Source organism: Bactrocera neohumeralis, chromosome 3 (assembly GCF_024586455.1).
Source record: "Bactrocera neohumeralis isolate Rockhampton chromosome 3, APGP_CSIRO_Bneo_wtdbg2-racon-allhic-juicebox.fasta_v2, whole genome shotgun sequence".
NCBI classification, from domain to species: Eukaryota; Metazoa; Arthropoda; class Insecta; order Diptera; family Tephritidae; genus Bactrocera; species Bactrocera neohumeralis.
Window position 1 is genome coordinate 27,701,016 of NC_065920.1, and position 142,511 is coordinate 27,843,526.

Below are 142,511 nucleotides of genomic sequence, written 5' to 3' on the forward strand. Positions count from 1 at the left end.
AAGTCACATTGTTCAACATGTTTTAGGAAATTTTATTAATTTTTTTAATAAACCTTTTTGTATTAAATTTAATTTTTTTTTTATTTTAATTTAACATTTTTTAATTAAATAATACATTTAAATTTATATTTTTCTAATATTTTTTTTTGCTTTAACATTTTTATTAAAAAAAGTGTTGATAATAAAGATTTGGGTATTCATTTTTTTTTTATAAATTTATTTTGTTTCTAATTTTAATTTAATTTTTTTAAGAATATAATTTAATTAACATTTTTTTAATATTTTTATTAAGCAAAGAGAAAGTTTTGATGTTAAACATTTTTGTATTAATATTTTTTTATAATTAATATTTTTTTATATATATATATACATATTTTTTTTTAGTTTTAATAAATATTTTTTAATATTTTTTTTTTTAATTTAATTTACATTTAAATAAAGGAAAGGTTTTGTTAATAAAGATTTTAGTATTAATTTTTTTTGTAAATTTATTTTTGTATTTTAATTTTAATTTACTTCTTTTAATAAAAAAATTTATTAAAATTTTTTTTTTAATTATTGTTATTATTATTATTATTTAATTTTTATTAAAAATTTTTTTAATAGACTTGGTTTTTAATTTTTTTTGCACTTTTTTTTGTGGTAAAATTTTTATTAAAAGAAAGAAAGTATTGATAATAAAAAATAATTCCTTTTTAGTTTTAATTTAACTTTTCTTATTATTTATAAAAAAAAATAATTAACATTTTAAAAAAAGGAAAGGTCTTGATAATAAAAATTTGGTATTAAACTTTTTTTTATAAATTAATTTTTTTTAATTAGTTTCCTTTTAAAAAAAAATTTAATTAACCTCTTTTCATTAAACTGTTTTTTTTTATTAACTTTATTGTTTTAATATTTTTAAAAGGAAAAGTATTGATAGTAAAAATCTTTATTATTTTTTTTATAAATTTGTTTTAGGTTTTTAATTTTATATTAATTTTTTATTATTAACAAAAAAATTTACTGAGATTTATTTAATAAACATGTTTTTTTTATAATATATTTGCTAAACAAAGAAAGCGTTGCGAAAAAAATAAACGTATTTGTGTAAAACATTAATTTAGAAAAAACCAAAAATCGCTTTAAAATTTCACATTAACAATACATTTTCTTCAAATGCTTTAATAAATTAAACTCAAACACTTTCAACTTAACGAATTTTCAATATTTTAAAGTTTTAATATTTTTTAAAACTGTTAACTTAAGACAAAAATACTATTTTGAAAATATTAAAAAAAAATCTTGTTAAAAAGAAGAATAAAATTTCTTTTATCAAACAAAACAACACCACACTTCCTTCTTGGCTAACCTGAGAGAACACTGCGTTAAAGACGTCTTGTAAGTAGCACGACACGGGCGCAACTGTGGCGGCATGGGTACCCAAGCATCGAACTGGATTACTGACTTGCTAGCTGCTGGCATTACTAAGCGCACAACTACACACAAACAAAACAAAAAAGTATGCGTAAATAATATGATTGTCATACACAGTAAAGCAGCACGCTCGAGTAAGCGCTAGACAGATTTGTTTTGAGTGGAACAGCGAGGAAAAAGTGCCAAACCCAAAGAACTTTCACTCACGACCCCCACCAGTGGCGGAATGTGTCACCATTTGCTTATGGTAAACAACTTTTATCCCAAAATAAATTTGTTTTCATTTGAGTGTTTAGTCAGTGCTTGTTTTCAATGAAATTTGCCGCTCAATTGCTATGGATCCGAACGCCCATACGGCTGGCGGTCTGTCAGTTGTTTGAGTGGGAACGCAATTGTTATGATGTGGGAACCGGATTCCCCTCGGGTGGAGCCTGTTACTCGTTTTTATGTATTTTTTCTAGTTTTTGTGGTATTTATCTTCGCCTGCTCTTGGTCTAATGCTTTCTGGTTGATTGCTAAGCGCAGCTTTTGACTTTTTTGTCAAATACTTTTGCGTTTTGCTTTGCATCTTTTCGTAACAAATTCGAAACCAGTTGTGCGAGTTTTTTCATTACTTTTGCGCAATGTTTATGTTGTGTATTATGTTCACAACAACACTCAATGTATGTATGTATGCTTGTTTTACAGTAGTATTCCATATTTTATGAGGTAATGCTTACTAAGTACGCTACGTGCTGTGTCACGCTAGTTATGGTATGATCGGATCTGTCAATGTTCAGGGAAACAGTGTTCCAAGAAAATTATTACTGCTTATGTGACTAATAGCGGGATTCTGTAACCAGTCTCTAGTCTCTATTTGAGACATTTTGAGGCAAAGTCTCAATTTGAGACTAGTTACTATTCACTAAACAGTCTCTAGCGTTAGTCTCAAAATATTGAGACCTGGTAGTTAGCAGGTCACAAAACTAAAACGAACTCTTGTCTGCCATTTTGAATATACTGAATAGAGATCATCATAGATATTAATCGATTGTCGTTTCTTTATATTTTGTAAGCAACTCAAACACGAAAAGGTTAAAAATAAATCAATTTTACATAAATTTCGTAAATATTATGAAACAAAGTCAACATATATTTTTATTTTCATTGATAATTATGTGTTTTGACTATGTTATAGAAAATTAATTATTTGTTATCGACATATTTATTTTCATTCAAGTGTAAAAACATCTCTGAATAATGAAATGTAATAGATTTTGTGACTGTCACTTACAGAATAGCAATATCATCTCAAGTCTCAAAAATTGTCTCTAACTTAAAATCTCAAATTTAGAGACTTGAGACTGTCTCAAGTTACAGAATCGCACGGTAAAAGTAATATGATTTAGCGTTTCATAAAGGCGAAATTTAATATGTGGTTAATGAGACATTTACTGAAAACTTTACTTGTATACATACTTACCATATTTCGTCAAGATATCTTCTTAAATAAAAAAGCTTTTCAAACAAGAACTGGAAAATTTCTTCAAAAATTATAACATTGTCTTTGGTAATAAATCAAGACAAAGTTAGTGGGGATACTTTAACAAATAAAATAGTTTTTCATACAAAAAAATCTTTTGGATTTTTCAGTTTGTATGTCAACTATATGCTATATTGGTCCGATATTGGCGGTTTCGAGATATGAGCAGTTTCTTGTGAAGGAAATGACCCGTACACAATTTCAGGACGATATCTCAAAAACTAAGACACTTGTTCGCCGATATATACACGCAGACATGGCTAAATTGACTCAGATCGTCACACTGATCATTTATGTACATATTTATATATGTATGAACATACATATATATGGTATTATGTGGTGTACAATGTCTTCTTCTGGTTGTTACCAACTTCGTGGTAGACTACGATATCCAGTTCAGGGTGCAACTTTGAAAAGACAAAGCAATATTTGAGCATATTCATTCTCATAAATGGCAAAAGAATGCTCGTAAACTGAACTTAATCGCCAAAACGGCATATTATTTAAACGCAGAAAGTTGAAGTGGCAGTCACCCTGGAAAATACATTTGTAGTACACATAATAGTTGCGTACGAATACGCAATTGTTGTTAAGAGGGAGGATACTGAGATTACGTCACTGCAAGAATTTCTATGCTTGATGACATCACTAGACATAATGCGATGCGCAGCTCATACATATTTATTTTCTGAGAGTAAAAGTGGAAACATATTTAAGTGCATATGTGTGTATTTAAATATAATACTCATACTAGTTTTTATATTACGAAGATATGTATTTACAAATGTTAGGCATACTCAGCATGGCACATGGCTCGAACAGCCTACAGCACTCAAAGTAGTACGAGTTACAGTCACCTTACATCATGCGGAACTTAGAGGCATAAACTTCAATTGGTCTGAAGCAAATACATACAAGGTGTGTTCCAAAGTAAACAGGACTTTTTGAATCTACCGCCCCCTGGTGGCGCCATCTATATGTCGACAGGTGCGTTAGAATCTACTATCTTTATCGATTGTTCAGTGAGAATTTCATGTTATTTCATTGTTTAGAAGTGAAAATTGTTGCGTTTTCAGTGTCAGTATGTTTGTGTTATCGGTGCGAAAATGAGCTTCGAACAAAGAGCCAACATTAAATTTTGTTTTAAAATTGGTAAAACTTTTACCGAAACGTTTCAATTGATGAAACAAGTTTATGGTGATGATTGCCTATCCCGTAGCAGAGTGCACCAGTGGTTTCAACGTTTTCACAGTGGTCGTGAGGACATAAATGACGAGCAACATGTGGGCCAATCAAAATCCGTGATCACCGGAAATTCCTTCATTGAAATTCATGATTTTGCCGAAAAAACTATTTGTTCTGTTTTTTTAAGTCCTGTTTACTTTGGAACGCTCCTTGTACATACATATGTACATCTGTTTGTGCTGTTTTTACCCCAAATTGTACTATATATCATACGAGTATATCATTAAGTTTAGTATTAACACATATGTATACATACACTAACATTACTTCTACCAAATTACGACTTAATACGACTCTCCTGAACATAACTTTACATACAATACAAACTACCAAACTATTTTCTTTGTTGTCTCCCGGCAAGTCACGGCTACCCAAATTGCAATACATTGAAAGAATAAGAAAACATTGTGACAAACACTCATAAAGCTTTTGCGTTAGAAAGTGATAAACGATCAACACGTACACAAGAGTTTCGGTTAGAATTCTCAACTGGCCTTTAAGAAACTCATAGAAACTTTAACAGAAATCTCTGGTAGCGCTGTCGGGTAGTTAACCGGTGACATAACCGATTGGTGGCTTGTAGGATAGTGGTTTGGTTTCAAAGAATTGTAGGTTAATTAACCAGTGATTTAACCGATTGGTGGCTTGTAGTGTACTTGTTTTGTTTCAGAATTACGCCTCTTACGTCTCATAAATAGTATTTCTGATATATCTACATTCAATAGTTGATCATTATTCGACTGATGATCTAAGCCAGCGGTCGTCATCATTAAGTCAAAGCATTTGAGCAATTTCCAAGCTAATTCTGCTGCTCTAAGTCACGTCGGCTGTTGTCGATTCGAGTGGAATTTGTAGATACTGGCATTCGGATCTGTTGTATATTTTGTTTGCTATACTTGTTGTTGTATTTATTCGCAATTTGGCGTACTAAAGCGATTAAAATAATTAGGCATTTAAATCTAAGTGCACATTAGTGTTTTATATTCACGTATTTGCACTGGAAGATTAAGACTTTACTAGACACATATGTAGAAAAAAGGTATATGTATATGTAGCTACGACAAATTTATATGTACCAAATAAATGCAAATGAGTATTCGCACCGAACATTAAAAATAGTAAAAGGTATGAAGGCAATTATTTATAAATTTACAAGTTCATAGTACTGTAAGATTCACGAACGTTGGCGAGTTTTGTGTAAACGCCATTGTTTCCAGCCATTTTTTGCGTTATTTGCTGAGTCTGTTTTGCACGTTTCTGGTGTTTTTCCTTGCCTATATTATATATTTATTACTTACGGAAAGTGTTATATATATAATAAACAAGAAAATACTTTAATCTCGGTTGCGCCGAAGCTATAATACCCTACACAGGTTCAAGTTTCCTACAAGAACTTTTTGATCGACCAGCTACTACATACCATACGAAAAACCACAAAAACTTCAAATTTAATGGGGATGTTTATTATCATTCGAAAGAACATTCCTTGACACTTATTTTTGAAATTTTGTTTCCAAATGTTGACCGCGGCTACGTCTCAGATGCTCCATCCGTTGGCTGGTAACTCACAAATTTGCTCAAAGGCCTGATTCCAAGCGCTACTGTCTGCATAGACATGTCCCCACAGGAAAAAGTCTTACTGTGTGGTATCACATGATCTGCTGGCCAATCGATGAAATGGCAGCTCTTAATATGGATGCTTCGCGCCGTTTCGTTGAAACAAATCGTCCCAAATGCGGCATTTTTATTTGTACATAACCCATTTGCCAGTGACGTTCAGAAAAATATGGTCCGCTAATTCCATCGCTAAAACCAAAACCGTTGTTTTTTCCGGATGGAAAACGTCGGATCTTCAGGTTGTTCTTTTCCCAAAAATTTTATTTGCACATAGAGCCAGAAAGCGATGTCGAAAACGTCGGATCTTCTCGGAACTTTTCAAAAGCCCATAGAGCAAAGCGAAGTTGCTTGAGAAGGTCGCGTGGCTTCTATTCTTGTACGAGCTGTATTTTGTACGATTTCAATTTAAGATCTCGACGAAAAATTAACCCGATAAAAAGGCAGACGAACAGACGGACATGGCTTAATCGACTCAGCTCATTACGCTGATCATTTCTTTACATATACATAAATATATTTCATAGGGCTTCCGGTGTTTCTGCTGAGTGTTACAAACTTCGTGGCAACCTTAATATACACTGTTTGGGGTATAAAAATGCGGAAATCTACGTATACTTTGTACATATGTATGTATGTATGCATGTGACATATTCATTAGTGGTTATTCACAGGTGTTTTTTCACTTTTCACCGTTAATTAGGGTGTTACTGCTGAACTGCGTAGCATTCAAAAGCCGTAGGTATATGACTCAGCGCTCCACAAAATTTAACAACAAGAACAAAATAAGTACAATAAACATATGCAGGAAGTGAAAAAACTAATATAATCGCTTGTAAGGTTTCCTATAGAGAATTTGAAAAAATTACATTAACTTTCAGTGCCAAAGTGTTTGCATTGAGGTGTTATATTCACTTGCAAGACAGAAAGAACGCATTTACCTCATATTTAAGAGACCTGTTTTTACAAATGAATATAAGCAAAGTTACATTTCCGGAATTCAACATAATAGTAATTTTGAAAAATTTTAGATTCGTAACTTTCCGATGAGATTACACTACGTTACATTTTCTTATATGAGTACTCATGTCTGCGAAACTTTTAATAATAATATTTTCGGAGAATATTGTCAAATATACAATAAACTTTTTGTATATAGATTACGCAAACAAAAATCCAGTTTCTGAAGTTCACAAGTTCACCCCTTGCATAATATTATTTGACACTATCGGACTGAGTTTTTTCTTTCATTCATTGAAATACTATATACATACATTTAAGGAAAGAAACTGCTGAACGATTGATGAAAGCTTTTCTAACTAACATATGTACATACGCAAGTTCGAAAACAGTAATTTTGAGAAAAAACGCGTTTGAAAACATCCTTCATTCTGGGCTTCAAAGAGAACTAATAAGTAACAGGTCAATTGAAAACTCCCTTACACATAGATGGCGCTACTAGAATTAAATCTATATGATATTTAGTTAGCTCGAACTTTCGTGTATAATTTTCACAGCTGTCGGATCATTAGTTAGCGAATTATGTATATAATTTTGAGTGAATCAACTTTTGTTTTTGTGAAAAAAAAAAATTTATAAAAAGGAATTTTGCGTGCTGAAGAACTATTGCTTTTTGAAGAAAAAAATACAGTTGAAGCAAAAACTTGGCTTGATGACTAGTTTCCGGACACTGTCTCAAGAAAATCAACCGTCAAGGATTGGTATGCTAAGTTTAAACGTGGTGAAATAAGCACCGAAAACGGTGAAAAGTATCAAATCAAAAAAGTCCACAAAATAATTTTGGATGACCGTAAAGTGAAATTGTTCGAGATAGCAGGCACTCTAAAGATATCAACTCAACATGTACATCATATCATTCACGAATATTTGGGTGTGAAAAAGCTCACTTTTGTCCAAAACCAACGAGGAGTTGATGATTTGGAGCAGTGTTTGACGATGTTCGAGCGTAATAAGTTTCAAGCGTAAGAGATGTTCAAGCGTTTTCCGTTGATATGTAAAAAGGGATGTCATTTCACTCCGTGGTCCAATCGTCAGTCATACGAGAGGACTGCACACGATGAACCCGCTACAAAGCGTGGAAAAATGCAACAGTCAGCTGGCAAAGTCATGGCGTCCAAATTTCGAGATACGCATGGAAAAATTTTTATTGACTCTCTTGAAAAAGGAAGGGCCATCAACAGTGACTATTACACAGCATTATTGCAGCGTTTGAAGGGCGAAAAATGGCCGTATTTGACGAAAAAGAAAGTGCTGTTTCACCAAGACAATGCACGGTGCCACAAGTCAGTGAAAACGATGGCAAAAAATTCTCGAAATGGGCTTCAGATTGCTTCCATATCCATCATATTCTCCAGAACTGGCCCCCAGCGACTATGTACTATTCTCAGATCTCAAATGAATGCTCGCTGGGAAGATATATTTGTCGAATGAAGAGGTGAAGCAAATCGTACTACAAAAAATGGCAATTTGATGGTCGCTATATTTATTGTATCACCTTTGAAGGATAAGTACTATGTTTAATAAAAAAATAAGAATTTTGCCAAAAAATATGTTTTATTATGGTAGTCCGGGAACTTATTAATTAACCTGCTCTATATAGTATAAATGATCAGCAACGTCGACCTTAGTCGATTTAGCCATGTCTGCCTGTATGTATACACGTGAAATTTTTCCTCAGTTCCAGAGATATCGCTCTGATCTTGTTCTTCCCTCCCCAAGAAGCTGCACATTTGCCAAAACCGCCGACATCGCACTACTATAACATACAGCTGTCATCTAAAAGTAACCTAAGCATTGTGTGGGAAAGTTTTCTATTTGTGAAGCGTATTATAGCTTCGTTGCAACCGAAGTTATCGTATTTTCTTATTTTCATTGCACTTTACGCTTATTAGCTCTGTTATACAATTTTTGCAACTTTATTTGGTTTTTCAGTATAATCATGAAATTATAATGATACGGTAAGACTCGGCAGAATTTAGTAAATATTCTGTACAAACTTAAATGAAAAATGCTGCTGTTTATAACTTATTTATTTATAATAATTTTCTCATATGCAAATAGCCTATTAATTTTTTTTCAGATTAATCACGACTAGGTAATTATTCAATAATATTTATATGTATGTATATAGTGTAAATTTATAGGTACGACATTGTGCTCTAAAAAAGTTTATATACTTAGGTTTAGCAAAACGAACTTCATTGATTTGTATTCCTGGATTGACTTATACTGAATCAAACTTATTATAAAGCTCTTCTTGCAATTATAACTCTGTACATATTTATGGTAATTTCAATATAATAATTAAGCCAATCAAACCTTTTATTTTACATAACAAACAACAACGCATAATTGGTACAGAATTGACAGCGATCTTACAGTTAATTTTGTGAATTCGGCTTGAACTTTATAATACGCTACTTCCCAAGCTAATTAGGTTACTAATTTAAACTCTGACATTTGACATCATGACATCATAGTATATACAGACATATGAATATAGCATATAATAGAATATCTACATATATGTATGTATATATATACATATGTATATATTGCTAATACAAAGGCAATTTTGGTTAGGTAGGCAATTATTTTCGAAAATTAGCCTTTGCGGAGTTAAAGGTCAGACAAAGTTCAACTGGATTTAAAAATACTTAAGTATAGTATATGCAACTTTTCATGCCACGCGTTCAACAATTAAAGGGAATATACATACATATAAATTGTGTAGAGCATACGTTATTTAGTAAAATGAACAACCCATGACCAGTGACCAGTGATTTTAGTGGAGCAAATTTTCTGAATAAACGTGTTGTGGAAATTCTGAAAGAGAATTGGTTTTATAATTGGTTTTAGTCAAAAACTTTTGAAAACTCATGATTGTTAATACCCATATAAGATGTTCAATTTACTCTTTGGGTTTGGTCCACAGTGCATTGGAACATATACCATTACAATAATTAGAGTATGATCTTGAAATTAGGCTATGAGTAGATTTTATGGAACCACAAATTAATGCTTACATTTTGAATACACACACATAAGAGTTTACAGCAATTAATTATGATCCTCAATTAGCACTTGTAAGAGACAAGAATAACTATGAAGCGAGTACCGGCAAGCTGCGTATATAGTAACATATGTACATATAAGTATGTTTACAGCGCACACAGCACAAATGAGTTGAATAAATATTCTTAATTAAAGCAAGAAAAAAAGTTAACTTCAGTTGAGCCGTAGGTGGAATACCCTTCACAAAAAAGAGAACTTGATTTTAATCACTTAGTTTGTATGTCGCTATCGACGGCTTCGACTAATGAGCAAATCATTTGGTGAAAAAGAGAGTGAGCAAAATTTCAGATTGATATCTTAAAAGCTGGGGAACTTTATCGCAGACGGACCGAAGATCAGTTAGTAGGACATTGCTATATTGACTCAGCTCGCCACGCTGATCACTTACATAAGCGTATGGTATTTTATAGTTTAACATTTCCTTCTGGGTACTACAAACTTTTGGGAAATTTCTTATACCCTGTTCAGGGTATAATAATACTTTAATGTATCAGCCACACACAAAGTTCTTATTTGCAGTCCAACAGTAATTGGTTAAACAGAACTAATTATAATGGCATTTTAAGCAGATGATGGATAGGGTGTAGGAAAAATGAAGTCTCCGTTTAATAAAGAGATCTTTTTCATATTTTTTAATTAAAAAAACTCGTTGTTAATATATAATAAAGCTAATTATTTTGAGGCAATTACAACCTAAACGTTGTTACATTGTAAACTTCAAAATGTTTCCTTCCAAAGTCACTAGAGATCAAAAGTCACTATAGGATCGGCACTTTTGGGATTTAAATAAAAAAAAAAAAAAAAAAACTACTATAAATTTGTTTTTAATGGAAGGGTATATTTATAAATATTTTAAGAATACCAAGAAACATTTTTAAAATAAATTTATATTTTTCGAGTAAGAAAAGTCTTTCACAAGCCCTTATGTCGTCCTCAGCAAACAGTCTGACTGTTCGTTCTGAAATCTGCATCCAAAATAGCACGTCTCATCAATTCTGAAGTGGGAAGTTATTGGAGACATCAAGTTATCGTCGGCTGAAACACATCGGAAATTCCAAAAAGTTTACGGAGGTGCTGCCCTAAGTGATACAACTTGCCGTCAGTGGTTTCGTCGCTTCAAAAACGACGATTTCCCCGATATTAAAGAGAGTCCGTGTGAAGGAAGGCCAAAAACCTTCGAAGACGGTGATTTGGAGACGTTCTTCAATGGGGATCGCTGTCAAGTGAAAGAAGTACTTACTTGACTATTAAGAGCCATCCTATAAGCCATTCCAAAGCGACTAACACATATAGTATAGAATATTTCAGAAACCAGGAACTTGGGTTGTTTATGACCTCAATACCAAAAGAGGCACAAAAAAATGATTCTGTAGTATGACCACACTTGACCTCACGTTGCCCAACTCGTTGAAGCCTACCTGGTAATGCTTAAATGGGAAGTCCTACCGCACCCCTATATTCCCCAGATATTAAACTCACCATTTATTATTTGTTCCGTTCGATGACACATGGTTCACTCACGAGATGATATCGAAAAATGGCTTGATTCTTGGATGACCAATTTTACTACAATGGTATTCAATCTTTTCCAAGTAAGATGGGAAAAAGTTGTGACAAGCGATGGGCAATACTTCGAGTAATTCATTTGTAACCATTTCATTGTATTAAAAAAGATATTTTTATTAAAAATAGCGAAAACTTAGTTGTGCATCTAAAATATTTTGGTAAACGTTTCGCGAAGATTTCTACATCTTATTAAGTTTATGACATTTCAAAACTTGGGAACCCAACTCAAAAAATATTTCAGACATTAGTTATCTTAAGTTGCTTTGAAAACTCTTAACTTTTCGTTTTTCATCTAAACAATTTGGATATTACTCTCTTGAATCCACAAACATATATGTAATTTCTAGAAAACGGAACTGAAATAAGCTTGTAATAATGGGTTGTCAAAAAAGTCTTGCGGTATTTTTATTGAATTTTTTTTTTTATTGAAATTGAAATGAATTTTTGATGACTCATGCCCAGCTCTTGACCGATGCTACGGCTGCTACTATGCCGGACAGGCCTTCCGAAGCGTGGCGCATCTTTGACCACCTCTATACCAGAACGAAAAAGTTGAAACCATCGTTGTGCGGTGGAAATGGAAACTGTATCGGGTCCATAAACTGCACAAATTTTATTGGCGGCTTGAGATGCATTTTTGCCTTTATCGTAGTAGTACTGTAAAATATTCCGAATTTTCTCTTTATTTTGCTCCATGTTTGCGACGCTATAACTCACGAACGACTTAAAAGAAACGACAATCAATCAAACACGTGTTAGCGAGTGAAATGAGCTTTCCACAAAGGTATAGCATGACCCGATGCGACGAATAAAACTAGAACTACAAGCTTTCAGCGCCAACTACCGCAAGACTTTTTTGACAACCTAAATTCACTCTTACACATATTTATTATATAAGTAATTATCAGTAGCATTTTGACTTTATGGACCATAAATGGTTTGCAATTAAATGGCAGACAACCATTCTCTACACGTAATTGAAAATGAATAGTATTGGCAACGACTGTACATCAAATGAAGCCTAAAAGTATGCATTGTATGTGAGCAGCCGATTCGGCTGTCAACAGTTTCATTGACTAGCGTGACTAAGTCAAAATCCATACAAATTTAAAAAACAGTTGCAAACTGTCTGGCAGCAAGTCTACGATGGTAATTTATAGACGCCGGGGAACCCAATAAATTCAATATTAAAACGATTTGCATAAAATTAATGAAATCGCAAGAAGCCAGTTGCATAATCATGTACCTACAAGGGTAATATGGCCTGGGGTGAAATAGTATCAAGAAAACAAGAAAGGAATGTATAGAATAACTAAGTCATTGGGGCGTTTGATGAGATGGCTAAAAATGAACACGTATATTTATTATCTAATATGTACATAAGTATATATAAGATTTTACATGCATATATATTGACTGGATTAACATACACCCTGTATCGGGAATTCTTCAGTTCCCCCTCTCATCTCCACCTTAAATGGAAGACAGGTAAATTTTTCTTCCAAGGTTGGTACAACTGCCAAAAATTAGCGGGATGTGTCAACCAGTGTGTTTATAAGGTCTCCGACGATAAAAGGTATAGGGTCTACCAAAAAGAAACCCATGTTGTTAAAATGAAATGAAATACATTCATTCATTCCTTTCTACATTCTCGAATTTTGGTTATAGTCGCTAAATATTGTCTTCGAGCTCCTCCATCATTAACGTAAACTTTTGATTTAACATCTAGAGACGCATGATCTTACCGGCCATTTCTCGAAATTAACCAAAACTCAAACTTTGCACGCAATGCGCCCATCTTTAGACGTGACACATGAAGCGGCACACCGTCTTGTTGGAAATAGAGATTCGTTGGCATCGATTTCGTCAAATTCCGGGAAAAAAGTCGGTCAATATCGTGTTGTAACGTAAACTACCTAGTGGTTTTCGAGCTACAGTAGTCACCAGTTCAAAAAACATACATACTTTATTTGTCGGATTTTCTTCAAATTTTCAGAAAATATTTCTAATATATTGTACTTTAAGAAAATGTGAATGGATTTGTTTAGATAACAAATACAATACTTAACGACAAACAAATATTAAGGACTCAAAATTCTGGGTTTTAGTGGTACAGAGTGATGAAACCAAGTTTAAAATTTTTAGAAATGATGGTAGACTTTATGACATACAATAATTAAATTCACTGTTCCACAGTCGTTATGGACTGCAATGAACCATATCAAGCGTGTCGAGTGGCCTCTTTAAACAAAGGACTTAAACCCCATTGCAATTTATGGGAGATTATTGAGAGGGCAGCTGATTTGAGAAAACCATGGAATAAGGCTACATTGTGGTAAATTCTAAACGAATAGAGTACAGGGTTTGTCCGGAAAGTATTAGGTCTGATTTTCTTCCGCCACGACTGTATTTCGAAGCGAACGCGAACCGACTGGATTCGGTAGAGGGCGTTCCTAGCTAACGCGTGGCTGGTCAGTTGTCTCTGACCACCTGGAGAGTCAGGACAAACATTTTCGTGCGACGTGTTTCTGTGAGTGGTGCAAGCCGAAAATGCAGCGTTCGTTAGAGCAGAGGAATGCGATTAAATTCTGTGTGAAACTCGGTAAATCTGCAACAGAGACATTTAATATGATCAATCAGGCTTACCCAGATGTTGTTTTAGCAAGAAGACAAAGAGGCAATCTTCCGAGTGGCACACGCCGGCGTCTCGTCGCCCAAAAAAAGCAAGAATGACAAATCTATGACATTGCCCGGCTTTTCTTGTGAACAGCTACCTAACCATGGCCAGAGTCACAACGCTTCCGCAGTCACCCTACTTATTCCCCCGGATTTTTTTTTGTTTCCTTGCCTGAAAAGGCCGATGAAAGGGGACCCAAACAGCATGCACCTCAGCTCTCAAGGTTACTCCTGTGAATGCCCTCCAAGAGGCCTCCAATGCTTGGAAATCGCGCTGGCAGCGCTGCATCGATGCAGAAGAAGCCCATTTTGAAAGTTTTTAAAGAATTGTAGCAATTGATTCAATAAATTTTTCAATCGACTCAGTCAGCAGGGAAGTGATTTTGCCAAAGGGCTTCCAACATAATATTAGACTAAATAAAGCAAGACCCTTTTTCGATGAAAACTGTGCAGCAAAATCGGGGGGACGACTACTGGCTGTAGGAGAATTTACATATAGATCCTTCGGACATAGCTTGGTTGGTAATGTTGCTTTGGCAAGCACCGACTACATGATCCCACTTTTCAACAGGGAAAGAAGGTTCAAAATAAACATAGAAAAATATGGTTGGCGTAACGGTATGTTAGCTGCGCGCAACACGCTAAACATTTATGCGGATGGCTCAAAAATGGAGGATGGAGTTGGTGCGGGAATGTACTGTCCAGAGTTAGGCATAAAGCAACCTTCTAAGTAGCCGGATCACTTTAGTATTCAATATTATATTTAAAGCTGAAATTTTTGCTATTGCGAAAGCCGCGTAGCTGACCTCTAATGCACCTGGACTGAGAGCAATGAAATAGTGGACAAGAAAAGAAAAAACGAAAATGTGCTCCACCCATGTATTGTCTACACGACATGAATTCTCTGAACAGAAGCATGGTAAAGAAAATCGAAACCCGATGGAATGCGTGTACAACTGGGTGTTATACTGCAAAAGCCATGCGCGGAACGATGGATCGGAAATTCACAAAATTCCTATTGATACTTGAAAGAAGACACTGTAGGAACATGATCGGAATACTAACTGGTCACTACAGGAAATGTCTAAAGCAAGGCACCAGGGAAACAAAGCAGCATTTCTTGGGCACTTGTCCCGCATTGGCAAGACTACTCTGAAAGCATCTGTGACCTCCTCGGTTTGAAACACTGGAAGAGTAATCGATATTGAGGCCACAGAGTCTGTTGAAGCATCCTAAAGGGTGACTACTACTCATGGACTTGTAAACTGAACTCAATTCTGGTCATGCATGGCTCAAGCTAATTTTTTAAAAAAACATCGAATTCGAAAAATGCCAGTTTTTTTGTTGCAGGTTATGGAAATATATGCGCACGAAAAATACATACCAACAAAGACAGAAGTACATTTACAGCTTTAAAAACTATGAATACAATAAATTTTTAGTAAAATCTTTTAATTTTATTAAACTTTGTTTTTATATTTTTTTATAAAAAGCGCAAGTGTATAGTATGTATATGTATAAATTTTTCCTTAACGAGACTTACCACTCCTTTCACCTGTTCGATGCGACAACATACTAACCTTTATCCATATAGCAACCTTTCGTTCAGCCTACATATGCAGGTGAGTGTGCGATCTTCTAAGTAGCATGTGACTTTTGTGGTAAGCATATTCAGACAATTCACGCTGAACTGCCTTATCGACCGGCATCGTTTATCAAAATAACACGAGCACTTTGCAATCGTGCGTGTCCGAAATTGCGTTCACCTTGAGAATAAGTAGTCCTTGAAGGACAACAAAGCAATATGCAAAGGCTGATATGCAAATTTGTAAATATTCTGTGGTGTAAAAACGCCTTTAAAATTGCATGTTCCTGAGGCACATGGCGTGACTTACTGCTATTTGGTTACTTACTTTTTCCTGTTGTGTATTTTGCTAGCTTTTTACACACCTACGTTTTCGGCTACTGAAAGCCTATCCCTTACTAAAGAAAAAGTGGACGTGTTACCCTTGAACTCATGCAAATGTTTGCCAAATTTACTTAGCATAACTGTAAGTTTGGCCAATTGCCGTTGTGTTGTTAGCCGAAATTACACCGTGGCGGTTTCCGAAAAATTTTTAATATTTTATTTTTTAAAGGCCATTGACATCATACTGCCGGGCATAGTAGGCACATCACTGCTGAGTGGAGCAAAAATTGTTTTGCTTTTCAAACGACCATCAAAACTTGATAAATGAGACAAAAACAGAATTACAAACATTAACATAAAAGGACACAGGCAGTAAAAGTTGTTTTTTGGCGTTGTAGTGGAAATTTTTAAAGACGGGGGAATGCATTTCTTTACCTTTTTTTTACTTTTTACAGATAATTGTATGTCATTTCTGAATTGAACAAAATGTCGGCAAAAGGTCATTACGGCTCTGTTTGTATATCTCCTTCCGTTTACGCCATTTTTCGATGCATCATTTCGGCTGGAATTTCGGCGATATGAATTTCGCTGAATTTTGTCTTCGATGATTGCTGTAAACATTTGACTCAACATACCCCCAAAGAAAGTAATTGAGAGGCGTTAAATCGCATGTTCTTGTAGGCCATTTGACTAGGCCGTTTTTCGAAATTAACGAGTCGCCAAACTTTTGATGCAATGGCGCAAAGTCTTGTGGGAAATGGAGATTGTTCATGTTGAATTCATTAAATTCCGTGGAAAAAGTCGGTCACCATCGTATTAGAATGCGATCTATGCGACAATTTTATTTGTTGACGAAGCTATTAAGAGATCATCAGAGAAGAAGAAGAAGGGGTTTGAAATGATGTATCATCTTCAGTTTTTATGTCAACACAATCTTAAGCGGATGCAGAGCCAAAGCCAACCACAAAATTTGCTCCGTTGACATTTTGGTAAGACCCAACCATGTAGAACGACGATGAACCGACTAGTTCCGAAAGGCCTCAACACTGGCCTGAATGGTAGCGATATTTCTTTCACAACGGGCTTTTCTTTGACAAGAAGGTGGCATACTATCGTGATTGTAATCGTTTTCGAATTTTTTAAGTATGGAGTGAATAGTGCGCTCAGAAAGCGTATTATGATGACCGTGTTTTGCCCGAAGAGCTCTTACAGTAGCCACCGAAGAACGTGAATTTGGGTAAAAAACAAGAAAAAACGTTAACTTCGGTTGCACCGAAGCTAATATACCTTTCACAGGTGCATTTCTTTTAGTAACTATGCGTTCAGTTTGTATAGAAGCTACATATAAGTATAGCAGTAAATAATGCGATCTGAAATTTCTTCGAGCTTATATTGTTGCTTTTTCCGAATTTTCGTGAATATATCTTGTCAAATGTGAAAGTTGTCCATACAAGAACTTGATTCCGATCGTTCAGTTTGTATGGCAGCTATATGTTATAGTGGTCCGATATCGGCCATTCCGACAAATGAGCAGCTTCTTGAAGAGAAAATGACGTTTGCAAAATTTCAAAACGATATCTTAAAAACTGAGGGACTAGTTCGTCTATATATACAGACATGACAGACGATTACAGACAGACATACTGATATATTTATATATATACTTTATAGGGTCTCCGACGATTCCTTCTGGGTGTTACAAACTTCGTGACAAACTTAATATACCCTGTTCAGGGTATAAATATTGAGCAATTTCCAAGTGTGAACATATTGAAATGGCGAAAGTTACTGAGTACACTGATAAAATTTGGTCAAATCCGTAAACAAAATGGTCACCAAGAACTGTCAAAATCAGCTCATCCCTATTCGTGGTCAGTGTAATATGTCTAAAGTATTAAGTTTGCCATGAAATATTATAGTGTAAGTATGTATCAATGATCGGCTTGAGCTTAGTTTGAAATATTGCACACGTCCTCTTCTCCCCATGAAGCTCCCCATTGTTAGAACATTTCGCCAGTCGTTTCTTCTTTTCGCAAGATGGCGCCAATTGTAGACTCCAAGCGAAGCCAAATCCTTCTCCACCTGGTCTTTCCAACGGACTCTATGCCTTTCTCTTCCTCTGCTTCCGCCGGCGGATAATGCGCCGAATATTTTCAGAGTTGGAGTGTTTTCGATCATCAGATGTTGTCATCGTCCATGCCTCTGCACCATATTGCAGGACGGGGATGATGAGTGACTTGTAGAAATTGTCTTTGTTCTTCGAGAGAAGACTTTACTACTCAATTGCCTTCTTAGTCCGAAGTAGCACCTGTTGTTGAATTACTTTCTCGAGGCGAATTACTTTCTTCAGGAGTAGATAGAAGAAGTCGCACGAAGTCGCCTTATTTGAAACCTGTTGTACTGAACTGAACTTAGTACCTACATAAGTGTTAGTATTATGAACAAATAACTTAAAAAACAAAAATAAATTAAAAAACTACCGATTTATTGTAATAAAAGCACACATTTTGTTTAATGAACTTTATTTCTCAGATCTCTCGGACAATTTAATTCTGCAATTCTGTTTTTTTTTTTTTTTAATTGGAGTGCATTGGGGAATTTTGACATTGTACGGTACTTGTTTACGGTATATGTAAGTGTGCAGTGAAGTTATGAACACTTTTTGAAGACAATTTAGAGTTTTTCATGTTTGACTAATATATTATTTATGAATACGACTAACAACAACATACAACTGGGCTACTTATGTCTGTAAAAGATTCAAGATTCAATTACTTCTTGATCGTTTATTATAATTTTTTTTATGTGAGTGTGATTTCATTACGTTTCTCGTTATTGTTTTGGTTTGTTTTAAATTCGAAATTCGATACCGCGTTCCAAAAAAACAAAAATAAAATAAAAAAATACAAATTTGTTTTTAAGCTTAGTTCAAATAAAAAAATAATAAGTCGTTACTGTGCCACGGTGACACTACCCTGCTTGGAACTATCAAAGTTTTTTCTGTGATAAAGCTTTCATTTCAACTTTTACGATAATTTTCACAAGTTTATGACTAAGTGCCTTAAAAAATTGCTGTAAATTACATAAAATGAACTATTTGTGCTAAGTTAAGTTAAGTTAAGTCAATCTTAGTTCAGTAAAGTAATGTTTTAATGTGTGTTTAGTACCTACATATATATTTAAGGGGTTAGGCGTTGTTAAAACTAATACAAATTTTGCATTTTCTGAAATATTTTATCCCAGAAATATTCTCTGAAAATTCGGAGTAGTTCCGTTAAATATTTTCGATATATTTGATAATTAGCAAAGAGTTCTTGTGCGCTCTGGTATACTGGAATACATTAAATAACAGATACTGCGAAAAAAGCGTTTTTCCCAAAACTATGTTTTAAAAGTGATCGCTGTTTGGTCATACTGACCATAGAAACTCGAGAACCTCTCTGTAGAATTCAATGAAACTTATACAACTTGTTGAAAACATAAAACCTAGTGTCTGGTGGAATGAAGTATTTAATTTCGATCTTTTTTAAAGGAGTAACTGCTGTTTTTCCCGAAAACATAGACAAGCTTTTCTTGAGGCTGTTATTTTGGCAATTTAAAATACCAATAAGATCAGGCACTTGATTGCCTGATAAAACTAAACTTCTTATTCCAATTGATTTTAAATGAATATCCAAGAATTAGTTATAGTCATCGAAAGGACATTCGATTGTAACTGGATCAAGAAACACAGCGATCACTTTTAAAATTATGAGTTTTCGCTCTTAACTCTCTGTTTCTGTTTTTGCTTTTATAAAACAAAATAATTTAGTGACAAAAAAATATTAAAAATCTCAATTATTTCATGCCACTGACCAAACCTAACCCCTTAAATGTCTTTCACGATATCCTCAAATAATACTTGCTTCAGTTTTACTAAATAAATACTTACGGCTATTCAATGGCACAAAGTTTAAAGATCATGAAAATAATCTATCTTATACTAGAACTTAAGCGGAGACATGAGTATCAGACGAAACTTACAAAGTAAGTGTATTTCTTAAAATAAAAATATTTTTATCTAAATTTAAGAAAAAACTAATGCTCACTACGCTAACAAAATTGTATAAAACCCAAACAATCGTTTCCTGCCACACAAGCGTTCTAGAACTTAAAAGCGCATGGAGTTGGCCAAGAACAGTGGCAGCAGCTGACTAAGCCATGTGATGAATTTTTTGCCAGCGCCGTTACAGCGATCTTTTTGACAATCCTGACAGAAGATCCGCACCACATTCTTCTCGGTTGGCTCTTCCATGCAGCGATCCAACGAGTCCGATTTGTTGGTGTAATAGCAGAAACGCTTTGTGACCACTTTGCCATTGACTGCAAAGAGAATATAAGGCGTGATAAATGTATAAGGTACTGTTATTTTAGATAAATAAATGTATTTTTAGTTTTACTTACTTTCTTCAACTGTCTTACGGCAAACGGCTTGCTCATGCTCCGAATTTGTGGTGCTGCTGCAGTTGCGTAAGACATTGATATTGTGTTCCCTTCTCATCTCCTCATCGGGTATACCATCCTCATCGAAACTCTCTTTACAGAAGTCCTCCGCGCCAATTGTTTCGGAGCTGCAGTGCCAACACTCCAATTGCTTTGGCTCCGCTGAAAAATTGAAGTAGAAGAATTTATTTAAATTTCAGTTTCATGGTTCAATACATACAAAGTCTCAAGAAGTAAGTTAAATTAACGTATAATGCTCAAGAATGGGTTTTAGGAGCAACATTGACGATGTTATTGGTATTTCTCACGTTTTCAAAGCCGGCATTTCTTATAAATTTAAGACAACTGCAACATTCTTTTGAAATTTTTAAAGCTATTTCTGTACATTTTTAGATACCGCTGGATAGTTATTTTCAAATTTGTTAATAATTGTATTCTGAAAAGGGCATATTAAGTTTGCCACGAAGTTTCAAGACCCAGGACGGAGACCCTATGTAATGTACCTTATTTTGCTTTAGCTTTGAGGTTGTTAGGACTATCTATATCATTTGCCAGACCCTGTCTAAAGGTTTAGTTATCTCCGAGTTACACATGTTTTTGTAAACAACAAAAAGTGAATTTTTGGTTTTTACAATGGTTGGTTTTATCTTTGTTTGTGGAAAGAATATTATTTGAAAGCGTTGGAAATGGTACGGAAGGTGATCAAGCTATGTCAGGTTTATAAGTGGCACGAAGAGCTCAAATGACCTCAACCTCTACCGACATCAATTGATAGGTCGAATGTCATTTGATTTAGCACAAACCGTTTTGAAGAATGTTTCATGTCTCAAACACGTCAAGACTCGACTGTTCCCAAATCACTCAAATGCACCATGGCAATGGTCGCATTGGTTCTTCGCGACTTTTTTGCCAAAAACTCAACTCTTTTCAGCACGCAACTACTGTTTTCGTCTGATTTGGCTGATTTGGTAATGCAGCAAACTCCAAAGGATGAAATAAAAGCCGAATCAATTAAGGTCCTGAAGACTATACCGTAAAATATACCGACTACTTCGAATACTGGAAAAAGCGTTGGCAAAAGTGCGTTTTGTCGGTTGGGGATTACTTTGTAGGACTTGAAATTTATTTGAATAAATATGTTATTGGGTATTTTTTGGTGCGAAGTAAAAAATAATGAAATTTAATTGTGGGTGCCCTTTCCCCATAACAAGCGGCGTTCTAAGATATGTAGTAAGTTCATATTTCTAGCCCATACCACGGATCAAATACCTATAGCGCTAAAAATGAATACGGTTGCCAATATTGAAGGGAGGAGTGAGATAGGGATGCTTTAGATAGGGATAAGCATCGATACGTATGTTTTTAATGTAGATAATCCAGTGAAAGGTGAACGACTTTTCAGCAAATTGAGATAAAATTTAGATAGAATCGCCTTTCGTCTACCAGACCGCTGCAGTGTCTCTCATTCTTAGATAACAGCAATTAAAAAAGCCTGCTGTCCTGACAAAGACTGTGGTCGCAACAAAAATTATATTAATATACATGCATATGTGGTCAGATACTCAACCGGGTTTGAAATCAAAAACGTCTCTTAAGATTTCATCGAAGATCGTGAAAGAATTTCTTGATCTTCTATGGTAATATTTGATTTCACGATAAGACTGCAATGTGTTCCTAGATACAGTGGTACTCTTGGTAACTGTGAAGCAGATGGACTGGCCTGAGCAGGCACCATTATACAACTAGAAACCGATAAAGAGGGAATATACTATATATATACAATGACTCTTGCTACTTGTAGATACATATTTTATAGAAAAACATGTTATAAGTATGGTATAGCAGAGTCTCAGTGGAGTCAATCCATCAATTGCTCACCAAGCGGGCAAACGTGGTATGAATGGAATATGGGCCGCACTTGGTGTCTATTAAAATTCAAAAGGAATGATATAAAAATTTTAGTAGGAGTGCAAACAGGTCACTGTCTTATTGGCGGACATACCAGCAGACTGGGAATACTGTACAATGATTTTTGTAGAAGCTGCAAAAGGTTGAAGAAGATGCGACTATAGAACATCTTCTATATGAACGCAAATATAGGAAAAGAATCGCATTCATTGGAAGAGTGTTTCTTGACGATATTCCCCAGATGCTACCTAGATGAAATATTTTGTATTGATGCACTTCAATAGAAGACATAATTGAGTGAGGGAGTTTTAATCCCGGTGTTTTCACAATAGGTCTTCTTTTAAAAGCTATATGCGTCATCAGACATCCACTCTATGTAATCTTACTAAACTGTCATATCATAAAGGAATTGGACGAGGCGTATGTTATTTCACACTTCTTGCCATTTGTTGAATATTCTAACCACTGTAAAAAATAGGAAACTCATACTTCCTTGTAAGCAGATGTTATTTGGAGAGTTCCACAATTGGTCTACTGTCGAAATTTTGCTGACGAAGTCCAAAACAGTAAACCTTCGCTGAATAATTTCAATTTGTATTCATTTGGTTCGGTGCTGTTGGAACCAAGCTAGAACCCAGTTAGAATTTTCATAAAACAATTTTTTTATTTTATTTTCTTAATGTACATATATTTCAGAATACAAACAGAAAATTTCATATCGTTTCGATTAATATTTTCGAAGTTACACGCATATTTGGAAAGGCGTTTCTTGGAAATGCAAGACCAAACTTTAAACGCGTTTTTCTCTAAATGGTGGTTTCGAAGTCGTTGACCAACACCGATTAGTCCCAAATTTTTACACGAGCTACTTAAATACGTTTTTTAGTAACTAAACGAAGATTTTTTTCTCACCGATAAATATTTTTTTATAAACAATTCAAGACCGAAATTTTGGTCGAAAATCGATTTGATTCTAGGAAACTGTTTGTCCAAATTTTTCTTTGGTTATTCCTTCGATTTGCTTTAGTAGATTTAATATTATTTTAACGAAATCTGTTTAGTTTTTTTTTAATTTCGGAGAATTCAGTTCAGAGATATAGTGGTCAATGCAAAACGTCTTTTTTGACAGGAGCTCCCGGAGATCAGCTGTAGTTCCTTTCCCAATAAATATTTTTACTAATACTAAGTCTTAAAAGACAGTTAAAAGATGCCATGATATGTGTACACATTTTTAGATCAGGAAATTTAAAAGTTTTCTCAAAAAAAATTGGAAAATTCGCTCTTTTTCGGCCTTCTAACTGTATATAACCACTTAACCCCTTAACTAAGCGAACTTCAACCCAACCGCTACTGTGATTTAAAATATCGATTTTATGAAAAATATGAAAATATATGAAAAGATTTTTGTTTTAGTGTTAGAATCTTAAGAAAGTAAGTACCGAAGTCTTCAACACACACACATACTTATTTGTGCTTAAGAAAATAAATTGTAATGGCTGAAAAGAAGTGAAAGGAAATATGTGGAAAGCTGTAGGTGCATGTGTATGGGTGTAATAATATATGTATGCTCATGCTTCATATACGCAATGGTGACATCAGCACAGCCTAGACTACTACTATGTACATATGTATGTATATATGCACGCACGTGCGTATGTTAGTGGGTAATGAGATCCACGAAAGAACGCTCATAAATACAGAGAAAGAAAGTGTGGGAATTTTTATAACTGTTGTGCGCTAGTTAGTGGCACATGCCGGCATGAAGTCGCAGTCGTTTGGACGCCAGCTCTGTGATTTGATTTCGCTTTCGAAAATACAAATGTATGTCTGTGTGTGTGTGCAAGAAATCAAAATTAATTGACGTCTCCGCTGGCAATTCTTTGTGCGATTTTAAATTGCATTAAATGTCAGTGAAATCCAAACAACAACTTGTTGTTTGGTTTGCGTAGGTGCAAAGGATAAATCATCTTGCTCAAGTGATTTATTAAGCGACCAGTGCATATACATATATCGATAATAAAGTCTTCATGACAGTGACTTAAGTGTTTGCCTTGAATTGCGCTTTAAAATACAATGCTGCCCGCAATTATTCTCGATTCATTTAATTTGTCTTCTTGCGTTTCTGTCCCACACGCACTCCTTCCGCAGGAAATGTCAACGCTTGGCGCCAATTTTGCATTGCTAACCGAGTAGCACAGTTTCAGCGGGCACCACACAAAGCAGCCAGACAAGTGGCGCCGCTGTGGCGCGTGTTCTAATTTTTAGCGCTTTCCATGTTGATTATTCTTGTTGTTATCATTGCCTGATGGTCGCAGTGGTTGCTGTTGTCCTGGCTCCATTGATATTGCTCGACGCCACACACATATGTATTTCTAGCTGTGGGTTAGCTACGAGCAGCGCTGTTGGCCAACTACCCTCCAACGTTTTTTTGCTGACAAAACAACGTGCTCGGCTTTCACTAGCTTTAAGTCAACGTCAGAGATGGGAGGGAATATTTTTCGTTTATGTTATAAATGCCCCAGTACAGAGCCATTGTTGGTATCTAATCGAATTAAGAGGGTTATATCCACTTTCGAGTCTCAAACTCTTTTTGTTTTGTGCAATTTTTTTGAAGGAACATTTTAATAAATAAATAAATAAGAACGTTAAATTGCAGAGATTAATGTACTCGAATAATTGGCGACTCATTTAAAAAAAAAATAGATTTTTTATCCATTATACGGTGGGTAGAAGCCTTAGAAGGAGAGGGGCAGTAAGCTTCTTTACGGATGGGTCAAAACTGGTAGGAATAGTATGTGGAGGGGTATATTGTCAGGAACTCTTTATCTACTTCAGTTTCAGATTTCCACATAATAGCAGTGGTTTTCAAGCCGAGGTTACTGCCATTAAGGCAATAGTGGATTTGCTGTTCCAGAATGTAGCCTCCATCAGAGAAGTGACTGTTCACTTTGATAGCAGGACGGCGATATCAGCACTGATCTCACTATCCGTGCGTTCAGCGTTGGTTAAGGAATGCCTAACCTAGTTGTCAATTACATCTAGTGGCTTTGTGATAAGACTAGTATCAGATCCAGGCTGCAGCGGAATCACAGAGAACTGTAAAGCTGCCGAGCTGACAAAGAAATATACCCGCTATTAGTAAAATGGTAACGGGTTGATTTTGCCCTCCCCTCGTGTGCTCTACTCAGTATGACTGCACACTTAGCGATAACTTGACCAGCTCTGAGCTACTTCCTTCTTGATTGTCCCGTGTTTGCGAGACAAATCCAACAACTAAAAACATTTGTTATTACTATGGAGGAGTAGAGGTCATGATCGAAGGAATAGACACAATTTTCATTTTAACAAAGTTTCAGCTTCTCAAAGAAATTTTTTTTTTTTTGTGTGAAAAAAATTTAACTTCAGAGTGATTTAAAAAATCAAATTATTGTCAGAAATCGCATTCCTTCACTCCTTCCTTCGAAATTATATTTGCCGGATCAAGTTCATTCCCCTGTCTTCGTGCAATCGGGCGCAGGATCTATGGAACTCACGCGAGCTTAACAAACGCTGGCCAGCAACTAGCACTTGTGGGGTTGCGAAAGCCTTCTGCCCTAGAGTGGAACGTAAAACGTCCATTATAATACGAACTTTTAGCAAGACTCAACTACGTCGACCACATCAATCAAAACGCCAACCAGACTTTGGACACAACTAACTTCCGATAAGCACTGACCGCCATTCACAGTGGAGCTATCAACACCTTCATCGACACTCTCTCAGTGAATGGCGTATTTGGAGTCAAACCACCACCCATTGCAGACTCGAGTTGGCGCAATAAACGAGAGTGACCCTTACGCAGCCTGGTTCTGGGTAGTGTAGTAGATTAAACTCCTACTTAACCAGAATAGACCCCGACATATCCAATATACTATATGTCCTGTGTGCAATGAGTCTCCGCATAGCACTGGCCACCTCTATGCAAGCTACACTAACCCTACTCATCTGACGCCCCCCCTCCCTTTGGTCCGACCCCGTCGAAACAGCAAGTTCCATAGATCAGCCTTGGATGATTTTTCTAATCCTTACCATCCTAACGGGGATTAGTTGCCCATTACAACAACAACAACAACAGGGGACGCACATCGGTGTGGTGATAGGTGTCCTAACTTGACATCACATTAGTACCCTGGCGGTGAGGCTAAAAATTTTGAAAGACACAACTGGCCAAAGTTGCAAGGAGAAAAATGAAGGGAAACATCTAGATAATTTCTCCTCCACTGTCCAGCTTTCGTCAGGCTAAGTTTGAAGCGTTTTTGTTAACATACGGCCAAATTGAGTGGAATTAATATTAGCCGTTTGAATAAATGTTAGGCAGGCTTTAAGCGATGTGTTCATATCCGGCGGTATTTTTGATTCATACCTTTGAGTTCTACACGTTGGTGTCACAACGGACAAGCTGTTTAAGCTGACCAAGTGGGATTATTCGTAGCCACACGAAAAAACAATATCAGCCATTTCCCTAACAAAACCTAACTGGATGCTATAAAACGATTGGTAGGATTTTCGCCACATTTAGATGAAAACTGCCTTATTCCCATATTTGCGTTCAGTTCTACTTCGATGTATTCATAAATTGTATTTATCTATCATTATCTAAGTCAAGCAATCTGATGAGCTTCCATAGTGCGAAGGCCATCGCAAGGTCTCATCACGATTAATTTGAATATATTTCATCTGACAGTCTTTATTCATTCCTTCGAATGATTTATTCTTTATGCCAATGGTATGAAAAACTGCATCGAACTCGGATTTCCCGAATAACTATAACGCATGCTATGGCAACAGGTAGAATTTACTGATTAAATACATAGACCTTTAAAAACTTTCTCCATTGAAATTGTTATTTATTTGTTTCATTAAGGGAAAAAGAAGGAGAAAGCGCACGACTTAAACGTCCTCAACTCTCATTCAAATTATCAAAAGCCAATTTGGTTGGCGCTCCGAAGAGCAACGAGTTCAAATGTGAAGTTCTCGCCCATTTCCGCACGAATTACTGAAATTGCGCAAATGGAAATGGGTTAATAGAAATTGGCAAATAAACAGTGATGCATACCCACGTACATATGTACATTATATATAACCTAGTAGCACAAATATGACTTCAGTTTCTATTTATGTATGTATTTATAAGAATGTATGTAAGTTTGTATACCGACAATGTAGTTATATGTAAGCTGGATGTGTTAGCGCTTTACTATCAACTTCTTTCACTGTTGCATGTTGAACTTTTGTCTATTGGCTATGTTATGAATACATAGATACACATCCATATAAGGACAGGTAAGAGGATCCTCACACAACACGCATAATGACCACACGCTTGTTTGGCGTTGCCATGGCGAATAATAACCTAGTTAACGAAAGCAAAACAAAACAAAGCAACTCCCGTGTATGTCTGCTGTCAAGGCTGCACCTCAAAGTGCAAAGAAAACTGAAACAACAGCGAGTTGTAGCCCTCACCGATCCTCCCTCACATGCCGACGTACTGCAGCCTTTCATTGTCATTAAGCAGCGCCTGATGGAGTCTGCTGCCACCTTAGTAAGTAATTAATACTAACACGCACCGGTTAGGGTGTTGTTGGGGGTGTGCCACGACGTTTGCATGTCAGGTTACTCATACGCCACGTACAACCATAATTTATTTTTTTGCTGTCCATTCGAGCATTGAAGTGTCAAGTAGTTGTTGCATAAAGCTGAGTGCACTCTTCATACATAAAAATTATCAATATTGGCAAATATCAAATTGGCAAACAACACAATTTGTGTGGCCGCATTGATTGCAATAATATCCTAACACTCGGACTTATCTGCGTAAACGTTAAGCGACTTCACATAACCCTACAAAAACTTCAAGTGATGTTAAATCTTATAGGCCACCTCTACAACCTGAGATTAAGCCCCCATCAAAAGTTTCCTTCAATAAATTGATTGCTTTGCTGTCTGTATGGAATATAGCGTCGCCTTTTTGGAACCAGAGGTCGTCCACATCAAAATTCTCCACTTCAGGAACGAAAATGTCAATAATCACTGTTCTATAGCATTGAACCCCATCGACTTTAACATTATGGCCGTCTTCATTTTTGATCAATGATACGCTGCCTATGGATCCCACCAAACAGTGACTTTTTGACGATGTAACGGCGTCTCAACAATGGCTTTTGCATTGTCATCACTCCGAATGTGAAAAATTTTTTTATTAACGTACCATTGCAACCAAAAGTAACTTCATCGCTGTATAAAGTTTTCTTATGGAAATCGGGATCCGTGGCCATTTCGTTTGGTCCCCATCCATCGACTGTGCGACGCGCTGGTTGCCCGTTCGTCTTCAATTCTTACACAAGTTGGATTTTCTAAACCCGCAAACCGAAATCCTTCCTCAAAGTATTCCCTAAAAAGGATGGGCTCAGCTTTAATAGTTGCACGTGACGTCGGATGGACTCCTTCGGTTATTCTTAGATATTCTGCTCCACATCAGCTTCTGTGCGTACTGTAAGGTGTCTGTGAGGATGTGCATTGTCCAATAGAGTAAATTTGGTGTGAATCCGATTCATAGTTGCTCGAACTACATACTCTGCGGGGCGATTATATGGGCCTAATATTGGATCCAGCTCGCGAAGTGTTGCGCAAACCGAACCAATATTTTGGTAATATATTTACCCGATTTACAAACGTTGTTTCGGAGTAGTTCTGCTCATTTTGTAATAGAAAACCAAACTGAGTATAAATAAAATAATCTCCGAAAAACGTCTTGCCTTATTGAATACCATACATCTAAAAGAACACCCGTTACTCCCATCTCTTAATGAATGTACGATTGAAATTCCTTTCATTTCCTTTCATTTTCACTTTCAGTGTTATTAATTATTTGCTAATTACCCGTAAATATCTAGCGGGGAAATATTTATTGCGTTATAAATTTAAAAGTTCTTTTGATAAAAACAAATCATGGAATTTTCCGCCCAACCATTATAATAAAATTTTCAACATACTATAAGTTTGTTAATGTGTTTATAATAGTTCTGCTATGAATTTATGAATCTGAAGAATAGTATTTTCTTAAGATTATCTTACTAAGGAAATCTTCTTGCTACTTTAGAAAGTATCTCCTTTATAAATAGTTTAAAAAATATTTAAAACTATTGTACAAAATAACTCTACACAATACTGCCAGGTATAGGCATCCCTAGACACACAAGGTCGCGGTGCAATCCTCAGCTATTTATCGCTAGACCAAAAAGGTTGGTATTATAAAAACACCGTTGTGTTGACATAATTGTTTTGAAAAGCAAGCCAAAATTGAATTTTTACAATTTCAATTATGTCTTATAGAAATGCTTTGGGAGAAACTACCACGCCCACTTCTAAATGCAAAATGGGCAGAAATAGCAAGGTTAGGTTAGGTTAGAACGTAACGCTGATAATAATCGAAGAATCTCACCTGGTCTGGTGTTCGCCCTTTGTGCTACCCATAAAAACGGTAGTGAAACACCAGATCCTCATAGATCGACGAAGCGTTTTGAGTTTTCCACTAATATGTTGAGTCAGTTCGCCGAAGGTGCATCTGCCAAGGTACTTCATCCAGGCAAGATATGTAGGAGAAAGTGGGAAGAATAATTCACCTCGCCTTCCTGCTTACAACTTTAGCAATCAGCGTCCATCAAAATATTTAGCCACACCGCGTATGAACCAATTAGACATTCTTCAGACAGAATATCTATAATTGTGGCGAAATTGACTTTGCTAAGGGCAATTAGTTCATGGGAGCTCTTACGGTCCACTCAGGATCAGACTGAGGTCGCAGTCGCACAAGTTCTGTATGTTAACCAGTCCTTGCACAGCTCACTGGAGGTCCATGGTCTAACGCTAGAACACAAGAGAACATCGGAAGACTGATTCGTCTCCAAATGGATGAAATTTGGTTAAAGGTGCCCTCATAGCAAGTTCAACGGCTTTGAATTTTCCGGCGATTACGATGTGACCGGCACAAGTGACCCATAAAAGTCTAGTATAAACAGTCAACATCGAGCTTTCTCTACCAGAAATGATACCTAAAATTAATGAAACCTGTCCTATGTTTCGCTAATTTTGGTGCCACATGTTGTCATAACAAACACACCTTTGAGACCTTTTCATAAACTGCGTCACTATACAAAAGAATCTCTACACCATGCTTTTGAACGTTTTCCTCAAAGCTCGAGTGATACTTGTTGTTTGAAGGGTGTTAAGTATTTTCAAGGGAAAACTTATTAGGTCATGTCAAATATTTGTGAATGTGAAAATACTGTATCAAAGGTAGAAACATTGCTCGTTGGAGCATTCAGAAAAACAGCAAAATGCGATTTCCAAGAAATAACTCGTTAGAGTAATTGTGTAAAAAGCCGGTTTTCAAACATAAATCGGCCGACACTGCTGCAATTTGACGTTCGATATGCGTACGAAGTTCATCAATCATCGATATCTTGTTCGCGTAGACCATAGACTTGACGTACCGTTAAAGGAAATAGTCTAATGGCGTCAAATCACACGACCGAGGCGGTCAATTGACTGGGCCACTTCGTGTGATAACACGTTCACCAAAGTTTGTCTTCAATAAATCGATTGTGACATACGCTGTGTGGTGCCGTCCTGTTGGAACCACATATTGTACAAGTCCGTATCATCCAATTCGGGCCAAAATATTCGGTTATCATTGAGCGGTAGCGATTCCCATTCACAGTAACGTGCTGGTCTTGATCATCACCGAAGAAGTACGGCCCAATGACGCCGCCAGTCCATAAACCGCACCAAACCGTAATTTTTTTGGAATGCAATAGTGACTCATGGAGTACGTGTGGATTGCTGTCTGACCAATAACGCATATTTTGTCTCACTAGCCCTGGAATATTTTGTACTGCGTCTGTGGATTCATATTTTTCCACTAGACGTTCAATTATTGACCTGACAGGGCGATTATGACGTATAAGTTGAGGCCACTGACTCCGAATTCCGGTGGTAAATTTTAATAATTTCGACTCATTGTGGCATCGTATGTCTTCCACGCTGAAATGGCAAACCTTACTGAAGAGAAATGTCAGAAGGGCGAAAAAAATATGTAGGCGTTTGCTGCCCCTATCGGTCTAATATTGTAGCGTCCTTATTGAAAACCCTCGTTATTTATATATGAACATATTTTTCTTAAGAATTCTTAATTTAATATCTGAAAATACGTTTCTTAAGTTCTCTGATTATGTCTTTAAAATTATGAATCTCTATTAGAATTTTTTCAAGTCAATTTGAAAGATCTCTATATTTTTTCAAAAACTTTGCTAATTTTTGTTCACTCAGTGAAACACTGCGGTTGCCGTAGGGGAGACTCATCACTCAGATATTAGTAGTTTATGGGTGCTATAATTTATAATGCTAATATACTATATAATACATATTTACAATAACGGATTTTTTCAACAAGGCATGAACCGATATACACCAACACCGTGAGATCGAGCATAACGTGCTGATTTGATAAACATTTTAGCATTTATTTGCTTACCTTTCCCTTTCATGCTAAAACTAACAATATTTTGCTTGATCAACAATTCTATTAAGTAATTTGGCGCTAATAATAAATGCGTGTAAATTGTGGAAATATGCTCTGGTGTAAATATTTACATTATACTAATTACCCATTTGTTGCGAATGTGTTTATTTGAGGTAAATTAGCACTAAACACACCCATACTAATATACGCACTTATTACACATCGGAGCTGAGGTTTTTATAACTTCCCCCGATTTTTCGATTTCAAAATAATACGGATCATATGGACATAAATAAATATGATATACATAGGTGTGTGTGTTTATTATTGGTATGTAAATATTGACTGTTGTGTTTTGAATTCTAAAGGCAAATCGTATTAGAAATATCAAATTGCAAACATTACAAAGGTGAACCAGAGCTTCTACGCTCCAGGAGTTTCTTCTTTTTGCTATTCTGCGCTAATTCGAGATATCAAGAGCAGGCAGGTCCTTCTCAACCTGATCTCTCCAAAAGAGTGGAGGTCTTCCTTTTCCTCTGCTCCGCCGGTGGCTACTGATTCGAAAACCTTCAAAGCTGGTGTGTTCTCTTCCATCCTAACCAGCGCAGCCGCTGTCTCTTGATTCGCTGAACTACAGGGTCCGGCACTCGAAGTGTAACCAATTAAAAATGCCATAAATTCGGTTTTTTATTTTTATTTATTTTAAAGTACGAAATGTGTAAAAATAACTTAAAAATTTAAGACCAATTCACTTTTGCTCGATATGACCACCTTTTGCCTTAACTATGGCCTTGAGATGGTCAAAAAACGAATCGCAAGCTGCCCGAATGTGACTTGCCGGTATTTTGGTCCACTTACAGACCATGACTTTTTTCAGCACCTCGAGACTGGTGTATTTTTTACTTCGGACCTTGCTCTCCAAAATGGGTTAGAGAGAATAATCCATTGGATTCGCATCTGGTGAATTCGAGAGTCATTGTGTGATCGTAATGAAGTTCGGAACGTTGTTTTTCAGCCATTCTTGGTTCACTCGCGCTTTGTGAGACGGTGCTGAGTCTTGTTGAAACGTCCATGGTTTGCGACCGAAATGTTTGTTTGCCCACGGCTTCAAAGCAACCTCCAAAACATAATTGCAGAGCACCCATCTGCGATGACTTAGATTCTCGTATGAACGGTCGGTCAAGTAAACCCTATCGTTTTGAGAGTTTACGAATTGCTCAATTGGAAAAATTTTTTCGTCAGAAAATACAATGTTCGGAATTTGACCGGCAACTGCTTCGCTCTCTCAAGTCTTACTTGTTGCTGCTTCGGTGTGAGTTCATGGGCCTTTTGGAACTTGTAAGACTTGACCTTGAGCTCATTTTTCAATATGCGTCGGATGCTGCGGTCGGATATTTTCAGTTCTTTAGCCATTTCATTGGCACTTCGTCGTGGATTTCGCTCAAGTCGCTTCTTCACTTTCCGAACCATCTCACGTGACGTTGCAGTCTTTTGATGACCACATCCATGGCGTTTTGCGATGCTACCAGTATCATTGTAACGAGTGATGGTGCGATAAACAAAAACTTTATTCACATTAAGGTGTTTGAGCTCACGAACAATTGCTGGCTGTGATTTTCCAGCTAAATATAAAGCAATCACACTATAACGTTTGAATTCCATCGCTTATCACTTTTTTTTGCGTTCACTTTTGGCAAAACGCTTTTGTACACTTGTGAACAATACTCCGAACGGTCATTCAGCAAATTTATAAATAGTTGATTCCAGTGCGACAGCTGCGCGAACGGTCTGAAGTCTGAAGTACACTTCGAGTGCCGGACCCTATATGTCAAAGTCGCCGTATATCTCATACAGCTCATCGTTCCATCAGCGGTACTACCCGCTGCCAATGCGCAAAGGACCTTACATCTTCCGCATAACCTTTCTCTCGAACACTCCTAGGGCCGGCTAATGAGATGATTTCATTATCCATGCATTCATTCACCAAAGAATACGCGTGATCTAAGTAGAAGTAATTTTCTCAATAGTCTTTTTTGACAGATCTCGAGCGCTTCGCTCAACTTATGGTCACCATAATCTGCTTCTTGAGCGTACGATTCGCAACACCATTGAATATTGAATAGTGATAATATAATTGTGAGCCGGTGAGAACGTAATCATCAGTGACGATCGTTATCGCGCCATGATAACCGACTATTTGATGCCTGATATAGAAGCTCGTGATCTCGGCGACATTTGGTTTCAACAAGACGGCGCCACTTCCCACATATCGCATCAGCTAATAGACTTATTGAGATAACACTTTGGTGAACAGATAATTTCACGTTTTGGGTCAGTCGACTGGCCACCAAGATCGTGTGATATCACTGTGGGGATGTGTAAAGTCTAAAGTCCATGCGGACAATCCTCTTCGATTCAGTCCTATCACGCGTGTCATTCGTCAGTTAGCAGTCGATATGCTCAAACGTCTCATCGGAAGTTGGACTCAACGGATGGACCATCTGAAACGTAACAGCTGGCAACATTTGAAAGAGATGATCTTCAAAAAATTTATGCCAAAGAATGTTGTTCTGAATGGTAATAAATTTTCACCATTAAATTTGAAGTTTCTATGTTTTTCTTAAAAAAAAAGGGAATTTAAAAATGTCAGTTTAATAGAATAGGAGATAAGCCGCTCCTAACTAAACTACCTCCCTGTAAAAATTTCTTTGTTTACTGTAAATATGCGATCAGCTGTGTCGCTTTAGCTATGCCTCTCATCCAGAGTGGTTGCGGGCGTCAAATATTGAAAACACTCCTCATTTAAAAGCGATTATTAGCGGGGCATATGTTTTCATTTCTATACAAAATGCATTATATGTGTGTTGAGAACACAAAAATATTTGAAATTTTTTGGCTTGCGGTAAGCTTATGAGCTAATATTTGCATTTACTTTCAGCTCATCTCTAAACAAGCAAATAACAGGGCGCACACTTAAAACGTAAGCAATCAATTATATATAAATATATTTATAAATATGTATGAGCGGGCAAGACTTCCAACGTAAATTGCAGTGGGTAACTGTATCTGTTTATTCAAGGTCATAAGTATACTCTAAACACCTTGCTGACACTTATGCATCGGCAAGTTCAGTGATTGTTTTTGAAATTGCTTAACAAAGCTATAAATTGTGGCGAAGCAAAACGGCGCGCCAGTCGACAGACAAGGAAAACACAAGATCAACCAGAAATACAATTAGAAAATCTTCATAAATAAAAACACCTGTAGAAATGAAAAATTACAAGCGGTCTATAGTCTCAAATCCCCGCCGCTGCACAGCTACGCCAAAATTATAATATTCTCTTTCCTACATCACCTCTCTTCCACTTTTTCAGACATGTGCTGCCGAACCGCTGCTTTACTACGCGATTGTTTATCGCACTTCGCTTCACATGAAATCTTTCAGAAATGGAAATTTTTTTTAGCAATATATTTTAATATATTTTATGCCGTTCATTGGATCAGAGCACCGAATGTTTTACTTGGAATTGCTTTGAGAGGCTTATTCTCCGAAACATCACTTATCAGTGTATTGATATTACTAGTGGGACCCTTTAAAGCAAGCGCAAAGGGCAGCGCAGCGACTTTCACGAACGCTTTCCTTCTTCCTTCGCTGAACACTTTAACAACGAAGCGAAGAAAGTAAATGGTACGTCAGAACGAAAGGTTTGCTTCACATTCTTCTCTAAAATAAACGATCTTTTCTAGACATGCAGGTTTCAAGAAGAAATAAAAAACATATGATTTAATTCTATAGTCAAGCTTCATTATAAAGAAAGGGTTTGCTATTTTCCTTTAAAAATTATTTCGCTTAAGTTACCACCGCGTCTGGCCCTAGTAAACTTTAGCCAAAAGGCCCAATTAACGACCATTTTTTGAAGCGATCGGAGCCGTATGTCAGCAATAAAGCGCTGAATATTCTCTTTCCAGTCATCAATAGTCTCAGGCGTATCTACGTAAACAAGCGAGTTCACATAACCGCACAAAAAATAGTCCAGCGAGGCCACAAGCCCACGAGATAATGTGAATACCAAAAGTTCCTTTAATAAAATGATTGTTTCGTAGGTTGTATGGCATGTAGCTCCGTCTCATTGGAACTGAAGGTACAATCCGACTTCATTTTTGAAAAATATGATCCAGAGACTCGCACTGACCATAGATCATACCAAACAGTTCCTTTCTGAGGATGTTAGGGCACCTGGAAAATGGCCTGTGAACTATCATCACTCCAAATGCGACAATTTTGTGTATTAACGAACCCATTCAACCGAATGTTAACAAAATTTTCTTGTGAAAATCGAGATCGGTGGCTGATCTCGTTTTGGCCCCATTCGCCGATGTGGCATTTGCTTAATAGTCGATCGGATTCAATTCTTGCCTATGTTACGGTCCGAAAACCAGTCCGAAACCAAGATTCTTCCGCAAAATCTTCATTGTGCGATAGCGGATTGACTCATTTGAGTCTTCTTCGATACTTTGTTCCACAACAGCAATAGTGTCCTCGTTGCGCACTGTACGACGGCTTTGAGGGTGCGCAGTGCCCACTAGAGTAAACGTGGTGCGAAACCGAACCATGACTGCTCGAATTACCGACTCTGCTGGACGTTTATGTCGTCCGAACATTGGACGCAGCGAACCTCGTGCCGAACCATTATTTTGGTACTTGATTGATTGATTACGCGACCTTTGGTCTATTGTGCCCTCTCCTAAATCAAAAAGACTCATCTCGCCCCAGCAATATGCTACTTAGCCTTTAACCTGCGTCTGCAGACTGCTGTGCAGTCAATTAGCAGGTGTTTAGGTGTTTCAAGCTCATACATACATAAGTGCTTCTTCTTCAGCTTGCATTGGTCAGTGTAAAATTCAAGCAGTAGTCTCAGTTTATCCCTAGGAAGGTTGATTGCATATTTAAATTTGTTGATGTAGTTGTTGAAAATACCCGGCACCTAGATGAGATACACTTGGTTATGTTCCGCTGGGCTATTCTCTACACTCCTGCACCAGTAGCTATTTGATCTAATAGAAGAAGAGTGCTTTAAGTGCCGCTTGACTATCGCTAAGTATGGTTATACGTTCGTTGCGATAGTTGCGTTGGAGGTTTATCTCTATGCACCGACTTATGGCAAAGACTTCTGCCAGAAAAATGCTCAGAAAACTTCTCATAGGTATGGAGAGTTTTGTGCGTGGTTATTTTGGTAACGAATTGGCTTGATTTCAAATCATTGTTCCTGAGTATGTTTGTTTGTAATGAACTGGTAAACTCCACTGAATATAAATAATATACATATATTATAAATGAAAAAACAGCGGTCAAAGAGCCCAACTTGAAAGAAAGTATTACTCCACTGAAATAAACTCATCTATAAAATGAATAGTCATTAAAATCAGTCGTAGTTTGCTAAAGCGTAAAAAGATGAGAGTTGCCCAACTTTTAAGTCGCTTTCTTTTAATACGCCTCGATGTTCTAACCAATGATTTTGATTTTTAATGCCTATATCTTCGAAACTTAGACGAAGTGGACGCTTTCAATATTTATTTGATTAAAAGCCCTCACACAAATTAATCTCCATCAGTGTGAACTCACTTGATTTACTGATCAATTTCATCATAAGTAAAGTAAGTAGTTTAGATAGCAGTGAGAACTTATCTTAATGCTCCTTAAGGTTTATAAAGAACTAATGTGGAGTTTAAGACTAAGTTTCAGAACTAAGAAGGGCAATAAGCTAAAAACATCTAAATTTGAAATGTTTAAAGGGTGTATATAAATACATATATACATATATAGACGTAGGTATATACATATAAATACATACTAACGAAGTACACAAACAAAAACAGCGACTTTTGATACACATTTATTTACATTCGCGTAGCTTGTGTATTGCTGGTCAGATAGCTCGTAAAAGGAGGGAAATTAAAATTATAAATCACCATTTATCCAGCAGTGAATCACTGATCCGCGGCGTTTCTATTTAAATATATTCCGTAAAAGTATTAAAAATGCATTAAAAGCCACAAGTGGCTGTAAAGTGATCGCACATTCACACATACATACATAAGTACGAATAGCTGGGCATGTTTATGCCCACAGAGTACACGAGGATTGCCTTGGCATCGACACCTTGAATAAATGGCTTTCCGTGCGTACATGCCATAAAGAAATCGGCCGAATTGATCGTTTCCATGCTCGCTCCCTTCGGATTTTATCGCCTGCTTGCAATATTTATTATGCATAAATTACTGGCTCAGTCCAAAAAAACAACAAATACTTAATGAAAATGTTCTAAAATTCATTTTCGCATGAAAAGGTATGAAAATATTGAAGAAGTTCAGGCGACGCATATTGAAAAATGAGCTCAAGGTCAAGCCTTACAAGTTCCAAAAGGCCCATGATCTCACACCGAAGCAGCAACAAGTAAGACTTGAGAGAGCAAAGCAGTTGCTTCGCTTGGCCAAAAGCGGTCAAATTCAGAACATTGTGTTTTCCGACGAAAAAAAATTTTCCAATTGAGCATTTCGTAAACTCTCTAAACGATAGGGTTTACTTGACCGACCATTCATACGAGAATCTAAGTCATCGGTTGGCCACCAGGAGGCAGCACCCGCAACAAATAATGGTTTGGGCCGCTGTCACCGCAAATGGGCTCTCTCCAATTGTTTTCATTGAGCCTGGCGTCAAAGTAAATGCGACATATTATAGGGAAAGTATTCTGGGAGGCTGCTTTGAAACCATGGGCAAACAAACATTTCGGTCGCAAACCATGGACGTTTCAACAAGACTCAGCACCGTCTCACAAAGCGCGAGTGAACCAAGAATGGCTGAAAAACAACGTTCCGAACTTCATTACGATCACACATTGGCTCTCGAATGCGAATCCAATGGATTATTCTCTCTGGGCCATTTTGAAGAGCAAGGTCCGAAGTAAAAAATACACCAGTCTCGAGATGCTGAAGAAAGCCATTGTCCGTGAGTGGGCCAAAATACCGGCAAGTCACATTCGGGCAGCTTGCGTTTCGTTTTGTGACCGTCTCAAGGCCATAGTTAAGGCAAAAGGTGGTCATATCGAGCAAAAATTGGTTAATTGGTCCTGAATGATTATGATTATTTTCCAAACCGAATTTATGGCTTTTTTAATTGGTTACACTTCGAGTGGACCCTGTACAGTGTATAATAGTTTTGTTCACCTGGACGTATCACCTAAAACTTAGTGAGATACAAGTAGATATAGGGTTATATATGCATATAATATATAAATGATCAGGGCGACGAGAAAAGTTGAAATCTGGATGACTGTCTGTCCGTCCGTGCAAGCTGTAAATTGAGTAAAAATTGTGAAATCTTGATGAATGATATGAGAGAAAAATTGACGATGGACATGGCACCGCCCACTTTTTGGTGAATTCACATATTTCGGGTACCGACAGACCGATTTCGACTAAATTTAGTACGTGATATTCTTCTCCTATTCCTATGTCACAATGCGAAAATCAGCTACAACCACGCCTACTTCCTAGATAACATATATTTTAAATTCCAATTGATTATTTTACTTTCCAGTGTATAAAGCAAGAAGTAATTAATATAACGGTATACAAATTTGCACTAATGATTCTTTTAGAGTATGCCACCTTACGACCAAAAATTTCCCAAATCCAACCAAAACTGTTCAAGCCCGCAAATACCGAAAATGTGGACCTTAGTATCTATTGTTCACTTTCGACCGAAAATATCATTCAATGTGTGCGATATACAGTTGAAATTCAGTAATAATAGTAATTCTGTGTAATAAAATAGTAATTCTGTGTAATAAAAATGGGATGAATCGGGTCAATACTTTCCAGAACCCTCATACACCTAATATAAAGAGTTTCGAAATTCCGGGTGACTTTCGACTGGATATATCGGTCAATATTTGAGTTATCTCAATGAAAATTGCAAGGCGTATTTTACTCATAACAGTTATCTTTGTTATTAAAATAGATACGATTGAGCGAAAACTTGAGCTAGTCTCCATATAACTATTACCATGATTTTCGAATATCCGGCTGACTTTACTACATATGATTGCTGATTGTATGTGAACTACTTAATGAAATCCAGGGAACAATCACTTAGTATGTGGTATGATAATAGTTAATAGATAAAATTGGGTCGATACTACCCCAACTTCCATATAATACATATGCATTTCGTTTTTCTAACAAACTTTATGCCTTAATTTGTCGGTTAATATATGAGTTATATAGAGCATATAGTATGTATATTGTATGTAAATAAAGTTGCTTGGATTTCCATCATCTGGTTGACATTTTACATCTCATGGTATGTCCCTGATTCTTGTAAGTTGCAAGAGTATAAAATGTTCGATTGCACCCGAACTTAGTCCTTCCTTACTTGTTCAACATTTCTTCATAAAAATATCGCATAGCCATCTTCTAAAGTTATACTTTAATGTTCTGTTAGTTTTATAAGAAATATATATATATATGTGTCGTCACAAAAAATTGTCTGTGTTTGCACGAATAAACCTTGCTGCACCCTTAAAGGGAATATCCTAGACACATCTATCTGCCATTGTGATATGGTAACCCCATTCATTAGAACAATAATTTGCTTATTTATTTCATTATCCTTAGGGTCTAATTAGTCTTTCTAAGTAGACATGTGCATATGTGTGCGTGTGGATGATGGATATGGTATGTGTAATTTAATCGCTACAAATACAAATGGCCATTAATGAACATTGTGTTGCATAAACATAAATACATTATTAGTATGTACATATGTGTATAGAAGTGTGAAGTTACGTTGAAAACATTGCAAGTTAAAGTACAATAGCAATCCTATATGGCAAGGCATTAGTAAATGTTAAGGACAATGGCATGACTTGACACGAATGCCATATTTTGTGAAAGCACATATCTGCAAATTTAATGGAGTCTCGCATGCCGTCATTAGTACTGCGCCGATCCCAACAGAATATGGTCAAAAGTACTTCGTAATAATATTTTATTTCTGCCTAGTTGACACTCCTTGGCCGTATAAAAAATTCGGGTCCGTACCTTTTACGTAGACCCGACTCTTGTGGGAACGGCAATGGAGCCACCATATTCGATATCTGCAGCTTGAACATTTACACTGGCTTACACTCATTTTGGTGCCTAAGATTTTATACCTGATTTTGGATGTATTTTGTGAGTTGATACTAGAAAACAAGTCACATTTTCCATATCAGCTCTTGTTCATAAGAAAGAAGAAAAATACATCTAGTAGTGAGAATGTGGCTCATCCTACCTATGGCTCGATTTCGACAATTGATATAGCATACCTTTAAGCGCTATTTGTGTAAAGTTTTATCTCATATGTTAATTGTACTTCCTGATTTGTATACAGGAAAGGGGAAAAAACATAGGATATCCGATTTTCATACCTAAAATAGTTGTCATGAGTGAACTTGGTTGATTTAACTTGAATGGCTTGGGAGAAAAGTGTATTAAACCTATTAATGAGCGAAACCACGCCCTCTTTTTCAAAAATTTCAGAACGATATATCAAGAACTGAGAAACCGGTTCGCGTATGCAGACAAACAAGGACCTAACAAAATTGAATCAGCCCGTCACGATAATTATTTAATTTATAGGGTCCCCGACATATCCTCCTCTGGTGTTACAAACTTTGTGACAAACTTTACATACCGTTTTCAGGGTATAAAAAGTATCTATTTTTCGAAATGTCTTTTCAAAAAGTAGCGGGAATAAAAATGGAATACCACTTTAACAATTTTGTTCACCTATCAGTTGAACAGCGTACTATTGACCTATCTCAGCTGTACTCGGAGTCTAACCCATGCAAAATTTGTTTTTTAGATCCTTAAATCCGTTGTTTCTATTATATTTCTAGAGAAAAAAATATAATTTTCCAATATAAAAGAGAGTTTCATTTGTCTCTCCGAACTCTTAAGCCGACGGCTCTTAAAGAAAAACACTGAAGGATGACAAGCAGGTACCTTGTTAAAACTAAACCCAGATGTAATTGTATAGCAGTATAAATATTCATAGAGCTTTTCACTTTTTCCACTAAAATTATCATTTATGTACCCACCTTTACTGCAATGCACTGCCAAAATCAGGCAAATTCCTCCTAATATCATTTTCAGGTCCTTCTGCATTTTTGCTTTGTAGCACACGCTTACTTTCAGCTAGGGATCAGCAACGACTGACAGGTATTTACGTTTGATTTCTAAGCACCGCTTTGACCTTGAGCAATTCCAGACTTTTTAATTTTTTAGGTGTGTTTTTTTGAAATCTCTCCTTTTGCTTTCTAGCAATAAATCTTGATTTTTTTTCTATTTCACTTCACAGATGACGAATTGGTTTAACGCCATTTATTATCTACTTAAATACTTGAAGAAATACCCGCGACAATGCGACGCCAATAACCGTTAAATTAGAAAAACAATGTGGAATGCCTCTCAAGTTATTGCTCGCACGTGAGCAGCAAGCAGAACGCGATGTTAACACTTTCTCTAGTGGACTCCGACTGAAGCGAGCAGCTGCTTGTGCCGACGAAAGAAGCTACCAAACTCACTAATGGCTAGAAAGGCGAGCGCCGCCAAACCGCTCTAATATTTACAAAAACAACACATGGGGATTTGCAAATTTCCACAAGTGATATCGTACGTCGCTGCTGCAGCTGCGGCTGCTGTTGTTTCCCATTTACATATATACATATATATATATATATGTATGTATTTTCCTAGCGCTAAGAACTGTAAACAGTTGTCGTCACTTGGTGTTAGTTCGGCTGTTGGCTGTTGGCCGTAGTTCCCTGTTGTATTCGTTACTAGCACTAGCAGTGGGGCACTTGATTCTGTAAGCCTCCCAGGGCGCCGTGTTGACGGTGCTGATGACATCGATGGTGCTGAAGAAGGTGGTAGTCGTAACGGCGCCATACGAACGCTAACATAGAATACGAAGTACTTCATTAGTCCTTTCAGTAGGGGGTTGGTTTAAAATTTAGTATTTGTTAGCAACTGTTAATAACAGATATATTTGAGAGACGCTGTGTTAATAAGTTTCCGTTTATGCCACAAAATGTTAACGGTTTGAGAGCCATTGCATGTGAGTGACTGTTAGCAACGGATTTCCGCTAAATTTTTACATTACATTTTATTAACATTCTCTGTTCTGTTAATATATTTCAGACTGTTAACGAATTAAAGCAGAGTCTGTTCAGTAAATGATTTCACCATGAAAATTTTTTCACCTCTGTTAGTGAACCAAATTTAATTCACCTCCGTATAGGTTAATATCTGAATACAGTGGTCGTCCAATACAGTGTGTTGTACACACAACAACAACATAATTGGTGAAAATGGAATATACGTTTTTTAAACCAATAACAAATGCATTTATTTAAGTATATACATACTTATATACATATGTACATACATATATGTAAATATAATTTATTTCCAGGGTAACAAAATTGTTTTCAATTTAAGTTTTTAAGATTTTTTAAGCTCTTTCTTGCAAATTCCTTAATTCAACATTGTTCGATACAGTCCAGGTGATACAATTATTATTGCTTTTTAGTGTTTACCCCCCTTTGAAGTATCGTCTGATTTGGTATTGCAATACAGATCATGTGCATTGTCGCTTGCATTGGAAACTACAAAACAATCATCACAAATCCATTCATGAATATCACCGATTCCAACTGAACACTGCGAAGTTAATTTGAAAACAAAACCGAACGCTGTTAACCAAAGCCTTACATCAGAGAAAACTGTTGTTGTCAGGTTCAACGTTGATACAAGTAGTCCGTCATCGGTAGCCTTAACCAGTTTGTTTTCAGGTGGATGACTTGGAGTATTATCCAATATAAGCAGCGCTTCCTTTAAAAGGTTCTGTTCATCTAAACTTCAATAATGCTTAAGGGGTCAGTAGAGTACTCTTTTTAATTTTTTTTTTTTTGCATTTGCTGTTCCCTTAAACCCTTAGAATTAAAGTAGAAACCCACTTTACCATTGGAACGTTTCGAAAAAGACCCGAAAATAATAATAAGCGACGTTCGGAGCGCTCGGAGTGCACACCTCAAACTTTAAACACATTCTTCTCAAAACACACTTTTTTAAACTGGCGGACTACTCCGGTCGAACTGCTCAACCGATTTGCTAAATTTTTTTTTAATGTTCACAGAACGCCTGGCTATCCGTCCCTATTTCATAATTCATAATTTTTTATAACTTATTGATAATGTTATGACAAAATGTATGTAAAAAAACATGGGGAAAAAGTAAAAAAAAAACGTAAATTACTTTTTTATTTATCAACATTTTTTCATGATTCTAGTAGGGACGATAACCATTCACGTACGTTTTAAGAATAAATTGAGTTTTTGTGTTTCAGATGATCCCAATATGAGAAATCGTGTCCGCCAGTGAAAAAACGCATCTCATTCACCCAGCCATTTCTCCGACAAATGTCATCAAAAAATTCTGAAAAAATTTATTTATATACTTCACGATATACCTCATGATATGCGAAAAAAGTTCTATTGTAGAATAACAATTTCTATGAAAAAAAATGTCAAAAAAACATGCCAGATTACCGTACTGACCCCTTAAAACACGAGTTTTTGAATATTACTGAGAAAAAATTTCGTTATTTTCTAACTTGTGAAACAAAGTGATCGAAAAATATATATTTCAATATATTTTTTTAAGATGAAAGTAAATATTCAACCAGACATCGTTTTCATATAGCAATTTCTGAGGGTTCTGAGATGTTCCAAATCCTAGAAGTGGTATTTTCTTGTTTCACGAAACATTGGTAGATGCTTCTTCAGGAAGCAATTTCCAATAAATACCGCTTTCACTAGCATTGAAAATTGCTTATAAGTGGCTCCACACTATCTAGCATTAATTGGCAGCTTTGCACCAGATTCTTCAAGAAGACGTATTCCAACCATCAATAGCAAAAAAATCCCTCGTAGAACTTATAGTGGAATGAAACTTCTTCGTCGTTGTCTTAAAAACGGCACTACTAATCTGGATATTGTTTCAATTTAAAGTCATAAATATTAGAGGTTCTGTGCTATTACTGTTTTCGTTCGATGTACGAAATGAAGCCGCTCGACATTCCCAAGCGACATCGCTTCGCTCTTTCCGCTCTTGAAAAGTTCCGCGAAGATCCGACATTTTCGAGCTGAATTTTGTTCAGCGATGAGACCCATTTTTAGTTTAATGGGTATGTAAAAAAGCAAAAGTGCCGCATTGGTGACGAAGCGCAACCTAAAGAGATTGAAGAGCTGCCATTTCATCCAGAAAAAACAACGGTTTATTGTGGTTTGTAGGCCGTTTGTAGACATCATCGGATCATATTTCTTAAAAAGTGACTTTTCTTGTAGGGATATGTAAAATCTAAAGTCCATGCGGACAATCTTGTTTCGATTCAGGCCCTGGAGCAAAACATCACGCGTGTTTTTCGCCAGTTACCAGTCAACTTGAGCAATCAAAATCCCGTCCTTGTATGGAAAACTTTTTTCGTTGACGAGGTATCTTCACAAAATTTTGCATAGAATATTATCCGAAGAATCGCAAAACACATTGTTCAAATCGGACTCCTTTATCATATACTTGCAACACAATCTAACCAATCAAAGTCAATATAAATTTGTTTTTATACCGTTTTAAAAGTATGTTATTAGAAATGCACCTGTGAAGGGTATTACGGCTTCGGTGTAGCTGAAGTTAACAAATTTTTCTGATTTTAAATCTTCTTAATAAAATTAACACTATTCGAGCAACGCGATAACCAAATTTAGTGCTATTACTTTTACACCAGTAATCGCTACGTATTTATTAACCAATTCATATTAAAAACAACAAAAACTATTGCAATCTACAATAAATTAAATAAATCAAAAAAGGCAACAAACTCGATTTGGCAAAATCTATGTGTCTGTATGCAAATCTTGACATTAATCTTATGCATTAAACGGCAGTGAAATCGGACGCTAGCGACGGAGCGCATTGGCGGGACCAAAATAGAGGAACGCGAACAAGAATGATAGATATAGTACTTAAATTATGTGTAAACAAAAATCGTTAAATATTATATGTGTGTGTGTGTGAGTCAAAGTGCGTGACAGTTAAATAGTTGGAAGTCGACGGCGCGCATGCGCAATGCGTTTCGAGTTGCATTATTTGTTTTTGCCTGCAATTAGTTGCCATGCGAATGGCAGAAAAAAAACAATAACAGTTAACTTGAATTATAAACATGGCAGCACATATTTGCCTCATATTGTTTACTCAGAATGCAAAATAAATCTCTGTTTTAGAAAAAAAGGAGCAGACTGAAGCAAAAACTTCGTGCCACATGCCAATTGCCACTCAGACTGCCTTAGGCGACAAGTTTGTGCGTGGATTGTTGGTTTTTACTCGGCTAGAATTTGATTTTAAACTACTTAAATCTAAAGAAAATATTATAAAGACCTAAATTTTTCATATCTGAATGCCTTATTTCAAGAATAAAAACATACCTACATATTTTATCTTAACTTGAAATATGTATTGAAAATTCTCCGAACTTTTTAAAAAAAATATTGGTTTTCATCATCTCCTTTTTATCGAATTTGTTAACTTCCTACAAGATCATAGAAGGAAATAAAAAGTTAGACGAGAAGGATATAATGGTTGAGCTGAGAATGCAGTTCCCTTAAGCGGCCTTAAGCTATTCAGCTCCTGCAAGGGTTGCGTGAAAAATGGACTTTAGAGGAGGTGACTAGGAACAATTACATCCCATCAGCATCTTCAGAAGATCATAAAGTCAATCTGCAGAATGTGTGGAGAATGTGCCAAGACTTCATCCAGTTGAAACAAGATATCTTCTGCTGCTCCCAATGTTGCAACCTAGAATATTTTGAGAAGTTTTGTTGGAAAAAGTCAAATATTTCAAATTTATAATATTGCTGAATAGGTCTTAAATGATTGTCTTTTGGGAGGCACAATGCACCTAATGATGGCTTAAGTGCAATGCTCTTGCGCGTGCAACCAACCAACTGACATTATACTCGTAATATAATAAACACACTAACGGCAAATCCACATTTGCCCACACCAAGCGATATTTTCAATTCCCACAGCGACTTCAAAAAGTGTCAGCGGTTAATTAACTATCAGAAATATAAAAATGTTTGCCATTAATTAAGTTTGTGCAAAAACAAAAAAAGCTACTTTCGGTTGCTCAGAAGCTATAATACCCATCACAAAGACAAAAGATTCCTTAAAAGAACTTTTGATCGGTCGGTTTAAGTATATGACAACTTTAGTGATTCGTTCAGAGCAATGTTTTCGGAGATTGCGCTTTGCCTTGCCAAATTTCGATAAGATATCGTCTCAAATAAAAACAATAATTCCGATCGTTCAGTTTGTATGGCAGCCATATGTTATGGTGGTTCGATATCGGCGGTTCCAAAGAAAGAGCAGCTTATTGGGAAGAAAAGAATGTGGGCAAAATGTCCGGTCGATTTCTCAAAAACTGGTAGATTAGTTTGCGTGTTAACAGACGAACATAGCTACAAATATCGACTCAGCTCGTTTTGCTGATCATTTATGTATAGGGTCTTCTACGACTTGTTCAAGGTGCAAAAAAGTTGAACCCAAGTTCAGATAGTTATAGTGTGAATGACTTAAGTCTGGCCGTAATAGGTAGATATGATAAAAACAAGTATTTAGTATTCAACTAACTGAAGGGAGGGAAACAACTCATACAGAAAATGAGAAGAGATGAATATCTGGAACGATTTCTTTTTCCATTTTTGCTATTGAACAACACTGAGGTTAGTTCAGGTTAAGCTGGTAGGCCAATAAGCTACGCATAGATCATTTTGATGGTTTGAAATATCAGATGGAGTTTAGCTGCTAGGTCCAAGAGGAGTAGTCATCCTTTAGGATAGCGGCGCTTGAAGCAAATTTTAACACACTCTTCAAGCATATTATTAATACCTCCTATCCTATCCGCCTATCATACTGTGGCGGGCACAACACCGATTGCCACTCAAATTTTGTTAAGACATCATTACGTTGAAAGCCATTTTTGGATTTATGAAGCTTGATGAGGACTTATAAATTTCAAACTTACCTTGAAAGGGAGTTAATACATGCTGTTCTCACTGTTTGCTCTCAGGTTCGTTTCGTCCTGTTTAATTGAGGTAGTGTAAAATCCAGAAACCTGAATGGCGTTCTATGTAAAATTTTCTGTTAGTAAACCAGAAATAAATCTGGATCCCTCATATTGCCTTCCTTACCTGACAGGAGTGAGATAGGGCTGCTGTAGGCGGAGATAAGTACTTATACGGATGGGCCAAAACCACATAATCGAGTAGGAGGTGGTGTCATTTCAGCAAAATTATATGCCAGAGTTGCCTTCCGACTACCAGACCACTGCAGTGTCTTCCAAGCGGATATAACAGCAATTAAAGTTAATCTCTCAGTTCTGACAAAGACTGTGATCAGAACAAGGAATATATTTATATTTATACGTATAGGAACGATGAGCAAGCGGCGGTGAAATCACTACAGTACCAAGGGTAAAGTTAAGTAAAACAATGATCTCTTATAGAATCTGAGAGCACAATAGACCATAGGTCGCAGTGCAAAGCCTCAATTCTTTATCTATCTGATTTCACGATAAACCTGCTCCTGGTACCTGTGAAGCAGATGAACAGGCTAGAGCAGAAACGTATCTAGGATTAGACTCCGATAAAGAAGGAATAAGTATACACATGAATGGAATATGGGCCGCACATGCCGACTATTAAAATTCAAAAGGAATAAGAACTGTAGTAGGTGTACTAACGGGCCACTGTCTAAATGACAGATATTCCAGCAGACTGGGAATACTAAACAACGACTATGGTAGAAGTTACCAAGCGGTAGAAGCAGAAGATTCTATAGAAGCTTTGCGAAAGAATGAACATGAATGCAAGCCCGAGATTCTTGACATTGTCTCAGAATTTGCACATATAAAACTTTCTGCATTGATGAACTTCATCAAGAGTTAAGGGGGTTTCAAAAAGGACATAATAGAGTAAGGCGATTTTAGTCCGGGTAGCTTCACAATGGGCCTAGTCAAGGCTTATATGCGTCGTCAGACATCCACTTTATCTACCTAAGCCAGTCATACATTTTAGCTCTTAGTAGCGTTCAATGTGAGTGAGTAACCCTTGAGGTAGTCAGCTCAGTCATCGAGTATCGTGACATCAATTGGCATATGTGTGCGTGTATGAAATTCAAAACTGTAAATGCAATTTTTGCATGCCAGTTAATTCTTTTTACCCCGACTCACAGACACGGTCATTGTCAATTACGAGCTTATACGAACAAACTAAGGCAGCGGTCAAAGGCCAGACGTGCGGCGCAGAGTCGCAGAGCTAAGTGTAGGCGGTGAACGCAGCATTCTAAAAACACACAGCCGCAATCAACGAGGAAGATTAGAGCGCAGTGGCTACACAAAAAATTAAATCATGACAAAGGAACGTTGGAAAGAATAAAAAAGGAGCAATTAAACATAATTGCATTTCCGCTGATTTCTGAGTGTGGTTTGACTGCACTTGCACTGCTGAATAGCAGAAATATGAAACCAAAATCAGAGTAGTTATTGACGCATATAAAAGCTGTGTGTAGTCGAAGAAGCAGACACTTAACCTAAGGCAATAATCATGAGGCATTAGGATCAGACTATGGAAATGGAGGAAGATATGCCTAGGCAATCATTACACAAAACACTTTCTTGCATAAACTTCACTTTTAAGAAATTTTAAAGTCCTTGCGTCTTTTTCGACGTTATCACATTCTATCGAAGATCGACTAATTTTGCCTCGCTTATTATTTATATCTATACTTTATAGGGTATTCCTAGTTTTCTGCTTAACTTCACAATCACCTACATTTTTCTCTGTATTTTCGGGTTTCTTTCTATCTTCTTTGTAAACAGTCAACTGCAAGTCGTAATTTAAATAAAATGTAAGTAAAATCTTACCTTGGCGCTGGCGAAGAATATTGACAGTTTGAAATGTTTTCACAGTTCTCTAATATTCAAAGAGTCAATTTCAAATCTTCGTTTTGCAAGTAGTACAAATATATATGAATGAAGTATGAACCGTGAAAAGAAAATCGACACACACCACATTTTCGTCGATTTTAAAGCCGAATATGCCGTTATGTCTGAAATCGGTATATCCGCATATTAAATATGGCTTTGTAAGTTTTTCGAGTCGTTCGATAACAAGCGAGGTTTCAGGCTAGTAGGCTTCGTCACGTATGACTACTTAAATCTATTCCTGGAGAAAAAAATACGAGTTCCAGAGCTAAATAGAGGAGGTACAATCTTCTTTAAGAGTGTTCAGTTGCTGGTGAAATAGATATCATTAGCCTTAGCAACCGCGCCGTTAGTTCTGTTTTCTCCAGAATAGATAAGGAAGCAAAGCAAATGGGTCTGGTAGTGAACAAGGTTAAGACGAAATATCTCCTGTCATCTAACAAACCGTAATATTCTCGGCTTGGTTCGCACGTCACTGCTGACAATCATATCTTTGAAGTCCTACGAAATTTTGTTAATCTAGTAGTCAGCATTAACACCAACAACAGTACCGATATGACATCATCCAATGAGTCGGCCTTAGGAGTGTTCGAGAGAAAAGTTTTGTGGAATATTTATGGTTCTTTACGTTACGCATTGGCAACGACAAATACCGCAGTCGATGGAACGATGAGCTATATGAGATATACGACGACATTGACATAGTACAGCTAATCAAGAGTCAGAGGGTGCGCTCCAGCTTTGAAGGTTTTCGATTCAGTACCCGCCGGTGGAAGCGGAAAAAGACCTCGCTACGTTGGAGAGATCAGGTGGAGAGGCACCTGGCTGCACGAGAAGAAGTTCTGGCCCGCTGTTCTTGATTCAGCTTTAACAGAAAGTTGAATTTTGTTCATTTCATTTCCTTCAAAGTAATCCCCTCCCGCTGCAGTACACTTATGCCAACGAATTTTCCAGTCATCATAGCACTTGGAAAAATCCTCCGTCATGATGGCCATCAGAGCCTTCTTCGATTCAACTTTTATATCCTCAATTGAGTCAAAACGGTGTGCTCGGAGTGGTCATGTGAATTTGCTGAATAGCCCGAAGTTTCACGAAGGTAAATTAGGCGAATGCGGTGGTTGCGGTGGTGATATTAGTTGAAAATGTGGCGAAATAATCACGAATAACCAATGAGGTATGAGGTGGTGCATTGGTTCTTTGTACAGTAGTTCCAGAGCTGTTAACGAGACAAAACGACTATCTCAAATTGGTATATTTTGACGTGAAATTTAGCATAGATGTCACCAACAGTACTACCAAAAAAAATTACCGATTTGTTCCGACTGGAGATGGGATCCAATTCTGGTTACCAGTCGGGCTGTAATCAATTGGTAGTAGTTTCGGCTGTGAGGTCCGACTGGAGACTAAATTCTGGTAACACGGGGAGCAGGAGCCTTTGGAGTACGCTTATGCGAACTGGCCACTCGAGGAGTTTCGTGGTGGTTTTGGTTAAAAGCCGAGTGCGGGAAGAACTGACACTTTGTCAATTGAATGTGGACTTGCATTGCAACCAGGTGCCGATACCAAAGTGCGGCAGCTGTATTAGATGGGCCTCGAAACCTATCAAAGTGGTTAGTGTGTCCATTCCACGCTATTTATTGGTACTGAAAATAACTGCCGTTTCTAGTGCTTTTTCAACGCATTGATTTGATCCGCTGTGCTCTTGGGCGCCTTGGACCCACGTCAAACACACCGGACGTTGTTCAATCGTTTAGCCTTAAACTAAAAAAACAAATATTTCTTCAATTATTAAAAAAAAATTATTCACCGAGTTGTTGCTACTTTATTTACTTTACTTTATTTTATGATAATTTAAATACTAAATTACACAGTATTTAGATGTTCAAAATCATTGTTGGCTATTTTGTACACAATTATGTGAATAACGGTGATACATTTTTGTATGTTTGTATAAACGATATTATTTATTTTTAGGGTTATAAAGGCTTCGTAATGCAACTTCACTTGCTGATGGCTAGAGTTCAACAGTTACCGCATATTTAGTGTACTAGAAACCGTTATATGTTACCATAATTTCCTGATTATTAAGAGCTCTTTATTGTAAAACTCTGTGTGTTTTGCTTGGCGGTGCTGAAATCGAATTCTCTTACTTTTTAAAATATTTGTGTTTTGTGCGAATTTCATTAGATATAGTTTTGAGTTGTTTTTGTAATAATTTTTTTTTAAGGTTTTCGAAAAATTTTCTCTAAATGTTTTCAAAAAAATGTTCTTTAAATACTACATGTATTTTCGATTTGAAGTGTAAATTTAACTATGTAGATATTTGTCAAACAATTTACAGTTACAGAACCGACTACTCCAACGAATTATAAATAAGTTGTGGTTTTTTTTTACATTCATTGAAAAATTAATTCGCTAACTTATAGTATGTTTAAAAGTGACTTATGTGTTTAAACATAAAACTATTTAAAGAGCTGGTTTTGTCTTAAGATTACAAAGCATTGCAAAGGTGGACTCCAAACGTTTCCCGCCATAACCTCAACTGCGCGCCCACTTCGACGAACTTCATTTGATCAGCTTGATTAGCAGCGTGCCGATGGGTAGCAGGACTAACGCGACGTAAGGCGAGGAGGCGGCAGCGCCATTGCAGCCGTCAGTGCTGCATGTTTGACAGAAAGTCGTTTTGATGTATGATGAGCTAGTTTCATGACCGCAACGATCGGAGGAGTCTTCATAGTCTTCGTAAAAGCAAGAGCGCGAAATTACACGTTTGCCATAGACTGTAATGAGTAAAATAATATAGATGAAATATATTGTAATTCTGTAAGTTACTTTCTAGTATATATTATTATACCCTGAACAGGGTATACAGTTACGGACAATAAAATAGAATCATCCATGATACTAACTTTCCGATCTAAAAAAAATATGAATTTGATTTAAATTCCACTAAGTATTATCATTATTATTTACTTCATATCAAGTGCTATTGATAGCAGTAAAAACATTGGAAAAAAACAATTCATAAATATTACAACAACAAAGGTAAAAAATATATTTCAAAAATTCGAAGGACAAAAAAATAGAATCAAAATTATTTATATTAAAAAAAAATTATTTTTTAAGGGAACTAATGGAAACAAGTAAGGAAGGGCTAACTTCGGGTGTCACCGAACATTTTATACTCTCGCATGATAAAGTGATAATCGAGATTTCATTATCCGTCATTTACATATTTTTCAAATACCGTATTTGTGTAAAGTTTTATTCCGCTATCATTATTGGTTCCTAATGTACTATATATTATACAGAAAAGGCATCAGATGGAATTCAAAATAGCGTTATACTGGAAGAGGGCGTGGTTGTGAACCGATTTCACCCATATTTGGTACATGTCATCAGGGTGTTAAGAAAATATTATATACCGAATTTCATTGAAATCGGTAAAGTAGTTCCTGAGATATGGTTTTTGGACCATAAGTGGGCGACGCCACGCCCATTTTCAATTAAAAAAAAAGCCTGGGTGCAGCTTCTTTCTGCCATTTCTTCCGTAAAATTTAGTGTTTCTCATGTTTTTGTTAGTCGGTTAACGCACTTTTAGAGATTTTCAACATAACCTTTGTATGGGAGGTGGGCGTGGTAATTATCCGATTTCTTCCATTTTTGAACTGTATATGAAAATGCCTGAAGAAAACGACTCTATAGAGTTTGGTTAACATAGCTATAGTAGTTTCCGAGATATGTAGAAAAAACTTAGTAGGGGGCGGGGCCACGCTCACTTTTCCAAAAAAATTACGTCCAAATAAGCCCCTCCCTAATGCGATCTTTTGTGCCAAATTTCACTTTAATATCTTTATTTATGGCTTAGTTATAACACTTTATAGGTTTTCGGTTTCCGCCATTTTGTGGGCGTGGCAGTAGGCCGATTTTGCCCATCTTCGAACTTAACCTTCTTATGGAACCAAGGAATACGTGTACCAAGTTTCATCATGATATCTCAATTTTTACTCAAGTTACAGCTTGCACGGACGGACAGACGGACGGACGGACAGACAGACATCCGGATTTCAACTCTACTCGTCACCCTGATCACTTTGGTATATATAACCCTCTATCTGACTCTTTTAGTTTTAGGACTTACAAACAACCGTTATGTGAACCAAACTATAATACTCTCCTTAGCAACTTTGTTCATCGATTCCATTGCCCGACGTTATTACCGTGCAATTATCAGCGTATAAGGTGATAGAAATTCTCTCTGGCGGAGGAGGAGAGGACACCTCCCTACGGAACTCCCTCAAGGCGTCAATTGTCTTTACTAGCGGAGAGAGGGGAGTTATCGGACGTAAAAAATATTGGTTTGTGGACGTACAAAATCTAACTCGTGCAAGAAATATAACGGAATGACCTTCAAGCATGTCGCACCTTCAGTTCACAAGATAATTTTGTTTAGAGATGAAGTTTACTTTTGGCTAAAGGGACACGACAATAAAATTATTAACGCACTGTGAGTGATGTGACCCCGTTAAATCCTAAAACGGTCACTGTTTATAGCCGAAGAGAAGCATTCCTTTCTATTTCTGCAAACTTAAGCCGGACATAATATTACAGTCAATGGGGAGGGCTATATAGAGCCATGATTAATGCCTGATTTTGCGGATGTTAATAGAGACGACCTTTGCTTCCAACAAGAGGGAATAACAAGCCAAGCAAGCAATTAATTTATTTTGGCGTGGCTTCCAAGATCTGGGGGTTTATGACCCCTAAACTATTTTTTGTGGCATATATAATGATTGACGCCTCGGAAGAGAATATTTGATGCGTTATTGCCGACATATGACCACAATTAAGTGATCTCTCGGCTTGAATTTATTCCAGACCGCCGCGGTAGACATTTGCCCGAAATAATTTTTGAAACATAATGGCAAACTCTTACAATTAAATATAAGCTAATGTTTTGGTAATTAATTTATATGTATATTAAATATTCTTCAAAACCACATGTCTCAAAAGACATCTTATGCATTCAAATATACTTCTAGCCCCACAATTACATAGATACGGCTTTTTACGGCCATGTAACGTAAAGTGAGCATCACTATGTACAAAAGCCATCAACTACACCATCAAACGCGCTGCCACTTCCTAACTATTATAGCAATCCAACCACCAATTTTCAGCAAGGCCCAATTAAGTAAAACTTTGCCTCGCCAGTACTCGTGACGAACTTCAAATCGACGTCTTACATAACTGCTGCTACGCTCTAACATTACTGACTATTTTTCAGAGAAAACGCAATTGTTGAAAAATATTGGCGACTGCCTTAATAAGCAACTTGCCGCCACCAAAATGGGCGAAACTCTTAAAACCACTCCATAACGACGATCAACAGCAACAAGCAGCCAAACGATCACGATGCGTTTGTTTATTTTGAGCAACTGGTTGGTACTGTAAACGCAAGAGATGTGAGAAAAAGTATAAAACAAAAAATTATAAAAATTAAATTACAAAGCTTGCCACTTTAAGAAGCGACGAAAACAATAATAAAAATATTATCTTTGCACGATCGGTCTAACTGTAAGTTTTTGTGTCGAATTACGTATCTTAAGGAAGGACTTTAAATCAATCGGTCAATTGGCATCGAGTTTTAATCAGAATTGACATTTCTGACCAAAAACCATAATTACAAGCTAGCGATTGTCAGTTATATGGCGAATTAGCAAACAAAAACAAAACAGTTAATTTATGCGCTCAAGTAAAAAATATATCAATAATAACTCAGCGCTATTTTGCTCCAACGGTAATTTGGTGGCGTGGCGTACATATGTCACAGTAATTCAATTTTTTGCGATTATTGCACTCATTATTTAACGACTTAATTACTTTTCTGCTGAGCACTTTTGGCAGTCGTTTTTTACAGCTATTTCTCTCATTTAGATGATTCATTCTTTATTTACGCTATACATATACTCGTATGTGTGTTTTATATTTCGGGATCAGAGAACAAAAATTTTGATTATCGAAAAAATCTCGATTGTTTTTCAGCTTATTCTCCATTAAGGTCTTTATACTTTTGCCTCCGTCAGGCACTGTTGTCTGATTGAGGTATCTCCAAAACATGCGTTCTGAACTCATCAATCGCCTCTTCAAGTTTAGAAAACCTTTGGCGTCTTAGTTTAGTTTTTTTCGTATGAGAATAAAAAAAAGATTCATAATCTGTCCAGATGTGATAGACTTGTTTCGAAGCACTGCTATGGTTTTTTTGCACATTTCTCTCGGCTAATCGACGCGAAACCTTTTTTGAGCGTTTGACAAATTGTATGGGATCCAAAGTGTTCAAATTTTTTTACTGCCAAATATTAATGCAATATTGAATGTAGTACGTTGGTCCCACAAATGCCCATAGATATCTCAATCTTACGATAGATCACATGACGATCTTGCAGTATCAGTTTGCGTACAGCGTCTATAGTTTCCGGAACAACAACTGATTGTGGACGACCTTTCTGAAATTCGTCTTTAAGAGCTCACCTCGATTAGATTCACCACACCATCTACACTAATCCTTGAAGGAGCTTCATTTTTAAAGTTTCAATTAGGTTCATCGATGCACTGTTGCTAAGTTAATTCACATCTAAAGTTGTAAAAAAATAATAGCGCGAAAATGTTCGTGATTTAATTCCATTTTTTGGTCGAGATGAATATTTTAAATTACTGTATATAACACAAATAGCGCTCGTATGTCAAAACATTCTGAGTATGTAACTATAACATCAAAAATATAAAACTTCACGATAAAATTGTGAGTTACCAGGTTGCTACATAAGGTTTGCCAAATCGCGAAAAATAAAAGGAAATCCTACGTATGCATACTTTTAAATGTTCAAAAAGAAGAAAGCATGTAAATTTGAATTGCACCGAAGTTAGAATACCTTTCACAGTGCATTTTTTATAGCATAAAATACTATAAATAAAAAAACTATTTGCTATATATAATGAGATCTAACAAATTTCCCGTAGTTTGTAGAGTTGTCTTCGACAGTAATTTGGGAAAAATTTTATGAAGATATCTTTCCAAATAAAGCAGCACAGCTACATATACTTGTATCCTATCGCGGTTTGATATTCTTACAGTTAAAAAAAATATTATTTTACGCATTGAAAATTGCTTTGGATTTCGAAAGTATTTGGCATGCTCTCAGACACAATGATGTTGCCAAATTTGTAGCAATCGGTAAATTACGCCGGCGTAAGTAAATGGGATGGAGAAAAGGCTATGCCGAAGTTATTTTCTCAAAATGTACTCGGAGATTTTAAACGTGATCAATTTAGAAATTATAAAGCAACTTTACATATATAAATATTTACAAAAGTAATTATTGTTCTGTAAAGTTGATCGGAGAAAAGTTTTGTGCTGATAGTTGAAAGCTTTTCAGGCAACCATTAAGTGCCAAATTACGAAGAAATAGCGCAAAATGTGCTGAAAGACTAATCTGAAGTCTGGAAGTAGAAGTTTTAATATCAAGTTAGGCCAGTTTTCCAGTCATCTGGATAAATTTTCGAATAATATTGGAAATTATATCGAAGAATAGAGAGAGCGGTTTCATCAGAATCGAAAAATAATTCAAAAAAAGTTTTAAAGTTTATAGGGTCGCCATATGATATTAGATTACTGCTGGCCCTTAAAAGTAGATTATCAAAAGATTGTGATGCTATAAATATGGGTGGTCCATTTCGAGGTTCCCTACTTTTTTTAAAGAAAAACACAAACTTCAAATTTAGCTTTTATTATAATATCATTCGGCATTAGGCATTTAGGAACGGTCTCCATTGACAGTTACGTTCTTACTGGTATAATTTTTGAAGAAATATGGGCCAATGATTCCACCGGCCCAGAAACCACACCAAATCTCTTCATAGAGCCAGAAATGGGCCTAATCGCTGAACAAAATTTGGCTTTAAAACATCAGATCTTCTAGGAACTTTTCAAGAGCCCATAGAGCGAAGCGATGTCGCTTGGGAAGGTCGAGCGCCTTCAGTTCTTGCACAAGCTGTAATTTGTACGCTTTCGGTTTAATATCTCGAAGTAAAATGCGCCAAGCCGTTCCATGCACAGGGCTATTGAAAAAAATGTTCTCTAATTAGATCACCCGTTAGAGTGATGTTTGTTCAGTTTGTATAGCTAATTCAAAAGCAGTAGGGGTTTCCCAATAGTCTAATTTATATCTTTTTCGTAAGTTACTACCACCGAAGTTTGTACCTAAAACATATACGCTTTTTTTACATTTTTTTCCAATGTTAAAATATGGCAATACCTAATCAAATACCCCTTGAAGTTTCAATCAGCTTGTCAGTTAGCAGGGTGCCCAGCCTAATGACCATAAAGTCTTTATCACTGCACCCATCGGTCAGCGACACATACGACAAGTCCCCACAGCATTATTATCGGATATGCCTTTTCTGTATAACATATTCAAATACAAGTGTCAAGATATCCTGGGCGTAACTAGTAACTTTTGATTGGCAATGCAAACATGTCCGATAAAATAAACAAATGGACGCATAAAACCCGAAACAAATCGAAAATGGCTGCAGCTGAATGAACTTACGCTCAAGTTGTTTTGCTGTTGATTTGATTGTTTGCTACGTTGAAGTTGGGTTGTTGACGTATAATCCGCAAATAAGCGTATATAGGTATATGTATATGTATAGTATTTACTACATATATGTATGTGTGTACGTGCGTGCGTTTTTATTTGACGTACGCAAGTTTTTACATTTTCGCTGCTTAAGTGAGCTTTTTGATTTTATTTTTTCCAATGAGTTTACAATTCGAGACAATCACTGAGAATTCCACAACACAAAAGTAACACGAGACATAAAAAATCCCAGCAAAAAGTGCGCAAAATGCAATGAAAACATGCAATTCTATTTGTTATACCTTGAACATGCAGAGAGAAACGTGGGAGACCCTATAAAATATATGAATATATAACTGATTGGTTTTTGGCATACGATCTGAAATTTTGCAAGCGGCTTTTTCTTCCTGAAAATATGGAAATATGTTAAAACCACCGATATCGGGTTACTATAGCATATAGCTGCCATACGAACTGATTGATCAAAATCAAATCTTTATACCTTATACAAGTATGTTATAAGAAGAGCAACTGAGGAGGGTATTATAGCTTTGGTACAGCCGAAGCTTAAGGTTTTTCTTGTTTCTCTTTTTGTTTTTGTTCATGAAAAAAATGCGAATTGTGCGAACGACAAACTGTGAAAATGCGTTTTCGCTTTTTTATTAGTTTCGTTTTTGAAGTCTGACGTTTGGCGCGTTTTTTGTGTGTTTTCAGTACAACAGTGTTTGTTGTTGTTGACTTTATTGCTTTTAAATAAGTTTCGGAAACAGATAATGTAGACAAGTAGGCAAATAGTTGGATGCAGTGAACCGCGAGTGGTGAGCATATTTAGAAAATTAGTTTGCAACGTGTGGGGGAAGGGGGGAAGGCATTGGCGCAATATGTGAGACAGTGGTCGCTTGCTGGTTACTGAGTCTCTGTAAGGTATGTAGTTGGTCAAACTTGTCTGCTGGAAGTCCTTGGACCTATTTATTGCGAATGTGCAACTGTCATGGAACTAGACAGGTTACACGAATACAGCCGAATCCATACGCACATGTGTTTGTAAATACAGACATTTTATTTGATTCAATATACCCCTTACTATATACTTGTATATGTATGGACGAACTTCGATGCAGATTTAGGGTCTACTAAAAGCAGTTATATTTATTCAGTACTTAACTTAACTTTCAATGGGCGAGCTTTACAAATTGAAAATTTTTATTTGTAGTCGTGATAGTAATACTTGTAGTTCTGTTAGTAAATATTTCTGTTTACATATGAAAAAACTAGCCCGGTGCTAGCCATGCTTAACGTTAACTTCGGCTGCACCGAAGCTATAATACCATTAAGAAGCGCATTTTTTATAACATAAAAGTGTATAGAATGAAAATATCTTGATTATAGTGATTCGATTCTGGCAAAATATGCAGAGATTATGTCGCTGCCTTGTAGAATATTCTACAACAAATTTGGTGAAGATATCTTGTCACAAAAAAAGTTTTCCACACCAGAACTTGAGTGGGATTGGCCAGTTTGTAGGGCAGCTATATGCTATAGGGGTCCAATTTGGGAAATTTCTTCGTATATTCTAGTGTTGCCTTAGATAATAATCCGTGCTCAAAATTGTGAAGATACCTCGTCAGCTAAAGAAGTTTTTCTTACAAGGACTTGAGTTGGATCGGCTAGTTTGTATGGGCTATATGCTACAGTGGTTAGATATCGGCGGTATCGACAAATGAATAGCTTCTTGTAGCGAAAAGAACATGCGGGAAATTTCAGATCAATATCTTGAAAACTGAGATATTAGTTCCTGAACATGGTTGAATCGACAGAGCTTGTCACGCTTTTTAGAGCTTTCAAGAGGCACAGGCGTTACATGCTGGGTGCTACAAACTTTGTGGCAAATAACAGTGTATAATTAATCAACTGGCTTTCGTAGATTGAGAGAATTTAACGAGTTGTACCACGATAGAGAAGTCTTTTGGAGAGAACTGTGGGTGATGAATTCAAAGATCGTTATTTAGGCTGCTCTGTCGATATTTCCTTTTCGGACCGTGTTTCCAAAGTGAAGAGTTTCTAGTAGATAGAAGAGTGAAGTCGGGAAATTAAAACCGTAGTTGTGGTAAAAGGCTTGACATTGAATACTGAGATAGTCGAGCTTGATTGAGGGGCAATACAGAGAATTTTGGAAACTTATCGAAAGAACCAGTTCTAACATCTTACATTGATTTATTTAAGAGCGAAATATGAATTCGTAAATAATAAATATTAGGTTGGAAAATATTTCAGTTCCGCCTTTTTGTCGTTTGAATTTCGCGGCTATGTATAAATCGCTAAAGAGCTCGTATCGGGCAATACTATACATCTTTGAAAGGTCTTGACATAACCTACAAAACGACGCTATGCATGATTAGTTTGGATATTGCGTTCAACAGTTATAGACGTGTAAACATGGAGTTCACTAAAGCCGAAATTCGTTTTAACTTTTTTAAAGTTTTCCTTCGTTAAAGGCAAATCCGTTAGAGAGAGTATTATAAAGTTGGCGGCTAGATGGAAACAAATAATCAAACGAAAAGTCGCAACTAAATCCGATCACTGTAACACTAAAGCATTGAATAAAGAGCAAAAAAGCCGAAGGGATATATTTGACAACCTAATAAATTGGTGATGATATTATATTTGTATGAAAAAAAATTTTTCTTCAGCTGAAACTGTTAAGTCAAGTAACGTTATGCTGCATTTTTGGTCCGTCGCCATCTCTAACATAAACTTATGGTCTTGCTTAGCACCATTTTCTGCCGAGAAAAAATGGGCTGGCTTGGTCATGTTATGCGATGGGATCCAGACACAATCAAACGAAACGCTATCGACGGGAATCAACAAGGTAGCCAACGGAAAACCCGATCCCATCAAATCTGGCGAAGGAGTTCAGATATCGTTGTATCTATGGGTCAAAAAAGTTGGAGTCAAATTAATAGGAAAAATCTGACTTTGGGGCTTTGCTCTCCGCGCAGCTACGTATATAGAATACAATATACTATAAGTGTCGTTAGAGCACACCTAACAATGTGATATTCTTTACCATTATTTTTCTAAAATTGTTGCCCCTGCTTAGCAGATAAAGAAAGATGTCGAAGAAGTCTAAAAAAATTATGTATAGTAAAAGGACGGACAGGGGTCAAGAAATTAGGTTCTTTAAATATTGATGATGCTGTTTTCATATTTCGAGAAATTGTTACAAATGCGGTGGGTACTTATACCACAAAGGAGCAGTTCCGCAAAGAAGAAGGAGTATGCAGAGAAAGGTATTGGCAACAACTCCAAGGCATGCGCATGCCAAGTCGCTAATGAGGGCTACAACGTCAACAATTTTAAATATGTAATCAACATCCTTAGGTACAAACTCAGGCTGTCGAATTGTCTCATTCAACACTGGCCACTGTATGCTCAAGAATCACTTATATAACATGAACCTAGCTTCTTGTGCAAATTGCCAGTTCTGCGACAGAGTCTGACACTCCAGAACACCTGCTAATGGTCTTTGGATCTATGTTTCCAAATAGGGATCACAGCGCCTCATTAGCACCTAGGAGTATATTGGAATTTATCAATATGCTGTGGCTAAGTGGGTCGTTGTGACTTAAGAGAACGCACAATAGATCGTAGGTCTTGGTGCCATCCTCATTTCTCTATCTATCTATGAGATCAGATGAGGTATGTAAAACAAAGAATTATAATTTATAAGTAGTTCGCAAAATCACACGAGCTTCTACCAAAAGTAACGTCAAAGATTCGTTTTTAAGTAGAAAATCTGCTGTATTTAAGCCTAGAGCTTTGACTGCAGTTATTCTTTTACGCAATTGAGCAATTGAGAAATGCAAATTTACTTTAAAGTGCTTTACTGGAATAACTGCGAATTGTCGTAGGAAACGTATAGCAAAAAGGCAGTATTAAGCAACGTCATAAAAATGCGCGACTGACGCAATTACCTGCTGGCAAACATTATGGTATGTGCACATATGTACAATAATACAATGATACGAACATATGCACTCGTGCATTGAAAAAATGCAATGAAGATACAAGCAACAATTTGTTGCATGCGCGATAAAATAGAAACAAACGCAATAACAAAGCAACCGTAAAAATTGCGCTTAAAACCAAAGCATGAAACACTTAAAATGATAACAAGTAAGGTGTGGTCGAACTCGAACGGAACCGAATATTATGACGGCACAATTGGCATTACTCTTCTTCGATTGAGACGATTTTTCAATGCTTCCAGCGCAAGGAGATAGAAATCCATCGGAAAGTGGAATAGGTACTATATTTAACCACCCTAGTAATGGGGTATATTTTATAATTTCTATTCTTGCGATCTCTAAGCGCACCCTGGAAACGTGGGTAACCCTTTTATAAGGTGCGGTAGCAAAAACGTATGGATCCTGTGGTCGCGGCTAAAAAGGAGAACATTTTTCAGTGGAGCGAATCCGACGTATTCGGTTTAAGGGTTTGCTGAAGACTAATTGTAACTGCTGTTCATCAGACAGCCTTGAATGAAATACCCCACTTTTGATGAATACAACGACAAACGAGCATTCACACTTTGAAAGTCCTGGCCTTAACTTGGGATAGTTCCGATGCCCAGCTCGTTGATATCCTCGTAAAAGTGCGCTAAATGGCGAAAAGAAGAAACGGCTTAAAATTGGTGATATTTGCTTATTGAAATTATAATCAATACCAGCAATAAGATACTGGGGATCAAAAGGGATTGAAATCGTATATTCAAGATTTTAACCTGTAATTTTTAGGAATACAGAGACACGTTCAATATTTTAGGAGAACCGCTTGAAAAACTTGAATTCAAAATTCTCACTTTTTCATAACAGGACAATTGAAAAGGTCTCTAACACATAGATTGCGCTACTAGAATTATTTCCATGTGATTTTTAGTTAGCCCTAACCTTCAAAAGCGCGTATATAAAGTTGATACCTGCCGGATCATTAGTTTGCGAATTAGTTCATTTTGAATGAAGCAATTTTTATTATTGCGAAAAAAATGGATAAAAGAAACTTCGTGTATTGATAAAATATTGCTTTTTGAGTAGAAAAAATACAGTTTGAGCAAAAATTTGACTTGATGACGAGTTTCCGAACACTTTCTTAGAAAAATCAGCCATCAAGGATTGGTGTGCTGAAGGCAATAAACGCACTGGACGTTCAAAACCATATACCATATAATTTTGGATGAAATATCAGACACTCTAAAGATATCAACTTAATGTATACATCGTATGATCCATGAGTATTTGGGTATGAGAAAGCTCACTTTTATCTTTCACGGCGTGTTGATGATTTGGAGCATGGTTTGGAGTTGTTCAAGATATTTGGCGTCGATATGTGACAATAGAGGAAACATGGATCCATTATATCACTCCGAAGTCTAATCGACAGTCATCCGAGTGAACTGCACTCGAAGAACACGCTCCAATGCGTAGAAAAACACAACAGTCGGCTGGCATGGTTATGGCGTCTGTATTTTGGAATGCGCATGGAATAATTCTTATTGACTATCTTCAAAAAGGAAGGACCATTAACAGCGACTATTACATATCGTTATTAGACTGTTTGAAGAACGGAATCGCCGAAAACTGGGTAGATTTGAAGGAAAAGAAAGTGCTGTTTCACCAAGCCAATGCATCGTGTCACAAGTCAGTGAAAACGATGGCAAAACTCCATGAATTGGGCTTCGAATTGCTCCCGCATTCACAGTGTTCTCCAGATCTGGCCCACGGCGACTATTTGCTATTCTAAGATCGGAAAAGAAAGCTCGCTTGCAGGAAATTTTAATCGAATAAAGAGGTGATCGCCGAAACTGAGGTCTATTTTGAAGCAAAGAACAAATTCTACCCGAAAAGGGTATCGAAAAGTTGGAGGGTTATAATCACCCTTGAAGGAAATTAAATAAAAATGTGAATATTTCAAAACAAAAATTTTATTAATATGGTAAGCCGGATACTTTTCCATTGACCAGTTATTTCGCGTCGAAGTCCTTTCTGCACTGGTCGGTCCGAAATCGGAGTGCCCATGGTTCTTTCGCTCGTATATCTTTCTACAGTTTGGGGATTTCAATTTTGGATAATTTTTTATTTTTTGATATTGGGAATTTTGGTTCGGAGATTAAAAATTTTTGGCGGTATTGAGCCTCCTGCTTTGAAAACAGGTAACATAGAACTTTTGAATTTGCCTCGATTTGCTGCCGATGCTTGGATTTCGTTTTTGCAAACTGCAATCTACGCATAACGAAGTCGCACTCGAGGATAAAAAGCGCGAATAATAAAATGCATTGCACGCTGACAGTAACGGCAAGTAGCGCATGCGAATTTTGACACACATGCACACACTTACGCACTAATACTTACTCATACATTTGTGGCATTTTACAACATTTCCACAAATCAACAAGCAACCCGTTGGCGGCGACTGCGACTGCGACGGCGTCACGACTTTTGCGATTCGCCGATGATAAAGCGAATTTGTCGCAACACGGCACCGCCGACAGCGTTGTTGGAAAAATTGTGTAATAAATTGCAACAAATTAGCGCCACATACAGCGAGAGCAGCAACGCCACGCGAATTTTGACCCATGTGTCGAAGAGCAAACCCGCCAGAGCTTCGGTTGCGGGTGAGCGGCATGGCGCTGCTGGGCGTGAGGTGTGAGTGCATTTTTGACAGTGAGACGATAAATGAACACTCAACTCGTGTAGTTTTGAGAAATTGAAATGCAACACTGCTATCACTGTCAGTGTCACTAATCGCACCTCACCCACATGTTGTGTGCGCTTGAGTGTCTATCAGTCTCTCTTTTACTGGCACAATAAATTTTAATTTTTTGGACGTTTCGCCAACCGGCGTGCTGTTTTGTCAACGAAATTAGCGTATTTTGTATAAATTGTGTACGAATAGAACGTCACACTGGATTTTGACATTTCGGACCACCGCTGTTTCTATGCCAAATCAATTTGTAGTTGTCTAAATAAGGTCCCGATATAAATGCGGCTACACTTGTAACAGTATGCCATGTTTCTGTCGTATGTTCAGAGCTCTATTTTCCGCAAGTATATTTGCTTAGTCACTGTGACCGATCGACCAAATAGGGGTTAATTGCCACCAATTTAGCGGCTAAGACTGCAATTCGAACAAATCACTTAAACAAATTGATAGTAGATACTAAATAAGCTAACAAATTTTGGACAGACTTTAATATGTGCGACAGTTAGGAATTTTGTTACTACAGATTTTACGCTCAAACTGAAGTGTTGAGTTGACGGATACAGTGAAAAATATAGGGCTCATCATCAACTTTTATGGAAGCCGAATATCGAAGATGGAAAAAAGGCAACGGAGCCATTGGGAAAAGGTGAGGTCTCTCACCAAAAGTGACCCTTTAGATCTTCGACACCATAGTTAAACCCTTTATGTTCTATGGAGTCTCTAGCAAAGACCCCACTTGCAAAAAAAACTTCGAAAGCGTTCAACGGGAGGCGCTCATTGGCATGTCTGATGAACTAAGGTTTTCTCCAACCATGGCACTTAACGCTATCTTGCACATAGCGCCCGTCGACATCGTCGGAAGGTGTATGGTTGCGAAAGGCCTTAGAAAATCTGGGTTTCTAAAAAACACTCTGAACACTCGGAATTCCTTACGAATCCTCGGCTTGGAAAACACGAATCCTTGACTTCATACTGGATCACTTGAATCACGGAGTCGCTAAACCGAACTCTGTCAGTTTCTCTTATTCATATAGCGGCGAGGGAGCTGTGGGTGAGAAGAACCTGTTGGAGGAGAGCGGCAGTGAGCTTCTTTACGGAAGGTCTAAGCTCGGGGAAAGGTTGGTGGAGAAGTTAACTGTCAAGAGCTCTCTATCAGCTTCAGCTTAAGACTTTCTGATTATTTTCGAAGCCACGATTAGCCATTAAGCAGTACATCTTTTAGAAGTGCAGCCTCATATAGAGAAGTGACCATCCACTCAGATAGTAGGACGACGATACTAGCGTTCAAATTATTTACAGTGTGGTCAATAAGTGCCTAACCTCGCTATTAATAGCATCGACTCCCTTTGGAATGGGTGCCAGGCCACAGTGGAATTGCAGAAAATTGTAAAGCTGATGAGCTAGCGAGGAAAAGCACCCTAGAACCGCTATCAAAAGAATGGGAGCGGGTCGGTGCTCCCGTATCCTCTTGTGTTCTACTACTAGATAGTTGGGCTTCGCGGGAGCTTGACCAGCGCTACGTCACCATCGCTACATGCGTTGGCGCATTTGCCCTATTGGCGTCCGTGCTGTAAGGCTGATACCAGACCTCGTCTGCAGAATTGTTCTCCCCAATAAGCTGCTCATTTCCTGAAACTACCGATATTGGATTACTATAGCTTATAGCTGTCATACAATCAGATCGTTCAGATCGAATAAAGTCAATATAACTGCCATACAAACTGATCGATCAAAATTTCAAATTTATTTGTAAAGGGTATTCTATCTTCGGTGCAACGGAAGACAGACTTCATAATTAGTTCGGTTATAAGAACTTCAAATTCTAATATAAGACAACTAACCTTAAACAGAGAGTGAAAAACAATTTTGGTTTGTTTACAATTTTGAAGAATGCGGTTGATTTCTACGAGTTCACATTTGATATGGACATACGCCTATAAATTTGGCTGTCCATCAAGTGGTTTCCTTACATATATCCAACCTCATTGCTAAATCGAAATCCAAATAAACTTTATTGGAAAAACTACAGAAGACGCCGACATTGTTAATGCGTGTCACGTACGCGTGCGCAGTTTGTTCGGTGGGTTCGGCCGTTGTAATCGTTTGTAAACAGTATTTGCCATTATTATTAAGAAGTGAGAGTTTATTTTGATTTTTTGTAAGCTATAATTAATGTACAGCAAAGAATCTTCACAAAGTAAGGCATACTATATATATAAAATGTAGTAGTATAAGTAGTATAGTATATAGTGCTTTATTTTTCATCCGATTTCGCTTACTCACCTTCTTGTACAAGTTTCTTACACACGGGTCGTGCGTTGACCGCCTTGAAACCCGACGAATACGAGCAATTCACGTAACTCCAATAACGTTGTTGGTCGGAAATGAATTCCGGATCGAATGGATCATCGCAGAATCCACCATTGGATACATCTGTTGAGCAGCGCCAACATTTTAACAAAGCGTTGACTGAAATTGAAAATATTGAAAATTACTACTAAATCATACTTTGAATCAAACATAGGTAGGGACGATTTTAACAGTGAAAAACGAGTTTTCACGACTTCCATTGATTTTTAAACATTAATTATATTATTCCATAAATTTTTAACTTAACCGGTTCCTGATTATATACTATTGAAAATAGATCTGAGATTGACTTTATATGGGGAATTTGGCGATATTAGCACTATCTTTCTGGGTATAAACTTCAGTTTATGGTCTACAAAGACGTCGCTAATTTTAGCAGCGCTACCCGTCAGAAAGTCCAAGGAGACCTGGCGCGTACATTCGAAGACTTTGTAGCCCCAAAGAGTCGAAAACTAGACGTCATTCTACACCCATCTCTCCTGAATGTGTTTGGCAAGGAGTTTCGTCTATAATAAACACCTGAAGCCTGTTCCTGATCACTTCACTAAAGTGTCTTGCTGTGCTGCTTAGCTCGGCGCCCTTTGGGAGCAACGTTATTTGGCGGGTTTCCCGGGAAGCAATCGGAACCTACTGCTTCCTTTTTGGAAACTTTTGTATTTCTCTACTTTTGTGTTTGACACTTAACTCTTCTACGTCAACTGAGGTACCACCTATCTTCCCGAGTACAAAGACTGCCTTTTGTCATCGGCATTTACTCAATTGATGTACAGATTTTTTTTCTCTTCTAGCGTTGTATCTCTTCTTTGGCTGCGAGTGTACTCGGGTATTCTTGGTTGTTTTGGAGGTGTACGGTTTCAAAATTAGGTTTTTGGTATTTTGGTTGATACACTCTGTTGTTTTCTGTTGCCACTACTGGCGTACTTTGGCTGGTACATCCGATAGTACCCTTTATTGTCTCCTATCTAGAGACGAGTATGTTTTCTTCATGGCGTTCCATTATATGGATCCGATAGTTATGTTTGTCGTTGTACCGGTAGTCAAAGCGGTAGACGTCGCTGTATTATTTGGTTTTATTGACGTTCATGATTGATCCCACGAGTCAGCTAGAAAGAGTTGGTCACTCGTCCGTAAAACCAGTATGCGTAGATAAGGCAAGGCAGGGAACCGTTCCAGATCAGCTACTCGATTACAGTCCGCTCACCATACAGCCATAAGCACGGGTAACTCGACACCTTGGCTTAGGGTGGCGTTGGTGTGGATATCTTCACAAATTCTATAATAGGAGATAGACGTAAAACCGAAGGTTTATGCAAGTATATCCCTCTTATTATTACTTAAGCCCATTCGCCACGGCAAGGCGACAAACGTAATAGACGAGGAATGGATAGACCTTATATATTCATATATATGGGCTTCTAAAACGAAACATGGGACAAGCTGCTTTAATTTGTTTTGAAGGGAATCTCCAAAATCCAGAATCTTGAACCCTTTTTTAACGAACTATTTCAGAAACAGCTTCGCATGTCGAGGACAGGCACTTATTGCCAGTGGCATTTTCTACTGGAATTACTGGCATAGATTTCAGCTTGAAAAATGCTTGGAAACCCGCTCATGGAAACTAGCAGGCCGAATTCCAACTGTCGATTTCGAGCCGTCACTATACTATTGCATTGTGCTTCTACGAAGGTACCTCCTCGCGGCTGAAACCCTCCTATTTAGTTTTTCAGCCCAATGCGACTTTGAATTCCTTTTTTAAGTCAATTCTCTCTAGGTGTGTCATCCTCATATACCTCTTTGGTGGCATCTCCCCAACGATATGTAGTGAAGTGAGGTTCAGAATCAGTTCAGTTTTCGAAATGAATATACTTAATCTGTATTACAATTCAATTCAAATCTTATTTAGCTGTCTGTTGTCTGCTCTAAAAAACACTTTACATATGCGTTTTTAAAAAGGGCGGGTAAAATGCATCACATTTAATTATCGACTCATTAAAACAGCGCTTTGAATTATATTAATTTATGCCTCCCAGCACCCGGAACTGCATTTGTTTTGAAAGCTCACTTACATACAAAAGCTATGTCGTGCGTAAAATTTTGATACGATAAGATATTGCTCATCAATTAATGCATATTTATGAAGAATTGACTGCGAATATCTCAACATTATGCAAATGAGATATTTATTCACAAAAAGGCGTTTTCGTCTAAGAACTGCATATTTATATTGTATAGTATATTTACAATTATTGAACACAACCTAACATTTACAAATACACTGCGGCTTACGCCCTTAAAACAGGTTGAATCCGTTTCGATCGAAAAAATTGCGTTGATGTCATTGAAATGACACCGAAAAGAATTTTTTGTATGTATTTTTTTACTTACTCATCAACTCAATAAAATAGATGGTGATGGCGCTAATTTTGAAATCATTGAAACCGCAAAATCAAAAATATTCGTCGAAATCTATCCAATGGATCATTTCTAAACACTTATGTAACGAATTGCTGAGGATACTTCACAAATGTTACACCACTGATCTCCTCAATCAAGGGCAAAACTAAATGAAAAAAAAACATGAAAAAGCATCCAGCATTTGAAGAGTTGGTTAATATCGGTTCATTTATAGATTTTTCCCGATTTTAAGTTTACTGTTAAAAAAAAAAATGGCGAAAAAATTCAGCACAAAACTCTGGAACAGCCAGTAAATATTTCATATGAGATTTCTGCAAAAGTGCCCATAATTGGAGACCAATTGAGGCGAAAATAATGTTTCATACAAGTTAGCTTATGAAGCAACAAATCGAGCGAGCTCAGGAACAGTCGGAAACAAATAGAGAAATATATCTGACAATAAAAACGCACAAAGAAACGTAAACCTCCCGCAGAAACTTTTTCTCGAAAATTCATAGCACCGATTCATCAGATGTTGTCATCGTCTATGCCTCTGCACCAACTAGCATTACGGAAATGATGAGTGACTTGTAGAATTTGGTCTTTGTTCGTCGAAATAAAACCCTCACTACTCAATTGTCAACTCAGTCCGCAGTAGGACCTGTTGACAAGATTCAAAAGTAGACAAAATTATCTACAACGTGAAAATTATGACTGTCAACAGCGAATTGGGAGCTAAGTCGCGTGTGTGACGACTCTTTGTTTGATGACAGGAGATATTTCGTTTTGTCCTCGTTCACAACCAGACCCATTTGCTTTGCTTCGTTATCCATTCTGGAGAATGCAGAACCAACGGCGTGGTTGCTGAGGCCAATGATCATAATATCATCGGTGTATGCCAGCAGCTGTACACCCTTGTAGAAGATTACGTCTTCTCTATTCAGATCTGCAGCTCGAATTTTTTTTCTCCAGAAGTTGCACGATCAGTTTACATAATCGTATTAGTTTTGTGGGGATACCAAATTCAGACATAGCAGCTATATGTATATACTATCAATCCATTGTCCCCGCTGATTTGCGGTTTTTCAGACGGGTAATAGATAAACCGTTTTACTTTTTGGTTAAGTAGGTTATGGACGGTATGCATTAAAATCTTTAGTCGGAAATATTTTCCTTATAGTGTAAGTTTACGATACGGAATGAGTGAATGAACTCAATAAAGAGTCTTATTCTATCAGTGGAGCCTTAACTATATTATGTGATTTTAATGTTGAAAGAGTTTTGAGAATACACTACAGATTGATCAGCTATTTAAAAGCCGTAATAAAAATGAACATTTTATTTAAGGATACTATAGAAAATACATATAAAAAACAAGTGTGTATACCCACATTAGTATTGCAGTCTCTTGCCGGTTAAGAAACAAAGTGAGTAATTAATTGGAATGCGAAGCTGGTCAGCGAGTGTCTAACGAAACTGGCATAAATTTAATTTTAAAAGGGCGTATTCAACTCTTAAATGTGGCTCATTACTTCGCCACTAATTATTTTAATTGTCGGTGGGACACAGTGGCGACAGTTACTTTTCATTTCCGTGGAAGCAGGTTAAGAATGAACGCGAAGCCAAACACGCGTTGAAGTAATTAGAACGAAAGTAAAACTTCCTTTACTCGTGCGATTTAGAGGGCTATAAAAGAGTTCTAATTAAAGCGAAGTTAAAAAGGAAATTAAATTAACGAAGTAGTTGGAGATTTTAGACATAAAAAAGTAGTAAAAGCAAACGGGAAATGCATGTGAAAATGAAAATGGTTTGACAGAGGTGTTTCAAGAAATGTCACATAAACAAAAAGAGGTTTATAGGATAAGGTATTTTTATGCTATCGCAAAAGAGTTTAATATGTAGCTTTTTTCAATTAACTGTTGCTCGTAAGAATGTGAAGACTCAAAATGCTAAGGATGAAGAAATAAATATATTTCTACTTATACATTCCCTGATATTGTAAGTAAAAAGTTTTCTGGCGCCTTTTTCGCTGCCCACTTACCTGCGAGGAAGTTGTGGGTGCATAGAACCCATTGGAAGAGTGGGGCAGTGAATTTCTTTACGGATGAGTCAGAGCTTAGGGAAGGGCTAGTGGAGGGCTATATTGTCAGAAGAAGTGATTATCCAAGCTGATAGTCAGCTGGCTATACTAAACTTGAGTTCACTAAGGGTGCATTCAAAACTGGTTAAAGAATGCCTAACCTCGTTATCAATGGTATGGAGTCACTTTGTTTTGAGACAAGTTTGGGTGCCAGATCACAGCGGAATCGCAGGTAACTTTAAAGCTGACAAGCAGGCAAGTAAAGGAAGTCTAGAACCGCTATCAGCAGAATGCATTGTATAGAATAGTACGGGTCGGTGCTCCTCTCTCCTCGCGTGTTTTACTACTGCATAGCTGGGCTTCGAAGGAGCTTGATTACCACGGGTTCATGTGCTGTCACAAGATGCTTATATCCCAAATCTATCGTTGCTCTTTGTGCTCAGTAAGGCTAACCTCTCTCTTGTGGTTGTGGTTCAAACAGACCATTGCCTTATTAGCGGTCATGCTGTAAGCTTGAGAATCTTACCGGAGGCTAGCTACAGAAGCTGTTTGGAGGAAGTTGAAGTGATAGTATCTCAACATTCTCTTCTTGATTGACCAGCGCTTACTTGAACAAAGCGTAAACAAAATTGTATTTTATTTAATTTAAGATCGGACAAAGCAGTTCTAGTTTTATGACTTCAGAAAGAACTGCATATATTAGTGCGAGCGCAATCCGTGGATAAACCATCATTTTTGCGATAAAAGTTATGTTTAATAATTGTTATTTAAAAATATAATCTGTATTCCTAATGTGACTGTAACTGACCGTTATTATTAGAACTTTAATTATACTCTTTCATATTTTTCTCACACAATTTTATTAGTGCAGTATGCCGCCGAATAAGAGAATGCAAGTAAACTAAACATTTTTACATACACATGCAACCATGCACTTGCCGTTATCCTTATAATATACATTTTATACATTTCTTTGGGAATTATACATGGAAAAGATTCATGCATACATACATATGTAGAGGTGCTCTTAAATGAACTGTATTTGTACTTGCTTGCAACAGGCGTCGAGTTTACACAACACACAATTTTATCACCAGCGAGTATCGGGTGGCTACACAACTGTTTGCCTAGTAATAATTCATATGCAATACATACATACAAGGGTATATATATAAATTTATATATTTTTGAGATTACATACATACTCATAGTATGGGGATATTTTAGCTTCGCATAAACGTCATAAAGCGCAAGAAAATGATTTAGTCGTTCGCTTAAATTTAAATTAATGAGCGCTACGGGAATTAGAGATTGGCTACTGAGATTACGCCGCAAACTTTATAGCTCGTAGTGACATAGTGCGTTGGGATTTTTAATGGATAAAAATATCGAACAAAGAATTTGTCTCAAATTTTGTATTTCTAACCAAATTTCATGTGCGAAATCGTTGGGAATGTTGGAAAAGACTTACGGTGATTCACTTTTATCAAAAACACAAGCCTACGAGTGGTACAAAGCCTTCAAAGACGGTGGAGAGATCGTTGAAGACATGCCTCGTTTTGGACCATCTTCGATGTCTTCAACTGATCAAAATATTAAAAAAAAGTGAAGAATATGGCGCTTGAAAAGCGACAGGCAAGAATTAGAGATATGGCAAGAGAGCTCAACAGCTCTCGCGAGTGCGTTCGATTGCTTTTGGTGCACATTGTATGAAACGCGTTCTTGCTCGACTCGTCCAGATACAGCTTGAGTTTTTTTTTCAAAAACAGCACCATAAACTGGCCTCTTTGAACATGCTTGATCGCATGAATTCCGATCACACATTCATGGAGAGCATCATATTTATCGATGAGACATGGGTTTATGAGTTTGACATGTGAATAAGTCAACAATAATCAGAATGGAGGGAAAAATGAGCCTAAACCAAAAAAAAAAACACCGTCCAAAGCCGCTCAAAAATCAAGGTGATGCTTATTGTTTTCCAAATTCGTGGTATGGTGTATCATGAATTTGCTCCGGAGGGACAGACGGCCAATAAGGAGTTCTATTTCGCCGTATTGAGGCGAGTGGCCGGAATTGAGGAAGAATAATTCATGGATTTTACATGATCACCATCGCAGCGAGCGAGATTGGGTCCGAATTTAGAGTCAAAATTGCAATGAGTACCATTGATTTGACTCCCTGTGCTTTCTTTCTGTTCTCCAAACTGAAATTGCCGCTCCGTGGAACCCGTTTTCAGTCGATCGAAGAGATAAAATAAAATTCACAAAGGAGCTGAAGGCCATGCCAAAAAGTGCTCATGAAAAGGGTTTCCAAGACTGGAAAAATCGTTGGTATTAGTGTATTAAATCTAGTGGGGATTACTATTAAATATTTTTCGTTTTATTTACAATTTCCGGGTTTTCTCCAGATAAATTATAACTACTTTGTAACTAGTATTAATTGCACATTCAACTTGTCAGTAATATATTTAAAATGTAAAAGGGTATAACCCTGAACAGCGTCGATTGCAACGATGTTTGTACCATGCAAAAGGAAACGTCGGGGACTTTGTAAAATATGTACATATATGTTCAGCATGAAGAGCTGATTCGTCCGTCCCTCTGTATATATGCGAACTAGCCTCTCATTTTGTGAGCTATCTAAATGAAATCTGCTTTGTCGCAACCGCCGATATTGAACTACTGAACTGGATGGTTCAATTTTTAATTTCAGAAAATTATTAGCTGAGGACCTGAGCTTCAGACCCTTTGAGCATTTCTTGATAATATACTGATTCGACGACGTAACTAGGCGATTTTGGTAACCAATTCCAACCAACTTGTATGAATATAATGGTTTTCAGATATTTCCGCTTTTATCGAAAAATTCTAGTTGGAGACTACTATTTTTCCTCACATAACGGTATTTATTTGAAAGGTATTATCTTTACATCTATTAGAATAGAATATCTATTAGGCATCGTAAAATCATAAATTGTTACACTTGTTTAAAGAAATTGTTTACGTTAACAATTCTCAACGATTTCGGTTCGTTGTAACTTACAACTTTATGAGACTATATGAAGTCCCCATACAAACACTATAAACTCATAATAAGTCTAAACTATCTTATCGTTTATTCTAAATTTCCGAGTTCATAAACCAGATAACTGTCAATATATTTTGATACTGCTAAGCTAGTAACTAATTTGACAGTTTTGCCTGCCAGTTGAAATATTTGACAGGTCTGTAAGACAACTATTACAGCGCTTATAAAAATGTCAGTGCTAAAGAGTTGAGCTTCAATAAAACTGTCCACGCTGTAAAGCAACAAAAAATACGGTAAAAATAAGAGAGATCTGTGAACCGCAGAGTTCGATATTTCTATTTTGTTTATAAAATAGGCAGACTTGCATGCTGAACCTAACTCAACGCTCGCATTTACATACTGGCTCAAAGCGAGCAGCCGCTTTAACACACTAGAGCTGGCTTAACAGGTTGTTGTGCTTGTTTTCGTAGCCGAAACGGTGACAACAACACCACAAACTGATATACATATATATATATATGTATATATATATTATCGAGTCGAGTTTTGTTTACAGAGGAACAGGTGGCAGGCAAGTAGACTCTTTCAGTCTCAGATCAATTAGTGAGACACTTTGTTCGGCCGCGGCGCGTGCTGTGTGCTGACTGATAACCACCTGTGTTATACATACATTGACTTGGTGCATACATATATCTTATCAGCATGTGGATACACTTCCTCGCGGCCAGGGAACTGGAGCTGAAAGCACGGAATTGGATATGGATTGAATGTACTTATCGGAAGAACGATTTTGCTAAGGGCGCTTTGGAGCCCAAAAGGATTTATTCGAAACGCCACAATCCACCACGATTTGTTTGGCTAAACTCTAAGCATGCCGTTACTGTCACTCGTCAAATGGCGCGCACAACTTTCGCTCGATTGAAACGTTACGCAGTCGTAGAGGTAGACGTTAGCAAGAGAGAAGAAACTTAAGAGCAGAGGCTGGTCTTTATCAAACAAAAATTATATTAGTGAGAGCGGTAAACAAATTTTTCATATATTTTATTAGTTGATAATTTGTAGTGATTTCATGTTTGGTGTAATGAATTGTTCGTGTGTACTTCAAATGAAATAAATTGTTGTATGGCAGCTAACGGATGTTTTTTAGATTAGTGGTTTTCAATGAGGCTGTACTTTTGTCGAATTTGGTCTTTTTGACAGCTGTTACTTGATTTATATTCACTTTGGTTTGCCATTTCTTAATAAATAGACTTACTCCTGAACAACGTTTACAAATTTATTACGAAAATAATGGTTTGGTTTGTTCAATATTCAGTCGACATAATCGCCCAGTAACTCGCGCAACGATGGATCGGTTTCGCACCTGGTTTACTCTAGTTGATAAGGCGTATCCTCAGAGCCCCCTTAATACTAGGCACCGAAGACGATATCGCTGCTGTGAAACAGAGTATCGATAAAGACCTGATTGGGTGCATCCGCCAACGCTGTGTCCATCCACTTTATGTAAGAGTTTGCGGAAGGGTATTGGTTTGCGGGCTTACAGAAATCAACTCGTGCAAGAATTGAAATGAAACGACCATCAAGCGCGTCGCACATTCGGTAAATGGCCACAAAACGAAATGACCACCGATCCCGATTTCCACTTGCGTTTGTAACCCATGATATGAACCGAAGTAACGTATTTCTGGTAAGCGTTATCTATGAGGTTAGGATATATTAGGATGAGTTAGCTCGTAGAGTTGACCTAAATTGATAAACTTCTTGAAGTAGATTAACCGATCCTCTTAGAGCGAAGAAACTAATTGAGCTTACGACAAATTTCTTCAGGCGGTTATATCAATCGCAGCCACTTCACTAAGTTCACCGAAAATATATCTACCGAGATCAGTCTGGCCGAAGAAGAAAGAACCAAGATGATTCCAACTCGCCTTCCTCCATAGTAAATATCTGTGGACCTCCGATGGTCCACTCCGGCACTTCAAGTGCAGTGCCCGTGGACCTCCAGTGGTCCACACCGGGTAGAACGTGTTAATCGCACCGCGTGTGAACTTAATGGACAGAGTTCAGTCAGAACACCTATATGCACAATTCACATCAAACCTGTCTAGCAAAGTTGTTTTTGCAGTATTTCATTCCTTTGACTTTTCTTGACATACTGACGAAAATCAATATCAATTAATTAAAAGCGGTATTGAAGTTTCTCTCTCGACGAACAAAGACCAAACTCTATAAGTCACCCATTATTCCGGTCCTGCTCTGTGGTGCAGAGTCATGGACGATGAAAACAGCTAATCTGAAAGGTTCTGCGGAAGTTTTATGGTCCTTTACGCTTTGCGCAACGGCGAATATCGCATTGGATGGAATGATGAGCTGTACGAGTTATACATTAACATAGTTCAGTGAATTAAGAGACAACGCTAGATAGGTTATGTCGTTCGTATGCATGAAATCACTGCAGCTCTGAAAGTATTCGACACAGTACCCGCCGAGGGAAGTAGAGAAAGAGAAAGACGACCACTTCGTTGAAGAGATCAGGTGGAAAAGGACCTGGCTTCGCTTGGAATCTCGAATTGGTGCGAAATTGCGAAAAAAAGAAACGATTGGCGCGCCGTTGTTAACTCGCCAGTAAAGAAGAAGGTCAGGCCAGTAAAGAAGAAGAAGAAAAAGGTATTGAAATGCGAAAAATTACTTCGATCAACTTTTAGTTGTTTATAGTCTATGGTTTTATAAATATCAAAGTTATCATAATCGGTTGTAATTTTTCTTAAAGGAATCATGTAGGCGAGTAGTTTAAGCAACTTCAATATTTTCATTGCTGAAACATCCTCAAGCGATATGATTCTACTAATATGGCAGCTAACTCTATTCGACTAATACACACTTCTGAGAACCGATTACCTTTTCACTGAAGTATATATTTTAAACTCCGGCAATGCCCTGCTATCGACAGCAATCACTATTGATTACTACATATGTATATGTTAAATTATATATTAAAGTTGTGGGCGAAAGTCCAGTGAACTCCGCTATTATCTCTTTCGTACCTACACACATATGGTCAAATGGTTATAGTATAAAGCATAACGTACCATTAAGGGGGGCTTATGTATGCAAATATCTAAATTGCAAAAGCAACTAAGTTTTGTGAAAAATGTGTGCAACATGTGCAATTGCATTAGTTATAACTGTATCTAGCCACTTAGATACATACATATGTACGTACGCTTTGCATTTATGAGAAATAACGAAAGACAACGAACAAATTGCGGCAAACCTTGCAAGCAAGTGCAAAATTTCCCGCACTAAAAGAAGAACCATGGCTCGCCACGATAAGTACTCGTATTTAAGTGGCATATATGTTTATGTGTACTTGTTTGTATGGGTGATGTGTGTACGAACTAAAGAAATTATGGTAATTTCTAAATTGTCGTAAAACGTTTTTTTCAAAAAAAATAAAGAAAATGCGCAAAAATGTTAATTACAAAGCAAAATGGCCGCCTTTTGTAAAAATAATTATTGGCGAATTCGAAAATTTCTTTTAAACTGTCAATTGCGTGGGTTTAAAGTGAACTAATTCGGGCAGTAAATGCGCTGATTGGTTCGGTACATTTACACATACACACATTTATGTATTAGGGTGATTCAAAAAACAATTTTTTTTTTGGTTTGGTACTCGGAAAAATAGGTTCCTAGACACCTCTAAGAAAGCCTCTCTAAAAACCTATGAGTTTCATCATTCATAATGATTTTTTTCATTGAGTTATAAAACTCATAAGAAATAAAAAATTTTCCCAAAAATAATCAAACTTCAACTGTTAATATCTTTTAAACGGTTGGGTTTACGAAAAAATCATACAGACCTTTTTTGTAGAGCATTCAATTTCCTACAAAATCTAAAGAACAAGATATTTTTTTAAGTAGTTGGAAGCGAGATATAAATTTTTCTATCTGATAATAAGAAAAAAATAGAAAACTGTATGTAGGAGGACCTTCCCGTTACAATTAAGAACTCATGCTTGGAGAGGCTTTCTTAGAGGTGTCTAGGAACCTATTTTTCCGAGTACCAAACGAAAAAAAAATTTTTTTGAATCACCCTAATATGTATATACCTACATACAAGTATGTGACTATTACTTTGGATTTTGCTATTTTTATACCTTCGCAATATGTTCCTATAGAGTATAAAAGTTTTGTTTCGCTTAGCGGTTATTTTTTTTTGGCCTGAAACTAATTTAGATATAGAGTTACACTAGTATATACATAAATGATCAGAGTGACGAGACGAGTTGGAATCCGAGTGACTGCCAGTTTGTCCTTCTTTCCAACTGTCTGCCTGTCAGTTTGTAATAATTGAAATTTATGAAATTTTTGTCGGAACAAATATCTTTGAGATCTTCTTCGACAGTATAAAAATGGTTGAACTCGGATTATAACCACGCCCACTCTACATTCAACTGTAGACTTAATGCCATATTCGGTCAATGTAAGGTATCTTGATGAAACTCAAAGCACATTTTCCTCCGCTACAATTGGGTAAAATCAGTTCAATATTTTCTCTAACCCCCCTATTCTTATACAAATATTTTCGAAAATCCAGTTGACTTTATACCTTATTGGTCAATCTGTGAGTTATCTTACTAATCTAATGAAATGCCGTAATATCAAAATAGGCATTAATGAAACTGAGAAATTATCTTTGTTAAGAAATGATGTGTCAAAATTTATTAAAATCGGTTAATACTACCCATAGCCTCCATATACCTAATAGAAAAATTTCAAAGCTCCGGTTTGCTTTAAACCGTATACATATCAGTCAATCTGCAGAGGTATCTTGGGAAAATTAAGTGAACATGAGACACTGAATATACTATGAATACTCCTCCGTTAATTTAATGCCGAAAGTATGTGAAATCTATCACAAAATCACCCTTAACTAACATAATATTTAACGGGGTTTTCACTAAGAGCGCTACAAAGCCTTTTTTAAATGGAACAAAAAGGGCTTGGGATATCAATGAAATTCTTTATTCCTGTGTACATCAATATGTATGGAACTTGATTGGAGAATCCAGACCCAGAACCCAATTTTTGACTATTTTCAAGCATAAATCGGCCGACTGCTGCAATTTCACTTTCGATATTCGTACGAAGTTCATCAATCGTCGCTGGCTTGTTGGCATAGACCATCGACTTGACGTAGCCCCACAAGACATAGTCTAACGGAGTCAAATCGCTCGATCGAGGCGGCCAATTGACTGGGCCATTTCGTGAGATAACACGTTCAGCAAACTTGGTTTTCAATAAATCGTGTGACATTCGCTATGTGACTTGTGGCGCTGTCCTGTTGGAACCACATATTGTCCAAATCCATATCATCCAATTCGGGTCAAAAATATTCGGTTATCATTGAGCGGTAGTGATTCCAATTCACAGTAACGTGCCGGTTTTGATTATCACGGAAGAAGTGCGGCCCAATGACGCCAACCGAATACAATGGTGACTCATGGAGTACGTGTGAATTGCTGCCTGGCCATTCAGCCAGAAATGAGCCTCATCGCTGAAGATGATTTTTCGATGAAAATCCAGATTATTTTCAAGTTGTTGCTCAGCCCAATTCACGAACATACGACGATTCTGGTGGTCAGTCGGCTTCAGTTCTTGCGTCAATTTCATCTTGTAAAGATGTAGGCCAAGATCTTGATGCTCAACGCTTGAGAACGTTGTGTGAGAGAATGAGTTGGGTCCTCCTCAATTGATGCGGCAGCGGCAGCAATATGCTCGATACTGCGGGCACTTCTTTGTCTCACTGGCACGGGAACATTTTGTACTGTGCCAGTGGAATCAAATTATTCCACTAGACGCTCAATTGTTGATCTGAAAGTGAGATTATGGCGCCCTTATATTGGACGTGAGGCTTTAAAAGTTGATGCCACTGACTCAGAATTTGGAAAGTAAATTTTGATAATTTCGACTCGTTGTTGGATCGTACATCCTTCCATGATGAAATGGCAAAACCTACTGAAGAGAAATGTTAAAAGAGCTGGAAAAAATATGGCTTCGTTTGCTGTCCCTATTGGTCTACTTTTGTACCGTCCCTATTGAAAAACCCGTTAGGAAGATTCGTTTGTTATTTTAGCAGACTTTAAACGAAATATATTGATCAATGCGTGAGTTATTTTGTCAAAAGTTAATGAAATCAGTCCAGATCATTCCCTAGCTCCAATATACATACGCATTATAGTGGCTTCCATACTTTTTGATTTCCCAACTGAGTTTAAAGCGTATATATCGATCAATATGTAAGATATTTTACTGTATACTAATAATAGTATGATCTAGCGCTGAATACGAATGAAAATGTAGGCCCTGGTCTAAACCAGATATCCCTAAATGTAATGATAATACTTTAGCTGAAGTTTTCCTCCTATAACCCATAAATTAAATTAGCTCGTTTACATATATTAAGCTCCATATTTCCCGCCTTTGACCTTTGCACATTTCGAAAGTATAAAATACTCGGTTACAGGCGAACTTAGCCCTTCCTTAGATGGTCGCTTTATATTCGTAACTCTAGGTTTATCATTCGCCCATCTTGCCACACATCAATTTTAGCATTCTCATGCAAATTAAGGCAATCTTCCGCATGCAATAAGTAGGTATGTATGCACAAATGACAAATATACATACGTGTATGTATGTGATTACTTCCACCCACTCATCTGCACCATAAAGATTCGCACGATATTTCAACTTTTAAATCCAGATTTTTCGCATGTTATTCGGTGGCTCATTTAAATGAGGCACGCAGCGGCCAGTCACATACCAGAGTAATGACATTCGAGCCACGAAATATGCGCTAATTATATGTGTGCACTTTAATTATTAATTTCAAGATTTATACTCTGAATATGGTATATGTAAGTAACACCCTGAAGAAAATGTCGCAGACCCTATAAACTAAATATATAAATGATCAGCGTGACGAGCTGAGCCGATTTAGTCATATGTATTCCTGCCTTTCCGACGGTATATGTATACCTTGGTTTTCGAGATATCGATCTGAAAATTTGAACTCGAAATTTTCTCAACAAGGCACTACACTATAGCTTATAGCTGCCATACAAACACACCGATCAAATTCTGAATAAACATTTTTTTATAACCTTTCGTCCTCTAAGATACACACCTGTAGGGTATGATAGCTTCGATCAAGCCAAAGTAAACGTTTTTTTCTTGTTTTAATTAAGTTTCTGACTGTGGAAATTATATCATTTCTACAGAACGCCGTGACAATTTCATTTTTCAATTAATATGTAACATGTAATTAAATTTTTAATTTTTTCGAAAACAATGGGCGGAAATGCCTTTATCATCGCCGTGTGAGTGTGTGCTAATTGCTTGTCATTGGCTGGTTGAAACAGTTTGCCAGTCGCAAATGCATGTAATCTCTGGAGAATGCTACTGGGACCTATAATTTTCCACTTCAAAGTCAAATAGCAAAATATTTAGATTTCGTGACAAGCACGAATGTCTTATTTAAACGCCAGTGGCACGACATAAAGTGAAGAAAATACATATTAAATAATAATAGATAAACTAATTAGAAGGTTAAAAGTGAAGATTAGCTTTGGTTTTTGGCTCAAAATGCTTTGCTTTAATGTGTTCATATTTTTGTTATATAAATTGGCTATGGAAAATGTTGTTTTAGCAATGCGAATTCTCTTTCAAGTGCTTGCAATAATACAGAAATCTCAATAATCCAGGTCCGAAACCCAGCGCACAACCCTGTGGAGGGGATGTTTCGCCTTCTCACTTTAGCTCACCTTCAAACGGATGTTCTTAGGCTACCCAGAGAATACTTGGTCAAGGCGGAAGTCTTGAATTGCTTGAGCCATATATAAAAAAAATCGTGTCTGGCCACTGCCAAGTGAATGGCGCTCAGAGAACTTTATTCACTTGCGTGAACTTCTACACATGACTCCATCCTCCAAAGCAAGTTTATTTCCTAGAAAGACCAAAGTAACAAAAATTCTCGCGACTTCAATTAATACACATTATTTATTGATTAGTTGTAGATCAAAATTTTCAAAATTGTCACGACTGTCAAATTTTTTGAAAGACTGCGGTTGAAAAAAAGCAATTACTAGGACAGTCTGCTTAACACCCAGATAATAAGGTTTGAGACCACAAAAGGTTGTCAATTTCGTAGGTGTAGACTACGGTCTTACCTACTGGGCAAAAATCCAACAGACTGTGGAAAAGGCGTCTAAATAACTTTCCCACTTTACAAGCTGATGGTCAACATCGGAGGACCGACATGAGAAGCTTCTAATGTCGATCACACTGAATGTCTTGCTCCACGGGCGGACTAATTAATGAAAAATAATCATCATAAAATCCTATAAAAAGCGTAGCGGACAGCCGCTCTGAAGGTAGTATATGCACGGGTTTCAAACCAAATTGTAGCGGTAGTAAGCGTAAGCACACCTATAGACCTATTAGCATTTGAAAGGAAGAAAATGTGGACGCTGAGGGAACAAGAAACAAACGTAACCACCACAAAAAAGGAAATAAGGAACAATGTCTTGGAACGATGGAAAACTCGTTGCGAGCAACGATGTCATGGTAGATGTATGGCGCGGTTAAGCAAGAACATAAAAGAGTGGTCTATCAGGAAACATAGCGAGGTGGGTTATTACACAGAGGCTATACGCCTCCTAAGAAAAAACACAGAAACTTCACATTTTGTGGGGAATGCTTATTATCATTGGAAAAAATATTCTTTGGCATTAATTTTTTGAAGATTATCTCTTTTAAATGTCGGCTGCAGCTAGGTTTCAGATGATCCATCCGTTGAGTTAAATTTTCGATGACTCGTTCGACCATTTCAACTGGTAACTGGCGAATGACACGCGTGATGTTTTGTTCCAAAGCCAGAATCGAAGCGGGTTTATTCGACTAGACTTTATACTTTACATATCCCTACAGAAAAAAGCTCATGAATGTTTTTAGGTTGCACTTCATCCCAAATGCGGCAATTTTGATTGTTTACATACCCATTGAGCCAGAAATGGGTTTCATCTCTGAACAAAATTTTGCTCGAAAACCTCGGATCTTCTTCGGACTTTTCAAAAAAGTGCCTCCCTTTGGATCAACCGGTAAAAATAAATATCCTTAAGACGTTCGCATATGTACGTAACCATATATTTCATTAAACAGACGACAAAAAATTTTCAAACTCCCCATTTAATTCCAAATAAAACTTCATTTATGCTTAAGGGCAAATCAGCGGAATGAGGTCAATACTAGTATTCGTACGTGATTTGCGCCTAACGTCGCGTTTTAGCTGCTATTGTGTGAAGAAGACGTTAACTTCTTGTTTGCGTTTTCAATTTTCCATTTGTGTGTTTCACTTAAGGCCTGTCGTTTGTTGTTGGCTCGTCAAGGCCCAAATCTTTGTAGTCTTGCTAGTAGTGTTGTTGTGAGCACATGTTGGCTTACATACGTTTTTTACTGTTGCCTCATGACTTTCCGCCTCATCCCCAAATTCTGCGCAGCACGCAATGGCACTCTCGAGCAACTATCCATGAGTATTATGACACATGGTTAGACACTATTTGCAGCGACTGTTGGCAAATGTGGTGTCGGTTGGAATAATAGCTGCCTAGAACGTTTTACACAATTTAATGTAATCCTAGAAAACATTGAAAGACCATTATATGAAGCTTGCCTGCCGCTTGGCGATTTCTCGAGTGATTCATTTATGTTGGTCACCGCATTCGCTCCACAATGCCATGCGCTATAGAGGCCTTGGTAGGCATAGATTTTTTTGCTCATTGCTTTTATTTTTATCCAGCTTATAAATCAGGTCAAATATGTGGTGGTGAGTGAGATAATGTAGTTATTCAGGTTACTCAATTTCAATTAGTAAGGATTTAAAATAAATTGTTTTTTTATTATTACATCCTGAAGCGTCTATTAAGTTTGCCACAAAGTGCCGATTTAAACCCTCAATTTTGAGGTTTCTATCTTAAATTTTATGCACGATCTTTTATCCTATAGAAGTTGCTCATTTGTCAGTTTTGCTGATATCGGGCTACTACTACTTCAGAGTATAGCTGCCAAACAAGCTGAATGATCAAAATCGAGTTGTAGCTGGCCCTTCAGTTTTTGAGATATCAATCTGCAATTTTGCTCACCTCCTTTTCTCACCAAAAAGTGCTCACTTGTCGAAACTGTCCGATACCGGATTACTACAGCATTTAGCTGCTATACAAACTGAATGATCGGAATCAAGGCCTTGTATGGAATGCATTTTTCTTCTTCAAGAAATTTGGCGTGGCTTATCTAGTAAGGCGTCGGTGCATTCTCCGAAGAAATTATTCGTTGCCATACAATTTCATTTAATAGAATATGAAAAGGCCTTTATTTTATACTGAGTAAGTTCTGCCTGCTGGCCTACGCAGATGACATCGATATCATTGGCCATAACAACCGTGCCGTTAGTTCTGCTTTCTTCAGGTTGGACAAAGAAGCAAAGCAAATGGGTCTGGCAGTAAACGAGGGCAAGACGAAATATCTCCTGTCATCATGAAACATACAGCCATACCTTCAAAGTCGTCAAAAGTTTCGTCTATCTTGAATCAGTATTAAAATCACCAACAACGTCAGCCTCGAAATCCAACGCAAGATAACTCTTGTCAACCGGTGAGCCATCGGACTGAGTAGGCAATTGAGAAGTGAAGTCTCTCGACGAGCAAAGACCAAGCTCTAAAAGTCACTCATCATCCTGGTCCTATATGGTGCAGAGGCTTAGACGATGACAGCATCTGATGGGTCGAGGTTACGAATTTTTAAGGGAAAGGTACTGCGGAATATTTGTGGCAACGCATAAGCAACGGGGAATACCGCAGTCGATGGAACGATCATCGAGTTAAGAGACAGCGGCTGCACTGGCTAGATCATGTAGTCCGAATGGGTAAAAACACTCCAGCTCTGAGAGTATTCGACGAAGCTCACGCGAGGGTAATCAGAGGAAGAGGAAGACCTCCACTCCGTTGGGAAGACCAGGTGGAGAACTACCTGGCTACCTTAAGAATCTCCAATTCCGAAATAGCGAAAAGGAAGTACGGTGTGTACGCCAAAAAAGAAGAATACGTTTTAGTTGGCCTTTATAGTGACAGGTGCCAATATTCATTTGCAAAAAGATCTTTGTAGTTGTAACTATTATTGTTAGGTTAGATCGCTGACACTTAAACTGTAGCAATCGTCAAAGTGCCCTAAACCTATCAGTAATGTACTTAGATGCTCTATTTTTATTTCCGAAGTTTGACCTGGATGTCTAAGAGTTTGAGATCCGAGGGATTTCAGCCTTGATCTGGCCTTGGCAGAACATTCGAGGAGATAATGTTGAGATGATTCAATCTCATGTTCTTTCAAACAGCTGATCTCGCAGGAATGCCAGCTGGACAGTTAGCTCCAGTTAGACCCTCTACAACCATGGAAAGATAGACTTAGCTCAGAGCGAAGAGTTGGTTAGACCTACTATTTACCCTGGATCAGAAAGACTGCAGAGCTTCTAGTAGTTAACCAACGCTTGCTGAGTTTACTAAGTAGAGTTAGGAAAAACTCTCAGAGATGTTTCACTCGATCGCTTCAATTGGATATATGACATCTGTGACCAGGGGCAGGATTTGTCCGCAAACTCACTTTTTTAAGATTGTTCTCAATATAAATAAAAGTCCTTCACAAAAATGAGAGGTTTACATAAAGTCGCTTTTCGCAAAAACTAAGAGGTCATTACTCTTTCATTAGCAAATTATATTTCATGTGAGAAAATAACACTCTAAAAATGTACTATTGTATTGTCTACTATATTCAGCTTAACATATAACATACAGACTGACAAAACTGGTTAGTCACAGAAGGAATCTTTCTGACTTTTAAATTATAAAAGTTGTTTCTAAAGTTTCAAGATGGGAGCATGCAAACATTTAGTTGCTCTTTTGACACAGTGCCAACTGATACCGTACAATGGAAGCGGAAATAGTTCACTGAACTCGTACGAATGCAACAGCGAAAGGAAAGCCGGTCATAGAGGGGCCATAGAGTTAAGAATTTATTGGAAACATAACGCGGCGCAACTCGTACAAACGCAATTAACGGACTTTTATGTGTAAAAGCGGCGGGCGCCAAGCCGAAAGGCCCAATAAGGGTGGGTTAGGTCCGGCGCAAACGCGAAATAGTTATCGACACACATTAGAACGCATGTATAAAAGTTTTAACTGCCGAAAAATGTGAAAAATTAGTTAAAAGAAGGCATTGCTAGGTATATATTTCTATGTGAGTCCTATTTTGCAGCACTAACCTACTTTAGGAAATTCTAAATTCGAAAATACAAGCATAATACCGTGAACAAATTTTTCGTAATAACTTGACCACCGGTCGTCACTGTTGGTTGAACTAGACCATAATTCATTGCGCGCATAATGTTACCATGGGTATAAAACCGACAAATAAAATGCAAAACGAAATGCAACCCTTCTATATGCCGCTTGTACATGCTGGTTATGAGGGTGAGCGGGAGAAGAGGTCAAGCAACGCTTAGTGCGGGTGGCAAGTAATTGAAGAAGTGAAATGCACTGATTAGTAGCATACGTACCCTAGTGTAGGGGGTGTTGCAAGGCAGGAGAATGGGAAGGAAGCGAGTCACAAAGCAAAAACACAAATAAAATCGGCACATATGTATGTATATATTATTGTTGTTTGAGAAGTTGTGTGCGCTCAAATGTAAGACACTGAAATGAAGTACGTAAAATATGTAAAATTCAGCCAGTGACAAGTTGAAACCACAAATATATTTGTAGAATATATTGTATATTAGTTGAACGAACCCGTCGCTCAATTTTATGTTTGGCCATTAAACACAGCTTTCTGGACGCTAAAAATGCATTTGACTTTAAACTACGTCAAGAGAGAGAGAGAGAGAGAGATTTCGAAGAAGTGTGGTTAGGTTGGGTTAAGTTAGGTTATGAAGTCGATCTGACCAGGGATCTCTCTTGGACAGTTTAGCACGCCGGTCCATTGTTCTCTTATAAAAATTGAACATAAAGACCCTCATGAATTGACGAAGCTCTTTGAGCCGAACACAAATTTTTTGAAACGTTTTATGACAGTTTCGGCTATGCCTTTTGGTTCACCAGAGGCAAGACTGCAGATATATCTCTACCACAGACTTGCAGAGGCTGGACTATTGAGGAGAAAGTGCCGGTTGTCACAACACACTCCTTCTTACTGGTTAGCTTAGGTTGGGTTAATCTGTTAGACCAAGGAGCCACGCATAGACCAGTCTTGGTACTTTGCGATACCAGATGGAGTTTAGTTACTAGGTCCATGAGTAGTAGTCATCGTTTAGGATGCCTGCGCTTGACGCGAATTTCAACACACTCTATGACCTCACTATCGATACCTCATCCAGTATATCATAACCACAGATGCTTACAGCGTAGTCTTGCCAACAAGTGCACAAGAGATGCTCCATCGTTTTCCTGGTGCCTTGCTCTAGGCATTTTCAGCAGTATTCTCTATCTGTCAGCCACATTCTGCAGAGCCATAAAACTTTGTCAACTATCATCCAATAAAATCTTTAGCCTAACCGAAGGAATGCCTGACGATTATGGCAAGATGAACTTTGCTAAGGGTAAGCAGTTCAGCAGATCTCCTATGTGGTACTTAGTACATAGCCTTGGCTTACACAAACGACTTTGATTTATTTAAGAGCGCTGAATTAAGATCCATAGAACCAGCCTTTACTCACCTGCAGTGCTGCCTAATGCCAACGCCAAGAGTAGCGACAGGAAATATGCTGAAGTGGACATGCTTGCTGTTCTGTTTCTATGTAGACTTGTGTTGTTGTAAATTTTTAAAATATATAATTTTTTTTTTATTTTAATTAAAAGTGAAAAGCAAGTACTTTTTAACTAGTTACACTTAGCGCTGCTAACTAAAAAATATATATATTGATGCTCACACACGAGGATGAAAACACTCTTTTTTTTTGAAATTTTAAAACATTACAAATTTGCACAATGCAATTTTTTAATAATTAGCACTCGTTTGCTAATATGAAGCTCACTTGTCTTGTGTTATTTTCGGCACTGCACGAAGTGCATGAATATCTATAATAATATATATAACACTTTCGCAAAAATGTGCACATGAATTATTTGTGAGCGGAAATATTTCGATATTTGCTTTTATTGTGATTTTTAGCCGATTTCCAAGAGAATTTTTACTTGAGTATTTTTGCGTTGGAATTTTCGAAGTCGCGCGCTTCTCGCAGGTGGCCACTAAACACTACCGGACGACGACAATGTTGCTGACTGACTGTTGCTCGACTGCTGGCTGAATGCGTTGTTGGCTGCCGCAAGTCGTCGTGCTACGGCGGACGTCGTCGCCTAAAGCGATTGCAAAGCTCGTATAAACGTATGTGTGTGTGTGTTCGCCTTTGTTCGTTGCAATCGAACTGAAAACTATTGCACAGTGTAGGTGTGTGCGTGTGTGAGAACTTTTCATACCGACAGCCGAATGGGAAGTGGTAGCCGGCACACATACAAACACAAGCCCCTAAGTACTGGATAACTAACCGCAGCGGTAAGTAGCACCTGTAAGCGCAGTAGCTCCAGGACCAAGTGTGTTGCCTTGTTAAGGGTTGTGACTCGATCGCTTGTTGTTGTTGCTGACTGTTGTGCTAGAAATTAAAGTCAAAAATGAGATTAGCGGCACGCATGGGTCAAGCTCAATGCATTCTTCCGCGCCAAACTCGACAGCATTTAATCTTTTGTTGCTACGTGCTGTCATTGCTCTGTAAGCTGCTCACTGCAGGGAAGGGGAATCAGGGCAAAATTTTCATCACCACAAAATATTCGCGTGCGTGATGATGCGTGCGAAATTGCTCTAAAATAATTAATTTCTTACAGCTTTGCAAAAATTCCGCCACACATTTAGAGTGATGACTGCATTACCCGAGGAAGTTGTTTAAATTATGCTCAGCACCCTTTTGGTGTGAGCGCTAATCTCGTGATATATTGTCATGTGACTGAGGTGTAAGCACTTCACCCTTAAAATAAGTTTTTTTAATAAGTTTAAGATTCTAAAGCTCATGAGAAATTTATTTAAATAAAATTTCATAACGGTCACAGCGTTCTTCGAAGTTTTCGAACCTTCTTTTATCACTCTTTATTGCCGCCAAGTTTCTTTTCAGTTAACATTCTCTTCTTGTCACAGAAATCCATCCGGAGCTCAACGAGATTATCTTCAAGTCTCAAATCTCTAGCAGCGTCTTTGGTTGCTGCCAAATTAGGAGATTCAGAGAATATTCTTTGGAATGCAACTAGACAAAAGAAAAAGCCGATATCCAGATGCCAACCAATAATGAACAAAGAAAAAGTCGCAGAGTTTGTCACGCCCCTTCGCTCCTAACAAGCTTTGTGACGGTCTCCACATTGCAGAAGTTAGCAAATTTTGAGGATGGCAAATAAAGGATCATCGGGTTATGACAGAATTAAGACATTGGCCTTTAAAACGCTCCCAGGAAACGTAATGAGTAATTCTTCTTCGCACTGGAAATGTGCTGCGATAATTTTCATTCCGAAACCTGGTAAACCTCAGCATCTGGTCAATTCATATCTACCGATGGAACTTGATTGACATTATTCATGCTGTTAATACTGGTTCCAAGATAAACGAAATTATCTACGACTTCGAAATTATGACTGTCAACAGTGACGTGGGAGCCTAGTCGCGAAATCGACGAAGAGGTGGTGTATGTCGATCCTCTTTTCACGGGTCTTTTCCAAGATTTGGCGCATTTTTAATATCTGGTCAGTTTTTGATTTTCCAGGTCTAAAGCCACACTGATAAGGTCCAATCAGTTTGTTGACTGTGGGCTTTAATCTTTTACACAATACGCTCGATAGAACCTTATAAACGATGTTAATATAAAAGCTTATCCCATGGTGGTTGGCATCAGCCGATTCCTCTGGGAGTTTCCAAGAGTATGCTTTTAAAACGTGGATTTGGCAGATGCACCTTTCCAATCATTGGGCATCGGATGACTTTCGTCTAACCATATTCTGTCAAAGAAGCTGATGGATGCTTCTTTAATCATGTTCTTCGCCGCTGATAGTAAGGGATGAATAGCTCGCCCAATGGCAATCTCATCGAGTCGTTGATATTCAAACTTCGTCATTGTCGGGCAATGGAACGCCTGCTCCATCGTCATCGAATGGGGAATCGGGTTCGCCATCTCCTTGCGTTATGCTTTCACTGCCCTTCAAAAGGCTGGAGAAGTGTTTCCTGCACAATTTTAGTATTCTCTGGGCATCAGCCACTAGATCACCTCTGGGAGTTCTACAAGAGTATGCTCCGGTCTTAAAACGCCTCAGTCCTTGTCCCGTCCATCGCATTTCTTGGACGGCAGTGATGTCAGCCTTTACTTTAACGCAATTCATTACGCTCAGTCCTATCGAATGACCGTTGGTTGGATACGTGAGTAAAACATGTGGTTCCAACGTTGTCTTGAAATATAAAAACTTACGCCATTCAAATATTAGATCACGAATCAATGGCCAACTGCAGCGTAATTCACGTCTCTTTTGAAACTTCGGCCAGTGGTTACCTTTCATGAAAATTATACAAACTTTCAATCTGCCTAAACTATAGAGGGAGGATGGCACAGGAGAACGCGACACGACAGTGGAACTTACAACATCTTTACAGACGGATCAAGTATGGCTAATGCAGTGGGAGCCGAAATCTAATGATCGCAGCTGGATCCAAGCGAACCGTCATCTACCTAGTATGACCTGGGACTCTCCATCCATCTCTTAAGCTGTTTCAGAAGATTGTACATATTATTTTTGTCATTCCTTGTCGTAAAAATTGTATATGTTCCGTATATCCGTATTGATAATAACAGCACTACTCAACAATCTGAAAGAAACAGTTGCGACTGATGTGCTAAGCGGTCTGTGGAGTACTTAAGGTGTCCCGATTACGAGTTTGAGTTCAACAATTTTCCAACACATACAGGCGTTTTTGTCATTTCAGTATATGGTGCTGGTTTGAGCCCTACTCCCCTTGACAACAACACAAAAAATCATACGTGTTATGAAATTTTGACTATCATTTTCGGTTGTAGCAACCCAAAATTAGCAAGAAGCAGCCTCTAACATTACAGTCGCGAAATGACTGTAAACTAGTTTAGGCCATTACAAAACTCTTTATATCGTCATATTTTATAGCTGAATTCTACATTAATAATTCATGGTTATTGTTCTTGAATGATGCACACTTCCTACAAACATCCGCAACTCTTATGGATCTATTGGTCTTGTGGTTGATAATGGCGGGGGAACTTATACGAATAGACTGCTTGTAAATATGTTTCTACATATGTACATACATACAATTTTCATAAAAACAAGTATAAACATTTGATAGAGACTCAGCTGCCTCGTCATTGTCATTGTCAGCAGACATTTTCCGACATCATTGTTTGTAATATTCAGGGACATATCGGCTTGAACACGCATGCTGGTCTACATACGAGTATACCATACATGTATTTTTGTATGCAACTCCGAGTACCGACAATCTTACTTGTTCATTTTAGTAACGTTTTCAAAATGCGTCGATTTTTATACTCTTGCAACATGATGCTACAGAGTAAGTTAGTTTTGTTCACCCAATGTTTTTTTGTATCACCTAAATCGAGTTAGATAAAAGGTTATATCTATATAAATGATGAGACGAGTTAAAATCTGTCCATTACTTGAGTAATGGAACTTGATACACTTGTTCCCTGGTAAACAAGTGAGGACGAGATGGGCTTAATCGGACGACTGCCGCGACCAGGAAAACGTAATTAAACGACTAATCTTTAAGGAGTCACAACTAAGCACTAAATTAAGATATAAAACTATAATGAATGAAATTGGGTGATAACCCCGCCTGCTCCCCATATAACCGTACCGTTAAAACTACTAAAAGCGTGATAAATCAATAAATAAATACGCGAGAGTTATTGAATTTTGCGCCTGGGATGATGAGAGGACATAGTAGGATGATAGTAGAAGTCGTGCTCAAAAATGGATGATGATCCTGGTACCGCCCACGTTTCGGTGAAAAGCCATATGTCAGCACTTACTCAACCGATATCGGCCATATTTGGTACATGATATTATCTGGACATTTTTGTTGTATTCCTGTGTGAAAACGTGTGAAATCGGAATGTGAATTTGAAATTCCATCACTTTCACTTTCCAGAATGCAAATGTAGTAAAGCATCGCAAAAACTTTGAACGAATAGTGCGATTGAAGTAGGTCACTTTTTGATCAATAATTGCCCAAATCGAACAGTTTTGGTTGGTGGTTTAAGTACCTAGATACCAAATATATGGTTCAAAGTTCCAATTGCAAACTTTTTATTAAAAATATCGGTGAAAATGTGAGATTTATTAGAGTCATTGGGTGAGAAAGCTTTTTTGATAATAGTATATGCCTGTATGTCAAAAATGGACTGCGTCGGATCAATAATTCCCTTAGTTCCCTTATACTTAATAGAAAGATTTTTGAACTTCCAGTTGACTGTATACCGCAATATGCATATATCGGCATATCTGTGAGTTATTCTGATAAAACTTAGACGGCTTGCTTTTCTATAATCGTGCATCTCTCTGCCTTAAATGGATAAAAGCAGGTGAAATTTTGTCCTAGACCTCATATAACTTAAAAACAACATGCAGCTGATGGTATTTTCCTGGCTTTGATCCTGGTAAGTTGCAAGAGTATAGCGCTTAGCCCTTCCTTACTTTGTTTTTTATAAAATCGCGTATGCGGAATATCTTCTATGGGTCATTCTGAGCAACTTTGCCCAATAGACTACGGGTCTAAAATCGGTTTCGAGCCAGCGATTTTTAAGTTGAAGTTCAATTTTTAGGGATTCTAAAATTGCTTCGTCGCTTTTTGAGATATCCGAATGAAATTTAGTAAATAGTCACATTTTGTCAATCTATTGATAATTTGTCATAATCGGCTATATCACATATCTTCCATAACAACCGATTATTCAGTCATTTAATTCTCCGGCTGCCTGCTTCAATTAAGAAAACTAGGAGCATATCATTTCATTCTCTAATACTCCTATGGATATCGTATAGATATACTTACTGAAAATAAAGCGAATCGGACAACTATAACATATATCTTGCATACAAACGACTTTTATCTTATCTCTTCGAGTTTTTATTTGAAATTTATATTTCATAAAATGTAAAATATTTTTGGAGTGTTTATGAAAATACGCTTAAAGCTTATTTTATGTTTTTTGTCATATCAGTAAGCAAAATATAGATTTAGGTGTTCTATACGTGTCTTTGACTGTTTTAGGAACTATATAAGTTGTGGTGTTAATACCATACGTAGGTTGCTATATATATTTTTGGCCTAATAATGTAAATAGGCATATTTATCAACGAAAATGGTTTTTTTTATATTTTTTTTATTTTTTTTTTTGTCGATTGCTGTTTTGTTTCGGGCTCATACGCTTAGATCCATGATTCGTCACCTGTGACGATCTTATAAACGTCTTTTGAAGCACCGCGATCGTATTTTTTCAGCATTTCTTTACACCAATCCACACGAGCCTTTTTTTGAGCGATTGTCAAATTGTGCGGGATCCAACGAGAACAAACCTTTTGTACGGCCAGGTGTTCATGCAATATCGAATGTATGCTGGTGGGAGAAATGCATAGGCATGCCTCTATCTGAAGGTATGTTACATGACGGTCTTGCATTATCAGTTCACGTACGGCATCGATGTTTTCTGGCACAACGGCTGTTTTTGGACGACCTTCACGGAATTCGTCTTTGAGCGAGCGTCGGCCGATTGAATTCGTTGTACCAGTTTTTCACAGTGCTATAGGATGGTGCTTCATAGCCATACAAAGATTTTAGTTCATCGATGCACTCTTGTCGTGATAATCCACGTCGAAAGTTGTGAAAAATGATCGCACGAAAATGTTCACGAGTTAATTCCATTTTTTGGCCGAGATGAATTTTTTAATTCCCTGTAAATAAAACAATTCACGATTAAATGACAAAACGTTCTGAGTGATGTTCTGCTAAAAAATGTCAAACTTTCCAATGGAAATGTCAGATTGCACCTGGCAACACTTAGTGTTGCCCTAGGCCAGAATATATTTAGCAGCCCTCGTATTTTTTACCATCTTAAAGAAATGATATTTGATCCATTATGATGAGCACAGTCGAAAAGGTGGAAAGTAAGTAAGTAAGTAAGAATAAAACTAAAGAGTTCCTTTGACATATTGGAGTTCCTTAGTTTTGACATTTCGTTATTTTGTACCAAACAGTATACTATTTCACCATATATATACATACATAGGTTGTCAAATTGGTATTAAATTGGTAAGAAATAGTTATTGACATCGATGTTATTATTTTACTGTAACCGTAACTACTTAATCCTGCCATAAATTTTGTTACAATTTCAAGCCGTTATAAAAATGAAAATTTAATTAATTGTAATATAAAAAAATTGATTTTTTGAAAATTCTAATTACTATTAACTCCATATTATATATGCGTAGATATGTTATAAAATTTATAATTAAAAATAAAAGCACTTTTTCAGCGAATCAGTCATCGTTGCATGCATTTTAAACTTTGTAACAGAATTTATGGCAAGATGAAGCACAATCGAATGCGGTTACTGTATATGAGCTTTCATTTTACACTTCAATTTCATTTATATAAAACATACTTATATAAATGATGGTGAATAATATTCAAATACACCAATGTCATCAAATACACTTTTTATTTCATACAACTTCTAACTCAAGTTGACCCCAACCAATTTCGTCAATAGTGCAGCTGTTGTACAAGGATATTATTATATCTTTTGTAGATAGCCAAAGTCAAAGTATTTTAGCGAATTTTGACCCGCTACACAAGGAATTTGTATATACAGCTGAATATGGATACATCTACTTACACCAATACGTGTTTGTGTGATCACATATTGGCACAAGTTTCACAATGAAGCGAGCATAGTGTACAACAAGGCATTTATGTCTTAACCGGAAAAGTTTAAAAAATATAATTTCTTTGGCATAACCTTATTAAGCATGCAGGACGTAAAGCATGCCATCTTTACAGAAATATTTAGATATACAGCGAAGAGTTGATAACCCAAAAGCATGAACTTTTACTCAAAATACTGTCAAAATACTCCCATACGAAATTATCAGGATAATACCTTTCGACTGGATGCTTTACATATGTTCATATAGAGTAATCTCACTTCTTCTTCTTTATTGGGCAAGACACTGCTTAAGCGAATATAGCCGGGTTTACAACAGCGCGCCAGTCGCTTGTTTGGCGCCTAGTTTTTCCAAAGGAGTGGAGGTCTTCCTTTTCCTCTGCTTCTCCCAGCGTGTCCTGCGTCGAATACTTTCAGAGCTAGAGTGTTTTCATCCATTCTTAATGGATCAGAGATTGTTTTCGTCCACGTCTCTGCACCAAATTGGAGAACGGGGAGCTGAAACATTGAAGATTCCTCTGTAGAAAACAGAACTTGCTTTCCTATCTAAGGTCTTGGCCGAATCTTGTTTCCAACGATTTGGTTGTATCTCAGACTCAGGAAAATAGTCATTGAAATCTCCCAAATTTGAAAGAAAAAATCAGTCGTGCCACAAAAAAAAATATCAAAAAGTCACAAGGCAGTCTTGAATAATAATATTTTTTGCTTAAACGATACACATTGCTGGAGTTCTCTTGCCACTTCCCTAGTTTTCTAGATCAGGAGGGTCTAGTAAATCTTAAGGAAACTGGCTGCCGAATGATTGCATTTGCCAAAAACGTACAACTTATGGTTAAGGGAAAATTTCTAAATACCATATATGAGCAAACTCAAGGGTCCCTCAACATGGTGGCCAACCGAGCGGCTGAAAGTGAGCCATTAATACTAGTAACACAGAACTGGTTTAACTTCCTAGGAAGCGCCTATACTCCCGATAGGAGAAAGTCTGCTGACAGAAAAATATATCTAGAACTCATTCTGCACAGGAAGCTCACGTGGAAACTCATTCTCGAGAAGTATGTAGTTAAAGAATTATATTTCCTCATAAATTAAAATTTTTCGTTTTGATGCGCCTTTGGACACTAATTTCAAATATCTTTTAAAAGTTCAACGCATTTTTTGTGTTCCCAAAAGAGTTTATTATTCCCAAAACAGTTTTATTTGAAGCTGCCGACCATTTTGCCTTATTAGCCTTTATTTACCTTAACATTAGTTAAGTGCTATTCAATTTTCTTACTTAATCCCAGAAAGCCATTATTTACTACTATTAATCAAATCACTTTCATTTTGGTCAACACAAAATCAAATTCTCCTGCACTTTTCGTGTTATTATTAGATTTCCTGAAGGGTGTGAGTATGTGGGACACGCCAAATTGCACCTTCCGTGCACCTTAATTACCATCAACTTTGACATGCGAAGTGCTGAATTTGTCAAATGGTAATAAAAGAACGTGTCATCCATCTTCGAGGAGCAAATAAAAAATGGCTATGCATTACAGATAAATCAACAAAAAGGAGTTTATTTCAACGCCACATACAGGGTTGCATAGACATGCAATGCCTATAATATACATTTTTTATAGTTTCACTTTCGTCGAAGAGCAATTACCCGTTTGAAAAACAACAAATCGGCGGGGCCGATGGATTGCCGGCCGATTGCATCAGCTTCTTTGTAGAATACAGGGAAAGCATGTCCGACTATTGGAATTTCTGTGTGCTTAAAGGAAGATCCCACAATCTGCGTCAACTACCGTGTGATAAGCCTCCTTGGCATCGCCACCGGCCTGATTAGACCTTATCAGTGTGGCTTTAGACCTGGAAAATCAACAACCGACCAGATATTCACCATGCGCTAAATCTAGGAAAAGACCAATGAAAAAAGAATCGACAAACATTCCTTTTTCGTCGATTTCAAAGTTGATTTTTACAGCACGAAAAGGATCTGCCATTATGCCGCTATGTATGAAATTGGTATCCCCGAAAAACTAATACGACTTTTTTAACTGACGTTGAGCAACACCAAAAGCTCCGTCAGGATCGGGAAGGACCTCTCCGAGCCGTTCGCTAACAAACGAGGTTTCAGACAAGGCGAGTCCCTATCATGCAAAAGATCTCCTCTCATTAATCAAACAGTCGCGACTTGGCGCCTTCGAAGTCCTAGATAATTTCGTATATCTTGGAACCAGCAAGGTCTCGAAATTCAAAGCAGAAGAACTCTTGCCAACAGGTGATAATTCGGACTGTATTAAATATTATCACTTCCTGTATCTTTTATTTAATTGTTATTTAATCAATTATAAGGATGAAAAGATAATTATTGTGAATTTTTCCAAGTCAACTTTTTATACAATAAACAGGGGTAAGGTTGTCACATTGTTTGGTAGACCCTATATGCAACATCAGAGACTCTTTAAGGAATCAGCATAACGAGCTCAGTCGATTTAGCCATATCCGTATGTCTTTCCGTACTTCTGTCTGTATACAAGAATGCACGAATTGGTCCCTCAGTTTTTGAGATATCGATCTTAAATTGTGCGCATGACCTTTTCTCTTTAAGAAGATGTTCATTTGTCGGAACCGCCTATATCGGACCACTATAGCATTTGCGTAGCTGTTATACATACTGGTCGATAAAGGACAAGTCTTATATGTATGTATTAAAGGCAATTGGTAAATCGTAACAACATGCATTAACGCCTTTGAAACACCCTGTAAATATATTTATTTGCCTGCATACCATTAATTTTGTCAATAAGCAAGCAAATTAAATAGCAGCGATTAAAGTTCATTGACTGCACAAACGATAAAAAGGAAAGGAAACTACTTGGAAGCATTAAAGGCTTGGTAAAACTAAAGTAAATCGTTTACAATAGACACCAAATTAGCCATTAATGACCACCCCAACCCTCATGCGTTCAATATTGCCACTGGCCCAAGAAATGGAAAGGCACTGCACCTTTAATGGTTTTTAGGTCATACATGGAAAGCATATTAGGAAGCGAAAGCATGTCTGTCCAGACTTGTGTAGTCATTTCCGTAACCATTATTCTAATGCACCTGAAATATTCAAAGCATACAAATATATATTATACAAATACCCATATACATGTATGTTTGCTTATACATATGTACAGCTCTACGTATATCACAGCAATTTCGTGTGTTTTAGGAGACACATATGCTTGGACACACTGTTCGAAGACAACGCCCATTATCAGTGAACTTCCATACACAATTGTGTGCAGATAAGTCTTCCCTTCTTACAAAGCTTTTATAGTGCAGCTAACTAGAAGTATCAACAAAAAATACTTAGTCAGTGACTTAATATAATTTTCCATTTGGGGACAAATAAATTATGGCGTGTTAATGTTCTCACTGATTTTCCAATCGTTATAGAAATCACAAATGTGACCTACAGTCGATGGGCTTATTCTTGCGTGGTTGGTGTTATGCTTATTTTCCCCTTTGGTATCCGTATCTATATTGAGCCAAAAGCATTTCGGAATCATACTTTTTGGGCTATACCAACTTTACTATCAATCTAACGACCAATCTTACATTTGTATCTTGATTCGGATTTTGAACAGGCCAAGAATTGTCAAGTCTGTTTCAAGTTTTGAATAATGTTTCCTGTTACGACCCACAATGTCACTTCTCTTGTTATCTGGCACAAGTTGTCATTGATGTATTAGAAGACCTTAAGTAAACTGACAGCCAGATGATTGCCTATGCCGGGAAATTTCTAGAATCATGTATTAGCTAACTCAAGGACGGTAATTCCAAAAGCACCAGGCCCCGATAAACAGGGCCCTGAACCTCGTAATGAAGTATAACGCAAAACCATTTATGGAGCTATTCACATGATGTCTACGAGAAGGGATTCTCCGCAAGATATGGAAGATGCAACGCCTAGTGCTATTACAGGTGACAAACAAACCAGGAGAAAACCAAGTTATAATCGCCGTTGACACAATCAAGAAGCTCACAGGTATTGCGGAAAATGCCATACAAGGAGATCGATGGATGTACGGCAACAAATAATATTACGCATCCATTACGTTCGATGTGAAAAACATATTTAATTCGGCTTACTGGCCCCACATACTGCATGCATTAAGGCGAAAAAATACCAACCTACCTGCGGAGCATCATACAGACCAATTTGGATGAGGGACCAAAAGTGGCACCACTGGTGCTGTGCCACAAGGTGCCGTATTGGAACCCTTATGGACTGTCTTTTATGATGGAATGCCTAACGAAGTAAAAATTATCGGATACGCCAAGCTTTGCAACAGAGCGGTAGAATCTGAAAATGGAAATGGCGGATCGAATAACACCTGATAATACCTTATACACTGCAAACGAGACAATTATATGATATACCATGGAGGGGACGACAACTCTGATATTGCAAGTGCTGAGAAGGGCCGAACAACAAAGAAGCATTGAAGCTAGAGCCTCGAATAGCGATGACATGAGCCAATAGGTTAAGCTGGTCCAGCGATGTAATGTTTAGCGGCAGTCCCGTACGGCCTTACTTCTTATGTAAGAACTGAAATCGTAGTAATTATGGTTTATATAATTGGTACTTGTTACATAAAACGTTGAACTATTTTCCAAATTGATTAAATGACATTAATCAGATAGGGACAGTGCCTATCTTGAGATAAAATCTCCAAAGGACTTGACACGTGGGCATTTTCACTGAATTCTTATAGCATGGAAATTAGTATGCTTACTTGCAGCAAGAGACTTATACACTCATTATATAATTATGCCGCTATTCAAATAGACAAATGTTCAATTTATTTCTTTGTAAAATAAAGACGATTGTAATTGTAATGACAGTGATTATTGATACAATTACTTTTGTTATTGCTTAGCCATATCATTTTTGTTAGTTAGTTTAGTTTAGTTAGTTTTTCTTTATATTTTGTGTATTTTATGGCAGCTAAGAACGATAGAGACAAGATTGCAAAGTCATTACCGAAACAAATTGTCATTCTTTCACAGTAATTGTAAACAAACACTTCATTAATGTGGTTGGTATGTATATTTTTCGGCCAAATGTACTCCAAAAAAGTAATTGAACGAAAGTTTTGAAGCGATTTAAAGACAGCAAGAATAACATATTTCCCTGCAAATTTACTAAAGCAACTCGCACATTGACTGATAATACCACGTACGGTATAAACTCTCCTAGACCAACCAAAATTTTTATTTTTCGTAGACCGATCCCACACATTTTTGACATTAAACTGTGCAATATCTTCTTCTTACTCGTAATTGGCGTAGACACCGCTTACGCGATTATAACCGAGTTAACAACAGCGCGCCAGTCGTTTCTTTTTTTCGCTATTGGATATTCCAAGCGAAGCCAGGTCCTTCTCCAATTGGTCCTTCCAACGGAGTGGAGGTCTTCCTCTTCCTCTGCTTCCCCCGGCGGGTACTGCGTCGAATACTTTCAGAGCTGGAGTGTTTTCGTCCATCCGGACAACATGACCTAGCCGCTGAACTATGTCAATGTCGTCCTATGTCTCGTACAGCTCATCTTTCCATCGAATGCGATATTCGCTGTGGCCAATGCGCAAAGGACCATGAATCTTTCGCAGAATCTTTTTCTCGTAGACTCGTAACGTCGACTCATCGGTTGCTGTTATCGTCTAAGCCTCTGCACCATATAGCAGGATGAGAATTATGAGCGACTTATAGAGTTTGGCTTTGTTCGTCGAGAGAGGACTTTACTTTTCAATTGCCTACTCAGTCCGAAGTAGCACCTGTTGGCAAGAGCAATCCTGCGTTGGATTTCCAAAAAAAGGCTGACATTGTTGGTGGTGTTAATACTGGTTCCTAAATAGACGAAATTATCTACAACTTCAAAATTATCACTGTCAACAGTGACGTGAAAGCAAATTTCAATAATCCAAAATCGCTTTATTGTTTTTCAAAATATTCTCCATTAAAATCTATCGAAGCAGATGTGAAGACCATTAGTTCACATTTTACGTACGGAAATAAAAAGAAGTCATTCGATCTCAAGACAGGGCTATACCAATGTTAGATTACTCATCAAATTTATGTTTTGAGTAAACAAAAATTCAGTTTTGTCAGTCGATGTGTGGGAGTTTAAGTTTGAGAGTTTCGATGATAGATTTTTTGAAAGACACCTGGCAAACAAATGATTGCGTACCACTTAGAATTTACTGTCCTGCTTTGTTCCAGTATGGTGGCGACATGTCCCGTTGTACCAAAAAACAGGCAACCATTTGCTTGGCCGTAAATCCACATCTAATCATCTCGCACGATTTCAAAGAGTGTTTCAAAGCACCACTCTCGTATTTTTTAACATTTCTCTCTAGCAATCGACACGAGCCTTTTTTGAGCGATTGACAAATTGTGTGTGCGATGCAACAAAGAATTTTTTTATAGCCAAGTGTCCATGCAGTATTGAATGTATGCTGATCCCACTAATGCCTATAGTTGTCTCTATCTCACGATGGATCATATGGCGATCTTGCAGTATCAGTTTGCGTACAGGATCAATAGTTTCCGGAACAACAACTGATTTTGTACGATCTTCACGAAATCCGCCTTTGAGTGAACTACGATCTCAATTGAATTCACCATACTATCTAAAAACATTGGCTCTTGAAGGAACTTCATCGCCAACTTTCAGCATGGATTATCTCAGCAACAGTGCATCAATGAACTTAAATCAGTTTTTGGCGATGAAGTTCCATCAAGAGCTCGCGTTTTAATTATATTTTTTGGCCGAGATGCATATTTCAAGTGACTGTAAGCAATACAAATAGCAGTCGAATGTTCTGAAATCCTGAGTATGCATAACATCAAAAATGCTAAACTTTACGATAAAGTTGTGAGTTTCTAGATTGTAACTCTAGGGTTGCCAAATCCCGAAATATAAATATAAAATTCGAATTCGATGATTTCTAGATATGCCAAGACCTGCAAAAGGTGAACCGATTTTTACTGCGAAGTGAAAAAATCAGATTGATCTCAAAATTGTAAAATATGAGAAGCAGGCAGGATTTTACGCCGATTTCTATGAATTTTTACTAAAAATTTTTTATTCTTCTGACGTGATTCTTTAATGAATATTCGCACTTTTAATAATTTTCAATTTAAAACTTAACGAATTGGAAGTGGATCATCTAACGTTCAAGGAGGTGCTATAAGAATCTGTCTTCAATGTGTTTGGTGGATTCAGCTATAATGCTTTGAGATATTTAAACTCTTTTCTTGGTCTCTGTTAGTTCTCTCCATGATGTACGAATATTACTTTCCAATAAAAAGCGAGGTTTCAAAGTATTGCCTTAAACTTGATTCCTGATCGGCGAACAGCTTAAATATTAATTAAACCTCTATGTGGTCTTTTTATAGGGGTCAACACTTCGTTGCATTTATAATTCACGAATATTTACCATAAACATATACACACTGTACTGAGAAATGGCTGGTAATATTTACCATAGTTGAATGAGGCAACAGGTGGCAGGTACTCGGTCTAACCAACAGGGGTTGCTTCCCTTAAAATTGTAATAGAGTCGCTATGGCAACGTCACTGACCAAACAAATCAACTGCTTGAAAAAAAAATTAGTGTGTGAAAAGTTTTGATGAAGTTCACGGTACATTTTCCAAGATGCGCTTAAAAACTGAAATTTGCAAGCGAACTTCGGTTAGTAATAATGTGGATTTTCGATTACGAAACTCGGCAACGCAAAGAACCACGAGTGGACACAAAGAGAAGGAAAATAATGAAAAGTCGAATATTATACCGTTGAGCAGTGTGGACTGGAGCAGCAATGAAGAAATCTACTTTGTCAGGTAGGAAGGGCATGGTATTGCTACAAATTGGTTGCAATTGAATGTAAAACATTTCCTAAATAAATAGAGTCGATTAGGTAGTAATTGAAATCAAGCTGTAGTTGTTGTTACTCGAATAATTTTTCCTCTACCTGTCTTCTTGTGCTGAAACAGTGATGATCACCAGATCTACAAATGGAGCGCCGTCACGCGCGATTCAGTGGAGGTCGCCAAACTGCCGGATGACTTCATACCCACCGACTTGCATTGGCTCCTGCTGGGTGGACGCAGCAGCGGTGGTGGCAAGGGCAGTGATACGCTACTCATCTGCAGCAATGACGGCCGCTTCATCATACTGAACAAAAGCGCGCGCGTCGAGCGGAATATTTCAGCGCATAGCGCAGCAATAAGCACTGGACGTTGGAGCCCGGATGGCGCAGGGCTACTCACAGGTACGCTTTTTCTCTTGAGTTCCTCAAGATTTTGTACCGATTTTTCCCTCTTAATATAATATAAATTTGTAGCCGGCGAGGATGGCGTTATCAAGATATGGTCGCGCTCCGGCATGCTGCGCTCCACTGTCATACAGAGCGATGAAGCTATTAGCTGTGCGCGTTGGGCGCCCAATTCTACTTCGATCGTTTTCAGTCAGGGCTGCTATATGTCTATCAAACCGCTGGCAGCGAATAGCAAGTTAACAAGGGTAGGTGGGGCTAAAAAAGAATATAGTAAAATATGTGATAAATATGCGTAGAAGTACTCATAGTAATATGTTTACAGTGGCGTGCTCATGATGGCCTCGTTTTATCACTAAGCTGGTCCACGCATTCGAATATAATCGCCTCAGGTGGCGAAGACTTTCGCTTCAAGATTTGGGACGCACAAGGCGCTAATTTGTTCACAAGCTCCACAGAGGAATATGCTATAACATCAGTTTGCTTCAATTCTGAGAAGGATGTACTTCTGGTGGGATCGTTTAATATGCTGAAACTGTGCTCCAGCGCTGGGGTAAGTAGTACCATTTGAACGGCGTGTTAAATTCGGCTGTTTTGGAGTGGTATCTCAATACATTCCACTTCACAATCTGGCCGCCTCTTGATGGATCTGGAGGCTTTCTTCGTCTAAATATTTATAAGAACGCACATTCTCGTTATCCAGATATTTTCATTTCATTTGCCTTTTTCTGTATCCTTTCTACTCTTCCAGTGGTCATACAGCAGCAGTCGTTTCAGTGAGCCCGCTGTCGGTTCCTTCTACGCGATGTCTTGGTCATCGGATGGCACACAAGTGGCTTGTGGCACTTCTACAGGCAATCTCGTGGTTGGTTATATCGTTGAGCGCCAATTGATCTCGCGGAATCTGAAGGCGACAACCACGGGTCGCAAAACCATTGTTCTACAGGATATCACGAATAGTAGCAGCGATGTTTTAGACTTTCCCGAACGCGTCATTAATTTTGGTTTGGGTTATGGACACTTGATTGTAGCCACATCGAATCAATTGCATATTTATAATGAGAAATATATCAATACGCCGATAATTATCGATGGCAGGACAGACGTACGTGTGATTGAAGTGGGCAAGAAGTGAGTACGCTTGGCTCTTCTTTAAATATTTGTAGAACTTTACTTTTTTTTTATACTCTGGCACTCTGACAGTCTGGCTTTCAGGCACTCTACATTTTTTTGTTGATTTAACTACTTTGGCTTATCACGAACTCGAGTATTAACGTCAAACCTTCTTTGGATTTAGATTCTTCATGGTCTTGGACGCCACATCGATTTGGGTGTACACTTACACGGGACGTTTGCACTTGAATCCACGTTACCCCGGTTTACAAGCACAAGTACCACTACTTACATGGCGCGCGATATCGCTCGGTCTGGATGTTTTAGCAATACGCGATAACTCTGATAACACCGGTGAGTAGTAGAAATATATTTAGCAATTTTTTCCAGTAACTACTCTTTCATTTTCTTATGAAGTGATTCACATCTTCGATCTGGTGCCAGGCGCTTCACGGCAATATGAACCACATTCGATACGCGCTAAAACTCAGATTGCCGAGATCTCCGCATGTCGCGCCGGCACACTTGATGACCAATATGTCGTGCTAATCGATAATAATCGCGAATTGTACATCACCGAGACACGTAATTTGAATAGCAGTGCCGGAGCTGGCAGCGGTGGCGTAGGCGGCGGCAATGGTTTAGGCGCAGTAGCTGGTGTGAATGGCAACGCCGAACGCGGCATAAACGGACGCATAAATAACAGTGGAGAAATTTACAAAATCGGCACACAAGTGACGACCGTTATGTGGGGTAGCGAGTCGAATATTTTGGTAGGTGTACACGATACCTGCTACAGCATTTGGTATTGTCCGGGCGAGGGTGCCGCCGATCCAACGCTGATCGCATTAACAACGGTCACCGTAGATGCCACGTGAGTGAGTTTAGTTACTGGGTTCTGCCGCCCAATCACGCAATATTTTCAATTTTAGTGAATTCGGTAAAAACATCACATTGGAGTCCTTCGAGGACGCCATCGTAACATTCCGCTGCGCCGGCGCGCTGCTGCCCATTAATGTGAACATCTATTGTGAAATTTTGCATCGCACGCTGATGGAGGGGCAGTGGCAACAGGCTTTAAAGATTTGCCGCCTGGTACAAAGTGGCAACCTCTGGGCGACGCTGGCGGCCATCGCAACGCGCAAGAATCAACTGCAGATCAGCGAGGAGGCATATTCGGCCGCACTACAGATCGACAAAGTCAGCTATCTGCAATACATAAAGGTACAGTTAAATGATTTTGATTGCTGCGGCTCAATATAACGAAAACACTGCTTTTTAGGAGTTACCTTCTGCAAGCCCAGAACAAATGGCGGAGAACTCGCTAATGCTCGGCCGTCTGATCGAAGCGGAGACAATTTTATTGCACAACAAGAAATTCTCTGAAGCTGTTGCGCTCTGCTTACGCATGCACAATTGGCAGCGTGCTCTGGAGGTGGCGCAGAAACATGAACCGGAATTGTTGGATAAGGTGCTCGAGCAGCGGCGCCGGTATTTAAAAGCTTTGCAACGTGATGAATGGGACGCGGTATTTTTGCCATTCCAATTGAAGGAGAATGACACAAGCGAATAAAGTTTTAGTATTAATAAAATGGCATCTGTTGGATATAATATTACTGGTTAGTCCAATAGTTTTTAGACTCTTCTTATGGCAAATTCACTCTTGCATGAAAATTTCGCAGCTACCTTGATTTCGATCTCAATAGGTTAGGTTCCGTTGTTCCAATAGGTTGGGTTACGTTAAACTGGTAGGCCAATGAGTCACGCATAATCCACTTTTGGCCCTTTCCGTTACAAAGTCCAAACAGAGTAGTCATCCTTTTATATGCCTGCTTTGCGCCAACAGATTCCTTGACCTCACTAACGATGTCTCTTCCTCATGTCGCCTTGCCAACGAAGGATAAGAAATGCTTCGTTGTTACTGGCTGGCTTCTCGATCTACGTCATTCTGCAGGCGTGTGCCGCTACCAGAGTGTAAGCTTCCCATCATGTGAGTGTGAGCTTCCCATCATGTTCCTATAGCCCCTTCTATCCAGTAGCGGAAAGAACTTTGTATACATATTTCCGATTTATCGCTTTATACACAACGTTTTCAGTTTTGCACCCAGGTAGATCGTGCCATCGAGTTTTGATTTCCCTTGCCATGCTTCTGTCCAACTCATCATCAATGCATGGAGTTTCCAATGCTGATAACGTTTTCGTGTAACAGCCGTACTGCCAATCTAGTCCACTATCTCATTGACCTCGATGACTTTGTTATCTAGAAGTCAGCAGAAGTGAAGTTGCTTGTTTCTGGCAACCGTCACCTATCCTACATTGTTTCCCACGACACTTCTGACCGGCATGTAAAATGTGAATACAGCCCTGATGATGCTTTGCTGTCCAGTTAGATGTTACTCTGGATCTACTGATGCATTAGACTTCTGTCCCAATAACTTTCACTGAAATCTCGGTTGGGAGACGAAAATTTGTGAAAAACTCAACTCTACTCATTACCCCATACTACTGATAACTAACGCTTGGCACCACGAACAAAACTATCTTTTGGCTAAAATGAAACAAAGTATGAACGAAAGAACCCTCGAGGCTAAAAACCATTTATAACTGGTTCATATGTATATCGAATATATTAGTACAAAAATAGTCCGAAAGAAAATAGCCAGAAATAATTATTTTATTCTGTTCTGTTTCCAACAAGATATACAACTTTACCTAGTATACAGATATGACTCCAATAAATTCTCAAGTCTAATTTACTAATTATATAAGTTGCAGGGATATTTAATATACCGGTGCCGGCATTGGTTTACCAGTAAGTCCGTGCAAAATATTTTTGGCGGCAAGAACTGCGATGTCGTCCCGTGTACGTTTGGTAGCCGAACCTAAATGAGGCATAAGCACTAAAGGAAGAAAAGCGAGGAAAACATTTAATTGATTGACGGTAATAGGTTAGAACATGTTTCGCATTTAGATAGAATATTTCAAATACGAAAATGATTCTCAAAAATATTTTAGAAAGTGAGTAATGCTTCAATAAAAGGTGTTCTTGAACTACCTTAATAATTAAATAGATATGAAACTGTTTGAAACGAGGTGTAGAAAACTCACCAACATTTGGCAAACTCAACAGGGGATCATTCGGGGGCAGTGGTTCTGGGGTCATCGCATCCAGGCCGGCAGCGAAAATTTGATTTGTTTTCAGGGCCTCATATAAATCTTGGTGATTTACAATACCTAAAAATATTTAATTGAATCAGAACACGAACGTCTAAGCAGCACATCACGTCTTACCTCCACGTGCAATATTCACCAACACGGCGGTTTTCTTCATTTTACCAAAAGCAGTGGCATTGAAAACACCAGCGGTCTCCTTAGTCAATGGTGAAGCAATGATAACGAAATCACTCTGAGCAAGCATGGTGTCGAAATCTACTTTCTTAGCATTGTACTTCTGCTCAATTTCCTCAGAAACACGACTACGTGTGGTGTATAGGACACTGTCGATGTCAAAACCGGATAGACGCTTGGCGATCGCCTGGCCGATACCACCAAATCCATAAAAACCCACTACCGAGTCGCGCAGATCCTGACCCAACATCCAGTTTAGAGTGTAGGTCTCCCAATTGTTGCTGTAATAAGAATAAGTAGACAATTAGGAAACACATTTATGTTATTGCTGAAACTTACGTTTCGATCTTCAAGCGTCCTTCGTGGAAACGACGCGCTGCTGCCAGCAACAAACCAACCGCCATATTTGCCACTGCATCGTTTTGAACGCAAGGAGTATGACCCAGCAGTATCTTGCGTTGCTTAAACTCTTCCACGTCCACAAAATCAGTGCCCCCCGATCTAGTGGAGACCACTTTCAGCTGTGGACCTATGGCATCAAGTATACCTTTATCGAGGGGAAGATGCGTGGCCCATAATACAGCATGCACACCGTTGCATTTCTCCAGAATCTCCGAACGTATCGGCGGCACACTTTGGCAAAAGATTACCTCATAGTCACGCGACAATAAGTCAATAGCAGCCTGCGGAGTTAATGGATGTGTGACTAAAATTTTGAGCTTTTCACTTTGTTCTGGCATTTCCAACGCGTACTTCTTGTAGTCGTTAGTGATTCGGGTAGTGTTAGGTAAAGAGGAACTGTAGGAATGTATGAGGGAAAAAGGTAATGTTAAAAGATTTATGAAGTTCGCGCTTCACTTTAAGCGATTATTATTTTTATATATCAGATATCTTAGGGGCTTACACAACCGACCAAAAACCACCAAGGGAGAGAATTATCTGTTAGAAAAATAAAAGGTGGAATCTGTTTTGCGCTCTAAGTTCTATTAGATCACTTGCATTACAAAGCACGATTCTGATGTTAAGAAATCTTAAACTTGAAATCATTTTTGTATCTCGATACTTCATCCGTGGTCTGACATATAATTCAATTAGCGGAAGTATATTATGTAAAAACGTAATAACCTCAAACACTACCCAAGACTTTGCTGAAAACTCACATTTATTTATTTTTTTTTTTTTGAAGTAAGAAACGTTCCCAACCCAACCGAGTGACACCGCGTCCAGCGTAATACTAAAGTCACAGTAGCAAATCCACTAATTTAATTGTGCGCTGTTTAAGCTGTGCACATTTAAGATAAAAAAGCGATTAGATATATACATATAGTAAGTACCTATCACTGATAACTATGCATAAGTGCGAATAAATTTTACCCCTTCTGCAAATTGAAAGCATCTACAGATTGGTTATCACTTCTACCGATTGATCGCTCAATCACCAATAATGTGTTTGTCTCCTTATATACATACATACATATACTTGGCAAAAAACTTTATTAGTTGGCTAACATCTGGCACAGGTGATTTGCTTATCAGTTTTAAAAATAGAAATCACCGTTGGAGTGTTTATGTAAACGTTACCCCCAACTATTTAAAGTTATGATAGTTCTCACCCAATGCTTTTGTGTGCTGTTGACTTTCTTCGTTATTTCTTTAGGTTTATCAGTTAACATTAATACCATGTTCAGACCGAAAATTTAAAAGATTAGATTATATTTAAGCATTTCATAACCCAACAGTGTTCTCACTGCCGTTAGAAAGATCAAAAAACAGCTGTTATTGTCATTCAAGAATTCACATCGCTTAATATTTATCAAAAGAAAAGATTGTCATATAGTATTTTGAAATAAAAAGACGGTTTTTTTTAATATTTTCCATATATTATTTCTAAATAAAGGATGCATTTTTTCATTTGTTAAGTCGATTTTCAGATGAAATTAGACTCATTGCTTTAAAAAAAAATTGTTTGTTTACATTTTTTTCCCTTTGTAGTGTCTAAATCAGCTGTGATAATGTAACAGATTTCCAGTGCTGACAAGTAGATTGCGCAAAATCAGAGTCGCACAGAGAGATTTAGCGTGGATCAGTTTCAAATCATTTCAATAAAGTGATTTGGAACTGTTATTTTTGTATGGCGAAATCTTGATAAATTTTTAAGATTAGTGGCACAATTCATTCAACAGCCGAAATCGTGTGATTAAGTGTCGGTCTGAACATGGTATAACATTCGAACATTAGTGAGATAAGAGAGCCAATTAGCTTAATGCCGTCAACAAAATCTTAGGCCACTCTGATATCAGTGAGAGTATAAACTGATGTAATAACAGACTTGCCTTGTTGGAAAGAGGAAGTGTTTTAGTGGCTATACCAGTCACATATGAATTTCACCACACTTACTATATAAATAGTACGACGGCATTAAAAGCAAAAATAGTAACCTCTTGGAACACGCATATAAACTCGTCTTGTAATCTCGATAGTCATTATACTACAAAGAACAGTTCAACAAAGACAAACATGATTTTGTCTTTGCTATTACGAAAATATAAAGCAATAGTTGAAAACTAGAAGATTGAGCTGCAAAACTGAAGTATCCCAATTAGAAGTGGTCCGGACCTGACCCAAGAGGTTGAGACAGTGCTTGGTAAGTCATGCAATCCAGAAAGAATAAGAAAGATTCTACTCAAAGCTAATTTTCATGGTAGGACAGCTCGAAACAAACTGTTTATTACTAAGGACTCCAATACTACCAATCACAAAACGTTTTTTAATCTGTTTCCATGTTTATTTTCTTACTTATTGGAGTAATTATCTATTGTCTACCTATTTCGACCGAAATACTATGTAACTAAGTGAAATGAAAATTGGTTGTTACAACTTATTGAACTTATTCAACTCGAATAAGATAAGGCGGTTTCAAACACTTTTTTTTATTCATATGATTTACTAAAATGAACTTATACTTTTTCAAATTTTTTGTACAAAAAAATATAAAATTTTTTCTCCAATCATACAGCTATGAAAATACAATGTTTCTACTTTGAGTGTGTTATAATATAAGTAGTGACAACTTAGGTGCACCCACTTGTGGTGAAGAGCCCTGTCAATCTTATTCATATATGTATGTACATGTCTAGCAATTGGCATGCCATTCATGATTTTGCGATTAGGTTTTTCATAGAATTTGCACTGCAAAAAAGAAAGTGTCACTCGCAAGTGTTCAGTAATTTTTCTGGTTTACGGCTAGAAAGGCGACCTTAAAAAAATCATTTCACTGCATTCGAAAACTGAATGACATTTTCCAAATGCTGTGCTATAGTAAAATGTTATACACCTATTCTAAAATTTTTTTATTTTTAAAAATCTCTTAATTTGCTTCGTATATCTCATGGATCCATCGACTGCGGTAGTCGCCGTTACCAAAAGCTCGTAACATCAACTCATCAGATATTGTCATCGTCCATGCCTGTGCACCATAAAGCAGGACGCGGATGATGAGTAACTTTAGAGTTTGCTCTTCGTACGTCGTGAGAGGACTTTACTTCTCAATTGTCTACTCTTACAAGCTACATGCGTGCTCTGTCTATTGGATTTCGAAGCTGACATTATTGTTAGTGTTAATGCTGGTTCTAAGATAGACGAAATTATATACGACTTCCAAGTTATGACTGGCAACAGTGACGTGGGAGCCAAGTCGCGAGTGCGACGATTATTTTTTTGATGACATTTCGTTTTGCTTTCGTAAGTGAACAGTCCCATTTCGACAAAGGAGCCCAACCTGGAGAAAGCAGAACTAATGGCACGGTTGATGAAACCAACGATATCAATATAATCGAAGAACGCCAGCAATAGTACACTCGTGTAGAAGATTGTTGCAGCTCTAATTATCTTCTCCAAGAGTAGATTGTAGAAGTCGCACAATAGGGTGTCGCCTTATCTGAAACATCGCTTGGTATCGAACGGCTCGGTGAGGTCTTTCCCGATCTTGATGGAGCTTTTGGTATTGCTCAAAGTCACTTTACACAGCCGTATTAGTTTTGCAGGGATGCCAAATTCATTCAACTTTCTGCAGCTATCGGAGCGTAGACAAGCGACTTCACATAACCCCACAAAAATTTGTCTCCTCCCAAAAGATAGTGTTAAATAATCGATTAATGATTCGATTAATCAGAACAGGAAATTCGATTCAATTAAATCGGTTTTTGAAGAAAAACACTTAATTAATGATAGTCTTGCCATCCCTGCTGTAGATACTGTATTTGGATATGAAAATTAAGTGAAAGACTATGAAGCTACCTTGGACAAAAGCAACGTTTATTGGTAATACAAAATGTTTCCACACGGTCGAGAAGATATGAAGAGCGATGCCCTATTACGTCAAGAAAAGATGAAAAAATTATTGAAGTGAAGAAAATAGTAGTGGCCATTCGACGATTGAAAATTTAGAAAAATTGCTGAGAAACTAAACATATCTATTGGCGAGTGCCATTCGATTTTGACCGATGGTTTGGAAAAAAGCTTGTTTTGTGCCAAAATTGTTCACTTGACATTATCAGAAGATGTTGGACTCAGTTCGCGACGAACCAGATTTTGGCCAGAGAAAGCAGAATAATATAGGATGGTAACCGGTGACGAATCAAAGGATTATGGTTATGACGTGGAAACCAAAGCTCATTCATTACAGTAATAGTTGACGCATGACCCAAGACCGAAAAAAATGCGTGAAGTTTGATCGAATGTGTAAGTTTTGCTAACAGTTTTCTAAGATTGCAAGGGCGCTGCGCTTCCTGAGTTTTTCCCAAGGGGTTGTACGGTGAATAAGGAATGCTGTGCAAGTTGCAATTGGCACGTAGAAATCTGTCAGAAATGCTCGGATTTTTGAAAACCCAAAATTGGCTTCTGTCCCATGATAATGCCACTGCTCACGCATTTTGCTTGTGCGCGAATAACAAAAACAACAAATTAATGGTGTCACCACCGTATTTCCCATACTGGCTCTTTGTGACTTTTTGTGGTTCCCAAAACTGAAGAGGCCCATGAAAGGATGACGCTACGTTATGACTGAACAGGTAAAAACTGCATCGAAGGAGAAACTAAACATATTAATGAATAAATACCATGATTATCTATTTTGTCCTATTCAAAGTAAACTTAAAACAGCAATTTTTTGTGATCTTGTTTAGCTCCTCCTTCGATGCAGCTTTTACCTTCCTTGAGAAATTCAAAAATCGCAATACTTTTTGAACAAACCTACGTTCGTGTGGCGTGCGATTCCTGCCAACCCTGCAAACGCTTCGCATTAGCTTAACTTATACCGCCAAAAGCCGAAGAAGCCCACCACAGAGCCACGCAACTCTTGACCCGTCAGCCACTTGATGCGCTCCGTACGCCAAAGAGAACTTTGAAGAGAAACATGTGAAAACGCTTTACTCTTGCAACAGTTCTTTTATAAAAAAGTAGTTAAGGTTGGCAATGCCAGCATTTGTTTCATAAACTTTGAAAGCTTCGCACGCTGTTAAATGTTATCAGCTGTTAAATCAGCTGGCGGTGTATCTAGCTGCCGAAACTTAAATGCTTATCAAAACAACAACTGCTCAAGTATTTATATACACACTTCTCCCTGCACTTTCTGCATGTATCGTCGTTACTTCTGCCCATCCGGATCGCATGTGATGCCAATAAGTTGTGGCCTGTGAGTGTAAAGCATGTGTTCTTTTCTACAGGGCTATTGCACATATCTATCTGTCAGTCCTTAATAATTCCATTGTATATCGTATATATGTATATCGATATTGTTTGCAATATCATCACCTATTTTGTTTCGCAAAATTCCATTGTAGCCTGGATATTAGTATACTCGTTTATTCTGCCTTTCTGCTTTTCGGCAGCCAACTACGTTCGAGGATATTCTCTGACGTGATGTGATGCGATATTATTACTTTAATTGCCGCATGGTTATCGGCATATACATTGATCGTCTTTTTGTTGTTTTCTGCGTTGTCAGCTATCTCAGTTGGGAGAGCGAGAATTACAACAAACTCAACACCGTCACTACATACTACTCACCTTAGTACTTGTATTTTCTACCTATAACATGAATGAAGTATGGACAAAAGTAATTCTTTGAGCTAAAACATCTTAGAACAACATGTACAACTATGTATGTGATGTAGATTTGTCTTTATTCAAATGTCAAGTTTAAATTAATATTTCCACAAGTTGCATGGGCATGGCAGTGTCATTTAATAAGCGGGTGCCGGCATTGCTTCACCAGCAAGTTGGTGCAAAATATTTTGAGCCGCAAGAATTGACATATCGTCCCGTGTCCGCTTGATAGCCGAACCTAAATGTGGCATAACCACTGAAAGAAGAGAAGCGAGGAAAACATTTAATTGATTCAAGTTAAGAGCATTGGACATATTCTACATATATGTAGATAGAATATTTCCAATACGAATAAGATTGTCATAAAAAAAAAGTTAGAAAGTGAGTAATGCCTCTTAAAAGATATTCCTGAACTAATTTAATAAATAAATACTGGTATATGTGAAAATGTTTGATAAGAGGTCTGGAAAACTCACCAACATTTGGCAAGCTCAATAGGGGATCATTCGATGGCAGTGGTTCTGGTGTCATCACATCCAGGCCGGCAGCGAATATCTGATTTGTTTTCAGGGCCTCATATAAATCTTGCTGATTTACAATACCTAAAAATATTTAATTTATTCATAACACGAGATCTCCTAAGCACCACATCACATCTTACCTCCACGTGCAATATTCACCAACACGGCGGTTTTCTTCATTTTACCAAAAGCAGTGGCATTGAAAACACCAGCGGTCTCCTTAGTTAATGGTGAAGCAATGATAACGAAATCACTCTGAGCAAGCATGGTGTCGAAATCTACTTTTTTGGCATTGTACTTCTGCTCAATTTCCTCAGACACGCGACGACGGGTGGTGTAAAGGACACTATCGATGTCAAAACCGTACAGACGCTTGGCGATCGCTTGGGCGATGCCACCAAATCCATAGAAACCCACTACCGAGTCGCGCACATCTTGACCCAACATCCAGTTAAAAGTGTGGGTCTCCCAATTGTTGCTGTAATAAGAATAATTATAAAATTAGGCAAACACATTTATATTATTGCTGAAACTTACGTCTCAATCTTCAAGCGTCCTTCGTGGAAACGACGCGCTGCTGCCAACAATAAACCAACCGCCATATTTGCCACTGCCTCGTTTTGAACATATGGTACATGACCCAGCGGTATCTTGCGTCGCTTAAACTCTTCCACGTCTACAAAATCAATGCCCGCAGATTTAGTAGAGATCACTTTCAGCTGTGGACCTATGGCATCAATTATTTCCTTATCGAGCTTTAGGTTCGAGGCCCACAATACAGCATGCACACCCTTGCACTTCTCCAGAATCTCCGAACGTGTCGGCGGCACACTTTGGCAACTGATTACTTCATAGTCTCGCGACAATAAGTCAATAACAACCTGTGTAATTTCTGGATGTGTGACTAAAACTTTCAGTTTTTCACTTTGTCCTGGCATTTCGTGCTTTTTGTAGTCGTTAGCGGATTTTTGATATGTGTGTGATTTGCGTAGGCTTGGGTGATAAGCAATTGAAGAAATAAATATATTAAAAAAAATGCAATTTTAAAAGTTACAAGTACAGTGCATTCAAAAAATAACGTTTTTCTGTTCCAAAGTATAGGTAGCGTTTATTGATGTCAGATGGCAGCTAACCAGACGTTGAGGAAAAGGCAATTAGAATTCTAACATAACCGACCATAAGCTTTACTAGATATTCTACTGTATTTTTGCCAGTGCTAAATATTGACAAACACAAAAAGAGAGAGTATTTTCTGTTCGCAAAATAAAAGAGCGAGAAGAGGATGTATTGTGCTCAGCGTGCTCAGATCACATGCATTACAAAGCACGATGTTGATGTTGAAAGTATTTTAATATCTCGATACTTCAATCGTGATTTAAACATAACTCAAATAGGGGAATTATAGTATGTAAAAACGTTATCACTGGAAACCAAAACACTTCCCTAGACTTTGTTGAAAACTCACATTTATTTTTTTGAAGTAAAAAACGTTTCCAACCCAAACCGAATGGTACCGCGTCTAGCGTAATACTAAAGTCACGGTAGCAAATTTTACTAATTTAATTGTGCGCTGTGGAGAGGCCAGACACATTTAAGATAAAAAAAACGATTACATATATACATGAGTACCAATACTGATAATTACGCATAAGCGCGAATAAATTTTACCACTTCTGCAAATCTTCGTTGTCATTTCTATCGGCACATTGCTAAATTATCAGGAATATGTTTGTCGCAATGATAAGTGACATATCTCTTTACATACTACATATACATATATACGCGACGAAAACCTTTGAGCAATATCACGACAGGTGGTTTACCGTTAGACAAACAAAAATATAGTTTTGTCTTCGCTAATACGAGATTATGAAGTATTAGTTGAAAACCAGGAGATTGAGCTTTAAACGTGACGTATCCAAAATATACCCCAATACTTCCAATTATAATCCCTATTTCCCTAACTTCTTCTTCTTCTTAATTGGCGTAGACACCGCTTACGCGATTATAGCCGAGTTAACAACAGCGCGCCAGTCGTTTCTCCTTTTCGCTACGTGGCGCCAATTGGATATTCCAAGCGTAGCCAGGTCCTTCTCCACTTGGTCCTTCCAACGGAGTGGAGGTCTTCCTCTTCCTCTGCTTCCCCCGGCGGGTACAGCGTCGAATACTTTCAGAGCTGGAGTGTTTTCGTCCATCCGGACAACATGACCTAGCCAGCGTAGCCGCTGTCTTTTAATTCGCTGAACTATGTCAATGTCGTCGTATATCTCGTACAGCTCATCGTTCCATCGAATGCGATATTCGCCGTGGCCAACGCGCAAAGGACCATAAATCTTTCGCAGAACTTTTCTCTCGAAAACTCGCAACGTCGACTCATCCGTTGTTGACATCGTCCAAGCCTCTGCACCATCTAGCAGGACGGGAATTATGAGCGACTTATAGAGTTTGGCTTTTGTTCGTCGAGAGAGGACTTTACTTTTCAATTGCCTACTCAGTCCGAAGTAGCACCTGTTGGCAAGAGCTATCCTGCGTTGGATTTCCAGGCTGACATTGTTGGTGGTGTTAATACTGGTTCCTAAATAGACGAAATTATCTACAACTTCAATGTTATGACTGTCAACAGTGATGTGAGTGCCAAGTCGCGAGTGCGACGACTGTCGAAAGCAACTTTGAAATCGACGAAGAGGTGGTGTGTGTCGATTCTCCTTTCACGGGTCTTTTCCAAGATTTGGCGCATGGTGAATATCTGGTCGGTTGTTGATTTTCCAGGTCTAAAGCCACACTGATAAGGTCCAATCAGTTTGTTGACGGTGGGCTTTAATCTTTCACACAATACGCTCGATAGAATCTTATATGCGATGTTGAGGAGGCTAATCCCACGGTAGTTGGCGCAGATTGTGGGGTCTCCTTTTTTATGGATTGGGCATAGCACACTTAAATTCCAATCGTTGGGCATGCTTTCGTCCGACCATATTTTACAAAGAAGCTGATGCATGCTCCTTATCAGTTCTTCGCCGCCGTGTTTGAATAGCTCGGCCGGCAATCCATCGGCCCCCGCCGCTTTGTTGTTCTTCAGGCGGGTAATTGCTATTCAAACTTCTTCCTGGTCGGGCAATGAGACGTCTGCTCCATCGTCATCGATTGGGGAATCGGGTTCGCCTTCTCCTGGCGTTGTGCATTCTCTGCCATTCAGCAGGCTGGAGAAGTGTTCCCTCCATAATTTAAGTATGCTCTGGGCATCGGTCACTAGATCACCTTTGGGGTTCTACAAGAGTATGCTCCGGTCTTGAAACCTTCTGTAAGCCGCCTCATTTTTTCGTAGAATTTTCGAGCATTACCCCTGTCGGCCAGCTTATCAAGCTCTTCATACTCACGCATTTCGGCCTCTTTCTTTTTCTGTCTGCAGATGCGTCTCGCTTCCCTCTTCAATTCCCTAACACATACTATTTCCCTAACACATACTTTTAATTAGTTACCAAGGTCGGCAGAAGTTCTGTATTGTAGATAAACGGAATCAGATAAGTTCTTTTCTGCGACAGGGTGAAAATGGATGAAATCGGATAATAACCCTGCTCATTCCTCATATAAGGGTTTTGATTTATCAAAATAAATCAATAATTTAGTACGACAGAGAGATTAAATTTTACATGAGGGATGTCAAAATTGGGAATGGGCGTGGCACCGCTCACATATGTATAAGGGAAATAACATATCGCCGGACCTATTGGACATTTCAACCAAATTCGGTACATAACCGAATTCGTACAGTGTGAAATTGGGCTTCCCATATAGCATAATTATATCTGATTCTTACACTTTCCAGTACACAAATGAAGCACCAAATGTATAGTATATCGGGACAAAACCTTGCACAATCAGTGCTTTGAGGTATACAACCTTAAACTTTTAATTTTTCAAAATCCTACCATAACTATTCAAACCGCAATATACCGGAAATGTGTACCCCGGAGCGTATGACTGACATTTTACCGCAGATATCGGTCAACGTGTGAGATATATGTACATAAGGAGAGAATCCTTACTTAGTAGTCTGTATGTTAGTGAAAATTTAAGTTGGCCATTTTTTTTCAAAATTACAAAATTATATTAATAGCTTAGTGCTGCATAAGAATAGAGTTGTCCTGATCTTGGCCTAACCCTCATATTCCTAATATGTGACCTGGTCTACGGAAAGGGGGCTTAGGTGTCAAAAAAAAGGAGAACAATTAATGAGATAACGAGAAACTGACGATTATTTTTAACAGCTTTTCCCAGAAAACTAGTTTTCGCACGTTAGCCCCCTTTTCGTAGACCAGGTCACATATAATGAATACCGATCCTCTATCGTTTCGCAACATTTTTAAAATAAATTTAAGCCAACACCTGAAGCTATTCCTCCGGCTTTGAGCCTTGAAAGTTTCAATAGTAAAAAATGTGTGTTTACACCCGAACTTAGCACTTCCTTACTTGTTTATATAAATTTCTTCAATTTTATTTCAAATATGTAGAAGACAACAATAAATGCGAATAAGTACATAAACGCAGACATATGTACATAATTATATTTAAAAGCATTTAGTAAGCGGGACAAACCATCGGTTTACCCTCCAGGGCATTTAGTATATTATTCGCAGCTGTCAATGCCATTTCAGAGGTCGTCTGCATTGTCTGGGTGCCCAAATGAGGAATGACGACTGTAAAGAGATGGACAATATTTAAATAAACCATTAATCTTTAAAAAACTTTAGTTCAACTGTAGAGACTGTATCTAACTTTTACAAAGTTTTGGGATACCACTAGATTTCTTTTTTTTATTTCAATTCTATAATTTTAATGCATAATTTAATGGCCTTACCACAATTTGGCAGCTTCATAAGGGGATCATCCGCAGGTAGTGGCTCAGGTGTCATTACATCTAAGCCGGCAGCAGCAATTTCACCACTTTTCAATGCGTCAACGAGCGCTGACTGTACAACAATGCCTAAATGCCGAATGTTATAGTTATAAATAATAAATACCGTTATACTATAAATGTCGGTTTAATATGACTTGAGCTCACCTCCTCTGCCTACATTCACGAAAACACAATTGGACTTCATTTGTTTAAAAGCGTCAGCATTGAATTTTCCACGCGTCTCCGCCGTCAATGGGCAAGTGACCACAAGAAAATCACTTTCGCGCAGCAGCTGCTCGAAAGGCACATGAATGGCGCCAAAGGGATTTTCGTGCGTCGAACGTGTGTGGTATATGATTTTCGCTGCCTCCCAACCCTGCAGACGCTTCGCAATAGCCTGACCTATACCGCCAAAGCCGAAGAAGCCCACCACAGAGCCGCGCACCTCCTGGCCCATCAGCCAGTTGATGCGCTCCGTGCGCCAAAGAGAACTGTAAAGAGAGGAATGAGAAAAATATTTACTCAAGTAACAGTTCTTTTATAAAAACAAAGTTAGTGTTGGCAATGCCAGCATTAGTTTGATAAGCTTTGAAAGCTTCGCTCGCTGTTAAATGTTAACAGTGCTGTTAAATCAGCTGGCGTCATACATAACTTGCAAACATAAATGTTTACAAAAACCACAACTCCTCAAATATTTGTGTACTCACTTCTCAATCTCCTGTCGTCCGGCTTGGAAATGCCTGCCGGCAGATATCATCAATCCAATGGCCAAATCTGCCACAGAGTTTTTCACTATGCCTGGAGTGTGCCCCAATGGCATTTGACGACGCTTGAATTCCGCTACATCGACGTAATCAATGCCCGACGACATGGTGGAAACCGCTTTCAATTGCTTGCCGGCGGCGTCGAGTATCTCGGCATTGAGCGGTTGGTAGTGCGCCCAGAAAATGGCATCCACTCCGGGTAATTTGCCTATTATTTCGGCACGCGACGGCGGCACACTCTCGCACACTATTGTTTCACATCCGCGTTGTTGGAGCAGCTCCAAGGCTACTTTGGGTACCTGCGGATGGGAGACGAGTATTTTGTGTAGACGTCGCGTTGGGCTGGCCATTTTTTATGAATGATTGTTTTTGCAACTGTGTATGTCCACCGTAGGAAATAGTTCGGGCGACACTAAACCCACTCAAGCGCACTAAGCTTTCATGTTGATCTATTCTAATATTGTCCATGCAACTACATACATACATACTGTTACACACAGACTTTTGGTACAGTGGTGGCCAAAGAAAGGTGATAAATATTGGTGACTGAAAGTTGTTAGCTATGTATTAAGTATTATCATTAAGTTGCAAATATTACAGTATATATAAGTATGCATATTGGGAAGGGTCAAAACAAAAAATAATGCTTTAAATTATTTTCGTTAAATATGAAAAAACAATAGACCAACCCCTCTGGAGTAAAGTTTTTCGAAGATTTCTTTAGTAACTGTGAAAATGGGATAAATCAAATGATAAACACCCCAACTCCATATATAACAGTTATGTTCAAATCTCCCTAAAGAATGGTAACTCAATAAATAATTCCTTTAGAGACGTTTAATTATATATTCAAGATTGTATGGAAGAGCTACATAGGAGTCAGTATGAAGATTGGACAACACCACCGTTAGCGGAAATCCTATACCTCTTGAACGAATTGATTAAAGTCAACCAAATTTACTGCATTACATTTTTTATCATGTCACGTTGTGAAAATGGAAGAAATCGGACAACAACCACGCCTACTCATATACATACATATGTATATAGAAATTTTAAAATTTCTATGAATCTTTACTTTACAGAATATAAATCCAGCTCCAAAATGAGAATTTAATTTAAAGCAAATAGTGCCTCTGTGGTATGCCATTTCACGTCCAAAAATAATTGAAATCGGACCAAGAGTTTCAAGTACTCGGGTACCGAACATGTGGATCTTCGTGAACATTGAAGTATATCATTGAAATTCGGAAAGGATCATTTTCTCATATTAGTGTGCCCTTGAGTTCTAGCAGCGTAAAATCGAGTCAATACTAACATTAACTACATATACCTGATATAAAGATTTTCAAACTTCCAGTTGGTTTATAAAGTAAAATCCCGCGGCATGGCATGCCTGTCATAAGAGGCGACTAAAATCGCATATGCACTGTGTCTGTCTTTCTGGTCTTGCCTTGAAATGTCAGCATAGTCCATGCCAGATACAGTGCTATAGTATCGTCGTACGCTGTATATTTTTATTCCTGGTATTCTGACGCTTCGTTTTGCGATTTACGTTTTTACGAGACATTGTCAACATACAGTTGAGTCCTTAGGGGCTCAACTGGCAGTAGCGTAAGCTACAAGTCACACCAAAGACTAAAACATGGTACCACGGGGAGCAGCCGCCCCTGAAGTTCACTGCAGTCTGCTCATTGGGTTGGGCCCTTTGAGGAGAGTCGTGGTGGCTGTGGTTTAAAACCAAATGCCGGAAGGGCATTTAGTCCGGTGTGGAGTCGCACTGCGGCCGGGTGCCGGACCCAGAGTACAGCAGAGGTTTTAAGTCGGTCTCGAACCCGACCAAGGCAGCTAGGGTGTTTCCGTCCACCCGAACCAATATACTTTGTGGCGCTGATCAACGCATTGTTTTGATCTACGTGCACCGAGAGTTTGGGTCTTCGTAGGCAGGTAATTCAAGTAAAACCACACGGACTCTGTACATGTTAGATATCTATTTCTCATAACACAATGTCTTTAGGTTTAAAACGAATAAAACCGAGTCAATACTACCCCTAGCTAGCTTATACCTAATGTAAGATATTTGACTTTATACCGTATATATTGGTCAATATGTAATGTTTCTTAAGAAAATTTAGTGAAAATTTAACCCTGGATATACAATTGTTTAATACCGAAAATGTGAGAAATTGGTCTACGAAACCCAGCAGACTTTATGCCCAATATTTCGGTCAGTGTGTGAATCTAGTGCTCCTATAACCCCAATATATGCCATATAATGAATTCCATCCACATTGTACTTCCTGCCTTTATAGCGTTTATGTCGGTTATTATGTCAAGTATTTTAACGAAATTACGTGGATAGTTTCTCTGAATACGAATGAAATTAGTCCGAATCTTGGTCTTAACCTCAAATCCATACTGATGTTTGATAAACAATTATAATTGCTTTTAAGTCACATGACACCCAGTTTACTTGATTTGATATACCATATGCGGTTGGTTTTAAAGTTTTGAAAAATCTGCTTGAGTAATTTCGAAGGATTCTGCAAGCTCTTCTTTTGTTCGTCAGCAATCTTCATCTTCATCGCAATGCTGCCAGTTCCTCTTCTTCGAAATCAGTCACCACTTTTAAATGCTGAGGCGACTAGAGCCAACAGAAGACGTTGAATCTCAGCTGGGAACTGTTTCATAGTACAAAGTATTGAGGAGCAACACAATGTAAAGCAATTTTTCAGCCAGAAGGATTGACATATCTACATAATTCAATGAAAAACAAAAAAAACGCAGCTATAATACCTTTCTTAAATAGAAAAAATGCCTTACATTAATTTCATTCCCCCAAAAGTTAAAAGTTATACATTATTTCCATCATAAGTAACACTACGCAAAAAAAAAAACTTGAGTTCCAAGTACAAAATTACATAGTTCACTCCCCAAAATACTCTGGGTCAGCCCCTGGACCAAATCGTCTCAGCTCATTATACCTTAAATCGGGTCGAATTACAGGGAGCCAAAGAACTAAAGAATCGCGTATGAGGGGGCATGATCCATAGAACATTGAATCATGCTGACCACCTTTATCCAAGTTATTACGGGTCTTAAACCGGTTTCGAGCAAGAGACTTTTAAAGCGAAGTAGAATTATAATTATAATTAGTTACATATCCATTATTATTTTTCTAATCTTATCATGTAATTAACAAGCCTTCTTCTTGTGTTTACTTTTATTGCAGTTAATTTATTTATATAAATTTAGAATTATGTTTGAGAGTTTTGTCCTACCAAGCGATCTGTTAAGAGATTAGTAAGCGGGCGAGAACATTGGTTCGCCTGCGAGTCCGCGCAAGACATTATGCGCTGCTATCGTACCCATATCGGTGCGGGTGCGGCGGGTGGCGGAACCCAAATGCGGGACGAGCACTGAAAGAAAAAATGAAAGTTAATAAATCAAATTGAGAGCCAAACTGCCACTAAAAAAATGGGTTCACAAACATAAATATGTATGTATTATAAGCAAAAATATCATTTGAGACAGAAACTCGATAACAATCTACAACCAAAGCACACGCCTGCGTCATTAAGAAATTAAAACAAAATTAGAGAAAAGAAATGTTATGAGCGTGTTTGTTGACATTTTGACCTTGGTCGATTAAAATCATTAAAAATTTAACACATCAAAGCGAGAACAACTATGACACCAAAGGAGAGATACCGAAGTGAGCACCTAAAAGCGAAAGCAATTGATAAGATTGTGGCGGAGCAAAATTAAGGAAGCTTGTCTTTCCCAAAACACTGTTATCTGCTAAGAAAAAAAAAAGCAAATTTACAGGTAAACACATCTTATCAACGCTTTCAGGTTTGAACACTTGAGTTTGTATTAGAATTTACGAATTCCAGACACATAGACATTTCTGGAAATTTATTAGCCCTTTACATTATTTTATAGCCTTTACTTACCAACATTTGGCAGACTTAGGAGAGGATCATTTGGTGGCAGTGGTTCTGGTGTCATCACATCCAGGCCGGCAGAGAATATCTGATTTGTTTTCAAAGCCTCATATAAATCTGGCTGATTAACAACACCTAAAAGTATTTAATTGAATTAGCACCCGAATGCCTAAGCAGCACATCTAGACCTACCTCCGCGGCCAATATTCACCAGCACGGCGGTTTTCTTCATTTTACCAAAAGCAGTGGCATTGAAAACACCAGCGGTCTCCTTAGTCAATGGTGCAGCAATGATAACGAAATCACTCTGAGCAAGCATGGTGTCGAAATCTACTTTTTTGGCATTGTACTCCTTTTCGATTTCCTCATCTACGCGACGACGGGTGGTGTATAGAACACTATCAATGTCGAAACCGGAAAGACGCTTAGCGATCGCCTGGGCGATACCACCAAACCCATAGAAACCCACTACCGAGTCGCGCAGATCCTGACCCAACATCCAGTTAAGAGTGTAGGTCTCCCAATTGTTGCTGTAATAAGAATAAATATACAGTGAGGTAAACACGTTTCTATTAAGTTCAAACTTACGTCTCGATCTTCTGACGTCCTTCGTGGAAACGACGCGCTGCTGCCAACAGTAAACCAACCGCTATATCAGCAACAGCATCATTGAGCACAGTTGGGGTGTGGCCCAGCGGTATATTGCGTCGCTTAAGCTCTGGTACATCCACATAGTCAATGCCAGCAGACATGGTCGATATCGCTTTCAATTGTGGACCGGCGGCATCCAATGCCTCTGCGTTGAGCTTCTCATGACCACCCCAAAGGAAGGCGTGCACACCCTTGGCTTTCTCCAAAATTTCCGAACGATTTGGTGGTAAGCTCTGCACGACGATTACCTCACAGTCGCGCTGCAACAATTCGATAGCCTCTTGTGGCACTTGGGGATGTGTGACAAGAATTCGGAATTTTCCTTCTTCGCCGGACATTTTGCCTGCGTTTTTAGCGATTGAGTTGTCAGCCGTGGTTGTCGAGGAGATGGCGACGACGAGCAGTGCGGTGAGCATTGAAAGTTGAAAAATAGAAAATTGTCGTGTAAGCATTTTGCGTTTATAAAAGTCAGTGTTGATTAAACAAGGAAAAAAGAAAAGTTGTTTTCCAAGAATTCTTAGCGCTAGCAAAGCACGAATGTTCTTTGTGTTCCTGCTTCTAGTAGTGAACTAAAACCCGTTCACAAAACTTTCAAACACTAGCTTTTAAAACCGGCTTTCAAATAAGTCTGCACATCAATCACTTACAAATGTCTCTTTGCTCTTTCGCAATTGTTGTTCTCGCGCCGTGGGAGATATAGCGCATAATTTTAGCGCCCAGTAAGCGGCCCTGCTGCGAGACGAACATTGTTGCTCTCTGTTGACGGGCGTTGCAATTTGAAAACTAATAGCTTTAGCTCATAACTCGCCGTGTGCGCGTGTGAAACTGCGAGTACGCGCGAGCACTTGATCACTCGAAAGTTTTCTCTGCTCCAAGAGCACACTTTCTTATCGAACTTTTAACACTCTGCTCTCGGTTAAGTTAATGCACGACAGTAAATCAATTTGCTGTTTACATCCGAATGTCTTAAAAGTACAAAAAAAGTGAAGTTTTTTTTTCATTTTAAATGTCGAGTGTACGATTTTTATTAATGAGTGGCTTAGAGACAGTAGTTTATTTAGCAGAACTTCAAAATATGACTCTTTATTTCCGAATACCATATATGTATGTATGCCGGTATTAAACCGGCGTAAAATCATTAAAGAGCACGATTGGTGGTGAAAATTTTATTTATTTTTAGGTATTTCTTTCCCTTGGACAGGGTATATTCGGTTCGTCACGAAGCAAATGTCGGAGACCTTATAAAATGTATACATACATATATACTATAATTGAAAATATAGTCGAGCTGAGTGGGTTTAGCCATTTCCGTTTGTGCGTTCGCCCATTTGTCGCATATACCCGAACTGGTCTCTCAGTTTTTGAGATATCGATTTGAAGTGAGCAGGAATCTTAAAAAAGCGGCTCATTTGTCGAAACCGCTATATATCAGATCACCTCGGATCACCATAGCATATATTTAGCTGTCACACAAACTTTTCGATCAAACACCAGTCGCTACATGGAAAACTTTTATATTTCACAAGATATCTTCTGGATGGACTATTGTGTAAGATCACGAACGGATCGTTTGTATTGAAAACTTTTTCATTTCACGAGTTAGCTTCACGAAATTTAGCATGGATTATTGTCTGAGACAATGGCGCATTCTACGAAGAAATCGTTCAGATCGAATCACTCTAGCTTATGGTTACAAACTGATCGATCATATTCCGGTCTTACCAAACAAATTTGGTTGAGATCGGTCGAAGAGGTTCGAAGATCGGTTATTTCACCTAAATTTGTCACGCTTACTTTCCAAATCGCATAAAGTATCCGAAGCATTTAGTTATTGATTGCTCGCGCCTTTAGTAGCTTTTAACAAAACCGTTATATGAGGAAAGAACGGTATGACAATCCATTTTCCATTTTCGCACGGCCGGAGGGGGTATTTAAAAGATTTGTCCTAGCAAATTTAGTTATTGTAGCTTTAATGGTTTAGGAGATATGTATTTTAAACCTATTAGAGGACGGTGTGACGCACATTTTTTCAAAATTTTTAGCACAGCAAAAGCTTAGTTATAACAATTATGATTGATAGAATTTTGTGGGCGTGGCTGTGCTCCAATTACACCCCTCTAAGAACACATTTTTACAAGAAATAAGTGCACAAAGTTTCATTACGATATCTCAAATTTTACTAACTTTTGTTTGCACAGACAGATGGACAGACAAACACGCACGAAGCGGAACGTGAAGAGATTCAAGAGCAGAGAAAAGCAACGTTTTCGACTCGCCTCGTCAACCTGATCATGTTTATATTTTTGTATATAACAAAACCATAATACCCTGTAGCAACAGGTTGCAAGAGTAAAAAGACACCCGTCTCCAAAAAATAATTGTGAAATCGCTTCTAATTAGTTTATTATATTTTTTCTCCATTTTTATGTAAAAAAAATAAAAAAAAATTCATTCAGCAAACTAAAGGGGAAGCACCGTCACACTGTCACACTGTGCGCTCTTGCTTTAACACTTTCGTACTCACCGATTTGTTTGTTATTTGCTCAAACTTTATGTTTTCAATCCAACTGCGTTCCCAGCTAACTTAGCCGCCACACGTCCAGCGTTCTACTAAATTAGTACGCGTGAATGTCAGCGAGTTTATAATAGAAGCGCCGGAGATTACCATTTCACGAAAATAATTGCATGGGGGAGGGGATGGTGCTTATTAGCCACTTCAGATAACATGACACTACGTATGTTCTATTTCATGCAAGAGTGTACTATATTTCGTACGTACATACATATGTATGTATGTATAAATAAATTGTTTCTATACACAAGCATGTATTGTAGTTTGAAAATAATCATTCCAATTTTTAATCGTGTGCATTTTATTGCTTTTGACAATTGTTTCAACAATTTGTTTGGTTGACGGTTGACAATGTTTGAAATGAGCACTATATTACGTCATTAAAAACATGGAATTTATCAGTTAAGCAATAAGGCCTATAGCTGTAAATCACTTTTGTTTCGTATGTTTGTCGCTCAAGCACGTACCATGTACGAGCTGCAACAAGTTCAATGTCAAAATAGTCAAAATAACGAAATGGAATTGAAACGGATGGAAGGCAAATCATTTATTGCGGCATGTGTTGATTTTTTAAATAAAATAATAATAAAATAATATTCCACACAGACACAGATTTATCACCAATAGATAAGAGCTTTATCATATTCTTTGCTAGCGCGTTCGCTTACTTCGAAGTTTGTCAAATTTTTAGCGATTTGAGTAAGTTCACACGATGATACTCGCATAAACTTCAATATTGAATTTAACTACTCTCAACTGCATGCCTTGTGTGTTTTTAAGTGTAGAGTAATCATTTGTACTTCTTCATAAAAGCGCTTTAAAGCTTTTCCGTAATTGTAATGCATTTTCAAGTTTAATGCTGGCAACGCTTTTAGCTTTTTCTGCTTATTAACAGTTGCATCAGCTTTCTGCGCAGACGAAACTTTTAACAGTAGGGCATTTATTGCGCTTACATGACGTGCAAATTAATTATTTCTATAACGAAATAACAAGTCTCGCTCTCTCTATCTCTCTAAAACAAACCTCAGACATTTTGCCTTCTTGTAAAATATTTTTATTGTGAATTTATTTGTATTTGTTTAGGATTTTTCATAAAAATATATGTAAATGTTTTTACAAACAAAATTGTCAGTTGAATCACTCACTCTTCGTCACGCCACATGTTACGAGGGATCTAGTATCGATTCCCACGACAGCCGGTTCTACGTACCGGAATTGACTCGGATTTTATGTTTTTTCGGCGATCTAAAACAAACAAAAAAAAAAAAGAGATCTAGCATGAATCAAGTGATTTTCAGTTGAAGATTTTGTATAGTTATGAAGTTTTTAACAGTACCGTTATGTGTGGATTCTGTGGGGCCATCATCCGATATCATCCATTTTTTGGTTATTATAATTTGAATCATTTCGAAGTTATATAAACTAAAAATTTTAGAGGGCGGGTCCACGCCCACTTTTTCGAAGTTTTTAGCCCACAGGTGCCCCTTGTTATAGTATATAGAGTATACTGCAATCTCCTGTGCCAAATTACACTTCTTTATCTTAATGCTTAGCTATGGCATTTTATAGGTGGGGTAGTAGTCCGATTACACCCATCTTCAATACCAACCGTCTTACGATGCCGAGAAACAGAAACATGTGTACCAAGGCCAATAAGATATCACAATTTTTACCCAAGTTGCAACTTGCACAGATGGACGGTTTGAACTCGTCTCTTCATCCTGTTCATTTATATAAAGGGTGATCCGTTTCGAGGTTCCCTACAGGGTCCGACACTCGAAGTGTAACCAACTTCAGACCGTTTGCGCAGCTATCGCACTGGAATCAGCTGTTTATAAATTTGCTGAATGACAGTTCGGAGTATTGTTAACAAGTGTACAAAAGCGTTTTGCTAAAAGTGAACGCAAAAAAAAGTGATCAGCGATGGAATTCAAACGTAATAGTGTGATCATCAAATGGCTAAAGAACTGAAAATATCCGACCGCAGCATCCGACGCATATTGAAAAATGAGCTCAAGGTCAAGCCTTAGAAGTTCCAAAAGGCCCATGATCTCACACTAAAGCAGCAACAAATAAGACTTGAGAGAGCAAGCACCCGCCAAAGCGGTCAAATAACATTGTTTTTTCTGATAGTTTGGGCCGCTTCATACGAGCATCTAAACCATCGGTTGGCCACCAGGAGGCAGCACCCGCCACAAATAATGGTTTGGGATGCCCGCAGATGGGCGCTTTCCAATTGTTTCCATCGAGCCTGGCATCAAAGTAAATGCCACATATTATCGGCAAATTGTTCTGGAGGCTGCTATGAAGCCGTTGGCCAACAAACATTTCATTCGCAAACCACGGACGTTTCAACAAGACTCAGCAACGTCTCACAAAGCGCGAGTGTACCAAGAAGGCTGAAAAACAACGTTCCGAACTTCATTACGATCACTCAATGGCTCTCGAATTCACCAGATGCGAATTCAATGGATTATTCTCTCTGAGCCATTTAGGAGAGCAAGGTCCGAAGTAAAAAGTACACCAGTCTCGAGATGCTGAAGAAAGCCATTGTCCGTGAGTGGGCCAAAATACCGGCAAGTCACATTCGGGCAGCTTGCGATACGTTTTTTGACCGTCTCAAGGCAAATGGTGGTCATATGGAGCAAAAGTGAATTGGTTCTGAATTTATGATTATTTTCACACATTTTGTGCTTTAAAATAAATAAAAATAGTTTTCTAAACCGAATTTATGGCTTTTTTAATTGGTTACACTTTGAGTGCCGAACACTGTACTAGAAGAAATACAGAAACTTCAAAGAATTGAAGCGAGATTGTCCGCATAGACTTTAGACTTTACCTAACCCTCAGGAAACTGTCTAACGATGTGATAACACACGATATTGGTGGGCAATCTATCGGCCCAAAACGTGTTCACCGAAGTGTTCTCCATTGATTGATGTGATATGTGGAAATTGGCGCCGTCTAGTTGAGACCAAATAACGCCGAGATCATGAGCTTCAATTTCAGGCATCAAATAGTCGGTACGGTTTGTTTTTTCTAGATGAAATGGCAGCTCTTGATTTTCTTCTAGTTTCGTCCCAAAAGCGGCAATTTTGCTTGTTTACATACCCACTGAGCCAGAAATGTCCCTCATCGCAGAACAAAATCTGGCTCGAAAACGTCGGATCTTCTTGGAACTTTTCAAGAGCGAAACGATGGCGCTTGGGAAGGTCGAGGGGATTCAGTTCTACATTTACATAGAACCCTATATCTAACTAAAGAATTGGATTAAGGTGATCAAAAAAGTTAGTTGAACTGTTAGTTGAACTATTAGTTTTGTTAGCAAAATATTGAAAGAGTATAAAAACAAAATAAAATTAATATCAGAACTCAAATTAATTTAGTTGTATATTTTGACCTTCATAACTTTTTGACTAATGTAGCACGTAATCTAATCGCTGATTTCAACATGCAAATGAACTACAGAAAGTATTCACCTAACAGGAAAAATTCGTTCGTCTCATTTCAAAGTTATCTACGAACAAATTTATAGACAGACATACAAGTATGTACATATGTATCTATGTCGTATACATATATGGTACATATGTATCCAAACTACATCGTCTATTTTCATATCTCACTTACCTCGAGTGTGTACTTATAATAAATCCAAAAAGGTATGTATTATCATGCATTTGAACATTTGATAACAATTTGTTCGTTGTCATATGTGAAGATAAAAACACGAAAAAACGTTAACTTTGGCTACACCGAAGCTAATATACCCTTCACAGGTGCATTTCTTTTAGTAACTATAGTAATCCGATCTGAACAATTTTCTCGGATATTATGTTATTACCTTAAGCAGTAATCCATGCCAAATTTCGTGAAGATATCACGTCAAATGCGAAAGTTTTCCATACAAGAACTTGATTCCGATCGTTCAGTTTGTATGGCAGCTCTGTGTTATAGTGGTGCGATATCAGCAGCTCCGACAAATGAGCAGCTTCTTGAATAGAAAATGACGTTTACAAGATTTTAAAACGATATCTTAAAAACTGAGGGACTAGTTCGTATTTATACAGACAGACGGACGGAAAGACGGACAGACAGACAGACGGACATGGCTAAATAGACTCATCTCTCTCCGACGCTTCCTCTCCGACGCTTCCTTCTGGGTGTTACAAACTTCATGACAAACTTAATATACCATGTTCAGGGTATAAAAATGAGAGATTGTTACGAGCTTCAGTTCCTCTCTTTTCACATTAGGCTTTGATAAAGTTATCTTTAGTAGAAAACAACAAGAACTTTAGCTTTAATTAGTTAGTTCTATCACATTTGAATATCGCTTAGTGCATCTTTTTCTACAACTTAATTACAGGTTTCCAAAGGCTATACAAGAGGCTATAATCGTGTCAATGCAGGGAATGAGTTCATATATATGTACATCATCAGTATGACGAGACAAGTTGAACTTCCGATGATCTCCATGGACATCAGCATTTCAGCACAAGCAATGAATCTCCCGTACGCTTATTAGGCGCTGGTCAACAATCCGCTTCTATGCGACTGTAAGATCATTTTGGCCAAGAGTAGATCACAGCATATCTGCTGAGCTACTTATCTTTAGCAAAGTTGATCTTGCTGCAGTTATAGTTTGTTGTTCTTACTGGACTTTATCCAATATACATTCAAGTTGTCAAAGTTCTATAGAGAAGGAGAAACATCGAGGCTTATTATCCATATTCTATGTGTTTGAAACATCGCGGCAATCTTACTTACGGCGAATCAGGAGACATAGCTGAATCTCAACAAATTTTGTGATAGACTCGAAACATTTTTTCGATTTGAAAGCCACTTATGTTCTATTATATAGGAGTTTTAGGTAACACAACGGACCGGCGTTCTAAGCTTCTGAAGTGAGATACATATGTGTTAGGATCGATCTTATAACCTAACCTAACATAGCCTTCTGACTATATGTCCGTCCGTCTGGGCAAGCGATAACTTTTATGTAGATTACGATGTCTTGAGAGTTAAGTTGGTGTTTGTAATGGGCGAAATTGGAGAACTGCTACAGCCAAAAAATGTTGTTAAGCAAACAAGGGTTCATATAAATAGTTATAGTTAGTTAGTATAAAAAGTTTCCAAATTTCTTCATCGACTTTATCAATTACTTATGAAATATCATGAGGTTCATTAGCAATTACTTTCCTACTATACTATCAACCCGAATTAATTTACATTTATGATCTGCCTATTTGATATTTATTCGTAAAAAATTTTTAATTATTGCAACATTACTTGCAAATGATAATTCAATATTTTGTCTAGCCATTTGCCCAATTCAGCTCATATCCGTTAGCACAAAGCAATTTCCGTTAGCGAACCGCCATTTCACCTTAAATTAAAAATTCCAAAGAACAACGAAAACTTGGCGCTTGCACGAATACCACGAGTAGGTGCAATACTCGCCCAACGCTGGCTACCAGTGCTGCTCTCCTGATGCAATTTGAGCGCCATTGGGTAAAGCTGTACACAAAAAATCACGCTTTAACTGTGAAGATACCAAGCGTTGGAAAAGTCTGGCCGAATCTCATAGAAAGCATCACTTTTGCTGCTGCATCTGCGACATGTGCTTCCAGAGAAAGCACAAAGTGCACTAACAAGCCAAAAGCAAATACGCTGCACACTGTTGGATTTGAAGATTTACCGTAGTGCAACTTGGAGGACAACAAACACACAACAACCAAAAAGGCGAAATGCGAAATCAAGCAGATACCATGTCATAAGTCGTGCGCCCCAGCTGCTCTTAGCCGACACACAATCGTGTAACGCAACCCAAAGGGAAACATATTAGCATCAGCATGAGTCAGCTGCCCAGCCAACCACATGACTACGTTCTGTTGGTTCCCCCTCTGGTAAGCTTTGTCTACCGGGGTAGCGCCAAAGCTTCCCAATTGGAAGCGAAATGGTTGTGCCAGCGTAGCAATCAAAGCCACAACATCTCCTGCTTGGATCCCTATGTCGTTAATCGCGTTCCCCACGAAGGCCGCGTGGGCGTATACCGGCCACATGGGAAATCCCCAACTGGTATTTTCAATAGGCAATCAGCCGGCATCGCAAGCAAAGCAAGCCACCAGCGTCAATCACAGCGAAAGGGGCCGGGACCTAAGCGTCGCTCGTGTGGAGAAATACAATAACAACATATCGCCAACGAATGCAATAGCATGAATGAATGAATGTCAGTGGAGTGGAAAGACCAACAAAAATATATTGAAGAAAAAATTGTTTCGAAGCGAAACAGAAAAAATCCTAAAATTGTATGTGTAAACAATGTGAAAGGTGGCGGCAAACGGAGAACGAAATGAAGTGAGAACTCCAGCCAACAGCAAAGTGTCGGTTGCTGCTATCTTTTGTGGTTGCGCTGTGACGCAGGGGAAGCAATGGCTGCTGACGCAGGGGAGCAGCCCAAAAGTGCATGAACGCGGCATAGGAATGGAACGGAGGAATGAGAACAAGCATAAGCATGTGTTCCTGCATGGATGTTTACACATACATATGTACATAGGAATATGCGAAAGCACGTGAGTGCTCTCTGACAACGGCGTTACACAAATATGCGACACAGCTGAAGTTGGTGCGCTGAAAGCCAAAGCTGGGAAGAAGGTTTATCTGGTAAGATGTGTTAGGTGGCACGAACCGCTAGTTGAGTGCTTCTTGTTAGTACTGCATGCTGGAACTGCAACGATACAGTTAATGGAATTTTAAGCAAAGTTCAGACGAGTCACGCGAAATTTTTTCTGACCGAAAAGTTATGGTTGTTAATATTAGATTTATAGTGGAAAGGACTTGAAATGGAAAGTTTATCCTTAGATTAGCAAATATTTGTCCAATCCGATTAAAGCAGTCTGGAAATATTCCACAATTCTCCCTCGAATAGAAAATTTCAATAAACATATACGATCGCAAAACATTCACAAGGGTTACAGACGCAACTGAAGCTACAAAAAAACTTCTAGATATAATTTCAATCAAATCCTTCACTTTTGCTCTCAACATGTTGCGTAAAGAATAATTATCGTTGAAACTTTATCTTCAAAGTGAAACATAAACTCAGCCTTCATGTGACATACCGTGGTTTTACCAGTTGTTTTTCTTATAGCGGTTATCTAATTCTCGTTTGGGTGTTAAGATTTATATTAGTTGTCAGCGAAGTCATCAAAAGCAGACCCTCGACACGTGTGGTTACGTCGAAGTCCGACAAGAGAATGGTGTTAGATGAGTGGTATTCACTAGGAATGCAAAGAGGTAGTTAGAGTCATGCATGGACTCGTTGGATGCGTTGAGTTTGGATAGGTATGTTAGGAGTTTAACTTTGTACAGCATCCAGAACGAAGTGGCGCAAGAAATGCCTGCAGGATGGTGTTGACAGAATGAGAAGCCTGCAGGAAATGTCTAGAGCAGGGCATCAGGTAAATGGTGCACTTGTCCCGCATTGGCAAGACTACGCTGTAAGCATCTGGGGTACCCACGATATGATACACTGGAGGTACCGATAGTGTTAAAATTCCTGTCCAGCGCAGGTTGACTACTCCTCTTGGACTTAGCAAGTTAACTCCATCTGCTATCGCAAAGGACCAAACTGGTCTATGTGTGGCCTATTGGCCTACCAGATTATCCTAAGCTAACTCGAGTTCTTCGTCGGCTCTGGGTCGTGGTTTTATTCCAAGTATGCCACTTGGTGGATATCGGTGAGTGTGTCAATCGCTTCGCTATGAATTGCGGTCGATGAGTGTCTGAAGTTTGTTGCGTCCGTAATCTGTTCAATGTCGTCGACGTTATCAAGGAATGGAGCTTTGATCCTGCCAGGAGGCGGCTCCGCTTCACGCAGACGACTGCATAGATGATTTTTTCGGAAGCTTCCCAGCGGAAACTGTTTGGAGAAGAGATCATTGCATTCCTTTACCAGAAGCATGTTTGTTGCCTTCGTAATCTGGTCGGCGTACTGGTCAATATCGTCGACGTTATCGAGGAATGACGCTTTGATGCCTTTCAAACAGACGATTTCAGAGCTGATTTGAAAGTATCCCAGCAGAAAGTGCTTGGTGAAGAGTCCATTGCCTTCCTTTATCATAAACATCAGTAAGTAGGTGTTCGACAGAAGACATCAGGTAGGGTGTGGTCTAAACGGTCGGGGGCTGAGACTGATTTTTCATGGTACAATTGATTTTTTAGGTACCACCCTAATATAATAATATGTTTCCTAAATAAGATATTTGTGGGAGGATTTATCGAGGTTCTATACATTTATTTTTGAAGTGCGCCTTTATTTAGGGTGATAAATGTATAATATATGTACTCGGAAGTTTGTCAATGAGAGTAATTTTTTTCAAAATATGGATGAGCTGCTAATATTGGGTATAGTATGAGATTATATTATGCACTTATAAATATGAAGTCCATATAATCTATAGAATAAGCACAAAGTTTCCAACTTAAAGAGCAAACATGAGCGCTCTTTTCAGACCGAAGCAAAGGCGCAACAGGAAACGTACTCCATGCACATAAACATGTATATACAAACACTATTTTAATATTTACATAGCCTCCACTACATGGAACTGTACAAATGCCTACATGCAGTCACACATTCTTTTTCACCGAAGGCGCATGCCAAAGCAAGACTAATAACTGCAACGGCAACGCAAAGCAACAACTTGGCTGGAGCTGATGAAGTTGTAACGGAGTGTATTGGAGCCACAACTGCGACACTTGGGGTGTTGCCCTACGCCACACCAGCGCCGTCGCTGGGCTTTGTCAGTTTTACAACGCGGCGACAATGAAAAATTAGAAACACCGCTCTCTACACACCTACACACACGCACGCGAATTTCATTTTGGTGGCGGCGCGCCATCGACAAACGACACACGCACCAACGCAGCCATGCTTGGCCCGTGCGCCACCATTTGCGCGACCACCGCTGCGTCCGAAAGCGCGCACTGCTGGTGGCGCTGGGGCGCTTTGTCGTCGCATTACCTTACGGTTGCTGGGACAGTATGTTGCCCTGTTACCAAAATACGATGCGTCATTTTGACTGACGTAACCCGGACAGCTGTCAATCGTCGGTACAATCGTTGGCAATTCGTTGAATACACTACCGTTGCAGCGCCGTTGCTCGTTTGACTAGCTGGTTGACAGGTTGGTAGTTTGGTTCAACCATTCGTTGGCTCATTGGTGGTTTGCTGCTTTAATACACAACCTAAGCTGTGGCTTACAGCTACCGCCAGCACAAATCAGTGAATCGCAGTGACGTAGGAAGCAACGCGCGACAATTTAATGGAGGCGCAAAGTGGCTGGCGCGTTCACTGACACCACGGACGCTTCAACGCGTTTGAGGTGTGAAAATCGGGTAGCCGCTGAGTTTTCACCAAATTTATCGGCATGATTGAGTGACTTCTCATTGTGGCGCTGTCAAAAGTAACGGCAATACAATTGACTGACACACCTAAACGCGCTACCAGCGCAGCACGCGTGATCTTCAACACTGCATTATATGTAATTTGTATTTAACAAAGGGGTTCATTAATTATTTTGTTTGCATTTTACAAGCCAAATTTGTTGTTTTGCAGCGTCAGTGTGCCGCGCTACGTAAAATTATAAGAGTTGCGGCAGCGCGTCAATGCCGCGCAAAGAAACGTTACGCCACGCGACGCAACGCAACGCAATGAAACGAACGCGACGCGACTGTCATGGCGTCATTGCCATCGGTGCGGTTATAATAGCAAGCACTCAGAAATGCCTAGAAGCAGAGCGCGACACCGTTGCCACCACAAAAATGAAATAATCAAACGCTTCAACTTCCATAAGCGGAGCTGCAAACATAAACCTACAACCATACTCCACACTAAAACACACATTCATACATGCATACATATGTGTAGGTAGAAAAAAAAAAAACAATAGGATATAGACACAATGTAAGACGGAGCAATGGAACTCATTTTGGAGTGAAACATTGAAAGCGCTGCGAATTAGCGAACGAACGCAACTCAGCGGCACAGTGGGCTCGTTCAATAAGTATTCGTACAAAATTAAAAAGAAATCAGGTGTGAAAATAATCTTTAAATTATCTACAATAAATCGACTTTTTTTTGTTTTTTACGGCTAGTTATGGTGGATGGAGTCATTTGTAGAAGTTCACGAAAGTGAGGAAAGTTCTCTGATCGCCATTCACTTGGGAGAGGCCAGAAACGATTTTATTACATTTGGCTCAAGCAGTTCACGATTTCCGGTCTTAGACCAAGTATCCTCTGGGTAGTCAAAAAACAAACGCTTGAAGGCTAAAGAAAGAAAGGCGAAACATCCCTCCCTAGAGTTGTGCACTGTGTTTGGGACCCACCGCGTAAATCGATGGGCCGTTTCGTGTGGACTAAACTTAAATGCCAGCAAAGCAGAGCTGGTATTGTCCACTTGGAAACACCGAAGTTCAGAACTTATGCTGGCTTAATAATGGTAACAGCCTAACAATAGAAGATAAGAAAAGCTATATAAGATAGTAACTTTAAAAAGAAAACGTTTATGGAAACCCCAACTTAAGCGCTAATGTAAAGCGAAAAGCTACATCGCCTGTAAATGAAAGAAGGGTAGCGAAGTCAGAGCTCAGACATATGGAATACTATGTACTTTTTAGACGCCTGTAATAAAGTGCAATCTAAGATACTTAGTAAGTTCCTGTTTCAAGTCAATACCATGGATTTTCGAAATTCTACAGAACTAAATTTAAATTCGGTCCCCAACATGGTCTTTCCTTCCAGAGAAGAGTGGGAAAGGGGTGAGGTGCACACAGACGCAGGGATAAGCATTTTTACGGTTGGGTCCAAACTATATCATCGAGTGGAAAGTTGTGTCTTTTCAGCAAAATTAAATACCAAAATCGCCTTCCGTCTAACAGTCCACTACTAAGACTTCCAAGCGAAGATCACAGCAATTAAAGAAAGCTTTCTTCATCTGACAAAAAGTGTGGACACCACAAGGAATATATTTATATTTACGATAGCCAAGCGACTTTCAAATCACTAAAGTCTCTTAGGGTTTCGTAAAAGATAGTGAAAGAATGTCTCGATCTCTTAGTGGATTTAACATCTTATTTCACTATAAACCTGCAATGGGTTCCCGGACATACTGATAATCCTGGCCACTGTGAATCAGATGAATTCGCCATCGCGGACAAAAGAGCGAGGAGATTTTAGGCTTGGTAGTTACAATATAGGCCTTCTAAAGGCCTAGAGGCGTCGTCAGACAGCCGCTCTACCTACTAATAAATATGTTATACAAGTATAATAAATGTTATATTTTTCCGGTCTGAACAATTCCTTTAGAGATTGTAGCGATGCCTTAGAAAATAATCTATGTCAAATACTGTGATACCCTGACAATTAAAAGAGTTTTCCATAAAAGGACTTGAGTTTGATCGGTCAGTTCTTGGTGAGAAAAAGGTTAGTGCAAAATTTCAAATCGATTTCTCAAAAACTGACGGAGTAGTTCTCGTATACAATATACAGACGGACAAATATATCGAATCAGCTCGTCATGTTGACCAATTGTATATACGAGTATACTTTATAGGGTCCCCGACGTTTCACTGTGTTATGAGTGTTGCAAACATCATGGCAGACTTAATTATCCTATTCGGGGTATAAAAAGGCTTAACTTCGAAAAAGAGTGCCCCATAATTCAAAGTGGTAACGGCTCCATGCGACCTGAACTATAATTTTATGTAATAAGTAATATACTTTATACGAACATAACAAATATTAATGGTCGGTATGCACATGAAGTTTTATGTTTTTTAAGATATCATCTCACTTACATAAATACTTGTACAATCTCATTTTTAATCCATCTCAACCCACTGTGCCTAAATGCTTCTCTGCCATTGAGATTATTGCGAGCGCTTGAAAATTGGGGAAGCCAAGATGTGTGGAGCATACAAAAAAGTGTTTCCATATACATACACACATATGTCGGTGCTGGAGAAAGTGAGTGAAACAAACGCAAAACAGAAAAACCTCGAAAAACAAAACAAACGACAGTTGCTCCACCAGCGGAGAAAGCATGCACTGCTGTTTGGAGCTCACAACAGAGGCAAGCAAACACGAAAAATGAAAACAGCAAAAGTCGTGCGCTCAGCAGTGTAGTCTCTACAATTCCATTTACATTATGTGCGTGAATGTGTTTGAAATAACTGTAGGAGCCCGCTCAGTTACCACTCTTAGGAGAAAGACACCGCAGCCTGTGCGCTGAAACTGACGGGCAATAACTGCATACAAGCAAACAAAGGTCAAGCCAAACAATGCAACGTGGCTACAAACATATATGGCATGAATGCACCAAGAGCGTTGGTCGACGATTCGTTCGGAACTTTATACGAAACAGCAGTGTGTTGCTCTTCAGCTATTGCAAGTACACAGCAACTGTACTGTAGACGACGTAGGTATCGCAAAGGTAACCTAAAAGTACCCCTAGATAATCTAGTAACGTTGAGGCAGGTCCCTCTACACGAAATATTCGATTAGGCGCCCAAACGGCTGCAACAAGCCGCCGCCCGTTACTCACTGTTTTTGGCTGAAGAGCGAAAGCGAACCGACGGCACCAACGCAGAGGCACACATCGGCGCCCATCAGTAGGAACCACGTAGTAACATGAATAACATGCAGCCAACGCATACAATATATTGACTAAGAAAAAATTAAAATGCCGAAGCGGAGAAAGACTAGCAAGAGCGTTTCACATGAGTGTGAAGTCAAATGCATATCGCCAACAATCTCGTGCAGAGCAACCGCACTAACGAAAGCAGAAAGATAGCGGAGGTAGAAAATGAGAAACAATGGAGCAGCTGGTCTGCTCACGGGTTGGTACATGTGTTTGTGATACAACTCTCCCCACTCTCGCATTTGTGCCGGGTGAGCGCAAGATAACATTTACATTTCGCTCGTAGGAGAAGCAGCCCCACTTGACAGTGGAGACCAAAATAAAAAAAAGTAACAGTAGTGTTGGTTGAGCAGAGCAGGGAGAGAAGAAAACTGTAAAAAGTTTCATATGGTTTGCGCAACCATATTGAATTTGCACAAACTAAATATTGTAAAAATTCTATTTTCAAATACTGACGAAAACTTGTTGAATAATTGAGACGTGGGTTTTCAATGTAACTTCAAGACTAACTAAGTAATAATGTATTACCATTAGAATGATTCGATTTTAGAAATTTTAAAAGTTTTTGAAATATATAATTTTCCATCTCAAGAATATATAAAATCTTGGAATGATAGGCAGACACAATACCGTGACTGCTAGGCGCGATCAAGAGGGATCTCAATACACAATTTGAACAAATAGCTCTTTTCTTTTCGCTGATTGCCGCTTTTTCGAGATATCAAGTGCAGCTCGGTTCTTTTCCCCTGGTCTTTCAAACGGAGTGGAGGTCTTGTTCTTCCTCTGCTTCCACCGCCGAGTACTGAATCGAAAACCTTCAAAATTGAAAGATTTTCGTCCATCCAGGCAACATGATCTAGCCAGCGCAGCCGCTATTAGTTCGCTGAACTATGTTAATATCGTCGTATATCTCGTACTGCTCATCGATCCATCGATTGCGGTATTCGCCGTTGCAAATGCGCAAAGGACTATAAATTTTCCGCAGAACCTTTCTCTCGAAAACTCGTAACGTCTACTCTTGAGATGTTGTCATAGTCC

At 38.0% G+C, this 142,511-nt stretch overlaps 8 protein-coding genes across 14 annotated transcripts in view; 1 reads left to right on the top strand and 7 right to left on the bottom strand.

The window, feature by feature from the left end:
* LOC126753317 (uncharacterized) overlaps positions 1-1,469 on the bottom strand; it is a 10,641-nt gene extending 9,172 nt beyond the window's left edge. Inside the window, exon 1 of the mRNA XM_050464671.1 lies at positions 1,352-1,469. The gene's annotated coding sequence lies outside the window, so the exon portion shown is untranslated. The remainder of the gene's footprint in view (positions 1-1,351) is intronic.
* A 17,084-nt stretch (positions 1,470-18,553) lies between these two features.
* On the bottom strand, positions 18,554-42,604 carry LOC126753312 (uncharacterized). The gene is made up of 3 exons (XM_050464665.1): positions 42,138-42,604; positions 20,490-20,690; positions 18,554-20,408 (listed from the first exon to the last, which is right to left on the bottom strand). The coding sequence occupies exons 1-3, from the start codon at positions 42,202-42,204 to the stop codon at positions 20,197-20,199; spliced, it is 480 nt and encodes a 159-aa protein (XP_050320622.1). The 5' UTR covers positions 42,205-42,604; the 3' UTR covers positions 18,554-20,196.
* Positions 42,605-51,939: 9,335 nt separating this feature from the next.
* On the bottom strand, positions 51,940-89,819 carry LOC126753315 (uncharacterized). Its single transcript, XM_050464667.1, has 3 exons — positions 89,229-89,819; positions 67,822-68,007; positions 51,940-52,920 (listed from the first exon to the last, which is right to left on the bottom strand). Exons 1-3 carry the CDS (start codon positions 89,287-89,289, stop codon positions 52,706-52,708), a joined length of 462 nt encoding a protein of 153 aa, XP_050320624.1. The 5' UTR covers positions 89,290-89,819; the 3' UTR covers positions 51,940-52,705.
* A 14,310-nt stretch (positions 89,820-104,129) lies between these two features.
* On the top strand, positions 104,130-107,591 carry LOC126753264 (intraflagellar transport protein 80 homolog). Its single transcript, XM_050464537.1, has 9 exons — positions 104,130-104,421; positions 104,575-104,852; positions 104,925-105,103; positions 105,181-105,408; positions 105,607-105,986; positions 106,153-106,322; positions 106,386-106,842; positions 106,901-107,192; positions 107,251-107,591. Exons 1-9 carry the CDS (start codon positions 104,237-104,239, stop codon positions 107,539-107,541), a joined length of 2,460 nt encoding a protein of 819 aa, XP_050320494.1. The 5' UTR covers positions 104,130-104,236; the 3' UTR covers positions 107,542-107,591.
* Positions 107,592-108,612: 1,021 nt separating this feature from the next.
* On the bottom strand, positions 108,613-117,444 carry LOC126753289 (glyoxylate reductase/hydroxypyruvate reductase-like). 5 transcript variants are annotated; one of them, XM_050464619.1, is made up of 5 exons: positions 117,408-117,444; positions 109,656-110,114; positions 109,260-109,597; positions 109,077-109,202; positions 108,613-108,868 (listed from the first exon to the last, which is right to left on the bottom strand). In XM_050464619.1, exons 2-5 carry the CDS (start codon positions 110,054-110,056, stop codon positions 108,750-108,752), a joined length of 984 nt encoding a protein of 327 aa, XP_050320576.1. In that variant the 5' UTR covers positions 110,057-110,114; positions 117,408-117,444; the 3' UTR covers positions 108,613-108,749. The 5 variants fall into 5 exon arrangements, with proteins under 5 accessions (XP_050320576.1, XP_050320577.1, XP_050320575.1 ...); XM_050464620.1 differs by lacking the exon at positions 117,408-117,444 and adding an exon at positions 110,930-111,194; XM_050464618.1 differs by lacking the exon at positions 117,408-117,444 and adding an exon at positions 110,651-110,754.
* On the bottom strand, positions 115,436-117,470 carry LOC126753295 (glyoxylate reductase/hydroxypyruvate reductase-like). The gene is made up of 5 exons (XM_050464633.1): positions 117,408-117,470; positions 116,480-116,935; positions 116,083-116,420; positions 115,898-116,023; positions 115,436-115,677 (listed from the first exon to the last, which is right to left on the bottom strand). The coding sequence occupies exons 2-5, from the start codon at positions 116,878-116,880 to the stop codon at positions 115,559-115,561; spliced, it is 984 nt and encodes a 327-aa protein (XP_050320590.1). The 5' UTR covers positions 116,881-116,935; positions 117,408-117,470; the 3' UTR covers positions 115,436-115,558.
* Positions 117,471-120,409: 2,939 nt separating this feature from the next.
* Positions 120,410-122,034, bottom strand: LOC126753296 (glyoxylate reductase/hydroxypyruvate reductase). Its single transcript, XM_050464634.1, has 4 exons — positions 121,544-122,034; positions 121,002-121,327; positions 120,798-120,923; positions 120,410-120,636 (listed from the first exon to the last, which is right to left on the bottom strand). The coding sequence occupies exons 1-4, from the start codon at positions 121,948-121,950 to the stop codon at positions 120,518-120,520; spliced, it is 978 nt and encodes a 325-aa protein (XP_050320591.1). The 5' UTR covers positions 121,951-122,034; the 3' UTR covers positions 120,410-120,517.
* A 2,771-nt stretch (positions 122,035-124,805) lies between these two features.
* On the bottom strand, positions 124,806-128,838 carry LOC126753291 (glyoxylate reductase/hydroxypyruvate reductase-like). 3 transcript variants are annotated; one of them, XM_050464625.1, is made up of 6 exons: positions 128,723-128,814; positions 126,846-127,163; positions 126,136-126,541; positions 125,740-126,077; positions 125,557-125,682; positions 124,806-125,019 (listed from the first exon to the last, which is right to left on the bottom strand). In XM_050464625.1, the coding sequence occupies exons 2-6, from the start codon at positions 126,943-126,945 to the stop codon at positions 124,901-124,903; spliced, it is 1,089 nt and encodes a 362-aa protein (XP_050320582.1). In that variant the 5' UTR covers positions 126,946-127,163; positions 128,723-128,814; the 3' UTR covers positions 124,806-124,900. The 3 variants fall into 3 exon arrangements, with proteins under 3 accessions (XP_050320582.1, XP_050320583.1, XP_050320581.1); XM_050464626.1 differs by lacking the exon at positions 126,846-127,163 and having other exon boundaries at positions 128,723-128,838; XM_050464624.1 differs by lacking the exons at positions 126,846-127,163; positions 128,723-128,814 and having other exon boundaries at positions 126,136-126,778.
* Positions 128,839-142,511: the final 13,673 nt, after the last annotated feature.

Bases quoted from the DNA above. Each gene is read 5' to 3' on its own strand.
- LOC126753312 (XM_050464665.1), bottom strand. From the start codon at position 42,204: ATGCAGAAGGACCTGAAAATGATATTAGGAGGAATTTGCCTGATTTTG. The intron at 20,691-42,137 runs GTGGGTACATAA...TCAATTTTTCAG, and splicing joins GGCAGTGCATTGCAGTAAAG to CGGAGCCAAAGCAATTGGAG. The intron at 20,409-20,489 runs GTAAGTAAAACT...TTCTCTTTGCAG, and splicing joins CCGTAAGACAGTTGAAGAAA to TCAATGGCAAAGTGGTCACA.
- LOC126753315 (XM_050464667.1), bottom strand. From the start codon at position 89,289: ATGTCCACTTCAGCATATTTCCTGTCGCTACTCTTGGCGTTGGCATTA. The intron at 68,008-89,228 runs GTGAGTAAAGGC...TTTCAATTTCAG, and splicing joins GGCATTAGGCAGCACTGCAG to TCAACGCTTTGTTAAAATGT. The intron at 52,921-67,821 runs GTGAGTAAGCGA...TACTCATTACAG, and splicing joins TAAGAAACTTGTACAAGAAG to TCTATGGCAAACGTGTAATT.
- LOC126753264 (XM_050464537.1), top strand. From the start codon at position 104,237: ATGCGCTTAAAAACTGAAATTTGCAAGCGAACTTCGGTTAGTAATAAT. The intron at 104,853-104,924 runs GTACGCTTTTTC...ATAAATTTGTAG, and splicing joins TGGCGCAGGGCTACTCACAG to CCGGCGAGGATGGCGTTATC. The intron at 106,843-106,900 runs GTGAGTGAGTTT...TTTCAATTTTAG, and splicing joins ACGGTCACCGTAGATGCCAC to TGAATTCGGTAAAAACATCA.
- LOC126753289 (XM_050464618.1), bottom strand. From the start codon at position 110,712: ATGCTTTCAATTTGCAGAAGGGGTAAAATTTATTCGCACTTATGCATA. The intron at 110,115-110,650 runs GTACTTACTATA...ACATTCCTACAG, and splicing joins TGCATAGTTATCAGTGATAG to TTCCTCTTTACCTAACACTA. The intron at 109,598-109,655 runs GTAAGTTTCAGC...TTCTTATTACAG, and splicing joins GGACGCTTGAAGATCGAAAC to CAACAATTGGGAGACCTACA.
- LOC126753295 (XM_050464633.1), bottom strand. From the start codon at position 116,880: ATGCCAGGACAAAGTGAAAAACTGAAAGTTTTAGTCACACATCCAGAA. The intron at 116,421-116,479 runs GTAAGTTTCAGC...TTCTTATTACAG, and splicing joins GGACGCTTGAAGATTGAGAC to CAACAATTGGGAGACCCACA. The intron at 116,024-116,082 runs GTAAGATGTGAT...AAATATTTTTAG, and splicing joins GGTGAATATTGCACGTGGAG to GTATTGTAAATCAGCAAGAT.
- LOC126753296 (XM_050464634.1), bottom strand. From the start codon at position 121,950: ATGGCCAGCCCAACGCGACGTCTACACAAAATACTCGTCTCCCATCCG. The intron at 120,924-121,001 runs GTGAGCTCAAGT...TTCGGCATTTAG, and splicing joins CGTGAATGTAGGCAGAGGAG to GCATTGTTGTACAGTCAGCG. The intron at 120,637-120,797 runs GTAAGGCCATTA...ATCTCTTTACAG, and splicing joins TATGAAGCTGCCAAATTGTG to TCGTCATTCCTCATTTGGGC.
- LOC126753291 (XM_050464624.1), bottom strand. From the start codon at position 126,650: ATGCTTACACGACAATTTTCTATTTTTCAACTTTCAATGCTCACCGCA. The intron at 126,078-126,135 runs GTAAGTTTGAAC...TTCTTATTACAG, and splicing joins GGACGTCAGAAGATCGAGAC to CAACAATTGGGAGACCTACA. The intron at 125,020-125,556 runs GTAAGTAAAGGC...TTTTTCTTTCAG, and splicing joins CCTAAGTCTGCCAAATGTTG to TGCTCGTCCCGCATTTGGGT.